Genomic DNA, 144,179 nt, shown 5'->3' on the forward strand with positions numbered 1-144,179 from the left:
AGATTTACATGTGTTTGCTGTGCAACTCTGTGTATGCACGTGCACATGTGTAAGTTCCCATGCCTGTAATGGGCACAAAGGCTAGCCAGGGGCTGTAGTTATGGGTGTTGCAAGAAACCTGGCTTGTTAATTGGGTGATGAGATCTCATAACCATGCAGCAAGTGATACTAGCTACTGTCACATCTCTCCAGTGCCTTGAGTATCTTCAAGATTTGTAAAATGATTTTTAGTTTGGAGTAAGTATAAAATTTCCAGCCATCTCTGAATGATCCTAAAAATACTTCAGTCATTTTGTACTACCCATTTATGCAAATCTACACTCTCACCAGTGACAATTCTAAGGTCAGAATAGTAATCAACTGTGAAAACCATTTAAGATGCCCTTTGTATTGAAATACAAAGATTCAGTCAGGTTTTAGCCTTCATGTAAAAGAAACACGTCAATGCCACTGCATGTCCTGTATAGTACTGACGTTGTCTTAGTCAATGGAATAAAATGCATTGAGATTAGTGACCTTAACTAGCCGTGTGTTACAACCTCAGCCCAGGAGTTATGTTCTTACCTTAGCTAAAAGTTAATAAAGATATTTTGGTTTGTAAAAGTTTTATTTCTAGATGTCTCTATTTTAACAAATACTTTTAAATAAAAAATCAATAGATTAGTCAACAAAAGATAAAGTGCTCAGTTATCTAAATCACAGTATTCTGGAGAAAAGCTGGAAAGGTCCAACAGCACTCAGCGCAGTCCATTCTCCATTAACGAGTTTCCGTTAAGTGTTCAAAATACAAGGGTTGTTTTCTGTGTCAGGGAAAGCAAAAATTTCCAAGCAGATTTGCCTCTGTTTAAAATCTCTGGGAATTGGGTTCAAATGACTTTATTTTTGGTGACCAAGCTCTTTTTGTTTCAGACACTAAAAGTGGCAATGTTTGAAGAAGACAACATTTGACTTCTGAAAAAACATCCCCAAATGGACTTTTCCTGTTTTCAGCCTATTTATAATTGTGCTTAGTTAGGACACTTCTGTTTTTGCAACCGTTGCTGTAAACATATTCTTTACTTTTAATTTTAAACATGCTGGTTTTATGTGCAACTTTTATCAGTTTCTTTCTTGGTAACTCTTTTTGGTCAGCAAGGCATTTTCTTAAACACATGGCTTTGAATCCAAGAGTATCTGAAAGAAATACTTTTTGGGTGGTAGGGGGGACCCATTCATCCACATCACTTTCAGGGCCCTCAGCAGTAGGGCAGTGGTTGATCTCCGGTTGTGTCAAACCAGATACAACAGGACTTTTAGATTTCTGGCTAGGTGTTTTTACATTCTTTGGGAAGGTTGAGGTGGCTTGCTGTTTGTTATTTTCAGGAGAAATTTTTGTTTTCTTATAGTTAGCATCAAGATTTGAATATAATGAAGGCAATATTCTGAAAGTTCCACGTAAGCCATGAATTCTCTGGTGGAAGCCTGCAACTGGAGTTGACTGTGAACATGGAACAAAGTCTTGGCTTTCTGAGAAGTCAGATTCTGAGTCTGACTGAGAACTTGCTCTTGGACACCTTGATGTTGATATGTTCTGCAAGGGTAGTTTTTGTGAAGGCTGGCTGCAGTTTTCACCTACAACACAGTTTTCAGAGCAAGATGCTTCCCAGGGTAACAAAACATCCTGTGACATTTTGGTAATTTCTGTTCCAATGTCCTTATTTTTAGCAACATCATCAAAAAGATCAGCAGAAGCATTGTAGCTACCTTCATGATCAGCAGAGAAACTTTGTGTTAAGTTACTACTGATAGGCCTGTGAGGTATTTCTTTTGCGGTAATTGCATTTCCTGGACTACTGCAAAGAGTCTCTAAAGGATATGTAAGTTTCCGGCATATTGTAAAATTGTCATCTTGGTTCTCTGACCATCTATAATACTGCTTATTTTCTAATTTCTGAAGATAAGAAACATCACTGTGTTTCTTAGAACACAAGCTTGCCAATTTCCCTTTTGTATCTGAACATGATTTTTCTCCACATCCATCACAACATTTGTTCCTAAGATGAGAACAGTCACCTGTTGAGGTATTAGGTCTGAGTGAAATCTCATCCCTTTGTTGTAGGGTTCGCTTTTGGGTAACTGATGCTTCCATATCGTTTGGAGATGTAAAGAGAGCTGACAGGCAAGTATCCAGAAACCACTCGGAGATATCACTTCTATTACTGCCTGTAGAGACAGGCTCTGCTGTCTTGTTGGGTTTTGATTCTTTTTCAATTTGAGGACTTGGATTAGACTCACAGCTGGAAAAGAATGTCTCTTTCCTAGAGTTTTCTTTCATCATTGCTTGTGATGATCTTAAGCATAAAGGAGGTGCATTCAAGGCTCCAGTGTTTCTCCTGGGCGTCACAGATAACCTGTTGTGGTCTGTGTGGAATTTATCAATGCCATTATCTATAATCTGTTTTCTGTCCTTAGGATCTGTCTCAGTGATAGCAATCTCATTTTCAACAACTTCCAGAAACTTGTTCAGGCTTTCAGAGAATGGTAGGTCATCCCAAATCAAGGTCTGGGAAGCACTTGGTGTTTCTTTAGATCTCAGTGATGACAATGAAAATGCAGATCTCTCTTGAAGGATGGAGGTAGTATTTATGTCATGATGCTGGTAACATGGGATGTCATCCTGGGAATACTCACTTTTAATTGCTGCTTCACTGTAGCACTCTGCATTGTCTTCTTCAGAGGGGTCTTGCATTTGTGGAGGGAGTAAACTATTAGAGTCAGAGAGCCTAGTTTCACGAAAACCGGGGCAAACTGGACTCAGATGATCAGCTTGTAAACCAAAGTCTCCGCCCAACTTTCCTGTTGTATTATTCTTGTTCATACAAGAAACACGGCTCTGAGAACTCTGAAGGGGATCATGCCAGTTCTTAGAAGCGGTGGCTTTGGAAAAGGAGATGTACTGTCTGTTTTGGTTAGGAGTACCACTTACCATGGTTTGTTCTGAAGCTGAAACGTCATCATTAGCTGTTACTTGCGAATCAGTAGAACTCAGTTCAAGAGATGGCTGCCAGAATCTGAGAAAATCATCTCTGCCACAGGACTCCAGCAAGCAGGATGTTTTCCCAGAGCTACGCCTGCTGCTAAGATCACTGTCCGAGTGATCTAAAGAGAGCGAGTGACTGCTGCACCCCTGAGAGTCACAGTGCTGTTTCTTGAAATTGGAACTGTGCAAAAGCTGATTAAAGTAGTCAATGACAGTAAAGCCTGTCACATGTGGACTGGGCAGAACCATCTGGGAAGCTACCAGCATTCTGACTTCTCCTTTGTGCTGACAACATGGCTGCAAGAAGTTAATGGGGTCTGACTCATGTTCACATACATCTCCAAAATTCTATGAAAGAAGTAAATGCATTTAAATGAGAAGAAGATGGCTTTCTCTTGGCACAAGGAGACAGGAATTTAAAGGCTAAATGAGAGTAATGCTAACTCCTTTAACTCCAAGCCCTACACTGTTACTGAAAGAGCAGCACATACCAAAGACCACGGGCTGGGACACAGACTCGGTCCAGCAGCTACTAGGGACGCTGGGGTTCTGGGTATGTTATTTAACTCCTCTGTGCCTCACTTTCTCACTTATGAAATAAAGGCTGTTGATTAACAATAACAAAATTGGATAATACTTAGAAAATAGTATCTATTCTATAAATGCTGGTATACTATTATATTTGTAAAAGAAGAACAGAAAAAAAAACTAAACTATGTAATATTTTAACAAAGTATAGTTTGTTAGCTCTTGGTTTCTCTGTCTTTGGGTTTTCCTTAGTGCCCATTTGGTAGTACTATATTCTCTTGACTACATTCCATTTAGAGTGTAATCAAATTTCCATTTGCTCTTTTTAATTTAGAATACTTTCTTACTACTCCTTCAGAGTTAGTACATTTTAACTCTTTCTACTACTATGTATTTAGTATATGTATTTAATTTAAGAACATTCTTCTTAATCTATTCTTTTTGACTTAGGGCCTTCTTATGTAGCCCTGGCTGGCCTGGAACTTGCCCTGTAGATCAGGGTGGCCTTGAATTTAAGAGATTCATCTGGCTCTGCCTCCCAATGCTGGGATTAAAGGTGTGTACCACCATACCAGACCTTAATATATTTTTTAATGTTTTTAAACAATACTTAGACATTTGTCTTTGAGGTTATTTCTCTCTTTTGATAGAAAACACAAAATTTTACTAAGTAATTTGTATAGAATTTGGAGTAAAAGAAAAGTAATCTTTCAGAACCAAAAATCTAATACCTTTTGCAATTCATAGTAAATTCCCCCTTTTAAAAACATTCAATTGGGCTTCTTTGGCTTTTGTAATAGGGAGTTGTAACCTATAATATTGAAATAGACCTCATGTAAGCTATTTCTATAGTTTCATATGCATCTATCAACTCTAATATCTATATAACTTGTTCTAAAAACAACAAGGAGAGTTACAACCTTTTCATTTCAATGGGGATCAGAGGACATTCAAAAGGAAGTTGATTTCAATTACCGTCACTCCAAAGACAAAGCTTTGCCCGACGAAACAATTCTCCACCGCTGTGGTCAAGAGGCTTTGCCTCCCACCACTGTCCAGGGCTTCTGGGGTTTCACCAGAATCCTCAAGGTACCTTTGAGAGAAAGTGTTCACAGTGATGAGCTTTGAAATTTTACTTTGCAGTACAATCAGAAGACACAATTATTTTAAAATATGGTATGAACCTTGTTAGTCACGTACAGAGAGAAAGAAGTATGACCTTGGCATGTTGGCCCTAGTAAGTTTCAAAAGTATAAAAAGAGAAAAAAACATTTAAAGCCATAGGAAAACTCAACCTATCTCGTGTGAATAAGAGGCCTGTGAAGTCTGGGGAAGGAGCGTAGAGGTAGACTATCATGTGAAACATCTGCCCTAAGTTCCGGCTATAGCACCGTGAGGGAAAAAAGTGCACGCTTACTTAATCTGCAGACCTCAAAGGTAGGCTAAGGAAAGCAGCAGTGGCAGTAACAGTCTTTCTGCTGTCCCTTTCCTTCAAATGAGTCTGCTCTAAGGTACAATGATACGAGCATTGATGACTAGGGAAAGAGGGGAGGGAAGACAGTGACGAGGAGAAAGTTCTTTACTTATATGGATTTTTAAAGTCTTAAGGCTGGGTCTTATTAGGTCAATATGGTAGACTGAATGTAACTGGCCACCATAAACTCATAGGGAGTGGCACTATTAGGAGGTGTGGCTTTGTTGGAGGAAGTGTTGAAGTCTCCTATGCTCAATCTATGCCCAGAGTCAGTTCACTCCTTGCTGTCTGTGGATGCAGATGTAAAACTCTCAGCTCCTTCTCCAGCACCGTGTCTGCCTGCACACCACTATGTCCTGCCATGATGAGAACGGACCAAACCTCTGAACTGTAAGCCACCCCAATTAATGTTTTCTTTCATAAGAGTTGCCACAGTCATGGTGTCTCTTCACAGCCATAGACACTAAGACAGTCAAACTGGAGGGATAAATCTGCAAAGTGACTGAAAGAATTGACTAACTTGTATTAGAGTTTTATAATATTTTGTTTGTTTGTTTGTTTTTTCCAGACAGGGTTTCTTTGTAGCTGTGGAGCCTGTCCTGGAACTCACTTTGTACCCACAAGGCTGGCCTTGAACTCACAGAGATCCACCTGCCTCTGCTTCCCAAGTGCTGGGATTAAAGGCATATGCACTACCACTGCCTGGCTACAGTTTTATAATATTTTATATAGTTAAATTTTCCCTTTCCAGATTATCTTTTAAGGAAACTGATGGCCTGAGATAAAGGGGTTCTTCTGAGTAAATGCAAACACCTTCAATGCATGTATTTTCGAATCCTACGGGCTTGCTAGAAGAGCAGTCAGGTAAAAGAATGCTTTAAAAACTCTCACCTCTTCAAACCAGTGGCAGTGAGTCCAAAAAAAGTGTCTAAGCAGCTCCCAAACACAGTAACGACACACAATCTGCTGGATTCCGCGACTTTTAAGGACAGTCTGTATCTGTAACGGGCACTTTCAGCTTCCCCACTAGAGCCACACTTGGGACAAGTAAACCTAGAAAAGTTGGGGAGACAGCAAAGCATTGTCCAAATTTAGGGTGATAGTTTGCATACCAATAGTGAATTTCATTCTTAAACTATTTACAATCAACAACTATTTTTGTTTTCCTCTTTCCCAAAACTGGCCCCAGACTGTTACGAAGATCCTTGACCTCTCCCTCCAGGAAGAGAGGGTCATGCACATACATATGGCTAGGTTGATGAACTTTAGAGATTTTAGTACCACCAAACTGAAAGAAACTGATGGGAAACAGTGTAACAAAAATAATAACCTTGAAATATTATACACCAAGAATTTACTTGTAAGCCAGGTGGTGGTGGCAGACACCTTTAATCCCAGTACTTGGGAAGCAGAGTTCGAGGCTGGCCTGGTCGACAAAGCAAGTTTCAGGATAGCCAGGGATACACTGAGAGACCCTGTCTTGAAGAATTAAATAAAATAAAATTTCTTTAAAGAAATTACTTGTATTCTTCTTAATGTCTTGAAATTTATTAGTTTCTAAAAGATTTATTTTTCAATATGTGTATGTGTCTGCATGTGTATATAGGCATACAGGTGACCTCTGAGTATAGAGGTATTGGATGTTCTGGGGCTAGAGTCATAATCTCTCCAACTTCTAAAAATTACTTTAATTCACCAGGATATGTTACGATCATTAGATTATTATTAGATTATAAAAACTAGATCAAAGGCATACAAGTTAACTTGTCAAGATAATAAGATAATATGTAATTGTAACCAAAGGGTACTTAAAAACTCTTGTTCTATACGGCTTGGGCTTGGTTTAGTTACTAGATGCCTGGAATCCTGAGGACTGGATCTGTAACCTCCAACGCACAGGAAAGACAAAACAAAATCAAGCAAACACCATGGCACAAATCTATCAAGCTAAAGTGTCAGTCTGCTTCTTTTTGCAGTGAGTACACTGTATTTTCCTCAGGAATCCTTGCTGTGTCTGTGCTGGGCAATTCCTCACCATTGAGCTATAGGCCCAGGTAGTATTTTCCTGCTCTTGTCTGTAATCTTACAGCTGTGATCTTCATTTTCTTGTTTTTCTAAACAACCCTTTAAAACATGGTAATGGGAGATACTAGGATCTTACTTTACCATGCTGCTAATAATTTGGCTTAGAGAGTGGCAAAGCAGAAACAGAAATCAATGTTAGCTATCATTTGACTGTTGCCAACAAGCAACATGATTCAGTGAAATGATTCAACACATCATAAATACTATTAGCATAGGCTAATTATTATTGCTTTTTATGGGCAACATTGAAGATGAATCTGTAAGAATCCATTAATATAATCTCATTCAAATGTGCTAGTCTGTACTGTAAGATGGCCATAGAATAAAGAAAACTGACTCACTAGAATATAGCCCATTTTTATTAGTTCCAAGGTGTAATAAAGTAAACTGTTTCAAATAAACACAATAAATCTTTTAGAGTTTTAAAGTAATACTGCATTTATGTATAGTGAGAATTACTAGCAAATCTTAAAATAATTAATATGCATCAATATTTTATATCTATAAAAGTTTCTAAGACATGTGTTTACCTTTTGTACAAATGGAAAAACTAGTTTGGATTTTTGCAGAAGGTGGCAGTGAATTCTGACTCAAAGCTGAAACTTTGGCTTCCTATTCTGAAGTTCTTGATTTTCATTTTTATCATAACTATAAAAAATATGATGACAAATAGAACAGCACTGATAGCTTGACAACCCAGGCCTATTTGTTTTACTGCAAGGATATACTATATTATATGCATACTTTTATAAAACAAATATATCGAAGATATTTATTTATATAGTTCTTAATCTTTGAAATAAATGTTAATATGGTTAATATAGATTAGCACCTCTCACACTTAAACAGCATCCCAATCACCTGAGGATCCTGTTAAAATTAAAATACTCATTCTGCAAGCCTGTGACGAGACTCCTAATTCTATACTTCTAATAAGCGCCCATGTGAAACTGACAGAAAAGCAAGGGCATAGAAAATATATTCCAGCCGGGCGGTGGTGGCGCACACCTTTAATCCCAGCACTTGGGAGGCAGAGGCAGGTGGATCTCTGTGAGTTCAGGCCAGCCTGGTCTACAAGAGCTAGTTCCAGGACAGGCAGCACCAAAGCTACAGAGAAATTTTGTCTCAAAAAAAAAAAAAAAATCCAAACAGAGACTCCTGACAAGCTGAGCTGCCTAGAAGACTCTCAGACCAACTGATCTACCTGGAAAAGATTCTCTCCAAATTGTTGATCTGCCTACAGGTTGTGCAGTGAGCCCCATGTTTCCGGTTATCACGAGAAGTCATCCATGCTGGGGTGGGCCTTGGTTATGCAACAAAGTTGTCTTTGAGTCATTTCTGCTCCTGTACCCAAATTCCTGTAAGTAACCCCAGTAAAACCATGGCTGTTCACCAGCTGGACTTTGATGGTGTCCCTATGTGGGGTGAGAAGACATTTGTTTGGGTATCCCCAGTAATAGTGCCTTATAACAAGCTATGATTCTCATTTTCAGTTAGGGAAAGGAATTTATGAGTGTTAAGAAAGAGCCTTAGACTAAAGCAATTATTTATTGGCCCTACTAAGTTACTCAGGAGACAATTTGCATGTTTGAGTTGGGTACATATTATATCTATCATATATAGTATAGACAGCCTATGTGGATAAATCTTACTTACAGTTTTTGGCACAATATATTTTACATATATTTTATGCTGAGAGTGCATTATACACTTCGTAGTTAAGTATAAAGAACTTAAGTGACTTAATGTCCTTAAATCCCCAGGAGTGCAGGGCCTGTTACTTGCTCAGGGAAACACACTAGAGATGTTTGATCCCACAGCCACTGGGTTCAGTCTTTTCTCAACTACTATGCCTTCAAATTCATCTGCATTAAATTTTGTGCAGCTCCACTTCTTTAAGATCTCCTGGTGGCCAGGGAACTTGAACTTGGTTCCACACAGGGCCTCAATCACATGTTCCTTATTCTTCAGCTTGGTGTGGATATACGTGAGGACCTGGGCAGTCACTGTGCCCAAGGCTTCCCAAAGGCACCCAACACACTGTTCTGGAGGCTAGACTGGGGAAAGCACTGAGATAAGAGACCCGACTACACGCTGTAAAATTGTCTTCCAAGGTCCTTAGGGGAGCTCACGTGAGCAACAGCTGCAGAAACTCCCAAGGTCGCTGCTGTTTACAGTCAGTAAAAGTTAGGTCCCTGAAAGGAACACTTTATATTGGTGAGATAAGAGTCTTTCACTGACCCTACCTACCTACTGCAGTTGTCATTGCTAAGGATTTGCAGTAAAAACAGGACCTATAAAGGTTAGGTAGGGGACTCACCACAGATTTAGCTAAAGTAGTGGGGCAATGAAAAGGAAGAATTTCTGTTTTCTATGTTGGTTTATTTCCAGTAAGAAAAAAGGAGAGAAGGGAAAACAGAAAAGGTCAAGCATCAGCACTGAGTTTTGTGGTATTGTTAGTTTAATATGAATAGGTACATTGTTACTTTCTAGTGGATTCAATTTCCACAGGAAAGAACCGTGTGCTTTGGGGTTTTATGCATCTAGCTGGAGCTTTTTTCGTATGGAATTTTAAGACGGAATTTAAATATAAACTGCACTGTTAGTTCAGAGGTAATGAGGCAAGGTAGGAGGTAGACTCTATTCATACTGTTCAGCCTTGAATGTTTGTTTCTGGTGTGTGATCTGGGGCAAGTCCTTCATTTTTCTAAGCTTCATTGTCTCCTAATTTGGGATCAACAGTAGCACCTACTTCATAAAAATCTCTTGTATTAAAGGGATATAATATCTACAAAGCTCCTAGCATCATGCTTCGCACACAATAAACATTCATAAATGGTATATATTGGTAACACAAGTCTAAAGGCCTAACAGTGGTATTATTGTTCAACTCAAATTTTTGTGAAAGATTATCCTCAAGATAAACTCTCGGCCTGTTGAGTATGGTAATATAGGCCTGTGATCCTAGTACTTGGGAAGCAGAGGCCAGAGGATCACAAGTTTAACCCTGGGCTAGATAGTGATACTCTATCTTACTTGGAAAAAAAATCACAAAGTTTTTAAAAAAGCTTTATATGATTGATTATATATTATACAAATGTTCTAAGTATGTTATATATAGCAACTTACCTGATCCACATAAAAATTCTAATGGTTTTTCTCTAGTTTTACCCCAAACTATTTAAGTGATTTGTGCAAGATCACACGGTTATGCCTTTGAGAGTTGGGGAACAATACTGTGGCTAATGCTTATAATCTCCCTATTAGGAATGCTTAGACAGAAGAACTGCTACAAGGTACAAGAATGTGATACACAGTGAGTTCCAGGCCAACCGATTAAACTCAAGCATTCTGGTTCCACAGAATAGTGCTGGTAACCACTGTGATATACTGCAAGAGGACAAGTGCACTTGGAAAAGCTCTTCAGTAAAAAAGGATTCCATTTTAGAAACCCTCATATGTATACACACACACACACACACACACACACACACACACACACACACATATCATGTATGGTACTAGACTTCTGAGCATTATCTCTGTAGTTATTCTACTTTACAAATAAGTAATTAGGACCACAGACTCTACATCTCCTACTCCATGGCACACTTTCAGTAGATGTTAGCATCCTTCTACAATTCTATGCAGCACGAACTCTAAATACTCCAGAATGGTTTTAAGAAAGGTTCCTGACTCCTCCTCATACCCCATTCAATTCTAACTTGACCTGAGACTAGTTAACATTATTAGCTCACTACTCTTATTTCCATATCACTAGGCATTACTAACATCTTTGTCTTATGTCTAGACACAAAGTTGTAAAAGAATTTCAAATCCAACTTTTCGCTTCTATTCTACAATGATAGGTGGTATATCTGGGGTTCTCAAATATACTCGGTACCATGATTTTATCATGGTAATCATATGTAGCCAAACAGCCTTATTGTCATACAAAAGACTATGAGAATTTGAGCACATCTAACCTGAAATTCTCAACTTCAGAGTACTTGCAAAAGTTTCTGAGCACTGGCATGACTTAAAACACTGTAGACTTTGAAACCAGGGGTAGCAATACAGAACTGTTAATTCCAGAGTAGTTTGGGCTGCAGAGACTCACTCACTAATGAGCAAACACACATCCATTTTGGAGCACTTCTTTTTCAGGTTTAGGCCAGGGATATTCAACTAATTAAGTTTATGCAAATAGTCTTAAACCTCCAAAGTTGTGAAATCGGAAACACATCTGTGCCCCAGCATTTTATAAGTAAATAAGCACGGCACTAGCTACTAAGTTTATTTACTTATATCTACTTAAAAAATAACCTGAGGTGAGGACCATTAAAAAACAAATAAATACTCTTAAACTTGCCCCAAAAACTAGATTAGTACTCAGTTCTGTCCTAAGATAGCAGAAGAACCAACCCTGAGAATTCCTGAGAGAATCTGATGCTCTGCACAGTGAGCTCAGTCTTTACTTTTACCTCTGGGAGTCAAGGACTATCCGAGAGAAGCACCGCTGACATGACGGATATATGAAGCTCGAGTTCTGGAGGGCAAGCACTGAGGCAAGGACGAACCTCCGTCTTCTATTCATGTGTCTGTTGTCCTAGAAAACAAGCATGGGGCTTAATGCAAATGTCAAATCACATGTGAATTATTCCTCTTCTGAAAACCAATCAGTCAATAATACCATTTGTTTCATTATCAAAGTGAAGACAGCTAAGTGTCAGTGTACTGGGAGATTAAATCTGGGGCCACACACATGGTAATCAAGGAGCCTATTACTGCGCTACATCCCTAGCCCTATGATGATGTACTGAAAAACTGAACCACTACTTCGGAATAAGTAGTCTATTCTAGTAATTCAGGAGAGACTTCACATAGCTCATTCATGTTTTTTTATTTTTATTTTATTTTATTTTATTTTTAAGATTTATTTATTATGTACACAGTGTTCAGCCTCCATGCCTGAAGGCCAGAAGAGGGCGCCAGATCTCATTACAGATGGTTGAGAGCCACCACGTGGTTGCTGGGAACTGAACTCAGGACCTCCGGAAGAGCAGTCAGTGCTCTTAACCACTGAGCCATCTCTCCAGCCCCCCATGTTTTTTTATTAAATAAATTTATTCATCTATTTATTTTACATCCTGCCAGTTTCCTCTCCCTCCTCTCTTCCCAGTCCCTCTCAACTCCCCTGTCCTCCCAATCCACTCCTCTTCATTTTCTGTTTAGGAAAGGGCAGGTCTCCCATGAGTACCAACAAAATATGGCGTATCAAATTGCAGTAAGACTAAACACCTCCCCAAGTATTAAGGCTGGGCAAGGAAACGCAGTGAGAGGAATAGGGTCCACATTCGTTACAAAAGATATAGAAGGTTTTTTAATGGGAAGGATATTCCATGAACCTTCTTTCTTCCTCCTCCCTGTGCTTTTGAGGGTTCTCCCTATTTCTGTCTAGGCCGGTCTTGAACTCATGGGCTGAAGTGATCCCGAGTAGCTTCAATAACTATTTCTGTCTAGGCCGGTCTTGAACTCATGGGCTAAAGTGATCCCGAGTAGCTTCAATGACTGGCTCAGAAGCTGAGACCTGCTTTAGTAGATTTCACTGAGCAGAGTTTCACAGTTTGGGGGTAGAAAAGGGACTTACAACTAGCAAACAAAAATGTTATAAGGTCTAAGAGATCAAGCTTTTAAAACAATTCTTGTTTATATAAGCATATCAAAGAAATAAAAGAGCAATACTCTCTACTTTTATAATCTGACTTTAAATTCTTACAATTGTACATTGGCTTACCATTTTCCCTCACTGATTAGCTTATGCTAATAAGGTAATAAAATAATTGTTTTCAAATAAAGAACTCTAGTGTTCAGAGAGTTAGATCAATTTGTAAAAATGTTTGACCTGTTTCGGAGACTGGCACCAGTAAACTCTGACAGTGGAATTCAGTTAGGCACAGCACTTTAAGAACCTACAGAAATGTATTGACTGGGAAGACTCACATGAATGCCGTGTCAGGATAACATTTCCATGAAAATAAGATTTTCCCACTGCTTTTTCCATGGAAGTCTTATTAAGTATATAAACTACACTTATGGGTAGACCCCATGCCCAGACAGCCAACACAAAGTAAAATCAATGATATTTTAGTACCCTATTTCTTTGTTAGGGCATTTTTTCTTACTGATCTTTTGCTTGTACATTATGGTTTCTGGATTTTTATGAGTTTTGTTTTTGTGGGTCTGTGTTTTTCTTTTTTAAAATTCTTTTTACTTGCTTGTTTCTTCTTTTATTCTCCCACCAATTTCCCCCTTTTATTGGAAATAAATTTTTTCTCTCACATAATAAATCCTGATTTTGGTTTCTTCTCTACACCTTTCAGTACCTCCCCTCCCTCCCACTCCAACCCACCCCCTTCCTGTTTCCCATTAGAAAACAAACAGGCTTCTAAGGCATAATAATAAAATAAAACAAAACAGAGAAGGCAAAATATTATTGTGGGCCTGCCTTTAGGGGGTCTAACACAGAATTTTGTAGTCTACGTGGACATTCAAATTATTCTTTATGCACTGTGGGTGGTACCATCTGTTTATAGGCAGGTCTGTTCTGTTTAAGAAGAGCTGAATGTGAACCTGGGAGTCAAATAGTAAGCAGGAGTCTGCCATGGTCTGTTTTAGTTCCTGCTTCTAGCTTCCTGCTTTGGCCTCCCTCTGTGATGGACTATAAACTGTAAGACAAATAAACTGCTTCCTCCCCATCAAAACTTTATGAATTCTATTACAAAGGAATTGTAGATGGATTGGTTTGTAATTTAACTAAGATGCAGTGCTGTATCGTGGGCACGTATTTTTCCCCCTGAAGTGCTAAGTTGGAACCGTGGACCTCATATGTACTAGGCAAGCACTTTATTACCAAGATATACTTTCAGTCTCTTCTTGGGAGAGGGCCTCTAAGTTCCCCAAGGATGGAATTTGTGGCTCTCCTGACTCAGCCTCTGAGTAGGTGGGATGACAGATATGTGCCACCAGGCCTGTCTAGATAATACAACTTACCAATACAAGAAAAACAATACAAACATGACGTTCTAGAATTAATTTATAAATTATGCAAGTATGAATTGCACACATTTTAAGAAGGTTGGTTGCTGCCTTTTATTTAAGGGTTTATTGCCCTCTAGTGGATCAAATACATATATAAAAACAACAACAAAAAAAAACCCTCTAATTCACAAGTAAAGTTAAGAATTAAAATGAACAAGTTCATTTTCTTTTTTATTATTTTTACTGTTGGTGCTTCTTCACCTGGCAAGCCCAAATGGTAAAAAGATACTTCATTCATTGACTGAAGGACAATACTATTGAAATTCCTCTCCAGCACCCACGAGTTTGTTATTTTTCTTTGTTTTCAGAACCTGTTTCCTTCATGACAAGTGTCTCCTATCTTATATCTCTACTACTTTGCATGGGTTATGGTGAATGCACGCTTGATGAAGTATCAGGACTGAGTAAGCATTAAAGTTAGGAAAACATTATAGACTGAGAACAACTTCCTATCTGGCTCATCATATATATACATATATATATATATTCCTTCTTTCTATTATGTTGGGAAGGAAGGCGGTACAGTATTACATTTCTTTCAGCTTCATCAGTCAGAAAACCATGCTCCAATATATTTACTCAATATATTTACTTACTGTAATATATTATACACTTGTTAAATGCCAACTGTTGCTATATGTAGTGAGGGGCAGCCAGACACAGTCCTTTCCTAGTTACTAGATTTATGTTCTAGTGTAAGAGATGACAGAAAATGATTGACAAGCTATATAAGTGAAATGTACATAATACCTTGAGAAAATTTAAAAAGAGACTGATCAGGCCTTTGCTTGGGGGTGGGATAAGGAGAGAGACAGGATTAGGATAATGTAATTTTTGTTTAGAAAAAAGTATTTTCTGTCAGAGTGATGGTATTAAAAATTCATTAAAATTCTTTATACACCTAAAATATTTCCTAAATGTATAATTTTTGGGAGAATATTTTATATTTCTTTATATGTATGTGTTTGTCTCTCTGTGTATTTGTGCACCATCTTCTGGAGCTAGTGCTACAGGTGGCTCTGAGTGGCTGGATGTGGGTGCTGAAAACTGAGCCCAGGTCCTCTATAATAGCAGCAAGGTCTCTTAACAGCTAAGCCATCTCTTCCCTAAATGTATAGCTCTTATAATAAGTAAAACCATAATAAAAATACTAGGCAGGATACAGCAATAAGACACAAGGAAACATCAGCTTCTCCTAATCTCATACATCTAAGAGTAGAAATAAGGAGATTGGGAGGGAGACAGGAGAAAGTCTAAGTGACATGGCATACTGAGGAGAACTAATTGTTCCCCTCCTTTGTTTTCCAGTGATTGCCTAGGTCAGTGACCAAGAGGGAAGGCATGGGCACAGTCTTAAAGCTATTTGGGGGAACTATACCACAACCAAGGTTACTTTCTTATGTATCCTGAAAAAGAATGGTTGGTAACAGGGAAGCTGGGAGTGGTAGTACACACTTTAAGCCTTTAAGCTCAGCACTCAAGGTGGAGGCAAGGGATCTCTGTGAGTTCAAGGCCACCCTGGTCTACAGAGCTAGTTCCAGGACTGCCAGGGATATACAGAACCTGTCTTGGAAAAAAACCAAAACTTAAACTAAACAAAACAACCAAAACCAGAGGGAGAGAGGGAGAGAGAGAGAGAGAGAGAGAGAGAATAGTAACATGGAAGGGGAAGTGCTATAAACTGTAAACAGAAAGTTACTTAATGAAGGAGAATGAATCAATGTGCAGAGCATCCTCTTCACTCTACAGACTACAGACCATTCTGTCAATGGCAATGAGGTAGGACAGAAAGGGGAAATGTGGGGACATAGAAGGGAAAGAAGCCCCTCTAGTTTGTCTTTCTCACTGAGTCCTGAAACTGCAATGCAACTGATAAGCCAAAGTACATGTTCCGAAGACTTCACATTTGAGAAAACAGACTGCTGGACCCCAATTTCCAGTTTATTTTCTCATTACTAACTTGTCAGAAGGCAAGCCCATGAAAAACCTTACTCACATAAAAACATTCACTTCAAGATGGACCTGGAAGAGGCAGAAGTATCCTAAGCATACAACTTCAAGGAAACCACATTTTCCAGACACATCAGGGTCAACAGACACAAGAGCTCAGAGACTGTGACAGCCCACACAAGACCCGCACAGGCTCAACACAGACAAAAATCCCAGCATGGGAAAGGAGAGCGGACAGTCTCCGGAGGAGATCACTTTTCTTCAGTGGAGCGACAATGTGTATATAAGCACACACCACGGCAAAGCCAGTACTCAGAAGGAGATGGCCAATGCAAATGGAATGCTTTTTTTTAAAAGAGAGAGAAAGAGCATAAAGATAGGTAGGCAGAGAACTGGGGGAGAAGCTGGGGAAGGGGAAAGAATATGATCAAAATAAATGATACGAAATTCTTAAAAAATTAAATAAACATAAAAATGTTAGAAAAAGAAAAAAAAGATGTGGCTCCTATCTTAAGGTTTTTAATTCAGTCGGGTTCATAATTTCTTTTGAATGCGTTCTTGTGTGCAAAGTCTTTACATCATTATGTGATCTACCCAGAGAATGTAAAAGACCAACTAAAAGTGAGGATGCTGTGCAGGAGCGATGGCTCATTCCTTATGAGCACTAGTCTTTCTTCCGGAGGACCTGGGTTTGATTCCCAGCACGTGCACGGCAGCTCACCACTGTCTGTTAATAACTAGAGTTAACAGACATTCATCGCACTTTTCTGGCTGCCATAGGAACCAGGAGTGCACACACTGCACAGGCACCGTGAAGATAGGATGCAGGTGGATCATGTCTGGATGTCCTGTCTTCTGACAGGTAGGTCACAGTCTCTCCAGTCCTGGGGACTGTTTCTCAGCATCATATACGTAACAAGCCATCTTTTTCAGACCTCTGAAAGGACACACTCACCCCTGTAGGAAGTCAATCCTCCATTCTAGGGATGAGGAAGAGGGGGTAGGATGTCTTCCCTTTCTTTACTCCTTCCGCTTTTCATGTTGATTCAGGGTACTGCTCAGTGGTAGAGCAAATCTAAATACAAAAAAGACACAAGCCATTGCCACCCAAAACCTAGAAGAAAATCTTCCATGTCCTGTAAGATAACCCTAGACTTCTAATTTCCTGTTTTACAGCCCCAGAGGCCTCACTGTAGAAGGAGAAATTTGGATAGTTTTCTTAACACCTATAATTTCCTTCAAGGACACATACAAGATCTAACTTTTCAAAAGGTAGTCAGAAGGAGTTCAGAGCCAGCCTTTGGCATGAAATGCAGTTACCCCAACTCAAAACAAAAAACCAAAACTAAACAAAAACCTTTGCAAACTAAGAAATAACAAATGAGTCAGAACAAGCCTGGGGTGTGGATGGGAATAAGCAAAAGTCTGGAGGGTTGGGGAGAATCCAGTGACGTGGCATGAACGGACTGTGATATTCCGGGTTTGCTCTCCCACACCGAGAGGTGTGTGTCGGTACGGATGGCAAGGTCTAGCGCTGAAGGTGGCGAGGCAGGCAAGGCCAAAGGGTTTCTAACCTAAGGAATTTGGACTTAAAACATCGGAGGAAACAGGAGCATTTCAAATAATTTAAACGGGGATGATCTTGGGCAAAATTTTCATCTATTTTCCTGGTCATTCGGGGAATGGATAAGCAGGGGAAACGGTTGGAAGCCGACTGTCACAGCTCGGCAACGGGGGCAGCTTCGATTACGTTAAGGGCAGCTCTGGGGAGAGCAGGATTTCAGATGAGATACGAGAGACCAAGGAGTCTGGAAGTCTTTCCGTGTCTGCATGGCGCGCGTTACTCCGCTAAACATTATCTCTAGGCAATCAAAGCTATCCGAGGAGGAAACAAACAAAAATCTGCGCCAGCACGACTCTGCACGGCAGCCAGCTGACACAGTTTGAAACTCCCTGGAGAAAGTCGAGTCTTTTCCTGTCTGGGCTTCTGGGGCTCTACGGCAACTGTAAATGTTGCTAAACCTTCGCCAAGGAACACGAAAATGACTGACTTTCCCCTCCAACCCCGGTTCCGCCCTTTACGGTGACGGAGTCCTGAACAAATTCGTCTCTCAGGGACCTCTTTCTGCGGCTTCTCACCTGAGGTAAAGGATCGGGACGAGCCCGGGCAACCGGGAAGCGACGCCGGCCCCTCAGCCTCAGCCGCGCACCGACCGCCAGCACTCGAATCTCCCGCGTTCCCTTCCGCCGGAAGTACCGCCTTGACGGAGCTCCCCGAGAGCCAATCAGAGCAGGGCACCGCGGTGGCGGGCCGCTTCTCCGGCGAGCGCCCCTTCTGGTCAGGCTGCCGGTGGAGACGGCTCTGGAGGGACGTTCTCCCCGGGCGCTGGAGCTGGAGTTCCTCCGGCGAATGGCGGGGGAGGCCGGGAGGGCGCGAGGCGTGGGAAGGGGCGCCGGCGCCCCTCCGGCGGACGTGGTGCCACGGAGTGGGCAGTAGGGAGCGCTGTCGGCGAGGGAGCCGCCGTCGCGGTCGGCCGGGCGGGGCCTGCAGGGGTTGCTCCGGCTCGGGGTTGGGAGGGGAGGCGTGGTCTGCACGGACGACCCGGCGGGCTCGGAAGGGATGGGTTGTGCGGGGGAAGCAGAGGATGGGGTGGCCCGAGGACTGAGTCTCCACATGGGGTGGACGCTATGGAGGCGAAGAGCCGGAATAGCCTGCAGGAGGACAGAGCGATCTGCAAACTTTCTTCCATTTCCTGCTGCCTGAGAGACCTAGGACCGATCGAGGACTTGTTTCCTGATCGAAGTAGAAATGACAGGGTTGCTGTCCTGGTTGAGCGAGAGGTCACGTGTGTGTGTTGTCATGCCTAGTGAAGATTGTCAATACATATTCTCTCTCTCTCTCTCTCTCTCTCTCTCTCTCTCTCTTATGTAGGATTCGCGGGAACAGTGTGAAGGTGGCTATGTGACTATAAAGGCAGAAATATGGCGTGACCTAGAGAAGCGATAGGGTTCGGGGAGCCATAGATGAGGACGGGCCAAAGCCCTGCGGGATAAAGGCCGACGTAGACGTTGACCGCAGTGGAGGTGGGCGGGGAGGAGAGGGAAGGCGAGTGACAAGGGTAGCTGCGGCGACGCCGGTGGGGTCAGGAGCTGCCTGGCTTTGGGTGTCCCGGAGGGAGGAGCTAGTCTGCAGCGGGCGGAGCTCCGAGCTGGGCCCGGCTTAGGCTGGGCGCTCTGGCCGGTAGCCCTCTTTCTCTAGCTGCCCAGCCTGAGGCTGCCAGCCTGAGCCATGGGCTGCCGGGCTCTCCTGCTCCTGCCTTTCCTATCACTTGGGGCGGCCACGACGATCCGGTCTGGGCTAAAGACCCTCGGCAGCCTGCACATGCCAACCAACCCCACATCCGACCCTGCCGTAGCCAATAACTACTCAGTTCTTTACTTCCAACAGAAGGTAAGCGGAGGCTGGGAAGTAGGGGTTCCAAGTCCCAGGTACCAACCGCCCGTACCTTGCTTGGCTGGTAAAACTGAATGGAGACCGCCACCCACCTCCAAATTCAGACCCTAATGCTTAGGACTTACTTTGGTTTTAGTTCACAGTTTCTGGAGGGTAGCCCTAAGCCCTAATTTAAAATTTATCAATAAAAATGTTTCCATGTTCCCCAACAAAGACCAAAAGAAATTTCTTCCTCCAGTTGTGGAGGTCCGGGTTACATTAAAAAAAAAAAAAATCACACTTCACAACCAGTTCCCAGAGGATTCCTTAATCTAAACTCTTTATTTTTCCTTGGCCAAAACCAAATTTTGGAGACTAACCTTGAGTCCAGGTCTTGGAGCTGGAATTCTATTGTGTGGCGACTAACCTTGACCTCTAGTTCTCTGAACACGAATTCTAATGTACCTACTATATAATACCAGCACCGTAAAGCGCCAGCCTGTTTTCTTCACTAAACTGCTCCTCTCAGTTCCAATGTTACCTCTGGAGGTTGAGGGTCTGCATCCACATCTGAGGAGCGTGCCAGGATCAGGTCTCTACTCTTTAGCTTGAGTCCACCGGTTCAAGCCAGGCTTCTCCAGTGCCTTTGTACTTGGCCCACCAGTCTCAGTGTTAAAGTACCTGTGTCCTCTGAAATGACAAGGAACCCTACATATATTTCCAGGAGTCGCTGTAGGCTTGAATGTGCAAGGCGCTGGGTTTAGAAAAAGAATCCAAGAGCCTGAGATTGGCTTTAGAACTCTCAGCAAGCTCTGGCCTAACTTTGGGATCTGAACAGGTTACAGTTAGTTTCTTGACTTACTGAAGGTTCTAGTGACGGTGAAATGAAGGCGGATAACACTCCCCTAGCAGAGGAGCTGTCTGAAGTTGGCAGGTATCAATGCCTGGTGATAGACTGGAAGTTTGAATAGGAGTCTGGGGAAGAGGAACGGCATGGGGTTGTAGAACAGTTTAATTTTGAAGTTAAAAAAAAAAAACAAAACAAAACCTAGAAATTTGGGTTTATGAAAAAAAGAAACTATTGTAATTTTAGCAGAGGTAGCAGAGTCTTTCTGAGGCAGCTCCTTTAGTCTCCTGCAGTATAGTTCCTCATTTGTACATTGAGAAGGTGGAGTCAAGAGCATTGCTTCTTATACTTTCCCTGAGAAACCCTTTCTGTGGAGCCTGGCTGCTGTGGAGGCTAGTTGGGTCTTCCTGGAATGAAGGCTGTGTTAGGAACCCTGGAAACTCCTCTTTCCCTGCCCCCCCACCCTTGAAGTGTTCTGCTTCTATCTGCTTTCTTTATACTGGGATTTAAAAATAAACACATTTTTTTTTGTTCGTTATTGTAAAAAAACAAAATTGTACTCAAGGCCTTTCACCCTTGAACTATCCCTAATCTTTGTACTGGAACTTTTTGAGTGGTTTGTTACACATATGTAACTCTTTATAGCATCCAGTTCTTAGCAGAAAAGTTAGGGGGTGGGGTATAGAGCATGCAGGTCTCTAAACTCTCTCTGGGAGTAATGCATGGGGGAACGGAAGGGTGGAGGGATAGAGTGATGCTAATTTGTTTTCCTTTGTCCTCTCTCTCTCTCTCTCTCTCTCTCTCTCTCGTGTATGTTAAGTTACACTAGTGAGTGCACATATGAATCGGGGAGGAGGAGGTCAGGTGTCATGCACCATCACTCCCTGCATTATTCCCCTGAGACAGGTTCTCTTATTGAACCTGGACGTTTAGCAGGCTGTTAGTCCCAGTGATCCCCCTGTCTTCACCCATTGGGGTTGCAGAGAAGTGTGGGGCCATGGCTGGCTTTTTATGTGGATGCTTTGATCTGAACTCGGGTCCCTATGCTCTCACACCAAATGCTCTTATTCAGTGAGCCATCCCCCCATCCTCTCTACTGTTTAATATAATTTAAGACCTTTAAAAGACATTTTCAGCAGTTGGCAAGTATGTTTGACTTTACTCAGTAAAACTTCATCCTGTAGGCTTGAACAGAGTTTATACCGTCAGACACCTTTACTGCTATGTCTGCTTTATGTGTTGCTGGGAATTAGACCCGGGGCTTTGAGCTTGTCAGTCAGGCACCACTGAGCTACATCTCCACCCCATTTATACTTTTCTGTATGTATAATTGTGTTATATATACATGTTCATGTGGGTGTGTGCATGTGGTGTATACACCTGTACATATGTGTGGATGTTTGCAGGAGTTTTCTTCCTCAATTGCTCCCCATCTAACTTTGTGGGACAGGATTTCTCACTGAATTCAGGCTAGCTGGCCCATGAGCTCAAGAGATTTTCCTGTTTCTGCCTCCTAGGCTCTAGGATTATAGACAAAAGCCATGTTTTTTAGAGAGTGTGAATATGGGGGAGATTCAGAACTCAGGCTCTTTACTGATAGCTATCTGTCTAGCCCCCACTTAAACATACAAATTTTTTTTAAAGATTTATTTATTATGTATAGTGTTCTGCCTGCATGTATACCTGCACACCAGGAGAGGGCACCAGATTTCACTATAGATGGTTGTGAGCCACTGTGTAGTTGCTGGGAATTGAACTCAGGACCTCTGGAAGAGCAGCCAGTGCTCTTAACCTCTGAGCCATCTCTCCAGCAATTTATAATTCTTAATTAAAGTCTTTTTTTTTTTTTGATTTTTTTTTTTTTTTTATTTATTTATTTATTAAGGATTTCTGCCTCGTCCCCACAACCGCTTCCCATTTCCCTCCCCCTCCCCCGATCAATTCCCCCTCCCTCATCTGCTCGAAGAGCAATCAGGGTTCCCTGACCTGTGGGAAGCCCAAGGACTGCCCACCTCTATCCAGGTCTCGTAAGGTGAGCATCCAAACTGCCTAGGCTCCCACAAAGCCAGTACGTGCAGTAGGATCAAAAACCCACTGCAATTGTTCTTGAATTCTCAGTATTCCTCATTGTCCGCTATGTTCAGCTAGTCCGGATTTATCCCATGTTTTTTCAGACCTAGGCCAGCTGGCCTTGGTGAGATCCCAATAGAACATCCCCATTGTCTCAGTGTGTGGGTGCACCCCTCGTGGTCCTGAGTTCCTTGCTCGTGCTCCGTCTCCTTCTGCTCCTGATTTGGACCTTGAGATTTCTGTCCGGTGCTCCCGTGTGGGTCTCTGTCTCTGTCTCCTTTCATCGCCTGATGAAGGTTAATATTCCTGAGGATGCCTATGTGTTTGTCTTTGGATTCACCTTCTTATTTAGCTTCTCTAGGAACATGAATTATAAGCTCAATGTCCTTTATTTATGGCTAGAAACCAAATATGAGTGAGTACATCCCATGTTCCTCTTTTTGGGTCTGGCTTACCTCACTCAGGATAGTGTTTTCTATTTCCATCCATTTGTATGCAAAATTCAAGAAGTCCTTGTTTTTTACTGCTGAGTAATACTCTAATATGTATATATTCCATACTTTCTTCATCCATTCTTCCGTTGAAGGGCATCTAGGTTGTTTCCAGGTTCTGGCTATTACAAACAATGCTGCCATGAACATAGTTGAGCATATACTTTTGTTGTATGATAGGGCCTCTCTTGGGTATATTCCCAAGAGTGGTATTGCTGGATCCAGGGGTAGGTTGATCCCGAATTTCCTGAGAAACCGAAACACTGCTTTCCAGAGTGGTTGCACAAGTTTGCATTCCCACCAGCAATGGGTGAGTGTACCCCTTTCTCCACAACCTCTCCAGCAAAGGCTATCATTGGTGTTTTTTATTTTCGCCATTCTGACAGGTGTAAGGTGGTATCTTAAAGTTGTCTTGATTTGCATTTCCCTGATTGCTAAGGAAGTTGAGCATGACCTTAAGTGTCTTTTGGCCATTTGAAGTTCTTCTGTTGAGAATTCTCTGTTCAGATCAGTGCCCCACTTTATAATTGGGTTGATTAGCCTTTTACGGTCTAGTTTCTTGAGTTCTTTATATATTTTGGAGATCAAACCTTTGTCAGTATCAGGGTTGGTGAAGATCTTCTCCCAGTCAGTGGGTTGTCTTTTTGTCTTAGTGACAGTGTCCTTTGCTTTACAGAAGCTTCTCAGCCTCAGGGAGTCCCATTTATTCAATGATGCCCTTAGTGTCTGTGCTGCTGGGGTTATACATAGGAAGTGGTCTCCTGTGCCCATGTGCTGTAGAGTACTTCCCACTTTCTCTTCTATCAGGTTCAGTGTGTTCGGACTGATATTGAGGTCTTTAATCCATTTGGATTTGAGTTTTGTGCATGGTGATAGATATGGATCTATTTTCATTCTTCTACAGATTGACATCCAGTTTTGCCAGCACCATTTGTTGAAGATGCTCTCTTTTTTCCATTGTATACTTTTAGCTCCTTTATCGAAGATCAGGTGTTCATAGGTTTGTGGGTTAATGTCAGGGTCTTCTATTCGATTCCATTGGTCGACTTCTCTGTTTTTATGCCAATACCAAGCTGTTTTCAATACTGTAGCTCTGTAATAGAGTTTGAAGTCAGGGATGGTAATGCCTCCAGACAATCCTTTATTGTATAAGATTGTTTTGGCTATCCTGGGTTTTTTGTTTTTCCATATAAAGTTGATTATTGTCTTCTCCAGATCTGTGAAGAATTTTGATGGGATTTTGATGGGGATTGCATTGAATCTATAGATTGCTTTTGGTAGAATTGCCATTTTTACTATGTTGATCCTCCCAATCCAAGAGCAAGGGAGGTCTTTCCATTTTCTGGTGTCTTCTTCAATTTCTTTCTTCAAAGACTTATAGTTCTTGTCAAGTAGATCTTTCACTTCCTTGGTCAGGGTTACCCCAAGGTATTTTATGCTATTTGTGGCTATCGTGAAAGGTGATGCTTCTCTGATTTCCCTCTCTGCTTCCTTATCCTTAGTGTATAGGAAGGCAACTGATTTTTTGGAGTTGATCTTGTATCCTGCCACATTACTAAAGCTGTTTATCAGCTGTAGGAGTTCTTTGGTAGAATTTTTGGGGTCGCTTATGTACACTATCATATCATCTGCAAATAACGAAAGCTTAACTTCTTCCTTTCCAATACGAATCCCCTTGATCTCCTTATGTTGTCTTATTGCTATTGCTAGAATTTCAAGCACTATATTGAAGAGGTATGGCGAGAGTGGACATCCTTGTCGTGTTCCTGATTTTAGTGGGATGGCTTTGAGTTTTTCTCCGTTTAATTTAATGTTAGCTGTTGGCTTGCTGTAAATAGCTTTTATTATATTTAGGTAGGACCCTTGTATCCCTATTCTCTCCAAGACCTTTATCATAAAGGGGTGTTGAATTTTGTCGAATGCTTTTTCAGCATCTAGTGAAATGATCATATGGTTTTTTTCTTTCAGTTTATTTATATGGTGGATTACATTGATAGATTTGCGTATGTTGAACCAGCCCTGCATCTCTGGGATGAAGCCTACTTGATCATAATGGATAATTTTTCTTATGTGTTCTTGGATTCGGTTTGCCAGTATTTTATTGAAAATTTTTGCGTCGATGTTCATGAGTGAGATCGGTCTGTAATTCTCTTTCTTGGTTGGGTCTTTTTGTGGTTTTGGTATCAGGGTAACTGTAGCTTCATAAAAGGAATTTGGCAATGACTCTTCTGATTCTATATTGTGAAATACATTAAGGAGTATAGGTATTAGTTCTTCTTGGAAGTTCTGGTAGAATTCTGCATTGAAACCATCTGGTCCTGGGCTTTTTTTCGAAGGGAGATTTTTGATAACCATTTCTAATTCTTCGCGAGAAACCGGTCTATTTAGATCATTCACCTGGTCTTGGTTTAGCTTTGGTATGTGGTACTTATTTAAAAAAATGTCCATTTCTTTTGTATTTTCCAGTTTTGTGGCATACAGGCTTTTGTAGTAAGATCTAATGATTCTCTGAATTTCCTCTGTGTCTGTGGTTATGTCCCCCTTTTCATTTCTGATCTTATTTATTTGCGTGTTCTCTCTCTGTCGTTTAATTAGTTTGGATAGGGGTTTGTCGATCTTGTTGATTTTCTCCAAGAACCAGCTTTTTGTTTCATTGATTCTTTGGACTGTTTTCTGTGTTTCTATTTTGTTGATTTCAGCCCTCAGTTTTATTATTTCCAGTCTTCTACTTCTCCTGGGCGCGTCTGCTTCTTTTTTTTCTAGAGCTTTCAGGTGTGTTGTTAAGTCCCCAATGTATGCATTCTCCGTTTTCTTTAAGTGGGCACTTAGTGCTATGAACTTTCCTCTTAGCACTGCTTTCATTGTGTCCCATAGGTTTGAGTATGTTGTCCCTTTATTTTCATTAAATTCAAGGAAGACTTTAATTTCTTTCTTGATTTCTTCCTTGACCCAGGTGTGGTTCAGTAGTTGACTGTTCAGTTTCCATGAGTTTGTCGGTTTTTTGGGGGCAGCGTGGTTGTTGCCTTCTAATTTTAATCCGTGATGATCTGATAAGACACAGGTGGACACTGATATTTTTTTGTATCTGTGGAGGTTTCCTTTGTTTCCGAGTATGTGGTCAATTTTTGAGAAGGTTCCATGAGCTGCAGAGAAGAAGGTATATTCTTTCCTATTTGGGTGGAATGTTCTATAGATGTCTGTTAAGTCCATTTGCTTCATTACCTCCAATAATTCTCTTAATTCTCTATTAGGTTTCTGTCTGATTGACCTGTCCCTTGGAGAGAGCAGTGTGTTGAAGTCTCCTACTACTAGTGTGTGTGGTTTGATGTCTGCCTTGAGTTCTAGTAATATTTCTTTTACATAAGTAGGTGCTTTTATATTGGGGGCGTATATATTCAGGATTGAGACCTCCTCCTGATGAATTGTTCCTGTTATGAGTATAAAGTGACCGTCTCGGTCTCTTCTGATTGATTTTAGTTTGAAGTCAGTTTTGTTAGAAATTAGTATGGCCACACCTGCTTTTTTCTTAGGACCATTTGCTTGAAACACCTTTTCCCAACCCTTTACTCTGAGTAGGTGCCTGTCTTTGTGGTTGAGATGTGTTTCTTGCAAACAGCAGAATGTTGGATCCTGTTTTCGTATCCAATCTTTTAGCCTGTGCCTTTTTATAGGTGAATTGAGCCCATTAATATTAAGTGATATTAATGACCAGTGGTTGTTTACTCCGGTTATTCTTATTGCTTTTGGTAGTAGAGATTGTCTCCCTTCTTTGAGATGTGCTCGTGAAGGGTCATTAGATGCCTGGGTTATTGTAGGCAGTGTTGGCAGTGTTGGATTCCTTGGGTTGCGATTTTCCTTCTATTACTTTCTGTAGGGCTGGATTTGTGGCTACGTATTGTTTAAATTTGTTCTTATCCTGGAATGTTTTGTTTTCTCCATTGATAATGAATGATAGCTTGGCTGGGTATAGTAGTTTGGGTTTGCATCCATGGTCTCTTAGCTTCTGCAGAACCTCTATCCAGGACCTTCTGGCTTTCATAGTTTCCATCGAGAAGTCAGGTGTAAGTCTGATCGGTTTACCTTTATAAGTTACTTGCCCTTTTTCTTTTGCAGCTCTTAATATTTTTTCTTTAACCTGTATATTTTGTGTTTTGATTATTATATGGCGAGGAGATGTTTTTCTTTGATCCAGTCTGTTTGGTGTTCTGTATGCTTCTTGAATATTTAAGTGAATATCTTTCTTTAAGTTGGGAAAGTTTTCTTCCATAATTTTGTTGAAAATATTTTCTGGGCCTTTGAGCTGTGACTCTTCTCCTTCTTCTATTCCTATTATTCTTAGGTTTGGTTTTTTTATTGTGTCCCATAGTTCCTGAATGTTTTGTGTTGAGAATTTGTTGGCTTTGCTGTTTTCTTTGATCTGTTCGTTTATTTTCTCTATGGTGTCCTCAGCATCTGAGAGTCTTTCTTCTAGCTCTTGTATTCTATTGATTATGCTTGTTTCTGTAGACTCTGCTCGTTGGCCTAGATTTTCCATATCCTGCTGGTCCTCAGTTTGTATTATCTTCTTTGCCTTCATTTCAGTTTTCAATTCTTGAACTGTTTCCATTACCTGTTTGATGGTTTTTTCTTGGTTTCCCAGGGTATCATGTACGTATTTACTCATTTCTTCAAACTTTTTGTTATACTTCTCATCCATTTCTATAAGGGCATTTTTTACATGTTGTTTAAGGGACTCTATTATCTTCATAAAGTCGATTTTTTCCATTTCTTCTGTGTTAGGTTGTTCAAATACTTCTGTTGTAAGATCATTGGGTTCTGATGTTTTCATGTTGTTTTTCGGATTATTGGGAGAATTCTTGCCTTGGCGCCTGCCCATCTCCTCCTATTGATCCTATCCAATGGGTCCTTTAAAAACCGGATCAGGTTTCCCTGCTGGCCAAGGGCTCCGCTTACAAAATGCCCTCACTCTCTTTCGTGGTTCCTGCTGCAGGCCAAGAACCCTCTCACCCCTCTGAAGGATCTTCAGGACAGGACCAGGCTCCCCTTGTGCCAGTGACCTGGCCAACCAAAGGCCTACCTCTTTGATTCGATTGTAGTAGGGCGATCTGCTCTCCTTCTTGCACGCCTGTTCCCGCCGCTTGGGTCTGTCTCTGCGCAGGTCCCTGAAAGCCTCTTCCTGTATGCGGTGTTGCTCCGCCGCGTCTGGCCGCTGCCGCTCCGCCTCTGTGCGTCTGGCCGCCGCCGCTCCGCCTCTGTGCGTCTGGCCGCCGCCGCTCCGCCTCTGTGCGTCTGGCCGCCGCCGCTCCGCCTCTGTGCGTCTGGCCGCCGCCGCTCCGCCTCTGTGCGTCTGGCCGCCGCCGCTCCGCCTCTGTGCGTCTGGCCGCCGCCGCTCCGCCTCTGTGCGTCTGGCCGCCGCCGCTCCGCCTCTGTGCGTCTGGCCGCCGCCGCTCCGCCTCTGTGCGTCTGGCCGCCGCCGCTCCGCCTCTGTGCGTCTGGCCGCCGCCGCTCCGCCTCTGTGCGTCTGGCCGCCGCGCTCCGCCTCTGTGCGTCTGGCCGCCGCCGCTCCGCCTCTGTGCGTCTGGCCGCCGCCGCTCCGCCTCTCTCTTTTTTTTTTTTTTTTTGATTTTTGAGACAGGATTTCTCTGTAGTTTTTGGTGCCAGTCCTGGAACGAGCTCTTGTAGACCAGGCTGGCCTCGAACTCACAGAGATCCGCCTGCCTCTGCCTCCCGAGTGCATGTGCCACCACTGCCCGGCTAAAAGTGTATTCTTAAAAGTAGAACAAGGCTCCAAGGCAGTATGTCATTCTAGGTGTAGGTGGCAAAAGATGTCTTAGCAAGCAAGGCAGATGTGTAAATAGGAGTAGAACCAAGGGTCACCTTGACCCCCAAGACAAAGAACAGCTTTTTTTCTGCCAGATTTCTTAATTCTGCCTGTGCCCAGAATGGTGTCTTTTGTTTTTATCACCTCAAATTTCTTATCTCTTATTTCTGCTCGAGTACTTTATCCACCTGGTTGCTCAGTCATTGGCCTAACTCAGGACTGTTGTGATTATGTCTCTTCTGGAGCCTGCTGGTCATCTGCACCCAGCTGTATTCCCCTTAACTGTTGGCCAGCATTTCTGTAAGTCTGTCTCTCGTTCCAGCGTGGGCCTCATGACCACTGGCTCCTGCAGGCCCTCCCCAGCTCCTTCCTTATTTGTGGGGTGAGCACATCAGTGGGCTGGGGTATTTTGACGTATGTACATCATTTCAGTTCTGCTTTCTGTTCCTGTTTGTGGTTCCCCTTCTCAACTTTTGCCCCAGATACCCATGTCCACTAAAATGAAGCTCTCGGGAGCTGCTTGCAAGAGGATATGGATAATTATCTTTTTCTCTTCTTTCCCCTCGTTTTTGGTTTCTGTTGCTGACCTTCCCTTGGACCTGGAGCACAGCTAGTGTTGTATGAATTGTTAGCTGTTGCTATGTTTGACGATGGAGTTTCTGGATGGAGTATTGGAGCTCATGGAGCTGGCCTCTTAGGGATGATGTGCTTGATCTACATGGTGGAGGGCAGGGAGCTGGGTGGAAGTTAAACATGGTAATAATTAGCAGCACAAGCTCTAGAGACAAACAGCTTTGGAATGAATTCTGGTTTTGCCCTGAGTAAACTGATGAGCTGCTCGGAGGTAGCCCCTGTTATATAGTTAGCAAGTGGTAATAACTGTACTGCACACCTCACGGGTTTGTTAGGAATGTGCTGATGTGTGCACACTCTAGCATGCAAAGTGCTTTTCTAGCAGTGCGAACCACTGGCCAGTCAGTAACAGCTAAGCAATAATTATTTTTATCTTTCTGTTGCTTAGTGCTTTAATTTACTTCTTTCCACCCAGAATAATATATTTAACAATTCCTTATAGCTAAAATTGTTATTCTGGGAAATGTGAAGATCTCTTTGAGCCTTTTCTATTGCATTTTATTTGAAACTTTTGTTTTATAAGCTTACAGGATTGTAGCAAAGAGATGCTTTTCTTTCTTGAAGTAATTTTTCTCTCAGGTAGACATGTAAAAAGAATATCAAACTATTTCTGTTTTTTTTCTCTATGCTATTTTGAGTTTTGTCAAAATGTGAAGGGAAAATTTGGTAATGGACATTGTTAGAATGACCTTTTATTAATCAGACTACTAAAATGGTAATTCTTTCTAGTAGCTGAGTGCCTACTGTTTTATCAGCTAATATTAAAATGTGAATGAATGAGATGAATGTAATTTATGCCCTGGCAATGCTGACGCATGTGTGGGCACCCTGTAAATGGCGGTTCTGTTTCATGGTCTAAGTTAATGAGGACAACTCTTCCTCAGGAGGGCACCAGATCTCATTACAGATGGTTGTGAGCCACCATGTAGTTGCTGGGAATTGAACTCAGGACCTTTGGAAGAGCAGGCAGTGCTCTTGACCGCTGAGCCATCTCTCCAGCCCATGTTAAAATGCTACTAAATACAAATCAACTTTAGGGTTTTCACTGTTGGCACATTTTGTGCTCTATGGGGTTTAAGCACAGAACACTTCAGTCTGTGTTCTGGAATCAGCCCTTCCACTAACTTGTGACCTGGTCTTGGCCAGTTTCTTAACTCTCTCAACTATCCTTTACTAACCTTTGGTATGAGGTTGGCTTTGCCCATCGCTAATGCACCTTGAATTCTGCCCACCGAGTGCCTCTGGCCTGTGGTGCTCTGCATGAGGACAGCAGGGTGGCACAGGTTCTGGGTTTAGCCGTAATGATTGCCCTTGGTGAGTTGCTCCTAGGCAGTATTTTCATCCTGACTTTGAAGGAGCTAGAAATACAACTACAAAGTACATTTCAATTCAACATTTGTCATTTCTACTACCGTATATTTGTGGCTTCTGTTTGCTTGGTTGTAGGCCAGTTGGAGAAGAAAGAGCATCAGTAAGGAAAAGTCCTTACAGTATGTCTTGTTTATCCTGGCTTCTAATGCCTTGTACCGTGCTACTACGTGGTAGGTAGGTGTTTGCCTCCACCCCCTTTTGAGATGGAGTCCTGCTGCCAATTATATATTGACTTAGATTTTGAGATCCTCTTCCCTCAGATGCCCTGATGAGATCACAGGCAGATACTTGATTTACATGGTACAGATCATTAAGAAACCTTGAATTGAAAAAATTGGCCACAAATTAAAGTGAAAAAAGCAGAAGAGTAAAATGAAATATAGAGCATGTGTCTAGAATATTGGTATTGTAGAAATCTGCTGGAACTTACTGAGAGTTTTAGGTAATATGGTGACTATTTAGTAAACATTCACTTATTTAATCCTAATAGCCATACTGTGAGTAGATGCTACTACTATCCTACTTGATAGGGAAGAGTACTGTGTTGTGTGTTGTTTTTGCTCTTTACTCTTTTGGCTTTTGTGGGGGTCCACCACCCAACTCCCAAATAAATCACACATGGCAACTTATTCTTACTTAGTAATGACTGGCCTTAGCTTGGTTGTTTCTTTCTAGCTTTTGTAACTTAAATTATCCCAACTATCTTTTGTCTCTGGGCTTTTTCCTTTTCTTCCTTCTGTATATCTTACTCCATGACTGGCTGAGAGGCTGGGTTGCTGGCCCCTGAATCCTCTCCTTGTTCTCGCATTGCTTCTTCTCTTCCTCAGTTCTCCTTCTTGTTTATCTTCTCTGCCTGCCAGCCCCTCCTATCCTTGCTCCTGCCTCACTATTGGCCGTTCAGCTTTTTATTAGACCATCAGGTGTTTTAGACAGGCAAAGAATCACAGCTTCATAGAGTTAACCAAATGCAGAATAAACAAAAGTCACACACCTGAAAATAATATTCCCCGACAGTATTGTGGAGTCTCTGCAAACCCCAGGGTTAGCCGAGTCATGATCCTCATGAGGCATGAAAGAAATCCGCTTCAACACTACTTAGATGGTGTTGGTTTAGAGTCTGACACTCGGCAGTTTATTTTAGTCATATTTAAATTAAGCACAGCAGAATTTTGGAAAAAAGTTTCTGATGATTATTAACAATCCCATGTATACAACAAAGTTTAGGACATGTTTATATTGAAACTCTTTGCAAACTCTTTGGCCTCTTCTATAAAGATGGGTACTGTTGCTGGGTGGTGGTTGCATATGCCTTTAATCCCAGCTCTCGGGAGGTACAGGCCAACAGATCTCTGTGAGTTTGAGGCCAGCCTGATCTACAGAGTGAGTTCAAGGACAAGCTCCAAAGTTACACAGAGAAACCCGTCTCAAAAAAAAGATGGGTAATGTTAACTCAGAAACAATGGTCAAGATAAAGGGTATAGGGAAAATGACTGAGATAAACCTTATAGTCTGTGGGTGAGTGAGGCTTGGCCTGGCCTCACAGGCAGAACAGAAGTCACCTAGGCTGTTGTAAAGTATAAGTTACATTTCCCATGCTGATGGGTTTTATTGACTGAGAAGAATGCCTCTAAAGATAAAGGTCTAGGGAGGAAGAGTCTGGGGCAGCCAGGTGTGACCTGGCCCTACAGATGGCACAGGTCACCAGGCTGTTAATTACATCCATTCCCAGCTTTGTGGGCAGAAAACAGACAACCCATGTGTTTGAACTATTCTGCTTCTCTGGCACTACAAGAACCTTGTGCCCTCTAGTTATATCATATATTTGTAATATTTTGTTTTTCTGGAAAAACTCCAAAGAGTCACTCTCTTATTTTGTAATGCCTGTCAGAATAAGCCAGGTTGTGCTGCTATAGTAAAACCCCCAAACTTCAGTGATAAACATATCCGTCTTACTGTATTTCCAATGTAATGAGCAAGGGGCTGACTGAGTCTTCCTTTCAACATGTGTTTTCATGATGACTGGAAAAGTATAGAAAGGGACTATGGAATGTCAAGCACATGCTCCACAGAGAACTTAACACAGATTATTTCTTTTTCATGGTTTCTTGGCTTGTGCTGGTTCATCAATGGTCCTAAGCCACAGAGTAGAGAGACAAGAAGTTTTGGAGCGCCTTGAGGTAGAGATGGTACTCATGACTGCTGTACTTGGTCATTTACCCACCCACCAGCCCATGTGCTGAACATGGACCAGTGTCTTTCATAATCAGGGTAGGAAGGTAGAAAGGGGGACAGACTGCATGGGAACCTTGACTATTGTAAAGAATTGAGTCTGTACTGAGGATTAAGTGAGAAGCCTTTTGAGCATCAGTAGTAGCAGAGTGACATGTTTTAACTGATGTGATCTGGCTATTGTGTTAATGGACTATGGAGGAGAACTGGGTGGAGCAGAAAGAGTAGGCTACTGAAAAAGGATTCAGATGTCAGTGTTGGATTAAATTAGTAGGCTAGTAGCTGAAGTGTGAGAAGGGTTCAAGGTCAGGAGTTTCTTTGAAGATACAGTAGAGAGTACAGTTGTGTAGAGATGTGGGCTGAGAGGTAAGTAGAGGTTGATGGTTCCATGGTTTCTTGACCCGAAAGGATTGGAAGATGAAATTGTCACTAAGATGGGGAAAGCTTCGGGAGGAGTAAGTTTGGGCGTGGGAGGAGACGAAGAACTTGTTCCTAGACTTGCTGTTTGAGTCAGGAGTTCATTTGACAGGTGGAGCAGGAAATATTTGAGCCTCTTCATATGCAGATAAGCTGTAAAGTCACGGATGGAAAAGAACAACCGAGGAGGCAGCGAAGATGTTTTCTTGTAGATGCTCATCTTAGCTGGGCATGGTGAAGAGCGCTTGCAGTTCCTGCCAGTCAGGAGGCAGGGGCGGGAGGAGCACTTGGTGACCTGGCCAGCCTAGATCAGTGCGACAGGGCCGTAGAGCATGTCAAGGGCATGATTGCAGCCACTGGCCATCTCATCTGTACTTTCTACTTCTCAATATCTTTCAAATTACAATGAATCAGGTAATGATCGGTTTAAAAAGGAATAATAAAAATTTGCTTTGTTTTGACTGACAGGCAGTATGTGATAGCGTTGGAGCCTAGGCCTGGGCACTCTGAGGCCATCAGTACCATGGCCCTGACCCGGGTAGACATAGTCTCAATTGTTTCTCCTTTACTGTGCCTCCACGGCAGCTTTGCGTCTGTTCTCTTTTACTTCCTGTCTTTTGTTTACAACCAGGGCAAGGATTAATAAAAGGAGGAAAAAAATGTGTCCTTTCCTACCTCATTTCTCTATGATTACAAGAGGAATAGAGGGGAAGAACCAGTAAGAAAGATTGCCAAGAGGAATTTGGGTGTATCTGAAAGGGAGTGAAAGCCACAGAAATCTGACCAGAGCTTGCATTTGCTCCAACCCTTTGACCTCTCCCATCTGTCTGCTTTTAGTCTGACTGCAGCAGCAACATGCACACACTTACTCCCATGGTTACTCCCACAGTTTCCCCCACGGTTCCATCCCCCCCTTCCCCTGCGGCTGCTTTTAGGCCATTGTCAAACCCTTTCTAGGTGGTCCCTCACCTCAACTGTTCTGCCCCAACTTAATTTTCTCCTCCCTGTGTCCATCCCCTCAGCACAAATAATCCCAGTCATAAATAATAGATACCATTTGAGCCATTTCTGTGTGCCAGGCAGTGTTCCAAGCACTTCAGTCATTTTCAGAGTGGCCCTATCTTGGTCCTAATATCTCTAATTTATTCATGAGGAAATGTAACCACAGGGGTTAGCTATTTTCATCACTATTCCAGTCTGCCCCCCTGATATTTCTATGTGAAGTTTCTTGTAGGTTTGACTCTTTCTCTGCAGGCCGATTATTACAAAACATTTGAGGATATGTTTATATAAATTAAGCATGGCTTTGGACACAGCAGTTTGACTTCTCCTTAGGAGCTCATTTTCTGCCTGGGCCACAAAAATATAACAAGCTAAGAAGATTATAGCTGGGACTGGAGCAATGGCTCCGTGGTTACATACAAGCTGCTCCTTCAGAGGACCAGAAATCAATCCCTAGCACCCACATGACTGCTCACAACCATCTAACCTTGTTCCAGGGGTCTAATGTCCTCTTCTCTTCTCCAACGGTACTTTACACACGTGCACAGAATACACGAGGGCAAAACACCTATCCACATAAAGTAATTAAAACGATTACACTTGGAATGGTTATCTTGAAACAAATATGTGGGAGGGGGTGGTGTGTTTATGCGTCTGTGTGGCGTGTGTGAGGACAGTTTCTCTGAGGAAAGGACCTTGGACCTGAGCAGAAAGAAAACCTGAGAACCTGAGGTGTCAGTTATTTTGGACTCGTTTCTCTTGTAATCTTTTCACTTGTAATGTTAGTGTTGATTCCATCTGTCGTCTATTATTTTCATTTGTGTACCCCCACTGTTGTAACCCCATTGCTGTGGTACCCTAACTTCTGGAAAAGAAGACCAGTTGGTTGTCTCTGTAGATCCCTTTCTACTATTGTCCCCATGGGTCACGTTCATCATCTAAATCAAGTCACTCTTCCGCTCAGAATGTGCCAGGGTTGCCTATTGTTTGCTATATTAAGAACACTATCCTGAGCTTAGCTTGGTGACTTGTGCCTGTAATCCTAGCACTTGGAAGACCAAGACTGGAGGGTTGTCATGAGTTCAAGTCAGCTTGAACTACAGCGTGAGACGCTGTCTTAGGCCAAGGGAGGAATGGGGGGGGGGGGGCGGGGAGGAAACAGAATCTGGTTGCATTGATGGGTTTTCACTCTGTGCCTCCAGTTTCTAATCTGCTCTCCACACACGTTCATTCCTTTCCCGTCTCCGTTCCCAGCCCACATTGTTACCTCCCATTGTCTCTCGGTTAGCCCTTCCTGCCCTTATCAGCCTCATCCACTCGTCCATTTCTAAAGCTCCCTCGCAGACACTACCACTGCCAGTCTGTAGCGTACGGCTGGGCAGCTCTTTATACTTTTCTGGTGGCAGGTGTCTTATCTTGCCTTATGTTGGGGTATTTGCTTTGTACCCTTCTGTTAGTGCCCCTGCCCCTTTGTTTTTGAGATAGATTCTCAGTGCATATAGGCTCAAACTGTGATCCACCTGCCTCTGCATCCACCGTGCCTAGTTTACAGGGTGTGCCGCCATACTTGACTTGCATTCCTTTTGAAAAACTGGACTGTATTTTTTGACATCACCTGTGCTCTCCCATGGCACCGCACATTATTGCACTTAGCATATATTGTCTCCACAACTCTTGTTAATCTGTAGCTTGTGCTCTTCCTCTCGTCCACATTGATATACACTGAAGTAGGAAAGAGCCGTTTGTATGGAGATGGTGATAGCTACGTAAATTTATGTCTAGCTTTTGTTTCTTCTTGATGAACTAATTATCAGATAAAAAGGTCTGTTTGTTTTTACTGTGCTCCTCTTGACAGTCCTTAAGCTGTCCCTAGAAGTTTATTTTAGTCCTCCTTCCAGCTCACCTATAAGGAGATTCAGATGCTGACAATTAATTCGCTGCTTTTCTTCCTTTGGCATATAGATTGTAGTTTAGTGCTTGCTTTGGAAGCATGAGGACCTGAGCTTGATCCCTAGAAACTCATGTTTCAAAAAAAAAATATGAACATCCTGGTGTATGCTCGTCATTCTAGCACAGGGAGGCAGAGACAGGAGCATCCCTTGGGCTTGTCGACTGGCTGTTCGGGTAACTCCAGGCCAGTGAGAGACCTTGTCTCAAAATAAGGTAGATAGGTTTTGAGGAGTGACATCTGAGGTTGTTCTCTGGCTTCTACACATGGATGGAAACACACATACGCACAATAAAACAAAAGAGAAAAATGCCTTCTTAAAGGTCATTGCTGGCAGGGGCTGTATCTCATTGGTGGAGTTTGTACTTAGCATGGTCATGGCATGTATGTGTGTACACATGTACACACGTGTGTGCACACACACACATTAAACATACTTGTATGGTGGCTAATTGTCTCCCATTCAAGTGCACTAGAGAGCTAAAGGAAATATGATTTTGTTAAAGCACAAGGCTAATTTTGTAGAAATGTTCACTTGTCCTCACATGCACTCCTCACTCAAGTAGCTGTGCTACCACTGGTGAGAACGGGTCTCCAGCTAATCCCGCCTCCGCCAAGCCCACGGTGTCATGCATCTTCCCACTCACATTTTATAGGCGGACAGTCAGGAAAACCCAGGCTGTCAATGTCTGCTTTCCTCGGGAGCTTCCTTTGAGCAGTGCTGCATTTAGGACGTGCTGTTTGGAGATGAGAAGAAAACTTTCCTTTGCTCCCTGCAGGTCTGCTGGAATAAATTAGAACACAGATGAAACTGGAGGAAATATACACAGTCAGTGAACATGCACAGGGAATATCACAGGAATATGACCTCTGATAATTCGGTATGATTCAGGTACTTACTCTGGAAAGTATGTGAGGTTGTTGACAACTCGGAGGGCTCCTAATCTGAAGACTGAAATTAATTAGCTTGTAAAATGTTTCTTTTTGGAATTAGAATGAGTCTAAAGGACAGGCATTATCTGGTGATGAAATTCATTCCCCAGTCTTCCTTTTGTTATAGATAGGTTTGAGATGGGGCTCTGGGGTCCCAGCAATGGTGGAGATTCTGTCCCCGCAGAAGGTCTTTCATGTCCTCTAGTGCCTTCTAACTCCTTTCTCTTCCCACTCTGTTATACAGCATTGTGGCTTTGAGAAAATGCTTTTAAAAGTTATTAAATTTTAATAAGTGCCATTATTACTAATTCACATTCTTTTCCCCACCATGTGTGTTGTGTGTGTGTGAGAAACACTTTGATACAGGTGTCATTTAGGGAAGTATTCTATAGGAGTCCACAGATGATAAAAGGTGTGCTATATTGGTCTACACCCAGTAAGTCTGGCCAACTACACTGTGGTTTAATTACCTCATTTAAACAAAGAACTGCAGGCCGGACAATGACTCTGACTCATCAGATAGGAGAGTAAGGAAGTACTTGTTATTCTTGGTCGATTTTCATTTCTGTGTAGTTTGAGGCAGGGTCATGCTGCAGACACTGTCCTTTTAAACACTCGGAAATCTCTGCCACTTCCTGAGGCTGATGGCTTCTTCCTCTGAGGGAGCAGCTCAAGGGACACAGCAGGGAAAAGCAGGGTGACAGCTCTCTTGTCCTTGGTGCTGATGGACTTCCTTTCTTTCCCTCGACTTTTGTCTTTTCATGACAATGAGAAGTTCCTGCTAAGAGGGGACTTCTGTTTGCCCAAGCCTGTGCTCTAATTTCTAAGGCGTAACCACTCTTTATAAGGCAGGAGCCCATGGATACTAATTTGTACACAAGTGTTTCCGATCCTGAGTGCATCTGCCTCTATCTTACTTGTCTGAGGACCTGGAAATTCTGTAGCACCAAGACTCATCTTTCTGAACACACAGCTCTCAAGTACAGGCAACTCTAGGTGAGGACATGCATTCCCTGGCTTGACTTGTGCATTCTGAGCCATCTTTCCTTGACCTTCTAAGAAGTCTTCACTCTCCACCTTTGCTCAGTTTTGGAGAACTGAAATAATAATGCAAGTGATTTTTAAGCTCTACCTAAAGACCTTGATGAAAACTGGATTTGGTTCTTCAGGTTGAACACCTTAAGACTAAATGCTTATATTCCCTAACATCCTTCCCAGATACAGGTATCCCAGACTAGTAAAGATTGTAACAAGTATTAGTGTGTTTACAATCCTTTCTAAAAACCGCTCTGCTATTTTTCCTGTCTCTCTTAGCCTAGTCACTTGGGGCTGCCTGATTTCATCATCTTCACAGCTATCCCCCAGATCTAGCCACTGTAGGCTTTCATGATTTCTTCCTGGTTTATACCCGCCTCTTCACGTCAGTGCCTTCCTTTCTGCAATGCTTGCCAGTCAACTTAGGACCTTGCTGCAAGCTAGGCAAGTGCTGTGCCACCAAGCCACTCCCCAGCCTCATTCATGCCACGTGTCTGCATTTCTCGGGGTTTCCTCCTGTTCCATGTAACTCCAGAGTACATTATAATAGCTTTTCAGTCTCTCTGTTCTTCCACCCCAGACTAGCTTCTCCCTTCCAGTCCAGCCTTACTGGACCTCGCTTCAGTTTTAATTTTCCTCCAAGACTCTCTCCAACTGACCTGGCCAGGTAGGAGCTATCTTTCTCCACACCACCCTACAATTTACTGTCTGTGGTATCCACCTGGCTGCTAAATGTGCTCTAATTTATGAGACTGTCTGAGCTGTAATTATTTCTTGGAATGTGATTTAACAGGTAGTTGTTCTTTATATAGAGTTATACTCACAGGGGGCATAATGCACTTTGACTTTCTATTAAGATAAAAATAATTTGAAAACCTGTAGGTTGGTTGCTCAGTGGTATGCACTTTTGTTTAAAAGATGCCATGACCCACTATTATCTTATAAAACATTGTCTAGCTCATACAAAGATAAATGTTTCTCATAATGGCAAAATAAGGCTAGGAACGGGCCTACCACAGGGTGAGCCTAAGATAAGAACATAAGGTTGGAAAGAGATATGTGAGGATGGGAATTCAGAGGAGACAATTCATGGTGAAAACAACTTCCTCTGCAGGAAAATGGTTCTGTTTGAGGAAAAGAGACTTTGGCATTTATCTCTTAGACAAACTCCACAGGGAAAATTAAGGGGGCATCAGGAGCAAAAAGAGCCCTTTACTCTAGGGTCTAAGTGAACTTTCTCACCAGCGGAGAGACCAGAGTGTTGTTACAACTAGAAAAGTTTACTGTAAACCTTGCCTCCATAGTGACAGTATTTTTATAACGAGATTTTTATTGTGGGGAGGTGGGGGCAAGGAAGGGAGGAGAGAATGGGATTTAGGGAGGCCTAGCCGGAGTTAAGATGTATGTAAAGCTGAAAACAATCCTGACACTTGCTAAGTTAATTTAAAACTTAATAAAAAAAAGTTTGGCTGGAGATACCCTAGGCAAATGGCTAATGCCGCTCTTAGAAGCCACTTTCATTAAGTGAAAATCCCAGTGTTAGGAGTGGACTGCCTCCCTGTGAGTTGATCAGGGTGGTCCCTTAAGCTTCCAAACATTGTAGGCCAATGCCATGGCTGTTGGTTTCCCACCACAACTAGATTATAAGACCCTATAGCTGAAGAAGCCACTGGTTACAGGACACAGAGAAAACAAACTGGAACGAGATGGAGGCTTCCTTCCAGCCTGCTAGCCTTCATGGTTTCAGAGGTGCCACCCAAGCTGCCAGGGGAGGATTGTCATCAGCAGTCTTACTTAATGTGCACCCTTTGTGCAGAGCTACTAGCTGGCCAGAGCCACTAGTCTAGGAGTGGAAAGTCTGCTGTAGGAGGAAGCAACCTTCTGTTGGTTTATTCCAAAGGAGAGGCTCCACTTCTGGTTCTATAAACCCCAGGAAAGCCCTTGTCTAGGGAGGTCAGATTCCCCAGTTGGGAAGCTGCTGATGCTGGGTTGATGAATGGGCATGATGTAACTGTCAAATTGCATCCTTAATAATTGTGTTTATGCTTATAGAGTAAAGCAGTAACTGCAGAGACTCATAACTCGTCAAAGGGCTGAGAATCAGTAACTGTTGAATGCTTAGGCATGAACAAGACATCTCTTGCCCTGTCCTAGCCTCAGGGAAAACTGCAGAAGAGAGGTGGAAAGAATGTAAGCCCAAGGAAGGATTGTAGTTGGGCACAGCATGGCAATTGGACTTCAGAACTCGCAGAAACTACAATTATCTGCACAAAATGGGGTCCATGTCCCACCTCATGAAGCCCCACCCTCCCTCCCTGAGGATTCGTCAGTAGTAACGGCTTATAGAGAAGGAAGAAACATTTTCTCTAGTGGCATAGTTGCTGGAAAGGTGCCCCTGTTCCTGTAACATGCAGCCCTAGTGAAAAACATTGGGTCATTAGGAAGAAAATGGGCAAAGCACTTGTCATGCAACTGTGAAGACTTTAGTTTGAATCCCCTAAGCTCACAAAAAGCCAGGGATGGCAGTGCCTCTGTAGTCCCAGGGCTTCTACGGCAGGATAGGAGTTGGAGACAGGAAAACCCTGCAATCTCGTGGACCAGCTTAGCCAAGTCTACACAATGCTGAAAAAGCAAAGAGACCCTGTTTCAAGATGCAGTGTGAGGCTTACCGACCAGTCATCCTCTGACTTCCGTACATGAGCTGTGGCACCTGAGTGCCCTTCCCCAGAGGTGCGATGTGAAAGTAGAAGGGGTACTAACCGGGAAAGTGGAGAGGTTCACTGGGAGTGAGCACTGGACAGGAGGGGTAGCAGGTGAGCGTGATAACAAATGCAGCACAGACTATAAAAATCATGTGTGTGGCTCTTGGTCAGACACGTAATGGCAAGACTCTCTTTGAACCTCCACACCCTTCTCAGGTATGTGTCAGATTTTTCCTAGGTGCCTTTCTCTTTTATGGCTGAATATAAACTTCAAATAAAACTTTTCTATGGCAAAGTCATAAATCCTGGTCTTGCCTGTGTAGAGGCAAAGTATCTGAAAAGACCTGTTCAGGATGCTGAGTGGTCCATTGGGCGGTGTCTCCTGCTCCGTACTCCCATGGGCCAATAGTTTACAGATCTTCCTTGCCAAAGCTTTCCTTTTGTTTTCAACAAGAGCAGGTATATAACACACACTTCCATCCTCTAGCCTTCCTCAGGCTCTTGATTTCTCTTTCTTGCTCTCCCTCGGTGTTCACATGCTTGTTTACCTGCAGGGCTTATTGAAGTTTTTTGACTTGCATGTGGAGAGAGGAGAGCAGAATCTCATCTATTCTGAGGATGACTAAAAGTGGTCATTCCACAATGATGAGCTCCAATGATGAGGCATGGAGGAAAATCTCACTGGCAAATGATGATGATTGCCATCTCATGGCGGGGTGCCAGCACTGTAGTTTTCAAGGGAGGGGATGCTTTATTAAGTATAAATGACAGACTAATTATTGTACCTTAGTCAGCTTACCTCTGAATGTGCCACTTCGTTTTTTCTCTCTTGGAGTTTGTACTAGCAGAGTTGTAAGGCATGCTTGCTTTGTTTTATTTGGGTGCTGAGGCTCAAACCCAGGGCTTTGATGCTAGGCTATCCTATCCCTTTTTTGACTGACCTCTGTGATGCTCTGTCAGAAGAAAGCTGTGGATTTGATGGCGTGCTCACCTTTCCTGTGATCTGCCGCCAGACACTAAGCACCGTGAACACAAGACCGTGTGCATCTTGTTCACCCGCACATTTCTGCTGATTGCCCCATGGCGGTGACTCAAGAAACACGTGTCCTGTCAGTGTGTTTAGCCAGTGATGGCCATTTGTTTGTACATCCTATTAACTCTGGGCAGTTGTCATCAAAGATGTTGGTGTAGTGCCAGCACACCTGAAAGTCATCAAAGGAAGCCACAGGGTCTCTTTTGAACTTGCTGTGATTGTTCTAAGTTTTGGTTTAGCTGAGGATGTCCTCTGCCCTTCCTTTATCTTTTTTACAGTGCTCCAAAACAATACGTAGTCTGTAGAGTGTATTTTTAAGACGATGATAAGAAGTCCCTGGAGGTCATTTTATAGTGAATCAGTATTGAAAATTGGATGTTGGAGTTCCCCGGGAGGAAAGGAACTTAGGATTGCTTTCTTTAGTTGCTTCCTTTGGCGGACACTGCTCATGTGGGGACTTGGTAAAATTCCCCCCTCCCCCATATCCTTTAAAAGTCATGCACTTTTCAGTGTAACAAAATAGTCTTTTTAGTACAATCATCTACAAGGAAAGCCTTGCGTGTTTTCTAAATTACTGTGTGTCACAAGTTTGATTTGCAGAGGATTCTCCCAGGGCAAGGATGATTCATATTTTAGCTTCATGAGAAAGTATTGTTCTTGCATGTTCTTCCTTAACGCATGCAGTTTCTCGGTTGAGGATAAAGGTCAGTGGTAGAGCAATTTCCTGGGAAGCATGGTGCTTGCTCCCCAGTCCCCATCTTGATTTTGTTAGTTGCCATACTGAAATAAAGTATATACTGTACTGGTCCCCTTCCTGCCACATTCACTTTCCCTCCTGCTGTCATGTAAAATATCTTCACCTATCTATATAGATATTTGAATCTAGACTCTGTATTTCAGAGAAAACAGGCAATACTTGTTTTTTTGTCCACATCGCCTTCTCTCGTTCTCCATTCTCTTTAAATCCCCCTCTTTCACTAAAATGATCCCCCCCACATATATGAAAACTAGGTTGTGTGTATGACAAAAAGCAAGTAACATTTACATTTACCTGAGTCTGATATATCTCACTTAACCCAGTGGTTCTTAGCCTTCCTAATCCTGTGACCCTTTAATACAGTTCCTCATGTTGTGGTGACCCCCAACCATAAAATTATTTTCATTGCTAGTTCCTAACTGTAATTTTGCTACTGTTATGATCATAATATAAACAACAGATATTTCTGATTGTCTTAGGCAACCTCTGTGAAAGGGTTGGTCGACCCCCATAGAGGTTGTGGCCAATAGGTTGAGAGCTACTGACAGCCAAATGATCCCTATTATTCATTTCCCCAAATAATACAATTATACTATTCATAGCACAGGTAATAAAAACCCAGAAACAGATATTGGGATCCAACCTGAAGATCAGAAAAGTAAAGCAGCCAAGACACTAGAGAGACCTTTTACCTCTACTAAATCTCCAGACTGAAAGGGTGAGATTCTGTCTCCATAAATCCTCAGACTCCACACTCTACAGTTTCTGTCTCCTCCCCTTTATATTCCTGTCTCCACCCAGCCATATCACTCCTGTCTCCACCTCCCTACTGCTGGGATTAAAGGCATGTGATCCCAAGTGCTGGGATCATCTTTGTGTGATCTCTGTTTCTCTTTTAGATAGTTCAATCTTGGGTAGCCCTAGGTGGCCTTGAACTCACAGAGCTCTGTCTGCCTCTGTCCCCCAAGTCCTGGGATTAAAGATGTGTGTCACCACTCCCTGGCCTTAGTGGGTAACTAGTATGGCTGCTTTGCTTTCTGATCTTCAGGCAAGCCTTATTTAATAATATACCACTAAAGAACTTAATCTTGGCCACTATATTTGTAAGGGGATATTAATTAAACTGGAGTGCACATAGGGTTTTGAAGAATTTAGAAACAGTTTTAATGAAGATTTGGGAAGTCAGTACAGGCCCACGCCTTAAGTAGTAGATTATCAGAATGGATTGTAAATTGCAGGAATCTTACCTCTATGCAAGATGTGTGGTTGGTTTTGGTGTTAGAGGGGAGAGTCTTCATCCGTTTTCATTACAGTAGATTCTAGTCTCCATTTCTGGGATAAGGCCTGGTGCATAATTATAACAATGGTATCAGGAGAATATTTTGCATAATTAGTAACCTTTAGAACAAGAGATTATAAAGGAAGAACATTAGTATTATGTCATTTTATATTTAATAAAACAGGATATTATAAATATAAGTACTTGTCTGAGATATGGTATCATAGACTATTTATGGGCTGTTTTTGAAATGCTTGTATGTTGTGTCGATTTGTCCTGGCAAGAAGTTTACTCTTCAAAATGGAATGTTCTTGCAGTAAATGCAAGAATTCCTCTTCTACACACTCACTGATCGTATCCATATCAGGCATTGTTAAGTTTACTGGTGTCTTAGCATTGGACAGACAAGTCTAGTTAAGTTCCTGTTTCTAGCAAGCAGATAGTGCCTGCATTTGTCTGTGATAGCGCAGACCTGCAGCTTGAGTATTTCCTGCTGCATGGAGGTCAGGATTGATAGTGACTGTTTTGCCCATCCTCTATCATAGCCTCTCTATAGAAAATCTCAACCTAGTGTATCTAGCCATTGGGCAAATGTAGTGAACCTGTCTGCACAAATTTGATCTTGAGAATCAAGCACTCCATTTCATTGTTTTGAGTCATGTTCTTGAAGTTGGATTGGCTCTCTTCTCACAGTAGTTACAGAGTCAAGGTACATGATGTATTCGTGTATTCCCAATGTATCCATGAACCTAGGGCTGGCTCTCTTCATAGAACTGCAGAGCCAAGGCACATAATGTATTCCATATGTATCCACGAACCTACTATATGCGGGTATGATTCCAACCACTGATGACTTGGCAAAGAAGAAAAAGTCCCTGTCTCAAGTTCTGTTCCAGCGATCTTATTTCACTCACTGCTTGTTTGAGAGACAATCTCAGATTTCAGCTGTTTCTCTTTGTGGGGAGATTTTTATCTAAATCTGACGTTGGCTTGAAGAATCTAATCTCATCTCCTACTTCTTCCCCTCACAAAACCATATCCTTCTTGCCACCAACAGCTTTTTACTTGGAGCGTGCTCTGTGAAGCCCACAGGATTTATACATGTTGTTCTCTTTGCTTGCGTTCCTCGTCTATACCCAAGAGCATTCTGGTCAGGCTTCAAGCTTCAGCATGCAGGTTACTCTCCTACACTCTGCGTCCCATGGTTCGTTGGGCAGCATAGTATCTCTGCCTCTGAATTCTCCCAACATTCCAGACACAGGACTCGACCTTGTTATGGTGTGTTTGTTAGCACCTCTGTCACCTTTGCCAAGTTCTCAATAGGGTCTTACTAAGTTCTTTCCTTCAGGTTGTTGTTTAGTGAGCATTGATTGAACCATTTCCAAAAATAAATATTTTACATGAAAGAAAGATGTAATGCTGTATGATTTCATGAGATTTTGAAGAATTTTAAGGATTTATTTTTTGATTTTTTGACTGTGTGTGAGCGCAGTGCCTACATGGATGTATGTGTGCCATATGTGTGCCTGGTGTCCGTGGATATCAGAAGATTATGTCACATATGCTAGAACTAGAGTTATGGGGGGGGGGGTTGTGGGCCAACATGTCGGTACTGGGAATTGAACTTGGGTCCTTTAAAAGAGCAGCAAATACTCTTAACCATTCAGCCATCTCTCCAGTCCTTAATTCTGAATTTTTAAAAATCTATTTATGAGTTTATTTTATTTACCATGGAAACATGTCTCATTCTAATTCTGGAACTACTTAATTCTCTTTTGAGTCACTTGCCCCTTGCAATGATAACCACTATCCTGACTTCCAACGTTTTGACCTCTGTCATTAAAGTGAGGGGAAACAGAGCCAACTATGGTGGCACACCTTTTTATCCCAACACTGAGGAGGACCTCTGAGTTCATAGGCCACCTGGGGTACATAGTGAGTAGCAGACCAGTGTAAGTGACAGAGCAAACAAACATGAGAGACAAAAGGGACCAATTGCCAGATTCCAGTGATATGAATATGTGTTTAAGAAAGGCAAGAACAACTTAGGCTGGGCATCATGGTGTCTGTAATCCTAGCAGTCAGGAGACTGGGACAAGATGTTCTCAAGCTTTTGGCCAACTGGGTTGCAGAGTGAGAGAAACTTTGTCTTTAAAAATAGAAGAAAAAGCAACAGGAGGAGGAAGACCAGAGCGGAGGAGATGGAAAAGAGTTGGCATACTTGCAACATGTAGTTCCTTACTTAAGAGAGGTCTAAGTTTCTATCTTGTCCTGTATGCATGATCTAGTTTAAACTTACTGGGCTCTCCCTACATTACTGTGTGTCTAATCAGTACAGTGATATTTTCATTTGAGAGCTGTAGTGATACAAAGCTCCCTGAGGCCTGTGGGTTATCAATCATGTTGTGTTCCTCTAGAGCACAGAATCTTTAAATGAAACCATTACCCATTGTGTAATCACACACACACACGCACACGCACGGGGGTGCGGAGGAATATCTGAGGCATTCTAAGAATAGGCAGTCTCCACCTGTTTTAGCAGTTGAGCATGAAGTATCTAATTTCATAACATTTTGACAAATTGGAAAATGATTGGGCTTCTGGTTAAAGGAAAGTTACTGGGCTCTTCAGAGTTATTGGGGAGCGATTGAATCTGTAGTCCTACCAAACAGGAAAATACACTTTCCTCAACCATAAGTAGATGCTACTTACAACACTGTTAAATTTATAATAACTTCTCATATTTTCTCTGATATTGGATACCAGAATATAACATCTATGAAAAACTAAAAGTGAGTGTCACGGCTGCTCATAATTCCAGCAGTCAAGAGGCAGAGAAACAGGACCATGAGTTTGAGACTAGCCTGGGATATGTAGTGGGACTTGTCTTTCTCAGACACACAAAAAAGTAAAAACATTGAAATAAAAAAATGGCCTTGCCAGTTAAAGAATAAATAAAAGGAAATTTCATAGTTTAATGTTTTTTAGACAAAATTTTACTGCTAGCAAAGCATGGTTCCTCAGGACTCAATGATCTAAAAGTCCAGTCCCGGGAGTCTTCTGACATCCCTGGTTACTGCACTCACATGGTATACAGGCATACATTCAGATAAATACTCATACACCTAAGATAAATCTCAATTTATTTTGAAAAAGAATAGGCTGTTGTTGCATTTGAAGAAGAGCTGAGGAAGTAACCCCCATCCATCCTTGTGATCTCTAGGATACAGGATTTTGTAGTGTGTGTGTGTGCTAAGCATGCATTAAGTCTTTTTTTTTTTTTTTTTTTGAATTTTTCGAGACAGGGTTTCTCCGTAGCTTTTGGTTCCTGTCCTGGAACTAGCTCTTGTAGACCAGGCTGGCCTCGAACTCACAGAGATTCGCTTGCCTCTGCCTCCAGAGTGCTGGGATTAAAGGTGTGCGCCACCACTGCTCGGCTCATGCATTAAGCCTTTACCCCGACACCAAAACAAAGGGTGGAAGCAGGACCTCGGGGGATTAGCAGTGAGGTGGAGGGAGGAATAATTCCTGTTTGTAAGATTCATCTTCCTCTTGCCATCATCTCTCTGCTGTCTCATTGCCATCCAGGAAAACTGTTGCCCCTGAATTCAGCTACATTCAGTTTCCAGCGCTTCCTGACTTCCTGCTGTAGAGACAAATAAATGTAGAGTGTTTAACCAGGTTTTGAAAGCATTGACATAATAAAGTGGAACTAAATAGAGTCGTATCCAACAATAATGTCATCCACAAGACATGGCATTGCTCTCCATTCTTGGTCTAGCTCTGGGAATGCCAGTGCTTGCAGTTCAGGACTGACCCCAGATACACAGGTTTCTCCAGGTACGGCCACAGGGCCTGTCTGTATTTCCTGGCCATTCTTAGGTTTGGCTCCTTCTTTGATAACTTGTGCCCTTTCTATTTGAAGATGTCCTTCCCTTCAGGAATCAAATGTGCTTGGGAACATTGTCACACCCCGTTTTAGAAGCTAACAGAATAATGCTATGATCTCTAACCTACCCACAACACACACATCTAAGTGGAGAGAAAAGGTCTTCATTTCCATATTCTGGATTAGGGTTGCACAGAAGAGAGCCCTCCCTCAAGGCCTATTGACTCATTGGAAGCGAGTCTGGTTTTTCTTTTTTGTCATATTTATCTCTGAGGATATCTTCTAATATCTTTAACAAAATTTCTGCTAGCTACTATTGCATGTCTGAGTTCCTAAATAAAACCACCATATGGCGAGTTCCTAAAATGAAAGGTCATGGAGAAAGAGTTTGATTTTTTTTCTTAAAAAAAATCAGTTGACCTAGTTTAGTTAAATATAGCACTGTAGCAATGATTATCATCAAGGTCAGCAGAAGAACCAACATTCCTTGTACTTTTGTGATGTAACTTAGCAAATGGCTTCTGGTTGTATCCACAGATTTAGAGGAGGATTCTTGAGTGGCTCCTGGTGAGGGCTGAAGCTTGTTGTCAGCCCTGCCTATAGCTAACTGAGTGTTACGAAAAAAACACAAAGATCTTAGGAAGCAGTGTTTGTCAGAGCACGAAAAAAGAATTGTGTTATTTAGAAATTTTGTGACCTCTCTGAGGCTCGTCATCCTATAATAAAATTTTATGAAAACATCCACGGTTGATTAGAGATGGCCAGGTGATCGATAGCAGGAAACAGGTGCTCTGTGTCTTTTCCATCCTCACTGCTCCCAAATTGTCACCCAACTGTGCTTAGTAGATTTAATATATTTCTGGAAGGATGCTTTACTCTTGAGCAATTTAAAAATGCAAACATGCATTGTTGCACCACAGATCTTATTTAGAGGAAGTCCTCATTCCCTCTTGCCTTCCCTGCTTGCAGATCCTTTCCACATTTCCACACGGTGGAAGCATCTCTTGAATTTTTCTTTTTTACTGTATTTTAGAAAGAGCTGCCGTGTGTGACCAGAGATGTGCTTCCTTTTTCAGGTCATGCCTGTGAGGCTTTCACGGCATACAACCTCCTTTTGTTAAGGCAAATGGTAGAAACGGTTCGAAGTTCCACCTCCGTTGACCCCGGGCACAGCATTTGAGCTCTTTGAGCTCAGCTTGCTTAGAGCAGGGCAGGTCCCATTGCTTCTGCAGCCCTTTCACGCTGTGATTTCTCAAGTCCCCACTGTAGGCCTTGGAAAGAGACCTGTGGGTCTCAGTCTGGACGGCAGAGGGCGCACTGTACCGTGTGCCTGTGACCACTGGGTACTAGAAACAGTCTCAAAGCTGCAGCTGATGTTCCTGATGGAGGGAAGGAGCCAGGAGGACGCCAGAAAGTCATGTTGTGAAAAGCACATTTCATAGCATATTTCTTAATATATTACTTAAGGGAAAGAAGGGAATTGTTGGGACTGTAAGAATAATTCTTGTAACTCGTTATCTCTTGCCCATCTTGAGTATTCCCTCTTAGGATTAGTGTGCTTCAGACGTGGCACAACATCCTTAATATTGTCCCCTCAAGTCACGGAGGTATTCAGCCTCCACCATCCTAAAAGCTCTTGTACAGCTCTTTCTTGTAGTTGTGTGTGAATGTTACCATCTTAATTCAGTGGTAGCTCACAATTTCAAAAGGCAAAAAAATAAAACCTTAAAGATATACCCAAAGTTCGGCTGTTGGTCATGTTTTACTCTTTGACCCTTGTGGGGATCCACCACTGTTGGGGGCCACCTTTCCGGGGTGGGTATTGCTGTAATCCTAGCCGCAGCTGGTTCGCATGTTCCAGGGTAGGGGCCTTTTCTTTTCTAAAGCAGTCCTCTGGCTATCCATTGCCCTGTAAAATGTCCCACACTCAGATTTGCCCAATTGCCTTTAAGTGACTTCAATTTCCTCTGCCACCCTCTGTATATTCTCTTTTGGAGTAAATCTGAAGTCAGGATTAAGATAAAATGGAAGCTTTTGACAAGAATGAATCATACATGCTATATATTTTATGTTGTCTGCATGAGAAGGCATAGATGCCCTGCCTGTCTGGCCACCCGTGATGTCAATATTGATCATTAGATTAAGGTGATGATAGATAGCCCCGGTGACAAGAATGTTGTTTCTGATACCATTGTTACACGTATGAAAATTAGTTTTCTGGTGTTTTTAAATGCCATTAATAACTCTTGCCTGAATCAGTAACTGTGCAGAACTATCATGTCTCTAACAAGTCATCTTTCTGCATTAATTTTTAATTAATAGCTCTTCTTCATCGTCAGTTGGGACAGTTTGGCACCCTGAAGGACAATTCTATCTGAAAGGCAGCTTTACTATGGAATTTTTAACCACAAATTTTCAGTTTCAAAGTAAGGAATTAATTTATGGTGGCCCAATGGACGCCTTAAATGTCAGCAAGTGAACTTTTTTCTTGTATAAATTTTTTTCTTTTCTTTCTTTTCTTTTGGTGGGGGGCTTCAAGATAGGGTTTCTCTGTGTAGCTTTAGAGCCTGTCCTGGAACTTGCTTTGTAGACCAGGCTGGTTTTGAACTCCCAGAGAGCCACCTGCCTCTGCCTCCCGAGTGCTGGTGTTTTAAAGGGGTGTGCCATCGCTGCCCAGCTTAAAATTGTTTTCTTATATGCTGTTTTAGTTAGGGTTTCTATTGCTGCGATGAGACATCAGGACCAAAGAGCAAGTTGGGGAGGAAGGGCTTATTAGGCTTATACTTCTGCATTGCTGTTCATCACTGAAGGAAGTCAGGACAGGAACTCAAACAGGGCAGGATCCTGGAAGCAGGAGCTGATGCAGAGGCCATGGAAGGGAGCTGCTTACTGGTTTGCTTCCCCTGTCTTGCTCAGTCTGCTTTCTTATAGAACCCAGGACCAGCAGCCCAGAGATAGCACCACCCACAATGGGATGCCCCCCTCATTGATCACTAAATGTGAAAATTTACAGTTGAATCCCAAGGAAGCATTTCCTCAGCTGAGGCTCCTTCCCCTGAAGACTCTAGCTTGCAGCCAGTTGACACATGAAAGCACCCAGCACATATACTATTGATTTCATGAATTGAATGTTTCAATCAATTACAACCTTTATTCTCTTGTGGTCAATTTGTTTTATGCTAAGCTTATTAGAATGTGAGCCAATAATAAATGGCTCCTTGTCTCTGGCTCCTTCATCAATTAATTCAACTCCGTTGTTGGTAAGCATGTCTTTGAGCCATTGTGCAGTAGGATGCATAGACCTGCCTTGTAATTTCTCTGTCCCGGATGTCCATCAGTCGCTTTGGTAACAAGCCTTAGTTCCTTTATTAGCTCCTTTTCTTAGAAGCTGTATTACACATCAAACCCCAACATTTAGAATATCTGTTAGTATTGGTATCTTCAGTTCACAGATCTTTTCGGTGGTTTAATTAGTCCTTGACTTTTATATTAAAAGTTTGAATAACAAAAATTCAGATAGTAAGGCATTTCGAAAACTAATATGATGTGTTGACGATTTGAAAAGTATTGAGACATTGATTATGTCCTCACCATACTAAAAAGGTAAATATGAAAAGTGACACTTAAGTTCAGTTTATCCACTCTAAAATATATATATATATATATTTCAGATTATGTTGTAGCACTATATATAGTATAACAGTATATACAGTTTTAATTTTTCCATTGATATTAATCAGATAAAGCAAATAATTAAAAATTTATAATTTTGACATTATGTTTTTAAGCAACTACTTGATTTTGTAATTATATCTTTTCTTTTAACTGAAAATCTTGACCACCATAACAAATACTGTTTTATCTTAGTACATAAGCACAGTAATTTCAAAATGACTTAGTATTAATAAGAGCAAGTGAACTTTGAATTTTCTTTTGATTGTTTTTTTTGTATAGGTTGATTTCAGCGGAAGGATGAGTCGCCTGCATGTTAATTCGAATTACTTTTCCTTGACATCTGTCTCACCTGCTTTGTTTCCATCATAGGTCGACCACTTTGGATTCTCCGACACGAGAACTTTTAAACAGCGGTACCTAATAGCTGATCAACACTGGCAGACAAACGGCGGGTCAATACTGTTGTACACTGGGAATGAAGGGGACATCACCTGGTTTTGCAATAATACGGTATGTACACACGAGTGAGATTCTTCTGCTGAAACGTAGTTTCTGGGGAAAACGGTTAGCAGTAGACATGACCAAGAGAGTGGGCAAGGTGGCTCAGCTGGCAAAGGCTCACGACCTGACTTCGTCCCAGAGAGCCCATGATAGAAGGGGAAGACCAATGCCTGCACGTTCTTCTCTGATGTCCTCCTCTGTGATATGGCATGTGCCCTCCCCCAAATAAGTAAATAAATGTAATACAAAATAAATTCCATCGTAATAGAAAGATGGAAAATGTCAGGGAGACAGGGTCATCAGCTAGGAATTCAGAGCCAACCTGTGCTGCCATAGAGTTCAAGGCTAGACTGACAGACAGATAGACAAAACCACTGTTTTGGGGAAATTTAATTATAAGGCTAGCAGGTATGGGAACATTATTGTATATAGTAGGATCATGGCATATAGAAGGTAAATGTAAGGGTAGGAATTTTTGTTTAACTAATATTGTATTTTTAAAGTGAAGAACTGTGCTGTATTTATAGTAGATGTTCAATAAAGACTTATCAATTAGTGAGTAAGACTGAAACAAACCCAATGTAAATAAGGAAATGTTGTTGGTTGTTCTTTCACTCTTTTGACTTTTTGAGGGGCCCACTACCCAGCTCCCAAATAAACCATATACAGAGGCTTAGTTTTAGTTATGAATGCCCGGCCTTTGCTTGGTTTGTTTCTGGCCAGCTTGTCTTATCTTAAATTATCCCATCTACCTTTGCCTCTGGGCTTTTATCTTTCTCTATTTTGGTATATCTTTCTTTGCTTCTTTCTCCACGGCTGGCTGTGTAGCCGGGTGGCTGGTCCCTTCTCCTTGTTCTCTCGCTCTCCTTCCTCATTTCTCTTTCTATTTATCCTCTCTGCCTACCAGCCCTGCCCATCCTTGCTCCTGCCTTGCTATTGATGTTCAGCTCTTTATTAGGACCATCAGGTGTTTTAGACAGGCAGGGTAACACAGCTTCACAGAGTTAAACAAATGCAGCGTAAACAAAAGTCACACTCCTGAAAATAATATTTCCCAACAAGGAAAACATATATAAGTTTGACTCTCATGTTGGGAGGGCAGAGGCAAAGTAACCGCATTTTCCTTTAGTTTCATTTAGTAGAGTTCGCTCTACTTTTTTAAAGATCTATCTATATCTATCTATCTATCTATCTATCTATCTATCTATCTATCTATCTATCTATCTAATGTATTCAGTGTTCTGCCTGCATGTATCCCTGCAGGCCAGAAGAGGGCACCAAATCTCCTTACAGATGGTTGTGAGCACAGGTGGTTGCTGGGAATTGAACCTTTGGAAGAGCAGGCAAATCTCTTAACCACTGAGCCAACTCTCCAGCTCCGTCCCTCTACTGGGTTTTAATTTGCTTTTAGCTATTCTTCTCTACCAAACCCACAGGCAACTTCCCCTGCCCAGTTCCTCTGTGTTTTAATACAGGCAAAGAGATGTTCAGTCTTCAGACTCCAGTGCTCCTCAGGCTCCATAACCCCGCTGAGCGCTTGCTGGGTATCCGTGTCCTCAGACAAGTGGAAAGGAAGAGCCATGTAGGAGAGGAACAGTCCTGGATAAGCATCAGAAACAGATCCTAGACCTCCCCAGTCCTTGATATCTTCCTACAGACTAAAGCATTTCAATTCACATTCGCTTCTGGACACTGAGTTTCGGAGAAGCAGTAGAGACTTGAAGCAGGCTGGCGAGGTTTCAGTTCTGCCGCTTTGCTGTCTCACTTGAGCAAGCTCCAGCTTCCCCTCTCTTGCTCAGGGGTTACAGTAAGAATGCCCAGCCTAGAGCTGTGAAGACTAAATAATAAATAAGATTAAGGAGCTCGCTGGTACAGATTGTTGACGCATGACGCAGACCTCTCTTGAAAGGTAAAAATAGTCCCGAAATAGGTACAAGCAAATAATCGCTGATTGCACCAGGCATCGGTTCAGTTAAGCTGCTTCCTGCCGAAACCCGAGGTCAGCTCCACAGAGGTCTGTTTCCACTCTTCAGACATTCACAGCCTGGTGGTGTAAGACGGACTTGTGAGTTCCTGTTGCAGCAAGTAGAGGGGTTCTTGCAGCCCTCTGTGTTGAGGAGAGATGGACAGCTCTGCTGGGCTGGGGCGTGCAGAGGAGGGTGTGCATGAGCTGAGTGTGCAGAGGAGGGTGTGCCTGAGCTGGTTGTGCCTGAGCTGGGTGTGGCAGGAGTGAGCAGCTCTGCAAAAGAGAAGCAGGGTCTTGAAAACCACAGGTATCAGGCCAACATATCCATTATCATCACAAATAGCTCTTCTAATCCCTTAGAGACTGCTCCAAACAACCAAAGCCATTTTGAGATTCCTATACCTTGTTAGGAAATAGTAACTTATTAAACTCCAGCAGCATCAGGAATGACATGGCTTTAATCCACGCTAAACATCTAGTCAGTTGATGCTGTCTGCCTGGCACGCTTTCTTAGGAAGAATCCAGAGGGCACCATCCAGTCAAAGGGAAAGAGGCAGCAAATGATGAGAAGCCATGAGTGTGGGGACGTAAGCAAGTCCAGTGGCCCCGGGTGACTGCTCTGCATGACAGCCTGCATTTCATCTTGGCTCTGCCGCCTGTGTGAACACTGAGCCTTGCGTCTCAGTGTCCGTGCCTGTAAAACCACACTGCCTGATCCCTGTTTATTGCACTAATTAGGTGAATATTACACATAGTGGTTAGAACAGTGTCGGACACATTGGAAGCAGGAGTTAACAGCTGATGACAGCTAGTTTCCTAACATATATGACTAAAATCCCCAGCGAGTTTAATATGCCTATTTTTCTGCTAATTCCTTTATGTTGTCTGTGTATGTCTTTGGGGGGCAGCTTAGGTATCTTTACCTCCTTCCTAGAATATTGACATAGTGTGGTTCCAAGACTGACATACAGTATTGACTCAGGGTCAGAGGGTCAGGATAAGGAGACGTGAAGCGACTAGTACATGAATAATCTGGTCTGATTTCCTCCACTGTAGTACAATCTGATGCAACTATTGTGGATTTTTCTGTGGAACACCCGTAAACTGCACAGTTTTTCTGGGCCCTTTCTGATCTGATTTAACATCTATTTCACATTGCTTTCAAAGGTTCGAGGCAGTGGCTCATGGCCTTGTTTTCCTTGTAAATTTGTGGCTCTTCCAGGGGTTCATGTGGGAAGTGGCTGAGGAACTGAAAGCGATGCTGGTTTTTGCTGAACATCGGTACTATGGGGAATCCCTGCCCTTCGGTGAGGACTCTTTCAAGGTACGTACACATTTTTCTGTGAAAGTCAAAGCTTTGGGGCTTCCTTTTGGGTAGTGATTTGTTTAAGTTTGGAGCATGTTTGCTCACAGAGTGTGAGATCACTTTAACTTGAACTTCCTGGAAACTCATTAATTGTCCTTTACCCTTCCTTGATATGGACAATTTAGGTGAAATGAAAGTTTTTCTTTCTTTCTTCCTTTTTGTGCTGAGGATCAAACCCAAGGCAGTGTGCAGAGCGAACACTCCCACCAAGCTCTGTTCTTAGTCCTCCTCCAGGGCCTTTAAAGCCATGGTGTAATTTCTGTCATATTTTATTCTAAAAAACTCAGAATTATTCTATGTAGCTGACTGCTTCGCCTGCATTTGTCTGCGCACCATGTGGGAGCGCGGGTGCCCGAGAAGCTCAGAAGAGGGCACTGCATCCCCTGGCACTGCACTTATGCACGGTCGTGAGCCGCAGTGTGGGTGCCGGGAGCCAAACCCAGGTCCTCTGCTAGAGCAATAGGTGCTCTTAACTGCTGAGTTATCTCTCCAGCTCCCTATCAGTTTTTTCTTGTTTGTTTTGCCTTGTCTGTGGTTTTGGGGACCTGAGCAGGCCTACCATGTAATGGTTCATACCATCAAGGTGCATCTCCAGCCCCAGTTAAAGTTCAGTCGTCCAGGCCGGCTTCAGCTAGGTCAGTCTTACTCTTTTGCTACACACAGTGCAGGGAATTTTCTTTATTTTAATAGTGTCAGTAAACAATTCTGTTCCATAAAGTAGGTGCTAAGTTTCTGTTCCTGTCTCAGGAATAAAAGATATGAAAATAGATGAAAAGTATTTTTCAGTAACATGTAGTCAGTATATAAATGAGTTCTATGAGGTGATGCTACCCCTGGTGTTCCTATTAGCTCTTTCTTTCTAATGAGAACTCTTGGCCTTTGGCAGGCTGCAAACTTAATGAACCAGGATACTTTCCCCTCCAGTGAATGACTTTATTTTACCCTTGTCCTTCTAACTATAGTAATTTCTCACTTCCACTATTACTAATAATAGGAATATTAGGAACCTCAGTTTTGTAAAATTAGCATCCTATTAACCAAGGACCTTCTGTACTGATGACGTTTTTCCAAATTGCATTAAAATATTGCGGCACACCATGTCCGTCCGTGCTCTATGCGCCACTGTACAGTTTGTGAACCGGGCAAGGGGCTGGAGATCGAAACACACAAAGACTCACAGACAGAGACATGAGTCATCCTTGAAACAGGAATGCCCCCTTTATTGTGTCCAGGGGTAGCTTATATAGTGATAGCCACGTCCCAGCCAAACGCACCAGAAACCATTCCCCTGCCATCAGGAACTCCTGAGGGTCTCGTGCTCAGAGCAGTTGTAGGCACTCAGATCGGGGAAAACAAGTTGTTTACAAGAAATTCAGGATCTGGGGGTTCACAGCTCCCAATAAAATATGACAATGTTGTCTTTAAATGTTTGCATGGTACCTGATGTCTTTGATCTCATTTGATAGGGAGAAACCATCCTGGTGTAAATTGTCATCTAAAATAATTGGGGAATCGCTACATTTTAGGCTGTTTTGAAAGGAGTGTTTAACATTTTGTTTTTATAGTTGACTGAGTTTGCGTGGTGGTAAGTGAAGTGAGTAGAAAATGAGCTCACAATGCACACGTGCTCTAAGTCAGTGGCAGAGTGCTGTGTTGTCAGTGGCAGAGTGCTGTGTTGTAACGTGCTGCGCTGGATGACCAATTTTGTTCTTTAGTATTTTACATACACGTGTGGCTAGGGGAGTGAGCAGGCCCCCAAAACACGGGGACACAGTAGAGTCGTGGTGCCCGTAGCTAGCTACAATCACGACTCTATTAGCAGTGGACCTGTACTTGTTCTTGGTGTACCTTTTTCCTTTTTCTGTGCTCATGAATGTTGTTAATAGCATAAGAGATGTTATACCTACCATATGAGAATTGAAAACAGCTGCACTCAACTATATATAGTACCATATAAAATGGAAGTGAAGTATAACAGAGAGAGGAGGTGAAGGGTCAGCATACATTTTGGATGAGGGTTCAGGTTAATGGAGTAGGTGAAGTATGCCCGAGATAAGGAATGCCGGGACTGGGACACAGTAATATTGCTAATGGGCTGAAGGTGTCAGATAGTGAGAACTAGAATGAAGGCCAAATAGATAAATCCAACAAAGCTATACAGCCGTATCCGTTATCTAGTGCCAGATAAATGAAGCATCCTGACCTAAAAGAGTAGTAAGTTTATGATTTGCGCTTGATCGTTTAGAGATAGGGTCTAGTGATATAATGCAGGCTGGTCTTGAACTCATACTCCTCTTGCTTTGTCTTTTATTTCAATACAAGTATGAGCAAACACACCAGAATGGCAGAAAACACTCATTACTGTGAGGAAGAGCTTAGTTGGGAGGTTCTGCTTCAAGGTCTCTCTAGGCTAAATGTCAGACAAAGTGGTGGCCACCTGAAGGCTTGTATCCACTCATAGCACGTCATCAGAGGAGTGCTGACTTGCTGTGGACACCCTCACCACCTGCACTGCCCAGTGTCCTGTGTGAGACTGTTGTGAAGTAGTTGGTAGCTTCTCTCAACACTGCAAACCAAGGTGAACGCTGAAGTGACTTCTAATGACCTGCTAAGTCATTAGACTCATCACATCGACCATATTTTGTTCACTAGAACCAAGTCATTAAGTGTAGCCCAAGTCCAAAGTAGTAGATTAGGTTATATCTTTAAAAGAAAGGCATGTGAAAAGTTTATAGATGCATTTAAATAATGCCTGTTAGCCTTCCGAGTTTGGCACTTCTTCATCTTGCAGAGGAAAATGGAACTGCACAGAGAGCTAAATCATCATGGAACTTGCTGAGTGGGTTTTTGTTTACTTGGGGATCATTGTCTTCCAGGGACACTTTGTTTCCCTTCCAGCTTTATAGCTGTCTGTGATCAGCAGCTGAGCTAGTTCTCGCTGGTGCTGTGGTGAATATATCGTTTTTCTGGTAAAGAGGAGAGAATTTATTTTGACTCAGGATCCTCTTCTCAGTTGTCCGCAGGATTTAGTTTATATTGGAATATATCTTAGATAGTTTAAATATGTCAAGACTTGAAATAAAATTATAACAGCCACATATTAAGTTTAGTTTTGTATTCCATGACATTTATTGCTAAATGTTTCATTTCTACAACCTCAACAAGGCCTTGAGCAAATAACATCTTTGAGTGCTATTTGATGAACAAGCTTGTGAATTGTGCTGTGATGTTTGAAATGGTGACGTTTGCAGGGTAGGGCCAAGCCAGGGCTGCCTTGCCAGGGAGGTGATAGGGTAGCACTTAAGCTCCTTCAGGAGTCACATAGGGTGGGCTCACTTCCCCCATGGCCAGCGGTCCTGCTGAAGGTGCTCTCTGAGGTGAAACTGGGTGAAGGGGCTGGAGAAGGGGAGGGACACATGTCTGTCAGTGTCCCCAGTATTCTCCACTGTCTGGATGGCTGTGGTGATTTCCATGCACAGGAGCTCGGACCTGGGCCCGGGCTTTCCTCAGTTACGCTGCCGGCTCACACCTGCTCTCTGCCCTGTGTCTGGCATTAGACTGGAGCTCTGAAGTCCTTTCGTCCGTCCTCCCTGGCTTCTGATAGATCTTTGGGTTAGCAGTTGTTTCACTTGTTTTTACAGTTGCTGTGTTTGTTTGTAAACCAAACAACCAGGCTCTGTCCGGGTAGAACTGGTGGACTCCAGGCAAGAAGGACAATTACATTTTAGGGTTGAAGACTTGGCAGCAATTTTTAACAGTTTCAGACACAGCATAGTGACAACTCTTATTGCAATTTTATTTCACTTAGAAACAAAAGTATCCTTCAAACCTCATAAGATTACTGACATCCATCCCTGAGACATAAGCTGAGGGCTCAAGAAACCTCCCTTTCCAGACCCTGTGGGTGCCCATATCCTTATTCTAAACCATCACTGTTTGTTCTGGAGGACGCTGGCTGTTGGAGACAAGAGGACCACCATCCAGTTAGGAAAATGGAGACGTTTTGGGCTTGACCAATGCCTCTGTATGGTTCACAGATACGGTTCCTGTTGCCCAGGAACATCCCAGGATGGTTCCTTTTATGAATCTTCCTCAAATGTATTATCTTGTTTACAAATAAGGATTTCTGTAACTTAAAAATAGCTATGTATCATATTTACAGTTTACATTTCTCAACAGAATCAGAGCTGTGGTCGAAGAATCTAACTGGCTAAATGTTCAAGTAGGCCATAGTGAGGTCTCTTCTCTTTAAGGACATTGTCTTAAATGTTTAAATGTGTGTTAGGTCTTGCTTTCTGTTTTGCATTTGAAAAAAAACTTTTAAAAGTAACAGAATTACATTCGATTAGAAAATATGCCATGTTTTTTCACAGACTTAGTTACTTCTCATGGGTTACTTTGATGTGGATGATGTGGGATTCTAGCTCAATTGTCTGGAAATCTATTTCAAGGAATGAAAACTGTTCTGAATCTACATTGTGCCTCGGCTGCCAATATGTACTCATTTATTCCTGGTCTCTTTGTCTTTGTTCTTAAAATGAATAAATACACACATATACAGGATTCCCAACACTTGAATTTCCTGACGTCAGAACAAGCCCTGGCTGATTTTGCAGAGTTAATCAGACACTTGAGAAGAACAATCCCAGGAGCTGGAAATCAACCTGTCATTGCCATCGGGGGCTCTTATGGTGGCATGCTCGCAGCCTGGTTCAGAATGAAATATCCTCACTCAGTAGTTGGGTAAGTGCATTTATGCTGGACACAGTTAACAATCTAGAAACAATTAGAGGATTGTAAAGCTCCATGCTGTGTGGTGTATGGACGTTCTCATTAGCAATAGTATTATGGATTTGGTTCCTCGCACCTGTGTCAGGTGGCTCGCCTGTAACTCAAGTTCCAGCTGACCTAACCTCCTCTCTCGTCTCCAGGGACTTGCACACATGTGACACAAACACATGGGTACACGCATTTGAAGAAGCAAAATCAATAAACAAGAATGAGTAGACAAATTAATTTCTCTCTTTCTCCTCTCGTCTCCTCTATCATTAAGAGCTCTTGCCGCTTCTGCCCCTATCTGGCAGTTTGAGGATTTGGTTCCCTGTGGTATATTTATGAAGATTGTAACTGAAGATTTTAGGAAAAGTGGTCCACACTGTGCAGAGAGCATCCGCAGATCCTGGGGTGCCATTAACCGACTCTCCAGTACAGGTACGCTTTCATTAAGAGAGTGAATTTGCAGTTTGTCTGTTTTTCTTTTCCCTTTAACAATCCATATGGCCACTGGGTGGCGGTGCAGGCCTTTTAATCCCAGCACTCGGGAGGCAGAGGCAGGCAGATCTCTGTAAGTTCGAAGCCAGCCTGGCCTACAGAGCGAGTTCCAGGACAGCCAGGGCTATACCAAGAAATCTTTTCTCAGACACGCACCCTGACCCCAGGATAAAACCAAAAATCTAACACTGTGACTTTTTAAAATTTTTTTTGAAGATTTATTTATTATATACACAGTGTCTGCATGTATGTTTACAGGCCAGAAGAAGGCACCAGATCTCATTATAGATGGTTGTGAGCTACAATGTGGTTGCTGGGAATTGAACTCAGGACCTCTGAAAGAACAGTCAGTGTTCTTAACCTCTGAGCCATCTCTCCAGCCCCCACTGTGACTTTTTTAAAATTGTAGTCATGTGTCTTTGTTGTATTGTCTGTCTGTCTGTGTGTGTATGATGTATTAAATGTTTGTGTATTGTTTTGTATGTGCCTGTTAGTATGTGATCACTGCTGGATCTGTTCAGTGGGCATGCATGTGTGTGCATGTGGAGGTCAGAGGTCACTTTTGGTGCCTTTCTTCAAGTCCTTTCCCTGCCTTTTTTTTTTTTCTTATTGAGACATAGTCTCTCACTGAATCTGAAGCTCATTCATAGAATAGGCTGGCTGGCCAGTGAGCTTCGGGGATCTGCTTATATTTGCCCCTCCCGACCTAACCTGGAGTTACAGGCACACACCACCACTTCTGGGGTTTTATATGGGTTATAGGAGTTCAAACTCAGGTCTTATATGTTTGCATAGCTGGGACCTTACCTACTGAGGAGTCTTCCTCATCTGATACTGCCACACGTTCACACACACACACACACACACATACACACACACACACACTCTACCTATAGAGAATCATACCAATCAAAATATAAATAAATAATATTTTAAAAGCAAACGCTTGAACGCTTGGTGTCAGTAATATCAGCCTATTGCTGTCCTCAGTCCTTCCTCACACCTACACAGTCAATCTCATCTTGAACCGTAGGCTGATGTTCTTATTCTGGTATCTTAGTCATGAGAGTTCCATAGTGTGTGGGATTTTGTGTGTTTCTTGTTTGCTGTCTTGTGCTCAATAGTCTAATTCAGTGGTTCTCAATCTGTGGGTTGCAGCCCTTTTGGTGGTCATATATCAGATGTCTTGCATATCAGATATATGTATTACAATTCATAACAGTAGCAAAATTACAGTTATAAAGTAGCAACAAAATAATTTTATGGTTAGGGATCACCATAATATGAGGAACTGTATTAAAAGGTCTCAGCATCAGGAAGGTTGAAACTACTGTTCTAATAATTAAAGTGTATCTATTTGCTTAATTTTTATGTAGTTTATGCATTTTTTAGTATTCTTATTTATTTCAGTAGTATCTTAAACCAGGAAATAATATTAATTTTGGTAAATTTTATGAGTTTATCTAATTGTCCTAAAATATTTTGTTGAAGATTGGAAAATTTCTTGGAGAAGTCATGTAGAAACTGTGTTTTCTGTAATACCAAGTAGAGAATACATGATTGGTTGATCTGCAGATTAGCAATGCCCTTCTATCTTCAGGTGGTGGTCTCCAATGGCTCACAAAAGCCCTTCACCTCTGTAGCCCCTTGTCTTCTGAGGACATCTCATATTTAAAAGAATGGATCTCGGAGACCTGGTTGAACCTGGCCATGGTGGACTACCCTTATGAAGCCAACTTTCTACAGCCCTTGCCTGCTTGGCCTATCAAGGTAATGGGAAAGTGTCTTCTATTTTTTTATATAAAATATTTCTCTCTCTCTCTCTCTCTCTCTCTCTCTCTCTCTCTCTCTTTTTTGATGTGCAGGCGTTGACTTTCAGCATCAGGAAAAATTCCACTTAGAGACTCTGTGAAATTAGTGCTTGTGGGCGGGAACCCTGGGTCCACAGCGTTCTGATTATTTGATCTTACGCATGTCAGCTTTCTGTCTTCTGACCCCAGTTTTCTCACTCGAGAACTGGAGATAAATCTCATCAGTTACAGCATTATAGGGATAAGAAATAAGACCAATAGTTGGGGTGCTGATGGAATAACTCCTGTGTGTCAAATTCTGGGCTGTACTTTGATATATAATGTGTCCCGTCTTTGTGATATATGTTTCATGCCTAGATCTGCGTAATACATTAGCTGAGCTGAACAAGTGGCAGCTTTTGTCACTGTTCTGAGTCAGTGGACCATTAAAGGCATCTAAATGCCACACTTACCGTAAAGGATGATCCACATGCCAAACAGCAGCGTGCAAGAGAATCTCCTGGCTTGCTGGTGGCGAGGGAGTGGCCTAGAGCTGCTGCTTACCTCTCTGTGATCCTAGACAAGAGGCTTCTTCCCCAGGCTCCCTGTCTTCCTCTGTGCAATAGCATGAAAGTAAATGCGCGGAGTTCTGCTGCGGACTCTGCAAATTGTTAGATTTGGGGACACCCACGAGTAGTAAATTATGATAATTTTATGTTCTTTTTCCAGTGTGAAAACATACCACACTCATTTTTCGATCTTTCACAATGCTAAAGTTCTTTTCATGGTAAAAGTATTTATTACATATGCTCAACTTAAACATTCTTTTGTTAAGAATGTCTTTCTTAATTTTAAAACCAAAGCCTGGCTGAATTCATGGTTAAGGTTTGAGGAAATAATTGATGGTATTTCCATGGTGTACAGTATTGGAAATGAAACTAGAATTAGTCATGTGAGCACCGGGTTTCAAAAGTACCAACTCCCCACCTCCCACCTTCAGTACAGATCCACCCTGGGACCGTTCACGTGCTGAACTATACGGCTGGTCCTCTTTCTACTTCCTGTTTTGAGACATGGCCTGGTCTTGAAGTCACTCTGTTGTCCAGGCAGGCCTCCCCAGCACTGGATGACAAACCTGTGTCACCACAGGTTCACATGTACTTTTAAAAGTCTCTTCATTAAAACCTTGTAATTAATAGGAAACATCTATTTCCTCTGTATATTTCATATACAGTATTTCCAACAAAAACCAGGTAAAATAAATATCATTTTTGGTGTCAGCTCAATTGTCACTTTTTAAGTATTTGTGGCCATTTGTCTTCCTTTCTACCTCTCTTTCTCTCTCCTTTCTTTTTTCTTTTCTTCCCTTTTATATATTTCTTTGCTTTAGTATAAATGAAAGAGTTTTGTTTTATTTTACCAGCTTAGTTTGAAAGTTTTAAATCCACAGAACACTGGCAAAAATAGTTCCATAAAAGTTGATATGCCTTCATCAGGACTAAGCAACTATTAACGTTTCCAGTATTTTTATTCTATTTTTTATTTTTGAGCCTATAATATATCATTTCCCTCTTTTCCTCTCCTCCCTTCAACTTCTCCCATGTATTGCCTTCTTTGCTCTCTCTCAAATTCGTGGCCTCCCTTTCTTCACTTGCTGTGTGTGTGTTCCCAAATATATAAACATGATGTTTTCAGGGCTGACCTTTTCATTTTGGACAACCAACAGGCATGCTTTCCCTGGAAGACTATTTTTCATGCTCTCAGTATTTGCTTTTCCATCCTTCCTTGTGACATATAAATACACACACACACACACATTTGCATCTCTTCTTTTGAAGTATGTTGGTATGTTGGTCTTACAGCTTGTGACTAAGTAGCTGACAAGAAGCAACTCAAGTAGGGAGGACTGTATTTCCACTCAAGTAGAGAGGACTGTATTTCCACTCAAGTAAGGAGGACTGTATTTCCACTCAAGTAAGGAGGACTGTATTTCCACTCAAGTAAGGAGGACTGTATTTCCACTCAAGTAGGGAGGACTGTATTTCCACTCAAGTAAGGAGGACTGTATTTCCACTCAAGTAGGGAGGACTGTATTTCCACTCAAGTAAGGAGGACTGTATTTCCACTCAAGTAAGGAGGACTGTATTTCCACTCAAGTAAGGAGGACTGTATTTCAACTTACATTCGAGAGGATGCAGTCCATCATGGGGGCACAACAGCAGCGCAGTTGAAGATGGTCACACTGCGTCTTCACCAGGAAGCTCTCATTCTCTTTTTTTTATTCAGTATAGACCCCAGCCTATGGGATGGTGCTAATCATATTTAGGATAGATCCTTCTTCTTCAGTGAAACCTTTCTGGATGTCATTGGCATATGTAATAGCCTCCGTCTTTCACCTCCAGTTTTGTTACCTTATTACCCCCCCTCTTTTTTTTTTTTTCGCTTAGTTTGGTTAGGTGTCCTATCAATCTGGTTTATATTTTTTTTCCTCTAAGAATCAACCCCTTGATTGATTCTTTGAGTTTTTCTTTTAGTCTCCATTTCATTAATTTCTGCCCTGGTCTTTACTATTTCTTGCTATTTGCTACTTTTGGATTTGCAATCTTCTCATTTTTTCTGATACCTTAAGGTATGTCATCAAATTATTTATCTGGAGATATTTCTGATTTTAAAATATAAGCACTCATAACTAGTACCATTTAGAACAGCCTTAGTTGTATCCTAAAGTTTCTGGTTAAGTTGTGATTTCTTTTTCATTTGATTCTAGAATTTTAAAAAATTTCCTCTCCAATTTCTTTCAGTCCCACTAGTCATCCATAAGTATAATGTTCTCTCTGTGTGTATTTGTGTGGTTTGTAGTTTTACTGTGCTATGATCTGGAAATATATAAGAATATGTATAAGAATCTTTATATAAAAATATATAAGAATTTTAAATATTCCATAAGATTGAATTTGAAGCCTAGAAGATGGTACTTTAGGAGAAGATTTCATGGGTGGTAAGAACACTGTATTTGTTAGATGGAATAGTCCATAAATTTATGTCAAGTTTATCTAGTCTGTGGTGTAATTGAACTCTGAGACTTCCCTAGTACTTTTTAGTTTGGACAACCTATCTAAAGACAAGGGGGAAGGAGAGGTCTAAAGAGATGGCTCTCTGGTTAAGAATGTGTACTGTTACATCAACCATTCAAGATGGAGAAATAGACTTTGTTACTAATTACCATAAAACTGAAAATGGCAAGACTATTATAGAATGGGGTGTAAAGTTAAAAATTATTTAGGGTGAGTGCATGAATAGCAAATGAGTGAGATGAAGAGGAAATATCTCAATTTTGTCATAAAACATTGATAAACATCTTAACGTGTTGCCGAACAATTTCTACCTTCGAAGAATAACTAATTTTTTATTCATATCTGACTCTTCCTTAGGTAGTGTGCCAGTACTTGAAAAATCCTAATGTATCAGATACAGTGCTACTGCAGAATATTTTCCAAGCTCTGAATATATATTATAATTATTCAGGCCAAGCGCAATGCCTGAATATTTCACAAACAGCCACCAGCAGTCTAGGCTCCGTGGGCTGGAGCTATCAGGTGAGCATCATAATTTCCCTGAGCTCAGTTGGCTCTTTACTATTGCACTGTCATATAAACCAGTCATTGTCCTACCTAACTTGCATCCAAGCCTGGCCACTATGAAGTTGCAACATGACTCTCTCCCTCCTTCTTCAATCTTTCCTCCCTTTCTTCCTATATTTAATCATCAGTAAATATATAATGCATGGCTATCATTGATCATAATCTCTTATGTTTCAAACATATAAAAATAAATAATTGTGATTTTTTTACTGTAAAATATAGCCTGATGAGAAAGATAAAATAACACTATAATAGACCTTGACAAGTCCTGAAAAGGAGGCACTGTAAAGCTGTATGAAGGAAGGGAAATCTAACTTGACTCTGAGTCTCCATTCTGTGACCTGCACAGTAAGACTGCCAGGGTTGTCTCGAGGGCTAAATATGATTAAAGACATGAAGGAGGGGTTTTTTCAGAGAAACAAAGAAAGAAATGAAGGAAAAAAAGGAAGAAAGACAGAAAGGCAGAAATGAAGGAAGGAAGGAACGAAGGAAGGAAGAAAAAACAGTGCTAACTTCTGTGACATCTCAACCATGTCTTTCTAGAGAAATAAGGGGTTGTGTGACAGGGAAGTTGAGGGTGGGTTGAGGCTGAAGCTGGATTGCAGGTTCAGACCCTAGCTCTACGACATAGAAGCTGAATAAATTTGCATAATTTGTCTCTTTTTCACCTCACATTCCCTTTGTTTCCTTTCCGGCTTTGCTTTTCAGTCCTGCACAGAAATGGTCATGCCCTTTTGTGCTAATGGTGTTGATGACATGTTTGAAACGTATCAGTGGGACTTGGAGAAGTTTTCCCATGACTGTTTTAGCCAGTGGGGTGTGAAACCACGGCCTCACTGGATAACTACCTTGTATGGCGGCAAAAACATCAGTTCACATTCGAACATCATTTTCAGGTGAGCTTGTTGGTTGGTGGAGACACTTGCAGAATGGCCGAGAACATTTATGTAAGAAAGTGCTCGGTAATAAAGTCACAATACAGTAGTGTTGCCATTCTCCTTTGCTATGGAGCACCAGACACAGGGTGGACACTCTGTAAGCATTGGTTGGGTAGCTGAGACAGTCATAAAAAGTAGCTGTTATAGTCCTACCTTGGCAGTTCTTTTCACTGTTTTCTTAGGAGGATTTGGGTTTTCTAAAACCCATGGATTATTTCTCCAATGGTGATTCTCAGTTATTTAAGTATAAATTCAGAAGAGACCCCATGAAGAACTGTTTAACTAACATCATTTCCCAGGCAAATTAATTATGGCCAGTGATTATGTGAGGATTTTACCCAGGTATCTAGAGTCCCTTGGGAAAAGAGTCTCTATCCTGAGATTTCCCAGAGGCTGGGGTAGCTTTCATTGATCTGAACTGAGAAATTCAAGTCCGCGTGCAGAGGAGGTCTCTGGGCAACTCCAAACACTGTTGCTAAGTGACCAGGTGCTGCAGATGACCTTTCAAAGCAGATGCAGTTTGCTCTTCACCTGGCTGCAGCGACTTTTTGTTTTGCAAATGCTGGAGCATTTCCTGACTGGTTGTGCGTATTAATTGGAAAATGAAAAAAAGAAATTTGTATACTTAAGAGAATCCATCTTATGCGTGGTTTATGTACATTTATACTGTAGAGGAATATATGAGTTCTATTGGGCATAGGAGTTTTCCTATTTGCTTTGTAATAAAACAAACAAAAGTATGTATTTAGAGTAACTTTTTCCCTAGAATTCTACATTAAGTAGCAATTAAAATACTGCTTTTTTTCTTAAAGGAGAAATACATAATAATAGGGCAGGGAATTTAAAATTGTATTTCAAATGCAGATATATTCAATATACCTGAATATTTATTTATACATTTGCCTAGAAAGAGTTGGTTGATGGGAATTAGAGATGGTTCAGTGTGGAAAATGTTTCCTGTACAAGCCAGAGGACCTGAATTCAGATCCTCAGCACCATGTAAAAGCTGGCATAGTGGTACATGCCTGTACCTTAGTTGTTGTGGGGTAGGTTGGTATAGCACAGATCTCTAGTTAGCCAGTCTAGGCAAGATAGTGAGCTGAAGGTTTAGCCTGAGAGCCTGTCTCAAGAGTAAAGAGAGAGACAGAAGATGACACCGAACACTGACTTCTGGCCTCTGCACACACACAGGCTCCTGCTCCCCCCACCACATTCTTACATACATGCACCTACCACAACACACATATGCACATGTTCATTGAATTAATACTTTGATTGATTTTCTGAGAAATACTTCACATCTATTTTTTATTATTATTTTACCCGTTGGTGATATTAATGTCCTAACAAGACATGAAAAGATGATCAGTATCAGCTGGGCCTGTGCGTGAAGACCAAGACCACGGCGAAGACTGACTTGTAGCCTAGTGGTCAAGCTCTCCTCTAATCTCACCTCCATCCACAGTGACAAAGAATCCAAATCCTGGGTTGCTAACGGGACTATTAAATGGTGAAGCTACTTTGGGAAACTTTTTGGCAGTTCATGAGGAAGTTAAGTGGTATCACATATCTCGGAAATTCCATTCCTAGATATACGCAGGGGAAATTAAGATGCGTATGTCCACGAAGCCTTGAGAGTGATAGCGTTCACACGTGCAATGCTCGTGAGGTCCGAAAGGTGGAGACAATATAAAGGCATATTGATTTTCTCCTTCCCCTCGTTTGCAGCAACGGTGACTTAGACCCGTGGTCAGGAGGTGGAGTAACCAAAGACATCACAGATACCCTGGTGGCGATCAATATCCCCGGAGGGGCCCATCACTTAGATCTTCGAGCCAGCACCGCCTTCGATCCTTCCACTGTGCTGTTATCGCGCTCATTGGAAGTTAAACACATGAAGAAATGGATCGCAGATTTCTATCAAAATGCCAGACGGCAGTCCTGAGCAACTTTAAGAAAAATAACTTTTTGTTTTCTTCTTTTATGTTCGCTCCACCCACATTCCCTCTCACTGTGGTTTCCTGTATATAATTGGTTTCTCTCCCTTGTCGTATCTGTTGGGCCAAGGCTGAGACCGAAGAGAGTGACGGGGTGCGCACAGCCATCCCCCCCAGGTGACTGCTCCGTCCTCATTTCTTTGTGTCACTCCCCTGGAAGAACGCCATCATGGCGGCTCTCCTGCCATTAGAACTGGCATGGTTCCTGACTGTCTTTCAGCAGAGGGAGAGCCACTTTTCTCACAAGCGGGGACGTGTCCTTGGTTTTGAGGTGGTCGTCTCTCTGGCCCATTGTGAGCCCCCATTCCTGGCACCAAAGGAAAAGCAGAAGCTGGGCTAGAAATGCTGCCGCTGCAGCTGGTGGGCTGTGTGGTGCCAATCCAGGAAACGGGGCGGCTTCCTGTGAGCTCCATGGCGGCCTTTGAACTGCGCTGCAATAAAGACCGAGGCAGACCTACCTGTGTGTTGCTCCATCTCCTCCGCTGTGGGGAAGGCAGGGTGCCTGGGTCTGCTGCCTTTGCAAAGTCCTTTCTTTTTCTCTTCCCCCCCTTGGCAGCTTTCCTTAGTTCTGGATATTTGCCACCGTGGTACTGCCAGGAAGAAATCTGGCTTCTCCTGCTCCATTGCTCTTTGTTTTGTGGTGACCAGCTAAATTCTGTCAGTTTAGGAAATGTGCTGTTTTTTACTTTAAAACTACACAAATTCTGTTAATAAAAATCCTTTAAAAATTGGCAAATCAGCTATTGAGAAAATAGAATGTACTCTTTATTTCATGAAGGAATTTCACGTTCTAGTCATTGTTACTACTATCATGAAAGCCTTAAGTGTCAGGACACGGAGCAGCAGGTGCGTGGGGACTTTCCCGTGTGGCTTCCAGGCGACAGGCAGAGTAATGTACGCAGGTGGCCTATGTGACAAACGACGGCCCCTTCCCGTTTCCAGGGGAGTGGAACTTCCGAGTGGTTCTGAGGCCTTTCTTCCAAAGGATTTTTCTAGGATAGACAGGGACACAGAGACTGACAGTCTCGTCTCTGCTGAAAGAGCTTGTCTCCCCAGTTTCTTATTATTTTCTCAGTCATGTTCTTACCATTTCCTGATTTTTAAAAAATATTCTCAGACCTTCAAGAAGGTCTTATTTTATTATTCCATTTTTATTTTTGAGATTATAATACAATCACAACATTCCTCTTTTGCTTTTCTTCCCTCCAAGCCCTCCTATATACCCTCCCTGCTCTCTTTTAAGCTCAAGCTCTCTTTTAATTGATTGTTACTGTATACATGTATATACATGTATGTATACACATATATATATTCCTAAGTGCTGACTGCACAGTCTGTGTCATGTTACTGTATGAATGGCTTCGGGATTGGCTGTTTTGTATGAGTAACCAGCTAATGTGTTTTTCCCTCCATCTCTCCACTTTCCTTAGTTTTCTGTAGTTCTTTGCATAGGATGAGGCCTTATGGGATTTTCCCATCCAATTTGGTGTCGTCATTGCTTATCTCATGCTTAGGATTGGACAAGGTCTAGTGGAGGATATTATTACTTTTATTTTGGGATTTTAGGTGGTTTTCCACAAAATCTTTTTACTAATTTGCAAGCTTTAAGATACTTTGGCATTTGAAATTGAAGTTTTTGAAGAAATACATTGCAAAAGAATTTATGCAAGTGTAATTTTGTTTTACTTCTGTATATTTTATGTATATAACAACAGTCTTAACCTATATTGACCTTATTTAAATGTTCTTAAGTTAATTTTAAATTGAAAGAGAATCAGAATATAAAATAAGCCCTATTAAATCTTTATCCTAGGGTGGCAGATCTGCTTGTAACCCCTGGTAACTAAGAACCTCAGGCAGGAAGATAACTTCTGCCCAGGAATTCAAAACCATTACGAACAACAAAGCGAGACCCCACTGTAGAAACAAACAAACAAAAATATTTAAATTGTCCTTATGTTTGATAATGCGATTACTTTAACACACAGGAAATGGGAATTGTACAAAAGTAGAGTGCCTTATTTGTCTAAAATTGGAGTGACTTTTTTTTATATCTTTTGTTACCTTAATTACCTAGATTCAGTTGGAATAAATACATTTAGAGAACTTCTTAGGGGTGTCGTGGAGCCGAGAGGTTACAGCCCTGGCCGCAGAGCGAGTGAGCAGCAGTTGTACAATTCCGGCGTGAGCTGTTCTGCCCTTCCTTGTTTCTCTGCAGCACCCACTCCTTACCCTCCCCAGCCTCTGCAGCACTCTCTGCTTTTGTCCATTGACGGGCACACTGAGGGAGTTCCCAGTCTTCCCAGTGCCCAGGAATGGCTATGTAGCCGCTGGCCATTTGCAAAGTCATTTCTACCTTGGTCTTTCTTCTCTCCTCTCTCCTCCCGCTCCCCTTTCCCTCTCTCGGAATAAGGGAAACATGAGAATATAAATCCCTTTTGTTTGTCCTGGTGCTTGATGAAATATGCACCCTCTCTGGGTGGCGTAAGCGGTTTAGGTACCTTCTATAAAAGGAATCTCTTAAGGACAAAGCTAATGTGATTATCCGAGTGTGAGAGGCGCAGTCAAGGCTTAAAGGAAATCTGTTAGAATAGCTGAATGTATCTGCTTAATCCCCTCTCCAATGTGTCTGAACAATGCTCCCGAAGCTATTGGTCCTTCTGTCTCCTAGTAAATGCCTGTCTCCAGAGGAAGGGGCTGTTGGCAGCTTTTGGTAGCCCTGTGTTTCACCTTCTCAGCTGCACAGCAACACAGGAGAGGTCTGGAGAGGCCCGCAGCATCGATGGACAGATACCTGTCTCTTTTGGGTACCGTGAGCAGAGCACACGGTCCAGGGCCGGCCTTTTCCTGGGCTTCCCTGGAAGTGAGGACTGTGGTCACCAGGAGGATTGGCATTTGGAGAGCACCATTCTCAGTAGCGGGTGACAGAGCATTTGCAGACCTTTAAATTCTCACACCCGAGTTGGGAGAAAGGTTGAGCCGCTTACTCCCTGTCAGGGCAGATGAGGAAGGGGAGCATGAAAAGGGGAAAAGGGAGAGGGAGGTGAACTAGGCAAACTGTCTGAGAGGGGTCACAGTTAAATGTCAGCTCTCTCATTCATAAGCTAGAGGTAAAACCTGTCCCAGGAGGTGATTTGGAGAATGAAAATGGGGAATTGACCATGGAGGTATAGTGGTTCATCTGTGTCATTTACGTGTGACATCGATGCTTTTTATTTCATTTCAAATTGCAAATTCTTTTTCTAGAAGTGTGCTCCCTTTCTACATGTGTAATTTAACGCAGCAATGCTTTTTCTGGGTGCTCATGCACTGCACAGAATACACAGATCTGGGAAATAGGCCGGAATAACTGAAGTTTAACAGGCTCACAGTCTTGTCAGGAGGAGGCAGGGAGGTCGTGATGGAAGAGATAGAGGTTATAAATAGGTTCAACAGCATGGATGTCCATTTACCAAAGATGACCTGGCTATAGATGCTGCTGAGTACCAGATCTGTCAACAGAGCAATACTGAACCCCCAACAAGGCACCCAAGACTGCCTTAACTCCGTTATGGTGTTCCAGGCAGCATTGTTTCTGACTAAGGAATGGACTTCATAGCCAAAGAAGTGTGGCAGCGGTCTCATGCGCATGGGACCTACCCATCTCACCTTATTCCTTATAGCTCTGAAGCAATGGCTTGACAGAAGAGTGGAATGGTTTCATAATGACGGTTACAGTGCCAATTGGATGCCAGTAATCTAGAGGACTAGGGAAGATTCTCCAGAAGGCAGTGTATTCTTGGGATTGGAACCCAACATAATGTACCATTTCCCCCATCACCAGGACTCTGTGTCCATAAACCAAGGGGTGGAAATTGGAATGAAGAGGTAAAAATAATCGCCAGTTAGCTAAATTTTGTTTCTTGTTGCTACGACTTTATGTTTTCATGGCTTAGAAACATTGTTTTTGGAGCAGAGAGTGTTTCTACCAGGAGGCACAACCAAAATTCCGTTGACCTGAAAACTAAAGTCACCCACCCCACAGATAACCGTGAACTCCCGGGGCTCTGAATCAACACGCTAACAAAGGAGTTACAGTGTTAGCAAGAGCGGTTGGTTCAGCCTGTAAAGAGAAACTCAGACTGCCTCCCCACCAAAGGAGGTGAGGAAGGTACGTCTGTGGTCCAGGAGATCTTCTGTTTCATCTCTTGGTGTTACGATGTCCTGTGATTAAGGTCAGTGGGAAATCACAGCAGTCCAATCCAGGCAACGTGATAATTATTCCAGATTCTTGACAAGTGAAGGTTTGTGATGCTTGCTGAGGGTGGCAGGGTTGAAGAGAAGGACACCTTGACCATTTTCTGTCAAATTGGCGTAGACAGAATCTGAGGGATGTTCTTCTTCTGTTACAGGAACGGCTGTTCCTTCTGGGGAGTGCAACCCTGGACCAGGTACTGTGCTAGAGAAGAGGCCAGAAGTGGGGAGAACTATCTTAGAGGGGAGGGCCTGAGGGATTGAGGGCTGTCAAAATGAGGAAAAGGCAGAGAAGCTGGCGCCATTAGGAAGGAAGGAGGGGGCACTGTTGGAAGAGGGATCTGCCATCTTGGGTGCACGGAAGACCCAGTTACTTCAGAAAGGATGGGTTGTGCCTGCAATGCGGCAGAGGACCATGGAACCGTTAGGCGGGCGCAACGGGAGGTGTAGAGCCTGAACAGCCTGCAGGAGGGCGGAGCGATCTGTCTAGCTCCACAAAGCTGAGGCCCTTTCACTTTTTTTTTTTTAACCTGCTTCCTCTTTTGTGAGTAGAAATGACGGTCATGCGTGGTGCACACGGTTGTTACCGGTGGTTAAGTGGGCGGAGGTTACATAATGCTACCACGTCCAGTGATGATCGCCAGTGAATTGCCTTGGAGTCTTTATTGATGCCCTTATGTAGGATTTGCTGAGAACAGAGCTGTTGCAATGGGGCTGCTGCGGTGCTAGCAGCTTGGCAGGGACAATGAGGCAATCCTAAAGTCTGACCTGACGGAGCAGTAGGCTTCCGGAAGCCCGAGATAACGGTGGTGCGAGCCCCAGCTACTGCGTAAGGGCTGACTCAGAATACCGCCAAAGGGAAGGGGGGCTGGAAGGATGACAGATGGGCCAGAGGGAACCGAGCTGCCTGGTTTTGGTTTCTCAAGGGAGCCTGCAGCCTGGAGCTGTGGGCTGGGCAGGCGCGCGCTTCTGCCGGTGGCCTTCTCTCCCTGCCACCCGCCCTGCCGGCCAGCCTGAGCCATGGGCGGCCTGGCTTTCCTGCTCCTGCCTTTCCTGGCACCTGTGGCCACCGCAGCCGTCAATCCAGCCCTGAGTGCCCTCGCCAACCTAAACTTGCAAATCTTCCCCACATTCGAACCTAATGAGGCCAATAACTACTCAGTGTTTTACTTCGAGCAGAAGGTAATAGGGGTTGGGAACTCAAGGTCCCAGATCCCAGCTATTAGATCGTCTATCCTCGGAGGTTAGACACCAGTACACACCCCGAAACCCAGACTTCTTAATGCCAAGGACCTGTTCAGTCTTTCGCTCACAGTTTACAGAAACCAGGCATTCAAATTTCTCCTTCCATGACTACTTACTTAATATTGCCCCTCCCCCACCAACGGAAATGTATTCTCTTCCAGTTCTGGAGGTCAGGCCCCCAACCCTTTAGATTTTTGCTTATCTGTAGCTGACTGGCTACCACTAACCCTGCGTGCGCCCTGCCAAGGGCCTCGACCGGAACTCCCCTTACTTTCTCCAAATTCAAACCGCTGAGGGTCAGCTCTGGCCCCTAGCTTAGCATGGCAATCACCCTTTGTCCCGTGGCAGCCCCTAAACATGAATTCCAATGCCTTTACCTTTGAGTTAATGCAGAATACTAATCAAATCTGGAGTGCCAGCCTGTCGTCTTTGTATCAGGCCACAGTTGGCCTTCTGGGCGTTTAGTAAGTGTTGAACAGGGCCGGTTTCCTTCTAAGGCTGAACACGTACAGCCTGGGCTCATAGCGGGGGCTGAAGGTCTGTGACCAGATCTGACGTGGGTGAGTTCCGGGTTTTACAAAAAGCTTTCTGGAAGCTTCGTGCTTGTCTTCAGGCATGGAGCGTCATCCCACAAGTCTGGATGGAAGAGGACCTCAGGACCTGTGACAAGGAGTCCTAGCGAGTTAGCATTTCTAGGAGTGAGAACAGAGAAAGGCATGCACGTGGAAGACAGTGGGATTAGAAAGTGCCAGACTCTGCTCGTGAAGAGGCAGGTCAAGAATCCTACTCTGCTAACGCTGTAACCTTGGACAAAACAACTCACAGTTCCTGAGCCTCCTTCCCTCCGTGCTGTGGTGGTCAATGTTGGTTAAATAAGAGCTGATGTGTTTCTTAGCAGAGGAAGTTTAGATATCTTAAATAGGCATTTACCAATGAATGGTTACAGACCTGTGTTAAGTTTGGGTTGGAATAAAGGCATGCCATGGCTTTCCAGAATGATTTATGGGAAATGATTGGGGGCAGGGGAGAAGGTTAGTTTGAAACCGGGTTTCTCTGTGTAACTCTGGAGCCTATCCTGGAACTCTCTCTGCAACCCAGGCTGGCCTCGAACCCACAGAGATCCGCCTGCCTCTGCTTCCCAAGTGCTGGGATTAAAGGTGAGCGCACCACCAGCTGCTGGGAAATGATTTTTTTTTTAAATTGCTTTTTTTTTTTTTTTTGGTTTTTCGAGACAGGGTTTCTCTGTGGTTTTGGAGCCTGTCCTGGAACTAGCTCTTGTAGACCAGGCTGGTCTCGAACTCACAGAGATTCGCCTGCCTCTGCCTCCCGAGTGCTGGGATTAAAGGCGTGCGCCACCACCGCCCGGCTGGGAAATGATTTTTAATCAAATACTTTGGACTGGTGAAGGAGAGGAAATATTCTAATCTTAGCAGAGGTACCAAGAAACGGAAGTCCTCTCCTGGGACAACTGCTTCAATCCTTTAGACAGCATAGTTTCTGACTTTGTAAAACCCCAGTGTGTTTTATACATTGCTGAGGGAATGGAGGACTTTTGGGTGGAGCCAGCCCCAAGGGACCACAGCTGGGTAAAGTGGTGAGGGTTTTAGGGGACGCAGAGCCCCTTCTCCCTCTGACCTCTTCTCAGCAGGAGCATTCTGTGTTTATTTGTTTTACGGGCATGGGGTTGTCTGTTCGTTTGGCATCCTATTACTAAAAGTCAAACTGAGAGAAGACTGTTGGAATAGATACAGACCAAAGTCCCCTTGAGAATCATGAAAAGAAGCTGTAAGAAGAGAACGGAAAGGGAAAATCCGTTTCTGCTGATGTTTCTTCACCGTAGCTTCCTTGGCCGCCCTTCACTCTTTAGAAATGTATTTAATACTCTTATCAGTTTCCATTTTGGATGTTTTTGCAAAATCTTTTTGGCTCGCCTCAGCAATTTTTACCTACAGGTTTGGATGTAGTTTATATTTCAGGTTATAGGCTCCATATGTCTATTTATTATCACAGAGGAAATTTTCTTAAACTAGCTGACCGAGGTTTGCCACATGTTTAAGAAAAGCTCCTATCCATGTATTTATTGCATCCCCACAGTGGCGGTCTATTTATGGTCTCCATATTTTTAAACAGAACTGCTATGGGGTTAAAAATTAACTCTATGTTAATCTTTTTAATAGAACTCCTGAAATATATTTATGTTATCTCTTTACTACTCCACCCCTTTGGGGCAGCTCCGGTGATTAAACTCAGGCATTGTGCAGGCTAGGAAAGTGTGATAGCTAGCTCCAGTTGTCTAATTGTCTTGGCTTCCCCACAAAGGTGGGCAAGTGTGTGCTCAAACTTTAGCCCTTTCTGCCTCCCAGTCCTGGCTCCACTTGGGTGCTGAAATTAAAGGCACCCTAACTGCTTTTCTTAACTATTTTATGCCATCTAATATCATTATTCTATAATTATAATATTATGTAATTATCATGATAGTTAGAGTTTGGTTTCTGTCTAAGGTTTCTTTGCCTGTCATTACATCTGTCCAGGGAACAGAACATGTAGAGGAGGGAATATTAGAAGGTCAAGTTTAGCCTTAGCTACAAAATGAGTTTAAGGACAGCTTGAACATAATATATCATTAGATATATATCTCAATAAAATGAAGGCAACATGTGACCTAATAAATGCTATAGCTCACCTTATACTAAGCTAGATACAAAAAAAAAAAACAAAAAGCAAAAATAATCTTGTAAAATCCGGGGAAGAGCCAAGGGTACTCACTTTTTCCTTTTATATAATACTGAAATTCTTAGACACAGCAACATGGCAAGAAATACAAAGACTATAGGCAAGAATTTATCTCCCGTTTGTCATCTATCCAAAGGTATCTATAAGATCCTTATACTTAAAAGACCCTGAAAACTCCACAAGAAAACTTTTTTCTTTTGTTTTTTTTAAAAATATTTATTTATTTATTTATTTATTATGTATACAATAGTCTGTCTGTGTGTATGCCTGCAGGCCAGAAGAGGGCACCAGACCCCATTACAGATGGTTGTGAGCCACCATGTTGTTGCTGGGAATTGAACTCAGGACCTTCGGAAGAGCAGGCAATGCTCTTAACCTCTGAGCCATCTCTCCAGCCCTTCTTTTGGTTTTTTGATACAGGGTTTTTCTGTAGTTTTGGAGCCTGTTCTGGGCTTGGCGCTGCAGACTAGGCTGGCCTCGAACTCACAGAGATCTATCTGCTTCTGCCGTGTTGGGATTAAAGGCATGCACCATTGCCGCCCAGTTGAAACCCCTTAATCTAATAAACACATCCAGCAAAATAGCAGACACAAATCAAAATGCCAAAAAAAAAAACAGTAGCTTTTCTCTATACTAATAATGTAGAGAAAAAAGCCAGAAAAATATTCCATTACAATAGACTCAAAACAACGCAGGACCAAAGCTAAGAAAGGAGCTGTATTATTTTTATAATATAAATTTAGACAGATTGAAGAAAAAAATGAAGAAACTAGAAGATGCAAAAACCTTCCATGCTCATGGGTCACCAGAATTAACACCATGTAAAGGTCTACGTTTCAGGTTTGTGTGGCGAGCACCTTTATCAAATAAGCATCTTCCAGTCTTCACACTTATTTTTATAATAATTATAAGATAGTATTTACTTTGTAACTGAGCACTCTGAATTTTGTACATGTAAATTACACTTACACAACACACTCATGCCATGGTACACACCGTTATATTTCAAATACGAATAACTTCATCATTTCACATTTATGCCAAATAGTTTTATTTGGGAATATCTTTGAGACAGTGGAAAGTGCTAACTGTGTTATTCTTGAAGCATGTCTATAACGGATGTGGCATGCATGAGCCACTGCCCTGTATTCATCTTTTTTTTCTACTTGGAGAAGACTTTGAACATCCCCTACCTACATTCTGCTTTTTTTGAGACAAGTTTTCTCTGTAGCTTTGGGTCTTGTCCCAGAACTAGCTCTTGTAGACCTGGCTGTCCTCGAACTCACAGAGATCCACCTGCCTCTGGCTCCCGAGTGCTAGGATTAAAGGTGTGCGCCACCACCGCCCGGTTTACATTCTGCTTTTATACATCTATCTGCCCCTTGAGTCAGTTCCAGCATTTGTGTTTGTTAAAAGCCTGGTCAGCAATCTCACCTTTATGATTTTAAGGACAATTATTCTATTTTAGTATAACATTTTATTCATTCTTTGAGGGTTTCATATATCCAGACAATGCATTTGGTTATAACCACCACCACCACCTCCTCTCAGCTCCTTCTAGATCCCACTCTGTCCCCTCCCCCACGTTACCGTCATCTTTTAAATTCCTCTCTTTACAATTCGTGGTATCTATTGAACACTGCCCATGTATATGTCTTGCTCTGGGGTCATCCAGTGGAGGATGTGAAAGCCACTAGGAACAACACCCTAGAGAAAACTGATGCTCTCTGAGCAACTGTTAACAGTTATCATCAACTGTTAGCAGCCATGGTTGGTGGTGGGGCTCAGATGCTTCTTCCTTCTACATTCTGGGATGTTGACTGGTCTGTCATTGGGGAGGTTTTGTGCAGGCAATCACAGCTCCTGTAAGTTCATGGAGATGTTGGACATGTCCCCAATCCCTGCTTTTACAATCTTTCCACCCCACCTTGTCTTTTGTAGCTTTCCCTAAGTGTCTTGGTCTTTGCTGTGAAGAGGGACAAATTAGACACTGACAGTCTGTGTGTGTTTATGCATATGCTTGCCAATTGTTTCAGACTTAGTTCATGTCAATATGTTAATATTCCATCAAGAGCCTCCTTCCTACAGACTCTGGCTAAGCCTCTGCATCCATATATTACCAATGTAGTTACTACAAGACCCCTTAGTCATCACATAGTTTAAACTGATTTTTATTGAGCTCTACATTTTTCTCTGCTCCCCTCCCTGTGTCTCCCCTCCCCCTTCAACCCTCTCCCAAGGTTCCCATGCTCCCAATTTACTCAGGAGATTTTGTTTAATTTCTACTTCCCATATAGATTAGATCTATGTATGTCTCTTTTAGGGTCCTCATTGTTGTCTAGGTTCTCTGGGATTGTGATTTGTAGGCTGGTTTTCTTTGCTTTATGTTTAAAAACCACTTATGAGTGAGTACATGTGATAATTGTCTTTCTGGGTCTGGGTTACCTCACTCAAAATGATGTTTTCTAGCTCCATCCATTTGCCTGCAAAATTCAAGATGTTGGGTTTTTTTTTCTGCTCTGTAGTACTCCATTGTGTAAATGTACCACATTTTCCTTATCCATTCTTTGGTGGAGGGGCATTTAGGCTGTTTCCAGCCTAATGGAACATAACAAACAAAGCTGCTATGAACATAGTTGAGCACATGTCCTTGTGGCGCGATTGATCATCCTTTGGATATATACCTAAAAGTGGTATTGAGGTCTTGAGGAAAGTTGTTTCTTAATTTTCTGAGAAATCTCCAGTTGTGACATTTGGGGAGAAAACAACCCCAAAGACACAAAGCAAGTCCATTCAAATCCAAATAGCTAATACACAGTAGAGTGGACGGTTAGGATCAGGTTGGTATTTTAATTCTTCTCTCTTTCCACTATATCTTAGAATACGTGTGGTTTTGAAAATCAAAAATTTAAAAGGTAATAGCATTAAATTTTAGCTAAGTATCACAGGGACTGATCCCCCCTTCAAATATGTTGGAGCCATGATACAAGTGAACCCTATGGGCGTTTTCCATAGGGGTCCACATGCAATAGAAAGCGTGCTATATTTGTCTACACCCAGTGAGTCTGGCCAACTACATTAATAACCCCATTTAAACAAAGAACTGAAGTCGACTCTGACTCATCAGATAGGAGAGTAAGGAAGTACTTGTTATTCTTGGTCGATTTTTATTTCTGTGTAGTTTGAGGCAGGGTCATGCTGCAGACACTGTCCTTTTAAACACTCGGAAACCTCTGCCACTTCCTGAGGCTGATGGCTTCTTCCTCTGAGGGACAGCAGGGAAAAGCAGGGTGACAGCTCTCTTGTCCTTGGTGCTAATGGGCTTCCTTTCTCCCCTCCCTCCCAGAACAACTGACTTTAGATGATACCAAGCTGTGCAGATGGACGATAGAGACTAGGATCATTTTTGTTTGCTTATGTATATGGTCTAGCTCTAAAATACGACTGCTCCTTAAAAAGAAAAGAATTCATGCTCATGAGTACTTTTCTGGGAGTGTGTGTGTGTGTGTGTGTGTGTGTGTGTAAATATAATGTATATGTACAGAATTCAGTTTCAGTGTGCTCAGGTAGTTACTTGCCAACTGGTACAGAAGCCTTTCAATATCTGAAGACCTTGATGAAGAATGGTTTTGGTTCCCCCAGGTAGTCAGCACTTTAAAGGCAGGATATTGCTTATGTTTCTTCATGTTCCTCTAACAGTGATGTCCTGGTTTGTGCGCAGAAGCCCAGAGACTGGAGGGATGTGTTATTGCAGAAATGTGAGGTGAGAGGGCCAGGTTGCAGGAGGTGAGGAAGAGGAGGGTGGATAGGCGCCATCCACTTCTTAGAGAACACTGCAGCCTCCTAGGTCGCAGTTGGCAGACCATGTCTCTTTTTAGCTGTTCTTACCCACGTTCATCACATGTGTTTCTTGTACAAAAATAATTTTTCTTGCCCTGTTGTCACCTCCTTTGACTAGCCAGCCTTCTGTCCTGGCTAGTTTTATGACAACTTGGCACGAGCTAAAGTCATCAGAGAGCAAGGAGCCCAATTGAGAAAATGTCTCCATAAGATCCAGTTATAGGCAGGCAAGCGTGTAGGGCATTTTCTTAATTAGTGATTGATGGGGGAGGGGTCCAGTCCATTGTGGGTGGGAACATCCTGGGCTGGTGTTCTAGGATGCGTGTTTTAAGCCAACTGAGGAAGTCAGAAGGGGCAAGCCAGTAAGCACTCTGCCACTGCCTCTGCATCAGTTTCTGCTTCTAGGTTCCTGTCAGATTTGAGTTCCTGCCAGTGGTGTCCCTCAATGTGACTCAGGATATGTAAGCCAAATAAATCCTTTCCTCCCAAAGTTGCTTTTCATCGTGAAGTTTCATCATAGCAGTAGCAACCATGGCTAAGACAGCTTCCTTGAGAAACAAAGAGGTTAAATTTAACCCTTGTTTCTAATAAGGCCAGACACACAAAATAGGTACTCAAAAATGGGAGGGTGAGAAAGGCCTTACACTTGGGAAGAAAGCAATTGGGAGAATGGATCAGTATTAATTGCAGCCATTTATATGTTTATGCTACTCTTCTACTTTTTCAAGGTCGAATTGCTTCTCAATAATCTCAGGTTCTGTTTACATAACCCAGTACTGATCTGCCTCTAAGGGAAAGGTCACAGAGAATCTCTGGTGGTAACACAGACCTCACTGGATATAATGTTTTCCAGCTCTGTCTGTTTACCTGGAGGTTTTATTTTTCTTTATAGCTGACTACAGTCCTGTTATCTAGGTAGCACATTTTCATCATCCGCTCATCAGATCATGGACATCTAGGCTGTTCCCGTGCCCTAGATACTGTGAATAGAGCAGATGAAGACAGAGATGAATATGATGTCTCTGTTAGAGGAAACAGAGTCCTTTGGGTATATTCCCGGGAGTGGTGAGGCTGGGTCGTGTGCTAGGTCTGTTTCTAGTTGTTTGAGGAACTGCCACACTGATCATCGTGTTGGCTGCACCAGTTTGTTTTCCCACCATACACAAGAGACCTAAAAAAAATTCCACCAGGAAATTCATAGAGCTGGTCAACGCTTTCTGCAAAGTGGCAGGATAAAAAAGTCAGTAGCCTTCCTCTATCCTAAAGACAGTCAGACAGGAAAAACACAAACAAACAAAACCGGAGAAACAATCCCATTCACAGTAGCCTAAAAAAAGTAACCCTAAAATACTTAGTCAACGAATTTAATAAAGACTTCTGCAAGGAAAAATTTTAAATACTGAATAATAAAATTAAAGAAGACACCACAAACCGAAGAGACCTCCCATGCATGTGGATTGGTAGGGTTAAAAATGTCAAATTGGTCATCCTACCACAAGCAATCTATAGATTCAATATAATCTCCATCAAAATTGCAATATAATTCTTTCTGCGAATTGAAGAAATGATCTTAAAATTCATGTGGAAGCAGGGAAAGACCAGAATCTACAGATTTTACACGTATATTGGATTCCTTGTATTTCAGACTTGATAATAGTTTCGCTGATAGGCGATGTGTGTATGTTAGTAACCACAGCGCAAGACTACAGGCGAACAGCTCTGACTGGAGCAAACTTGACATGGGAGCCCAAGAATGAACAAATGCTTCACACGGAAAGTGACATTGAATACCCAGATCAATGGGCAGCCTTCAGCATGAACAGCTAAACTTTCTTTGCCTTCCTTTGAGAAAGATCTATTTGCCCGCAGCCATTCTGTAACTATGCTGTCCACACTAGGCCTGCCCCTGGAACACGGTCAGAGTGGAACTCATTTGGGGAGTTTGTTTCTTTGTTGTCTGTTTCCTGTGTTCTGTCACTATACCGCAAGTCCTGCTAAGGCAATGACCACATGTATGCAGCTTGCTTACTGTTGCACCTTTACCACTGATCCCACAGCGGCTACTCAAGAAACATGTGCCCAGTGAGTTCATGTGACCGCTGGCTGTCATTTCTGTGTGTGCATCCTATTAGCTCTAGGCAGTTGTTATCCAGGATGTCAATGTGGTGCCAAAGGCACCTAAAAACAACCCAAGGAAGCCGCTTGGCTGCGTGTTTGAACTTACTGCTATTGTTCTGCGGGTTTTAGTTTTGGCTGAGGATGTCCTCCCCTTACCAAAGTGCTGAGGTACAGCGCTCCAAACAATGCGCAGTCTGTAGCTTTTCAGACCATGATGAGCGATGCCTGGGGACTATTTTACAGGGAATCAGTAAGGAAAAGTTGATGCTGGAGTTCCCAAGGGGGCAGCTCAGGCCTTACTTTCTTTGGTTGCTTTCTTTTCTGGAGCCTGTTCACGTGGAGACTCCATAAAGTTTGCTTTCTACAGGAGTGTCTTAAAATTGTTCTTCAAAGCCGGGCGGTGGTGGCGCACACCTTTAATCCCAGCACTCAGGAGGCAGAGGCAGGTGGATCTCTGTGAGTTCGAGACCAGCCTGGTCTACAGAGCTAGTTCCAGGACAGGCTCCAAAGCCACAGAGAAACCCTGTCTCGAAACCCTCCCCCCCAAAAAAAATTGTTCTTCAATGTGAAAAAACCAGTATGCGGTGTTGTATAAAAATATTGATGTGTCTCTGTGTGTGCTTGTGTGAGAAGGGACACATTCATGGAGGCTGGAGCCCATGGAGGCCACAAAGAGGTATTGGATATCCTGAAACTGGAATTACAGGTGATTGTGAGCTACCGTATGGGGTCTGGGAACAGAATCAGGCTTCTCTGCAAGAGCGCTCAGTGCCCTTAACTATTGAGGCATCTCTTTAGCATCAAATTCAAACAACTTCCAAGACCATTGTTCAGTGGTTTTCAAATTGTGATTTATAGAAGATCCTCTTTGGGTAGGGAAGATTTACATTGTAACATTCTGATGTATGGTAAATGTATACTAATTGGCTTGTATCTACTACTATTTAAAAACAGTGTTGAAGTAGCATTATACAATGGACTGTGTTATGCTTTTCCAGACCTATTTATCACCTGCCCACGGCCTTCCTATGCTCTCTGTTTCACATCCCCTTCCCACATAGTCTTCCGGCTTTCATTTCACATATATTTTCATATTACATTATCCTCTCTTTTAATTCTCCCAACCCCTAAGATATGTTTTGCCTCTTTTATGGTCTCTTTTCGACTTTCATATCCCATACAGAAACACACACACTTACTTGCTATAAACTCACACACATAAATGCACATACATTTTGATTGTTTTTTGTACAGAGTAAGCAATGGGGGTCTAGTTTCATCTTTTAACACATAGCTGTCTATTTTTCCCAGCAGCCATTGTGGAAAGGAGTGTCCTTTCCCCAGAGCGTGTTGTTATAGCCTCTGTAAGACATCAGGCATTCACAACTGTGTGAGTTAATTTCTGGGGCCTTCTTTTCTAGTTCACCCATCTGTGAGCCAGTACCATGTCACGTCTAGTGTGGCGGCAGTGTGATGTGAGATCAGTTCTTGTGACCAGGTATTATTCTTTGCGTTTGGGATTGGCTAGCCAGGGTGTTTGGTGCTTCCATATGAATTTTAGGATTCCATTAGGAGCGTGACTGTATGAAGAGGAAGGCTTTTCTGAAGATGAGGTAACTGAATCAGAAAAAAAAGCCCCCAAAAAAACCCTTAAATTTCATGAAAGACTTAGATGCCTTTCCCAAGATTCCTGACAGCTAAGTTGGAGACGTCAGCCAGCAGGGGAACAGTTTCTCTAATAGCATTCACTACTATGGCTTTATTAACAAGAATGGAATCCTCAGTGTACCAAAATACCACAAATACAAAGCAGACAAGGGTTTTTCTAGCACATTGAGAATCAACACGGAAGTTGCAGTTGCCAGGAAGTGTCAGTATGTCAGAGCAGACATAATGGATTTAATGGAGGCTGTGGTTGCCCCTGCAGATGGTCTAGCCTACGAACTAGCAGTGTCTGACCTTTCTCCACGGCAGAGAGGGTGGCAGAGGATGCTGCAGCTGATTCAGAGCGGGCTGCAAGAAGAACATCCTCTTCGAGGTGTGGTTCTCAGACGTGCTTTAAAGTGCAACAGCGACCCTACCGCCAAGGGAAGATGACAGCATGGCCTTGAAGATGGCCGTGCAAACAACCACTGACCTCTTTTAGAAAATAAAACACATCAGCACCTCCTTAGTGGGGAAAGCTATTTGCCTGAAACATAAAACCTTTTCTAATAAGAAAATGCTGTGCAATATATTCAAAGGAAAGAAAATATGAGAACCAAGAAGCATGCTTATTAAAAAAGAAAAAGGGAAAAAAGCAGACAAGGAAAAAAAAACCAAACTGAATTTTCCTGTCTATGTCGTGTTTGTTGCAAATGTGTTAGGAGAAATTCTGCAGCTACTGGAAAGTCATCCCAGCAGAGGGCCCCTGAAGACAGCGCCCTCCCATCTCCCAGCCAACGGGCAGTGTGGAGAGCAGGGCCCAGAGGACGGAAGTGAAGTCGTGTTTAAGGGAAAGGGCATTGATGGACGCAAATGTGTGCGTCCTTTTGTTTTTTAAAAGATGTCAGGGAAAAATGTGTAAAACACATGGAAAACTAGTTTAAAAACTGTAATGAGATCATGTGGTTAATAAGGGAACAGGGACTGGCCCTGTGTTACAGCCATGCTAACTTAGCTGTATGGACAACACCCTGTTGTCCAGTACTGGGCTCTGAGGCAGGGGACTGACTCCTTTCCTTTGAGCTCCCCTCAACTCCAGTTTCCTGACAGTTAACAGTCGGTTCTTGGAAGACGAAGGTGAAGTTTCCCAAGGGCAGGAATATAAGTGCCATGATATGTGATAGGCGTCATTCCCAGCTTGTACATGGGGTACTGCAGGGAGAAGAAGGCACAGTTCAAAACCACACCCTTGATAGAATTCCCAGCACCACAATAAAGAAGTAAAGAATTTCCTATCGTGTGTTACAAACAATGCTGTAGTGACCTTTTAAAGTTTGTAGCCCTATACACTCTATGGAAAATTATTAGCAATATTGACGATAATGTGTAATTCAGTAGCTAACACTAGGGTGCTCTGCAAAGCAACTGTAGAGTTAATTATACAAGGACACAAGGGATCTGTTGCTCCGTGTCTTTGCCTACAGTTACCACCTGCAGATTATACAAACCCTGACACACGTGAAACGGTCACCCACAGTGATTTGTTTAGCAAGGCTGAAGGCTGTGTTTCTTTTTATTTTTTTTCTTAAATCAACAAGTTATCGGTTACAATTGGAAAAGAGGTGTTGAGGATGGATCAGGGTGAAAAAGCAAAACCCACGTTTGTGGACATTGCGTGTTTACACTCGGTCACGAGGCTATCCCGCACCGTGTGGAGCAGCTGCACTGGTGGGCAGCCTCTTTGCAGGTGCAGTCCCTGGGCCCAGGTCACACAACCCCCAGGCAGCAGGTGCAGCCACTCTGCAGCCTTTGCACTAGCAGGAGCCTGCAAGAGAGCGGTTGAAGTCATGATGAGGTGGAGTCCCAGGACAGATTCTTTCTCTGGCTGTCCTGGAACTTGCTTTGTAGACCAGGCTGGCCTTGAACTCACAGATGTCTACCTGCCTCTGCCTCCCAAGTGCTGGGATTAAAGGCGTGTGCCACCATTGCCCAGCTACACTTATTTCTTTATTCTGTAATTGTGGGTATGCATATATGTGTGGACACAAGTGTCTTAGTGTACATGTTGAGGTAGTAGTATAAGGTGTGAATATAGTCAAAATGCTGCATGAAATCCACCTGTCTTGGTTTAGTTTCATCGCCGTGATCAAGACCATGACCAAAGGAAACTTGAGATGATTTACTATTCCAGGCTACTGTCCATTAAGGGAGCGAAGGCAGCAACCTGGAGGCAGGAGCTGAAGCAGAAGCCTTGGAGGAATGATGCGTACTAACTTTGCTCAGCCTGTTTTCTTATATCACCCAGGACCAACTGACGAGGGGTGGCATTGCCCAGAGTGTACTGGGCTCTCCTACATCAGTCATCAATCGAGAAAATGCTCCATCAGATTGACTTTAGGCAAATCTGTTGGGCATATTCTCGATTGGTGATGGATTTCCCCTTTCCAGATTGTGTCAAGTTCTCTCTCTCCCTCCTCTCTCTCTCTCTCTCTCTCTCTCTCTCTCTATATATATATATATATATATATATATATATATATAGGATACCATCACTTTGTACAATATATGTATACTAATAAAGACGTAATAAAATATTCTGGAAAAATTATTCATAAAACTAAAGCAAATCAAATAAATGTCTTTCTCACTTTACAGCTTATGCAACAGTGCCCTCTGGTGGTACAAAAGTTGCTGCCTTTTATGTATTCACTCATCGCTTCCCGTCGGAGTCTAAGGGGGGTCAAAGCTTCTTGAAGTCATGGAAATTCATTTGTTAGTCTGAGTTATTTAGCAAACTGAGATGTCAGAATCTCTTTCTGATGACACTGTTAGCTGTTACAAGCACACCAGTTTTGGTTGCCTCCGTGTTTTAGGTGCGCCCGAGGGTAGGCAGCTCCACTTAGCAGAGAAGAGAACAATTTGCCTTCAGGGAATTTTGTGAGCTTTTCTTCAGGGCCCCAGTCTTCCGCCATAAGGAAGCTGCGTGCACTTCAATAGCTTGAGTTATTGGACAGTGTTCATTTTCCTACCCAGCAGACCGTGTTTTCTCAAATGCTACTGAATTCTCAGTCACGTCTCCTATTTTCTCAGTCTCTAGCATTAAAGAAACTGCTAAAGTTACAGCATCTTTATGAACATGTGAGAAATTTAATAGCAACAAGGACCACATCCTTAGAATAGAGGAGCCAGTCATTTTGAACTGTATCCAAGTTTCTTAATACAATATCTGTCTTTTATGGTCACCACGGTAGCTCCTTTCAATCTTGCCTCTCAAGATATCCATTCAATACATAGAAGGAGGAAGTGCCACGTTTGTTTTTTTTTTCAGTGATGGACCCCTCTACAAGATTTATATTCTTCCTTCTGCGTTTTGTCAGTTTCTCTTTTAATCAGCGTTTCTGTGTGTCTCCTCAAGATTAGGACTGAGGAAGAGAGTGCTTTTCTGTATCCCGATTAGTCAGGGCAAAAGGACGTGTGAAAAATAAGGTACAGACAGATGATTTCAGTGGGAGGGTAACAGAAACGCCCCCCCTTCTTTTTCAAAGTGGAGGGTACGCAGCTTATCGGAGAGGTTATGCTTACCACGCACAAGGCCCCCACTCCAGTCCTCAGAACTCAAACACAGCCACAAAAGCAAGCAGCGGGTATTAGACCTCTGGAGTCTCTGGGGAAGAGAAGGGAAGGGCAGGGCGGCCTCTGCGCCTCTCGGACAGTCTTGTTATTTCCCAGGTGATCACGTGGAATAGCACGTGGACATTCCCAGGTGATATCGTTTTCTCCGTAAATATTTGATCCCTGAAGCTCCCACATTCATTTTGTCCAGGAGAACAGCGGCAAAGCATTGAGACAAGTTCTTAAAAAGGCTTAAAGTGGAAATAAATAAGTCATGTGGTATTGCCCCGGGATCCCGTTCTAGCACTGGGGACACCAAAGCGCCCGCTCTGACCGGAGGTGGCCAGGCCAGGCTGGAGCTCAGTGCTCTGTCTTATCCTGGCTGCCTCAAATTGTCACCCAATGGTGTTTAATGAATTTAGTATTATTTCTGCATGTATACTTGATTCTTGAGCAAATGCAAACGAATCTTTGCCACATGGATTTTACTTAGAGGAAGTCCTCATTCCCTCTTGCCCTTCCTGCACTCAGATCCTTTCCACATTTCCACACGGTGAGGCAGGAAGCATCTCTTGAATTCTTCTTTTTTACTGTATTTTAGAAAGAGCTGCCGTGTGTGACCAGAGATGTGCTTCCTTTTCCAGGTCATGCCCGTGAGGCTTTCACGGCATACAACCTACTTTTGTTACGTCACTAAGGCAAGTTGTAGAAACGGTTCGAAGTTCCATCTCTGTTCACCCCGGGCACAGCATTTGAGCCCTTTGAGCTCAGCTTGCTTAGAGCAGGGCAGGTCCCATTGCTTCTGCAGCCCTTTCACGCTGTGATTTCTCAAGTGCCCACTGCAGGCCTTGGAAAGGGACCGGTGGGTCTCAGTCTGGACGGCAGAGGGAAAGGGACCGGTGGGTCTCAGTCTGGACGGCAGAGGGCGCACTGTACCGTGTGCCTGTGATCACTGGGTACTAGAAACAGTCTCAAAGCTGCTGCTGATGGAGGGAAGGAGCCAGGAGGACGCCGGAAAGTCATGTTGTGAAAAGTCTCTTGGGAAAGACAGATTAAATATTGGATTCTTTACTGTTAATTTCCAACTTCTAAGTAAGCCATTAATTTAATGGGCATCTTAAACAGATAACTCTTTAAAAATGTTCTTACGCATTCATGGATTTTCATGAATTTAATATTTAAATTGACTATAACGTATATTTCCTTTCTATCTTATTGGTTTTGTGTCCATTGTATTAAGATGTTAACCAATGATAGTTTCTTGTAATTTACTTCTGTATCCGTTAATGTAGCTTTACTAATTTTTGAGTAGGATTTCCTTTTTTGTTGGCCAGTCTTGTAATTTTCTGGTCCCAAATGTCAATCACTCACCTCACTAAGAAGTTTTTGCTTCTTTAATTGAGTCTTGTTTTGATGGGGGATAGTACTGGGCATGAATCCTTCCACTTAGAATGTCTATTGGTGGGACAGTGGCGGATACACGGTGTTCCTTGACTCTGCTTTCTTCCTCACAGAATTCAGTTCTTTCTTCTCTGCCTACCTAAGTTCTGGCCTATCAGGCCAAGTCAGTTCTTTATTTATTAACCAATACAAGCAACACATAAAAAGAAGGACCTCTTACACCATCTTCATTTTGAAAATTACGGTGATTTATTCAAAACTGCTAAGAGTATAGATCCTAAGTGCTTTCACTAGAAGAAGTAGTAAGTATATAAAGCTTATGCAATTAGTTCAATTTGACATTCCACAACGTATACACATTTCAAAATATGTTGCACACTGTATTACTGCAAAAATAATTACCATAATTGTTACTACTGATAAAACCAAATGAAGTTTCAAGTTTTTTTTTTTTTGATTATTTAATGATCCAGGTTGATGTTCGTCAATTCCTGTTTCTGCTAGCCTGATGACTTTCTTTGACATATGTCTCGTCTGTCTTGTTTCCAATGTAGGTTGATCACTTTGGGTTTTACAACACAAAATCTTTCAAGCAGCGGTACCTGATCGCCGACAGGTACTGGAAGACGTACGATGGCGTAATCCTTTTTTACACTGGCAACGAAGGGGACATTACCTGGTTCGCAAATCACACGGTATGTGGCCTGTGGACATCGTGAGGTGGCTTCAACAATTCGCCTTTTACTGTGATGAACTGGAGATGTTTTCTGAGATCGATCACGAGATTTATTTTTCACTTTGTGGCACTGGGACTTGAACTCAGGGCCTTGCACATTCAGAGTAAGGGTCTGACCACTGAGCTGTGGCCCCAGGCCTGTTTTCATTTGTAATTTTGAGGCATGGCATGACAAACACACCCAGGCTGGCTTTGAACTCACTGTAATCTAGGCAGTATGTGAATTTGCAATCCTTCTACCTCAGCCCCATAAGTAGCTGGGATTACAAGCCTGTACTGCCAGGTCTTGGTTATTATTATTGTTTCTACTTATGAAGCTATTAAAAAGAAAGAGAAACTCACTAATAATTCAAAAAATAGCAAATTTGCACAAATGAGCAAGTTTACAAGGAATAAATATATTCAAGAGGCCTCCATATTCCTCTTAAATTATAAATGAGAAAGGCAAAATTCTATTTTCAGAAAACAGAGGTTTTTTTTAAGTTAAAAATCTTGATTTATTGCATATAGAGGCTTTGGGTTTTTTTTGGTGCTTTATTTTTATTTATTTTTTTAAATTTTATTTTTTTTTCTTTTGGTGCTGGACTTAAGACAAAGTCTCTCTACATGGCCCTGACTGTTCTAAAAATTATTTAGACCAGGCTGGCCTAGAACTCATAGAGATCCGCCTGCCTCTGTCTCCTGAGTGCTGGGATTAAAGGCACGCGCCACTGTGCTTGGCACATATCGTGTGTTTTGATTATGGCCTCTGCTAGGTAAATAGAAGAGTGGGATTTTTCATACATTTATTCAGCCTTGTGCATTTGGAGGATGGTATTATATTAAGCATGGAGTCGGTGTCCAATAAATACTTGTAAAAGAGACGAACAAAATGAAAGCAAAAGCGTAAACGAGTGTAAGAAGATACAAATTTCACTGCCAGGTGGGGAGGGGCAGAGGTAAAATTGCGGTGTATTTTAGTTAGTCTTCTTCCTGTTCTCTGATATTCACATGCATTAACACAGTAAGATCCTTAGCTTGCTTCCGTATCCGTGTTTCTGGTAACCTTTCACTAGGCTTAAATCCGTTAGTAAAACCTAAATTAGAGCATATGAAAACATGACATCCCCCTTGTTAGCACATCAGGACTGGGAGCAGAAAATGTCAATTTTCCGCAAAAATGCAGGCTGAATTATGATAGAGAATATCGTATTATCCAGAATGGGAGTGTCTGCCACGGCGCCGGGCTTTCGGGAAGCCATAGAAAATGCTTGCTCGGTCAGGTGAAATAAAGATGTGAATTCTCCTACAGCTTCTGAGTTCCTCATTTGTGATCCCACCCCCATAGAACTGTTAAGAGTCTAACTATGTAGAAAGCAGAAGAAAGGAGATCCCGGACATGGGTCAATGGCAAGCAGGATCAAGACTCACTTCCCGGCAGGCTCCTGCTGTTACTCCGTGAGAAATCAGAACTGCCTCCTCTCTTTTCTCTTCTTTAGATGTGACTTCCCTTTTGTGCCAGAGCCACAGGGCAAGTTCTCCTGTCCAGGGCCCATTCTTTAATCTAGGCGGAGAGCTGGTTCTGCCTCCAGCCGACCTCACTGCTGTACAGGCTCCGCAGTGGGAGTTAAGGCTCGCAGGGCATCTTTGCCTTTAGAAGGAAGAATGAAAAGACACTTAGGGTAGGAGCAGGTCCAGACAGTCGACCAGAAAGAGATCCTGAAAGGGCAGAGCCTCACCCTTCCAAGTTCAAGAGAGCTCCCTTCACAAACTAAAACCTCACGCTTGCGTGCTCACCTCTGTGTGCAGATTTCCAGAGAGATTGCACAGTAGAGACAATGTTAGCCAGATGCAGAAGTTTCAGTTCTTGCTTTATAACTTGGTTGTTTGAATTTGGGTAAGCTTTTAACTCTACAGTTCAGTCTTCCTGTCTGTTAAATGGGTATAATAAAATATCTCCTAGTATTGTTTTGAAGACTAAATAAAATTAAGGAACCTGTAGAAATCCAGTGTTATGTTGTAGGATATTTGCATACTGTGATGAAGTATTGCTGTGATTGGTTTAATAAAGAGATGAACGGCCAGTAGCTAGGCAGGAGGTATAGGAGGGGCTTCTGGGCAGACAGAGGAGGTAGGAGGAGATCATCAACTATGAAATATGAAATGCCGATGAGCCACGGAGGGAGTCAGGCATACAGAATGAGAGCCACATGGTGAAACGTAGATTAATAAAACCAGATGAATAAGCTTTCACAATTAATAAGAAGTCTCCATGAGTATGAGCAAGGAGGTCAAGTCCATGAGGGGTTCATCCACTGAGACAGTTTGCCTGAGCTAATGGGAGCTCACCAGCTCCAACTGTACTAGGAGTTAACAAGCATGGGATCAAACTAGTCCCTCTGAATGGGGTTGATAGTTGGGGCAGATTGAGGGGCCACTGACAGTGGCACTGGGATTTGTCTCTACTGCATGTACTGGCTTTTTGGGATCCTATTTTCTTTGGATGTATACCTTGCTCAACTTAGATGTAGTAAGGGGGGGGGGCTTGGACTTTCCACAGGGCAGGGTGCCTTGCCCTCTTATAGGACTGGAGGGGGGTGGGTTGGGAGGGTGTGTGGAGGGAGTGGGAGGAAGGGAGGGAGTGGGAATTTGGATTGGTATTTTTTTAAAGTTAAAAAAAAAAAAAGAAGTCTCCCTGTTGTTATTTGGACTGACGGAAGAAAAGACAGTCTGTCTGTAGTGTTAATACATGTAACACGTTATTTAGCCCTCTTTTGAAAATTAAAAATGCCCTTGAAATGTATGCAAGCAAATAATCGCTGATTGCACCAGGCATCAGTTCAGTTAAGCTGCTTCCTGCCAAAGCCCGAGGTCAGTTCTACAGAGGTCTGTTTCCACTCTTCAGACATTCACAGCCTGGTGGTGTAAGACGGACTTGTGGGTTCCTGTTGCAGCAGGTAGAGGGGTTCTTGCAGCACTCAGTGTTGAGGAGAGATGGACAGCTCTGCTGGGCTGGGGCGTGCAGAGGAGGGTGTGCATGAGCTGGGCATGCAGGAGAGGGTGTGCCTGAGCTGGGTGTGGCAGGAGAGGGTGTGCCTGAGCAGGGTGTGGCTGGAGTGAGCAGCTCTGCAGAAGAGAAGCGGGGTCTTGAAAACCACAGGTATCAGGCTAACATATCCATTATCATCACAGGTAGCTCTTCTAATTCCTGAGAGATTGCTCCAAACAACCAAAGCCATTTTGAGATTCCTATACTTTGTTAAAGAGTAGTAGTAACTTATTCAACTCCAGCAGCAGCATCAGGAATGACATGGCTTTAATCCACGCTAAACATCTAATCAGTTGATGCTGTCTGCCTGGCACGCTCTCTTAGGAAGGATCCAGAGGGCACCATCCAGTCAAAGGGAAAGAGGCAGCAAATGATGAGTGAGAAGCCATGAGTGTGGGGACGTAAGCGAGTCCAGTGGCCCCGGGTGACTGCTCCACATGACAGCCTGCATTTCATCTTGGCTCTGCCGCCTGCGTGAACACTGAGCCTTGCGTCTCAGTGTCCGTGTCTGTAAAACCACACTGCCTGATCCCTGTTTATTGCGCTAATTAGGTGAATTATTACACGTAGTTGGTTAGAACAGTGTTGGACACCTTGGAAGCCAGAGTTATTAACAGCTGATGTTAGCTAGTTTCCTAATATTTAAGATCAAAATCCCCAGGGAGTTTGGTGTGGGAATCAGAAGAGGAGGTGATATTTGTAGTGCAAAGACAACTAAAACCTAGTTTTTGCTTTTTATTTCTTAGTTTGAGACAGGTTCATCATTGGCAGCTCAGGCTGATCTGGAAGTTACGATGTTATATAGGTTGGCTTCGTGCTAACGGCTGGGGGACCCTCTGTCTGTTTCTCTACTGCTGGCCTGCCACACTTGGCTGCAGAACCCATTTTCCTTTCACTCTAAGATAGTGTGGTGTGATGTTCAAACGCACAACAAGGATCACGTATAGGTGGAACACAACACAAATTGCACAATTATTTTTTCAGAGAACTCTTTCTGGTGTGGTTTAATATCTATTTTGTATGGTCTGCAAAAGTTCAATGTGATATTTTTTACACCTCAGTTTTACTCCTGGATTTGTGATCTCTTCCCAGGGGTTCATGTGGGATGTGGCTGAGAGGCTGAAAGCTTTGCTTGTGTTTGCTGAACATCGGTACTATGGGGAGTCCTTGCCCTTCGGTGAGGACTCTTTCAGGGTATGTACACATTATTTTTAAGGTTGTCCTTTTTGGGGAGTGGATAGGGCAGGGTCTCATATATCCAAGTGTGTCCTACCTTCACATTTCACGTGTTAAGATACGGGTGTGCAACGGACAGTGTGTCTGGTTGTGTGTGGGTCTGTGTAGTGGTCTTTTGTTTGTGTTTTAACGAATAAAGCTTGCCTGAAGACCCAAGTGCAGAGTTAAGCCACTAGAGACTTGGCGGTGATGGTACACATCCTTAATCCCAGGACTCAGGGGACAGATGGATCTCTGTTAGTGCATACCCTGGGCTACAGGAAATTGACCCAAAAAGAGTACAGAGCTCATGCAAAGGTGATCCCAACACTTGAGATCACAGGCCTTTCATCCCAGCACTAGGGAGGTGGAGACAGGAGTGATATGGCTGGGTGAAGACATGAGCTCAATACAGTCTGGGGAGCAGTCGGTCTGAGGACAGGATCAGCCCTTTGGTCTGAACATTGGTAGAAGTAAGACCTCTTTAGTGACTGGCCACTCTGCTTCTCTGATCCTTCAGCTTTTGCCCTCTGATAGCTGACTCTGAGTTTTTATTATTAAGACCAATTAGAATTCGTGCTACCTTCTGGGACTGAACCTAGGGTTTCATACTAGACAGGTAGCCATCTTTCCAACACAACTGCATCCCCAGCACTACTCATGTTTTCCTAGTTTTCTTTCTCTTCCTCTTTACTGTTTCTGAGACAGAGTGGCATTACCAGCTCATGTTAGCCTTGAACTCATGATTATATATTATGTTGCACAAACTCAAATCACTTTTCACGAGTTGTTGAAATCTTGACACCTTGGCTTTCACTGGGCTTCTTGACTCAACTTCCTAGAAACTCTGTTTGGAGAAAAGCTTACACGATTCAAGTTCTGTTCTGGATGTAAGCTTCGCCTATGTGGCGACTGTGTCCACATTTACATCTGTGTTCATCCTTCCAACCCTCAGGATGCTAAGCATTTGAATTTCCTGACATCAGAACAAGCTCTGGCTGATTTTGCAGAGTTAATCAGACACTTGAGAAGAACTGTCCCAGGCGCCGATGGTCAACCCTTCATCGCCATCGGAGGCTCTTACGGCGGTGTGCTTGCGGCCTGGTTCAGGATGAAATATCCTCATTTAGTAGTTGGGTAAGTGCATTTATACTGGACTGGAAAACTTGTATTTTTTTCTTTTCCTTCGAGACAGGGTTTCTCTATGTAACAGCCCTGGCTGTCTTGGAACTCGCTCTGTAGACCAGGCTGGCCTCGAACTCACAGAGATCCACCTGTCTTTGCCTCCTGAGTGCTGGGATTAAAGTCATCATGCCTGCCTCTGGCTCCACCAGCACTTTTAATGATCAAGACAAGAGATTCATTCTGGGTAAATTGTTCCATGCTGTTGTATTGATGTTTCTGGATCCTCCCGTTAACAGGTATGCTATCTTTCCAATCATCTTGTTAAGGCTCAGTTTCCATTCTAATTTATTTTTTCAAATTATTTCAAAATTATAAATAATGTATAAAATATTATAGAATATTTATATTTGAATTTTGCATTAGTTCTTATTAGTTATTGAATCTTTTATACAATGTCTTTCATCCTTTTCACCCTTTTCTTCCAATTCCTTCCTGATTCATCCCCTCTTTCCCGACTTACACAACTTTGTGTTTTCTTCTCTTCCTCCCCCTCTTCTTCCCTCCTCCTTCTCTGAACCCATCAAGTTCTATTTGTACTACCTCTTGGATATGGAGGGTGGTTGACTATCGTTGGCCACACTGTTAAAGATACCCAACTCTCCCTCTCCTAGCAACTGCCTATTGCCAGTTCGGAAGGGACTCACCTCACCTCCCCTCTCCAGGCGGGGTTTTGTCTGGCTTGAGCTTGTTGTTGGAAAACTTATTTGAGTCCCGTGTTGTTTCTTCTCTCATTTCCCTGATAATTCAGAGCTCTTGCAGCTTCTGCTCCTATCTGGCAGTTTCAAGACTTGATTCCCTGTGGTGTGTTTATGAAGATAGTAACTGAGGATTTTAGGAAAAGTGGAGAAAAATGTTCGGAGAGCATCCTCAGGTCTTGGGGTGCCATTAACCGACTCTCAAATACGGGTAAGCTTTACCTAAAAGAATGTGTTTTCATAGAGCTTCATTTGTTCAATACTGCCACTTAATTGCACGTACACACACACACACACACACACACACACACGGATTTTCTGCCTGCATGTATATCTGTGTACTATGTGTGTGCCTGATGTCCACTGAAGTCAGAAGATGGCATCTGATCGCCTGGTACTAGAGTTACAAATTGTCGTGAGGCACCACGTAGGTGCTGGGAATTGAACCTTGATCCTCTGAAAGAGCAGCCTGTGCTCTGAATTGCCGAGCCATTTTCTCAGCTCCCACTTCTTAAGAAACACGCCTTTTGCTAAAGCACAATATAAATCCTAAAAAGAAGAGAAATCAAAATTTCTGGGCCAATGAATGTCCTGATGCAATTATCACCCACACCAACAGAGAGCATTATCAGACTCTCAGAAAGCCATGGCATGCTTAGTCGTATCAGCAAGCTTGCATGGTCCGTCACTATCCTCTTGCCTCCATCTCCGGTTGATTTTCCTTGTTCTTCAATTCTTCAGGAATGGGAATCGTACAGTGCATATGTGTGGGGCTTTGGGCCTGGTGTCTTCTGCTCAATACTCTATGTTAGCTGCATCCATTTGCTTTATGTGGTTGCTTATTCATTCACATTGCTCTGTGGTATTCCTGCTTACTTCAAATTAAATAAATATTAAGTTTTTCAAATTAAAATGGGAAGTAATAAAGCATACTAACTTTGGCAAGTCCCATGATGAACTTAAATTTGTCTGCCATGGACTTATCAGATTGTATTAAAGCATTTTGTTGAATAGTGCAACAATTCTTGGTGAAGCGGCACAGAACATTGTATTTTCTGTAATGCAACACGAAGAACGAGAGGTCTCTAAAGACTTCTGTTGACTAGGATTTTGCAGTTTTTGGCAATGTCATTATGTCTCCAGGCAGTGGTCTACCATGGCTCACCAGAAACTTACACCTGTGTGCTTCCCTAAACTCTGAGGACATCCAACGCCTGAAAGACTGGATCGCTGAGACCTGGGTGAACCTGGCCATGGTGAACTACCCATACCCAGCCAGCTTTTTAAAGCCTTTGCCTTCTTGGCCTATCAAGGTAATGGGACAGTGCCCTGCCCTCGTTTATAAATGACGGTGTGGCTTTCATCAGAAGAAGAAATACTGGTGATGCGCGGTCTGTGGAGCATGCAGTTTGGGGCTGATTTTCTGATTGTGTTACCTTGGATGTTTTAGGTAACTTTCCTTAGCCTTGGCTTCCTCTTCTGAGAATTGGAGACAAAATGCATCGATTATCGTATAAGATTAGTGGTTGCTGTTAATGTAATAATTACCAAATCCAAGGCTGTACTTTGTATATATAGTTTATCCAATTTTGTGATATGTGTTTTATGCCTAAATGTATGCACTACATGGTAGAAACTTGATAAGTGACCTATTTATTGAAGTGCTAACATAGTGAGCTGCGAAGCCTTCTAAACGCTACACACTGTGAAGGGTGATCGCTATGCTGAGCAACAGAGTGGGAACAGCACTACCGGGTGCTATGGGGAGGGCATGGCCCCAGGAACGGACATCCAGGACAAGGCCCTCTTCCTCCTGGAGTTGCCATGTCTTTGCTTGTCAGCCTCAGAAGAACAAGGTATCAGTTACAAATCCAAACAATATGGACCTGAGAAGTGTAAAGACACCGATTTATAGGTGCTGCATATGTACAAACACTGTCTTAGTTAGGGTTTCTGTTGCTGTGAAGAGACACCATGACCACGGCAACTCCTATAAAGGAAAATATTTAATTACGGTGGCTCGCTTACAGTTCAGAGGTTTAGTCCTTTATTATCACAGCGGGACATGGTGGCATGCAGGCAGGCATGGTGCAGTAGAAGGAGCTGAGAGTTCTAGATCTTGATCTGATGGCAACAGGAAGTAAACTGAGACACTGGGCATGGCTCAGGCTTGTATGAGACCTCAAAGCCCGCCCCTACAGTGACACACTTTCTCCAAGAAGGCCACACCCACCCCAACAAAGCCACACCTCCTATTAGCGCCGCTTCCTATGAGCTTATGGGGGCCAATTACATTCAAGCAACCACAGACAATTAAATAAACTTAAATTCTTTTCTATTTTAAAGACTCTTTTGCTGCCACACCATTTATATGTATATGTTCTTTAAGTAATCTCTTGTTAAGAACAAGGGTTTTAAAAAGCAAAAGACAGTTGTGTTTTTACAACACTTTCACCTCCACAACTAGAATGGGAGCGGGAAAAGAAAATTTAATTAGTTCTGTGCGAGCCAACTTTCAACAGCTCTTCAAGTGTCCCACTGGACTGATGAAACTATACCTCACTTAAAAATTTATAATTAAAATAAAATAAGTCTACTTGCTCTCAGAGTTATTTCTCTTATGTATAGAGTGGACATCTTCTACAGAACAGACTGGAAACTAACATGCATTGGATTAAGGTGGATGTTGATAACGCAAAGTTGTTATTATTAAAATATTACTATTTTGAGACAGATTATTATGATTTTGAGGCAAAGCTCACCTTGTAACTTAGGGTGGTCTAGAACTGTCCATGTAGCACAGTCTGGCCTCAAACTCACCCCCTCTTGCCTCCATTTCTAAGTGCTGGGATTGTAGGGGTGCACCCCTACACCTGAATACAAAGTTACTAAAAACAGCTGCCGTCTCTTTCCTAAGAAAACCTGGATTTAAGCATCAAGCTTACCTCTTTGTATTCTATTGTTCTTAGAAAACCTGGATTTAAGCATCAAGCTTACCTAGTGTATTCTACTGTTCTACAATGTAATAACTACACATATATCATCATTCCTCTTGAAGAACAAATGAATTGTTAGATACTGTGCCAAACAGGGATTGGAAGACTCCATATTATAATGAACTCTATTTTAGGTGTGGTGGGGCCTCAAGAGTTTCTGTCAGTTTTGCAACTGAAGCGGGAAAGCAGCCGACTGAAGCGGGAAAGCAGCCGTGGGTAATCTGTGAGTGAGAATGGCCAATCATGCTTTGTTGGGAAGTGCAGCTGGCCTGTAGGTTAGTTTGCTGATTCATCATCTAGAGAGACCCCTAGGGAGAGCTTCTTCGTGTTACCAGCTTTCATTAGGACTTGGGTTAGAGAGCAGCAGTATACCTGGGCTCTCAATGTTCCTTCTATGGAGCTTTATTGTTTAGTCTTAAGAGGAACCCACTGTTCCTCCATCCTCTTTAAGGAATAAGCTGCAGCCGGTGGAGTATCTTTCAGAAGGTCTTTTCTGTTTTCCAGTTCAGCACAGCCCCCTTTAAGCACTGTGTGTATATGATTCGGAAGTTTATTTTGCAGAATAACTTCTTTTTACCTATAGTTGCCTCTTACTTTTTAAAAACCGAAACCAATTCTTGTCATTCTCTTTAATAATTTCTTCCCAAAATAATTCTTTTTTTTCTTTATTTTTGATTCTATTAAGGAGTTCACTTTTGTGAAACGGTTTTGTGGAACAGAATCCAGGGTTCATACATGATACGTAAGCACTCTACCACTGAGCTAAACTTCTAGCCTGATACTGGCAAATTCTTGATAGCTTATGGAATATATTTATGATTCTGTTTCTTGTCTGGATGCCCTCCCACACCCCTCCCAAAAAAACTTAAAAAAACAAACCCCAAACCCACTTCTTTTGCAGTTGGTTCGAGAGCCTCCAATTGCCTGTTTCTTCTCTTTCCACAGTTAGCTGCACATTTAATTTTCACGGATCCCTTTTTTCCATTTTCGCTGCCCCTCGCTCCTAAACCGAGCTTCAGATCGCTTTCTGTTCTCCGCTCATTCCGTTTCTCCTTTCTTGACCCTGTCTGTGCTACCCCCTCTAATCCCTGAACACTACCCAGCTGGGGACTGCTCTTTCACTTGGACGGTTCCATTTAACCAGAACCCCTCCTCCTTCGGAGGCACTTCCTCCTCTTTAAAGGGCTGACAAACAGACCCTTTTCTGAGTCCCTAACTCAGACTTAGCGTCGTGAGATAACGGTTGGGTTGGGAGAGAGAGCAGGCTGTTTCCCATGCTGTCTGCGCCACGTACATCTCTGGAGTATCCTCGGGCAGCGACTAAATGCTGTTTTCCACGTCAATTCAGCGCTCATTCTCCCTAATTTGTCTCTGCACATTGTCCCTATTTGCTTTTGTTTACTGGTAACAGAAGCTGCCACAGTCATGCAGAAATAATCACGGACTTGGCTGGCAGAACACAGGGAGGAAGAGAAAAAGGAAATAGAAAACCCTCTGTCATTTGACGGTTCGGGTTACATTACAAACCACTACGCCTCTTCTTAGCTTTAAAAGCGCTTTTTTAAAGGAGGCTAAAGTTCGTTAAATTCTGTAGTCTTTCTTTTAGCTAATAACCTAGCGAACGTTTTAGCATCTTTGAGCCCAGTCTTCTGAGCACGCGGGCATAGCGAAATAGTAAGACATAAAAGGGAAAATCTCTTCCGTTTGTCTCGGTGTTTGATAATGTATGCACCCTCTCTGGGTGGTTTAAGAGGTTTCAATGCATTCTCTGAAAGGAGAGCTTTTACTGACAAAACCAATGTGATTATCTGAGGCAGTGTGGGGGGTGGTAGGGGGGAAAGGGGTGGGGGTGGGAGGGGTGGAGTTGAAATCTCAGAGAAAGAAAATCTCGCCTAAAAGCTGAATGTATCCATTTAATCCTTCTTCTAATGGAGGGACCATACTTTGGAGAGAAGACTGATTTTTTTTAAGCTCATCTTTTCCCTTTTTAAGAATTGTATCTCCCCCCCCCCGCCCACTATTTCTTTTATTCTAATGCTTAGCCTCCTAGGTACTGGCACCTAAGGCTTTTAAGCAAACCATTATCCTTGCTTTCTTGCCTCTGTGTTGGCAAGAAGCGCAGACCACATTGGAGTGCAGATCTGACCACTCCAGCATTGCATGAATGTTCTACTTTCTCCTTCTCTTTCATTTGCGTGGCAAAGGTTAGCTTTGTAGCCCAGGCTAGCCCGGAACTTGTGATCCTCCAGTTTTGGCCTCCCTAGTGCTGAGGCCTGTCTTCCACACTACCTCCCGCCCCCTCCCCGAACCTTTAAAAACTAGAATTATTAAAGTGTACGTCCAATGTTCTTAAGAAATTCTTTCTTAGATTTATTTTTTATGTGGGTTAATTTTTTTTTTTTTTTTGCCTGAATGTGAGTAGGTACACCGTGTGCATACCTGATACCCAGGGAGTTCAGGGGAGACCATCAGATCTTCAGGAACAGGACTTACTACCATATGGGTGCTGGGGACCCAACCCAGGTCCTCTGCAAGAGCAACGTGTGCTGAGCCACCTTTCCTGTCTCGTAACATTTTTATTTTATTTTATTTTTGTCTTGTAATTTTTTTTTAAAAAACTGTCCCTTGAGTGTTTACATTTACTAGGAAACAGAAAATAAATTGTCTATTTGATTCAAGGGGCTGGCACTGAGTCTCCTGTTAATCTGCTATTTTAATTTCTTTTAAACTAGTGTAAATATATTTAAATTTATCCTGTAACAAAATGACTCTTAGTTTTTATAAAAATCAAATAAACTAAAAACATATAAAGATAAAAAACCCCCAAACAATTAAAAGACATGGGTTTATGAAGATAAATGTGGAAGCTGGACCTTGGAGCACAGGCTTGTAATCCTAGCTACTTGGGAGGCTAAAGCAAGAAGATTGCAAGTTTGAAGGCATTTTGAGCAACTTGGTGAACTCTCTGTCTCTCTCACACGCACACACACACAAATACACACACACAATCAAACACACACACACATGCACATACCTTCCCACTCAAACAGACACAGACAGAGACACACATGCACACACGCACACACACACTCCAAACAAAGCTCACAACACACAAGCGAATAGCCCGATGCAGGGGATATTTGTGTGCTGAGACTTCGAGAGAAGCTTTGTCGTGCGGCCGTGGGCATTCTTCCTCCCGTCTAATTAAATCACAGCCCCTCAGTAAACAACTAACAGTGGAAGCTTGCCCTGACCGGTTGGCTAATATTTGCAAACTATCAGCGTTGAGTTGAAGTATTCCATGAGGTTGTGCCAAAGTCGATAATGTTTGACTCATAAGTGTGACAGTTCCCTATGGTTTCCCTTTGACTTAATATTTACGTGCTTTATGCAGATTACACAACTGATTAAAAAGCCTGCGTAAAAAGCGTGCAACCGTCTCCCTCCGGATCCCTGTACTGTTGAGCAGTCATGAATTAGTACAGAGTGGTCCCTTAGTACAGCAGGGCCTGTTGAAGCTTTGACATTCTAAGTAACATACAAGGAGACTATAGGGTTTTCACTTGTATATTAAAGGCAGCTAGACGGTAGCTAGTAAAGGCGTTACAATGTTTCTTTTTTTGAACTAGTAATTCCGGTAAGAAGTTACTTTGAAAAAAAAAGAGTAACAATGTTTCAAATGAATAGCCTTAAGGCTTTCTCTGTTGCTCAACTCCCAAGTCTCACTGCTCCTCTACGGATTGTTTTAAATTGGTGGGTGTCCTTCTGACCAGTTGGTGGTCAGAACTGGACCCTGTCCTCCCAGGAGGATCTGCCTTTAGAAGGGCAGTGGACCCAGGACTGGCCCTAATCAGGTCATGGAATTTCCATCAGCAGAGGCCACGGCTGTGCCCGAGATGTTCTAGGGCTGCAGAAAACCATGTATTGTTATCTGGTGCCAGCCCCCAGCCACACTTGTGTCTTTTAAGAGACAATAACTGCTCTTTGCAGAGATGCTATTCATGGGGACTCCTTTTCTTTCCTCAACAGAGGCCCAGTGTTCCTGCTCTAAGGGCGGGGGGAGGCTAATGCCAGCATATGAGTCAGCCCCACTAGCTACTGTGCCTCCCAAGGGTTTTAGGTGTTTGTACATCATCAGCCCCTCTTTTCTCCTGCCTAGCTTGCATCATCCACTGGCCGTGTCTGCCACACTGCTCGAACAGAACGTTTTCCTCTGAATCTACTCTGTAGTTCTGTGCTGGCCTTGGAAAGAGCTCAGTTGGCTGAGGGTGTCAGATTCAGCAGGGAGGGAGTAGGGCTCGGTAGTTGGTGATGGGTAGCCCAGTACAGTCCGTGATTGACTCTTAGCATCCGTACCATTTTATATATTTCTAATGCTGTCTGTCTTAGGATTGCTTTCTGAGAAAAATGGTATTGTTAAATGCTAGGTAACTGTTGATGTGCCATGAATAATTAAAGAGTTTTTAGAATAGGAAATGACTGTTTTGACTTTTAACTTTCTGCTGCTGGCATTGTCTATGGCTTCAGGCGGAACAAGTTTGTCCTTCCAATTTTGATCAAATTTGTTTCCTTATGTAACTCTTGAACATGGGCACAGAGTATACTTATGACCTCATGGTTACCTGGGTATCTTTTCCTTTAAAAATTCACATTTATTTTTATTTATGTGCATGCATATATATGTGTGTGCATGCATGCGTGTGTGTGCGTGTGTGTGTGTGTGTGTGGTGTGTCTGCAGGTGTACTTACTATGCTTTGCATCTGGAAGCCAACTTGTGAGAGTCTATTCTCTTTTTTTTTTTTTTTTTTTTTTTACCACATGGGTCCTTCATTTTAAACTCAGGTTCTCAGGTTTTACAGTAAGTAGCTATGGCCATTGATCTATCATACTGGACCTCATAGTTGTTTTTGTTTTTTCTTTTGTTTTTGCTTTTTTTTAAAGTCTGGGTCTCACTGAATAGATGTAGCCCAGGCTGGCCTCAAATTCGCAGAGCTCCATCTGCCTCTGCCTCTGCCTCCTGAGGGCTGGGATTAAAGCTGTGTGCCCTTACACCCAGCTCTTATAGTTATTTTTAAAGGTGTATTTAGCTATTTGGATATCATATTTTGTGATTTTTCTCACATTTAGAATTTCTTAAGCTTGCTTTTAGAGTCTGTGCACAGCTACCGTCCTTTGGGAAAAGTCCTTTTTTAAATCTTAGAGGCGCTGAGAAATCTCGCAGACAAGAAAGCTATTCACCTGCTGGGGAGAGAGAGGCCTCGGTGGGTAAAACACTTGCCTGTGCAAGCATCAAGATGGGCGCTCAGATCTCCGGCCTCAAACTCACAGAGATCCGCCTGCCTCTGCTTCCCAAGTGCTGGGATTAAAGGCGTGTGCCACCACAGCCTGGCCGGCCTTGAACTCACAGAGATCCGCCTGCCTCTGCCTCCCAAGTGCTGGCATCAAAGGCGTGCGCCACCACAGCCCGGCCAAGTCACTTTGTATCAGATCAAATCTGCTGCTGTGGCAGCTTTTGTTGCAAAACCGCAGGTACTTGAGCTTCTGCTAATTCAGGCAGTGGGGTTCCGCTGCAAACGTAGCCAAGGCAGGCAGAATGGGCCTGTGTGGCCGAGTGAGGGTGCTGTGTTAGGGTCGGGGGCAAAATAGCCCCACGTTGGGCGCCAAAATGTAATGGTGTAAACGAATGCAGACAGATTGTAAAAATATATATACAGCTTTAATGGCGAAATAGACTTACAGAACCACCGTTCCCGTGGAGACCAGGAAAGTAGAAGCTTTGCCTCAAGGAATTAGATCAACAGGGTCTTAGAGAGACTCTTGATGCCAACCTTGAGCCTCACATGTACCTACACACATGTGTGCATGCCCCTACATAGATGTGTGCCTCACACATGTGAATACATACACACACACCATGAAAGAAGAGAGAGCAGTCCATATTCGCTAATACATGCCTTCTTGAAGTTACATGAAGTACCAAGTAATAGTCCATAGAAGAATTGCTATGGATGGGCTGAGGCAATGGCTTGTTTGGTGAAGTGAATCGTGTTTTTGTGTTATTATGCTGTAATTTTTTTTTATTAGTATCTGACTCTTCCTTTGTTTATCTCTTCAAAATGACAGGTCGTGTGCCAGTATCTGACAAACCCCTACATGTCAGATTCCCTGCTGATTCAGAACATCTACCAAGCTCTGAATGTATATTACAATTACTCAGGCCAGTCCAAATGCAACAATATTTCTGAAACAACAACCGGAAACTTGGGGTCCCGAGTTTGGGGCTACCAGGTAAGCATGCGTGGTTCCTGAGACATCTTTCTTCCTGGTGCTACCTATAGTTGTGCTGCAATAGTGACCAGAGGAGAGTTTATCACCTAACCTGCGTTCACATCTCGACTGCATTCTTTATCTGCACTGTTAAGACTAATGATGATGATGGTGATGGTGGTGGTGTTGATGATGGTGATGATGATGGTGGTGGTGATGATGATGATGGTGGTGATGATGGTGGTGATGATGATGGTGTTGATGATGATGGTGATGATGATGGTGGTGGTGATGATGGTGATGATGATGGTGGTGGTGATGATGGTGGTGATGATGATGGTGGTGGTGATGATGGTGATGATGGTGATGATGATGGTGGTGTTGATGATAGTGGTGATGATGATGGTGGTGGTGATGATGGTGATGATGATGGTGGTGGTGATGATGGTGGTGATGATGATGGTGGTGGTGATGTTGATGATGGTGGTGGTGATGATGATGATGGTGGTGGTGATGATGGTGGTGATGATGATGGTGGTGGTGATGATGGTGATGATGTGATGATGATTATGATGATGATGGTGATGATAGTGGTGATGATGTGATGATGGTGGTGGTGATGATGGTGATGATGTGATGATGTGATGATGATTATGATGATGATGGTGATGATAGTGGTGATGATGATTATGATGATGGTGGTGATGATAGTGGTGATGATGTGGTGATGATGATGGTGGTGATGGTGATAATGATGATGCTTTCCTCCTAAGGTTGCCTTTAGGGTTAAATATGATCATAAATGTGAAAGAATACTCCTTGCAGAGAAAGGAATACATATTCTTCTGTGAACCTTCAGCCTTGTCTTTCTATGAGAAATAAAGGAGTTGTGTGGCTGGGATGTAAAGGGGGTTGGTGGGGCTGAAGCTCGATTACAAGTTTAGAGCTCAGCTTTGCTACCCACTGATAACGATGCTACTCTCTTTGTAGCAGCTGGATGATATTGAAGAGTTCATCTCTTCATTTATTTTCTTGGTTTGCTTTTAGACCTGCACGGAAATAATTCTGCCCTTTTGCACAAATGGTATTGATGACATGTTTGAGGCCCGTGCATGGGATTTAGATAAGTATTCTGACGACTGTTATAAGCAGTGGGGTGTGCGGCCACGCCCTTCCTGGATCACTACCCTATATGGAGGCAAAGACATCCGTTCACATTCGAACATCATTTTCAGGTGAGTTCTGTTGGTTCCAAGAGGAACTTCGGTTGTTGGGGACCACTGCAGAATGGCTGAGAGAACAGAATTAGGAAAGGGTGGGACAATAAAACAGCACAGAATGCAACAGTGAGCCCTTTAGGGTTTTCTAGTGCAATCTCTAAATCAGGAAACAAGACATCTTTTGTTGTCAGTTTGTGCTGTCATTGTTAGGAATTAGAGCACTAATACTCAACATTGTTCAACAGACACTTTGGCAGTGCCCACTCTGTAGTCTCGCCCATACTGTAAGGCATGAGGCCCTTTAAACTAATTACCCAGAATCCTCACAACTCCTTTGCAGAAGCCCATCTAGGTTGATGTTAAGGGAAAGGTCTTCCTTGGCCTTGTTCTTCTTTGTCAATGACTTCAAGAAGCAACACATTTGATACTGGTTACCATCAAGATTTGGGTTTTCTAAAACCCAGTGCTGAGTCTCAATTATTTAAGTATAAATTCAGAAGAGTCTCCATGAAGAACTGGTTAACTAACATTGTTTCTCAGGCAAATTAATTATTGCCAGGTATCTGGTGTCCCTGAGGAAAACAGCCTCTATCCTGAGATTTCCCAGAGGCTGGGGTAGCTTTCATTGATCTGAACTGAGAAATTCAAGTCCTCGTGCAGAGGAGGTCTCTGGGCAACTCCAAACACTGTTGCTAAGTGACCAGGTGCTGTAGATGACCTTTTAAAGCAGATGCAGTTTGCTCTTCACGTGGCTGCAGCAACTTTTTGTTTTGCAAATGCTGGAGCATTTCCTGACTGGGTTGAGCCTGTCAAACTGGAGCAGTGATAAAGGCTGTTTGTTCTCCCAAGAGAAGCCAATCTTTTATTTTTAACCATACCAGTAAAGCCTGGTTTTGGAATAACTTTTTTTCCCCCTGAGAATATTAACAAGTTAACAATTAAGCTTTTTTTTTTTTTTTGAGTACATGATGGAGAAGGGAATTTAAAGTTCTATCTCAAACACATTTCCACTTCACATGCCTGAATGTTTATTTTTTAATTCAATTTGTGCAGTGCCTTTATCTAGAAAAGATTGATAGCATTAGCATTCTGCCTAAATTTATATAAGAAACACTTTTGAATCCATTTTCATGATTTGTGTACCTCCTGGAGGTATTATCCGTTTCCATGGTTACAGTATATGATAATAATTATAAGAACTGGACATTTGTGTGGTATGTTATAGTTTGTGCCATCTTTTCATATGTATTATTCAGATTTGACCTCACAACATCTGTGTGAGAGAGACTTTAAAAAAAATTTCCTTTCAAACTTGACATCGAAAGAACAAATAATTCATTAAAGAAATGGGGTACAGACCTAAACAGAGAACTCTGGACAGAGGAGTCTAAAATGGCTGAAAGACACTTAAGGAAATGCTCAACATCCTTAGTTATCAGAGAAATGCAAATGAAAACAACTCTGAGATTCCATCCTACACCTCTCAGAATGACCAAGATCAAAACCACTGATGGCAACTTATGCTAGAGAGGATGTGGGGTAAAGGGAACACTCCTGCATTGCTGGTGGGAGTGCAAACTGGTACAGCTACTTTGGAAATAAGGAGATTTCTCAGAAAATTAGGAAACAAACTATTTCAAGACCCAGAAATAACCAAAAGATGCTCAATCATACCACAAGGACATGAGTTCTACTATGTTCATAGCAGCATTGTTTGTCATAGCCAGAACCTGGAAACAACCCAGATGCCCCTCAACCAGAGAATGGATTAAAAAAAAATGTGGCACATACAGACATATGCATAACATATACATGTGCACACACACACACACACACACACACACCAGGAATACCCTTGCCAGGTGGCATCTTTTGCAAAATCACCTGACTAAGGACAGAACCTTGCAAGCTGCAGGCTGGTGGGGAACCCTACTCCAGAGGAAGGAACAAGGACCAAGGACATCTTGTGGCTAGAAAGTTCTTAGTGGCTTAATGAGGGAGGTACTCACTCAGATAAACTCAGAGACCACAGAGGCTTGGGTAATGCAGAAGCCCGTAGGTTCTAGAAAATACTTGAAATTTGACATTGAATGAGATGGGAAAACTGGAGTACTTTGGCCAGTGTTGTTGTTCACACTTAGGTTTGTAAGCAGTCATTTACAAGAGCGAAGCACACTGAGAATTAAAACCAAAACAACCAGTGAGCACCATGAGTACGGCCATCAAACCCGATATTAGTGCATTCCTTTTAAAAATAGTCTTAAATTTCTCTTTTCTCCTGCATTTATAACAAATACTGTAAAAAAAAAATCAGTGAAGTTTGATATGTGCATCCTCCTCTTAGTAATTTGCAAACCTGTGACCTGCTCCACCATTTGAAAAGCCCTTTTGAGCAGGATGTTGCATAAGGATGGATATGTGAAGACCTTTTGATGTTCTCTGGTGGCGGGTGTCACAATATTTATATTTATTTGTATATTATATTTATACACAGGTCATTTTGTTGCTCATCTAGTGTTGTTAGTGTTTGTGCATTTGGCATGTGGCCCAAGAAAATTCTTCATCATCAAAACTGACCTAGTAAAGTCAGGAGGTTGGACATGCCTAATCGAGATTAAGCTGTGAAGTCCGCGGATTCAGCCTTCCTTGGTTCTGTGTTTTGTGGAAATAGCATAAAGCTTAAGCACCAAGAAAAAAAATTTTTTTTGTTAATTTTTATTTAAATTTATTTATTTATTAAGGATTTCTGCCTCGTCCCCGCAACCGCTTCCCATTTCCCTCCCCCTCCCCCGATCAAGTCCCCCTCCCTCGCACGAGCAAGGAACTCAGGACCACGAGGGGTGCACCCACACACCAAGAAAAATTTTAATATGACAACACAGACCAAACCTCCCAAATTGTTTCTATTTTCAGGTTTATGCCTAAAGAATGCTTGTCATATTTTATTTGAATGTGCTCATAAAGAACTGACAGCCTTAATTTTGCTTGTTTCCCTCACTGGCAGCAATGGTGACCTGGACCCATGGTCGGGAGGTGGAGTTACTGAAGATCTCTCTGATACACTGGTGGTAGTCAACATCCCAGAGGGGGCCCACCATTTAGATCTGCGATCGAGCACGGACACGGATCCACCGTCCTTACAGTTAGCCCGCACAGTAGAAGTCAAACACATGAAGCAATGGATCACGGATTTCTATGGCAATTACAGAAGGCTGCCCTGAGCAACTTAAAAAAAAAAAGACTTTTATTTTCTTCTTTTATGTTTGCTCCACCCACATACCCATTCAGTTTGATTTTTTTATATGTAATTACTTTCTCTCGTTTGTCAATATATGTGTTGGGCCAAGGCTGAGACCGAAGAGAGTGACGGGGTGCGCACAGCCATCCCACCCAGGTGACTGCTCCGTCCTCATTTCTTTGTGTCACTCCCCAGGAAGAACGCCATCATGGCGGCTCTCCTGCCATCAGAACTGGCATGGTTCCTGACTGTCTTTCAGCAGAGGGAGAGCCACTTTTCTCACAAGCGGGGACGTGTCCTTGGTTTTGAGGTGGTCGTCTCTCTGGCCCATTGTGAGCCCCCATTCCTGGCACCAAAGGAAAAGCAGAAGCTGGGCTAGAAATGCTGCCACTGCAGCTGGTGGGCTGTGTGGTGCCAATCCAGGAAACGGGGCGGCTTCCTGTGAGCTCCATGGCGGCCTTTGAACTGCGCTGCAATAAAGACCGAGGCAGACCTACCTGTGTGTTGCTCCATCTCCTCCGCTGTGGGGAAGGCAGTGTGCCTGGGTCTGCTGCCTTTGCAAAGTCCTTTCTTTTTCTCTTCCCTCCCTTGGCAGCTTTCCTTAGTTCTGGATATTTGCCACCGTGGTACTGCCAGGAAGAAATCTGGCTTCTCCTGCTCCATTGCTCTTTGTTTCTAAGGTCAGTTTTGTGGTAATTTATTTAAATTTTGCCAACTTAGGAGAATTGCTCTGTTCGGTCTTTCACTTTAATTCGAAGAGGCTCCACGCTGTGGTCACTGAAGACACTTAAGTAAAAATACTTTTGAATTTGATGAGTAAGCTATTCAAAGATCAGAATGTATTCTGGTTGTCTTTTACAAATATTTTATCTTCTGATCAGTGCTGCTGGTATCGTTAGAACCCTAAGAGGCAGGACACCGAGCAGCAGGTGCGTGGGGACTTTTCCGTGTGGCTTCCAGGCGACAGGCAGAGTAATGTACGCAGGTGGCCTATGTGACAAATGACGGACCCTTCCCGTTTCCAGGGGAGTGGAACTTCCAAGCGGTTCTGAGGCCTTTCTTCCAAAGGGTTTTTCTAGGATAGAAAGAAAATAAGGCTGAGTCCAGACCTTTCAGGGACACAGAGACTGACAGTCTCGTCTCTGCCGAATGAGCTTTTCTTCCTAGCTACTTTTTACTTTCTCAGTAATATTTTTTTCAGCCTGTGTTTGGGAAAGTCTAATGCTTCTTAAAAACAGAACTTGAGCTTGGTCATTCCAAAAACCGAGTTTTTATGGGCGACTGAGCTGTTTCTCTTGTTTCCCTAGCGTATGGCAGCATCTTGGTCTTGCTCAGGAAGCCTTCCGCTTTCGTTCTAATGGGCTGTCATTTCATTCCACGGAAGCAATTTGGTTAGTGTTTTGTCTTGCCATCAGAGAACAGTCTACTGGGCAGCTGTTAAAGTCAAGGCAATACCAATTTTTATTCTTTGTCCACTGAGAAGTTTTATGATGAAGACTTGGGGTTTTAACACAGGGCATTCTTATTTTAGGATTTTTTAGCCCAGTCTCCTTGATGTACTTTTACTAACTTAGAATCCATAAAGTGCTTTGAAATTTTATTTAACATTGATTATTTAAATTTTAAAAAGATTATTATTTTTTCCTGGCCAGCATAGTTTAGATTTTGTATAAAGTTAACCTAAATATACTGTACTAAATTTTTACCCAAGTTGAAAATGAATGAGAATGTTAAATCTTATTAAAAGTGGCCAGGCAGGTACGTTCAACCCCAGTACTCAGGAGGCAGAGACAAGAGGACGCTTGCAAGTTCAAGGTAGTCTTGCCTATGCAGTCACTTTCAGGCAAACCAAAAACAAAGTTGACTCAAAAACAAACAAACAAACACCAAAATAACCCTCCCAAAACAAAACTTAATCCAAAACTCAAAACTTAAGTTTTGTAATGCTTAATATTTATATTTATTTATCTACTTATTTATTATTATTTATCTCTTTATTTTAATTTATATTTTATATTTTAGCTTTTCTTTACTCTTTACTTTTGAAAAAACTTTAAAGCATATTCTAATCATAGGTTATACTGTGTTGTGACATGGTAACATTCCCCCAATGTCCCTCTTGTATCCTCCCTCCTGTTCTCTTCTTCTTCTTCTTCTTCTTCTTCTTCTTCTTCTTCTTCTTCTTCTTCTTTCTCCTCCTCCTCCTCCTCCTCCTCCTCCTCCTCCTTCTCCTCCTCCTCCTCCTTCTTCTTCTTCAATTGTGAACCAATGGGTTTCATTAGGGTCACATACAGGAGCATAAGTGAGAGTGTTTTTATTGTTGTTTGTTGTTGTTGTTTTGTTTTTTTCCTTACAAGAGCAACTTACCACTGGCTACATCACAGAAGAAAATATCTCTCCGTCTTCCAGCTACCATTAATTGCCTCTGTCTCTTCTGGGAGGAGTAGGGCCTCATGAGCCTCCTCCCCCTCCACCACGGGCCCAATCTTGCCCATGACTGGTTCAGGTAATCACAGCTACTGAAGAGTGTGGCTGTCCTGCCAGCCTGGAACACAGTGTCGCACAACGCTCCACTCCTGGCCCTTACACTCTTTACCCCTGCCCTTCACTGATGCTCCACGAGCCTTGGAAGGGGTGATATGGATGTCCCATTTAGGGCTGACCTTTCAACAGTCGCTTATTGTAGTAATAAGGGCGGCGGGGCTGCCTCCCCGGCACCCCGGCCGCCTGCTCGGCTAGCTTATGCCCCGAAATAACAACACACAAACTGTATTTACTTAAACACTGCTTGGCCCTTTAGCCCTAGCCCTTACTGGCTAATTCTGTTATCCCGATCAACCCATCTCTAATAATTCACTTAAACACTGCTTGGCCCTTTAGCCCTAGCCCTTACTGGCTAATTCTGTTATCCCGATCAACCCATCTCTAATAATTGGTGAGCACTGGTCTTACCGGGAAAGGTTCAGCATGTCTAACCTGGCGGCTTGCTTCATGGCGTGCATCTGCCCAGGAGCCAGGAGCATGGCGTCTCTCTCAGGCGTCTGCTCCCGAGCGGAGAGCTGTTGAGACTGAGCTCACTTCCTCTTCCTCCCAGCGTTCTTTTCTGTTTACTCCTCCCACCTATCTCTAACCAATGAGAGCCAAGCAGTTTCTTTTTATTTAACCAATGACCTTCCTCCATCATTTCCCCTTTTTCGATTTAAACAAAAAAAAAGGCTTTAACTTTAACATAGCAAAATTACATATAACAAAAGTTATCAAGTAAAAGTTACAATAATCTTTATCATAACTAAGGAAAACTATAACTATAACTAACTATTCTTAACTCCATCAAAGACTCCAGAAAGATACAATACTACTAAGCAAACAAGAAAAAAGCAACTTTTAAAACTCTAGAAATGACAGAGACATCTCGCTGCCTGGACAGTCACCCAAAGTTCCTCTGTACCGTTGGGGCATCCATCTTCAGCCTTCAGGCCCATGGTATCCAGCAGACATTTGAATAAAGCAGGAAAATTCAAAGTCAGTTCAGTCACTATCTGTTGTGTCCTGCAGAATGTCTCGCAGACTCTTTCATGAATCAGGAACCCCGAAAGATCATCTCATCTTAGGCAAGTTCAGTAGTCCTCTCTCTGTGGGTTCTCTGTGTCCAGTTTATGCAATAGTCCAGGCAAGAGCAGTTTCTTGCCCAAATGGCTATCAAACTCCATAAGGATCCTCTTCGATGCCCATCTTCCTCTTGAAGTAGATTGGTGCTGCCAGGAGCAGAGTGTCTCATTGTTATGAAAAGTCCTAAGTTATTAAAACATTTAAAATGCCACATTCTATAATCTTTGAAAAATATGAAGAATGCCTATCTAAAATATATCTACGCACATCTAGAAAATATTAACTAACATGACTACAAACTTGACTATTATTTATGATTATCCATCAACAACCTATATTTCCTAAATATACATTACATTTTAATAATGAACTACACAATCACAACACCTTAATCAATATCAGAAATACATATACATATAACAAAATTGACCGTAAATCTCAATCTATACTAAAAGCAAAATCTATACTAATGCAAATTATTCATACCTATATCATATCCCGCTTTAAATGTAAAAGAACGTTTATAAACCATATTTGGGAACATGGGCACAGTTTTTTCTCTCCAAACTGCTTCCTGCTGAATGGGGGTGTCGTTAATTAGGTCTTTCATGGTATAACCTGTGTGCTAGTTTCTTCTCAGTTGGCAGTTGAGCGAAGCAATTTTCTGAAGATGTTTACACCAACCCTTCAGGAGGGCGTGGTCCATCATACCAAATCGGAATAGAAGAAATGAACAGCATCTGCTTATGCTCAATGTTTAGATCAGTTCAAGTCTCTGCAATGACTGCTGCCCAGTGCAGGAAGAAACTCCTCTTACCAAAGCTCTTAGCACCACTAGTTTATAGGTATAAACAGAAACATCTAGAAGGCAATCATAATGCCAGTTTAGCAAAACAACAGTAGCAGCTTCCCCACTGTGGTCTATGTTCTCCCTAGCCATGGACCTTTGACCAAGTCTATGACTCCAGTTTTAAGCTCACGCCTGAGGAATGGACTCAGTTTCAACCTGGAAGTGGTTGGTTACTCTCCCAATAGTCGCGCTGCTGCTCCATGTAGTGAGCACTGCCCGGCGGCTCACTGGCGCCCACAGAGGTTATGGCTGTAGCTCTGGGGTTCTTGGACAGCTGGGTGAGGAGGCTAGCTTAAAGCTATAGGTTTAAGAACAGCCTGGCAACATCCTGGGATTCTTGTAAGGAAAAGGGGAAAGCTTTTCTTAAAGCATCCTTCTGCCAGATCTCCTCTGAACTCATCAGACAGGAAAGAGAAGCACAGAATGTGGTTTTTTTTCCTTTTCTGCTTTTGTTACCCTAGAGGCAATAGGTACACTAAAGAAATTTAGGTGCCAAAAATTACCCAGAAATTTAGGGTACTTGGTGTTTTCTCAGGGGACTAGGAGCCCTTCTGTTGTTTGTATCAGGCAGCTTACAACTGCCTATGACTTCAGCTTCTGGGGACCAAATGTACGCACGCACGCGCGCGCGCGCACACACACACACACACACACACACGCACACACACACACACACGCCCCTTTACAAACAAATTTAGGAAACTTCTTTAGCATTCTATAGAGCCAGGAGATTCTCCAGAGCAGCCCGTTTCCAAGCCAGCAATTAGAGGATGAACGTAACTCAGGAATCCAGGCCAGCCCCACCACCACCCTGGAAGGGCCTTGTCTACAGCCTCACAACCCTTTCTTCGGCACAACTTGGAGTTGATTCCAGATTTATTACGCTTCATTTTACTAGTGTAACTTAGTCTTTGAACTTAAGAAGCAAAGTCTCAGCAAACCATCGTCTGAAACAAAGGGGGAACTTATTGAAACCATATCAAAATCTCCCCCAGGGCTGTGGTCACTAGGTATCGTGATGGACTAGATCTGGGGCCTGCCAAGCCTGTAAGTCAAGATGGCACATTCTATGTCTCTGGCTTTCAGCCAAGACAACCAGGTGCCAGCCGGAGGGACCAAGCTTTGTTTCTGAGATGTTTATGGTTTTACCACAAGGCCGAACTCTCCAATGAGTTTATAAAAGTGCAAATGCTGAGCCCTGTCCCAGAGTTTGTAGATCGTTATGGGGTAGACCTCAGTAAACTAACTGTCTGGTTGCCAAGCGATTTGGGGATATCTTGCTTTGACAAGCACTATCAAAAAACATCCTGTGTTCGAGTCTCTTCAGACAGGACATGCCATCTCTGTTCATCTCCATCTGTTTCTGTATCTGGTCTGTCGGAGGGTGGGAGCCCTGCTTTAGGCTACAAGTCCTGCGATGGCCTTTCTGTCAGCCAGCTTCCTCCTCCTACTCCACAACAGGCCCAGGATGACTTCCCAGACTGGTGTCCCCAGCACCCCGCAAGTTCTCATATCTCAGGCAGCTAGGAAAGGACAGCATCTTGAAAACACGATCTAGATCTTAGGGTGAAGGAGAAACAGATCGGGTAGCTCAATCTCATGATGTCTGCTTGGGAAACATGTCTGACAAAATGCCAGCATCATATACTGTAGAAAGGCCCATAGGTCAGCGTATCTTAATTGGAATTGGAATAGTTATTTGTTATCTGCAAATGCACATGGTGGTTGTGAAAAATGATGATCAAAAATAGTTTTCCTTCTCTATCATTTCCCTCCCTACCTCACACTGAGGCTCTAGTCTAGGGTGCGTTCAGCACTAGACGGTGCTCCGCCATTGGGCTTCTTCAACTTTTGCAACTCTTATCAACAGAGCATCGGCTAAGCATAAACCATTGTTCTAGAGCGTAGAAAACACAGAGGTGACAAAGGAAACACAATATCTGCTCTAGTTTTGCACTCTGGTGGGATAAAGACACAGGCTGGCAAGCTTTGCAATGTGTTGGTACATTTGTAAGTGCCGCAAAGAGAACCGGCTGCTTGTTCAGGATGCTTAGCTAGGAATCTGAATGAGTGGGAGAGGATAATAATGCCTTTCTGGGATGTAGAGTTTTAGCTGTCATCTCAATGAAGAATGGGAACCATACCCAGAAAGTCGGTGGAGAGAATGGGCTGTGTCAAAGCTCTGAGTATAGCGTATTGAACGAAGTGCAAGAAGTCTGCTATAATGGTTCAGGGGACAACCACGTAGACCATGTCCGTAGACCATGACCTAAATTAAGATAGAGACATGAGCCTGGCGAATGCTCACACAAACAGAACCCGGTAAGGACGTAAGGGATGAGAAAAGGCAAAGGAGCCTTCTCATGGGAACAGCAGGAACAGATTTTCATAGGAAAAATATCACTCTAGCTATAGAGTGCAGTATGAATTATGGGGGGGGGGTGGGAAAAGCAATAGCGTAGACCACTATGGCAGTTGTCCACAGATGGTAGCTTGAGTAGTAGATTAGATGTGTGTGATCTGAGAGAGCTTTAATAAGGAAAGTTATTGGATGTGATGGGCTAATGGGGTTGGTGGTTACTCCTTTACTGATACTGTAAAATTCTAATCTGTAAAAGTCTGCTCTTTTAAAAAAAGATTATATTTATTTTTATCTGAAGTTCATGTTATTTATCTGAGGTGCATTTTATCTGAGTGTTTAGCCTACGCATGTATGTAAATATATCACGTGCATGCATAACCTTAGGAAGCCAGAAGAGGGCACCAGAATCTCTGGAACCAGAGTTAAAGACATTGTGACTGGCCATGTGAGTGCTGGGAACTGAACCCAGGTCCATGGGCTCTTAACCACTGAGTCATCTCTCCAACCTGAGAATCTGCTCTTTAGATCTAAATCATTGGTCCCAGTTGATAATAGTCCCTCACTGCCAACTTCAAGTATTCTTTTGGCAATGCTCAGGTCATAATTGGTTGTCATAATTGATATAACAAAGAATTATCTGTCTGAGATGATAAAGGTGTTGATGTTAGGGACTCTAACCTAACATCATGTTCTAACTTAAATCGTTTCCATCATAATTTAAGGACCCTCCTTGTTTTTCTTTGCTAAGGAGATGAAAATTTGACACCTAATTCAAGCCATTCAACAGCCGTACACCTTTCTCTGAACCATCACCGTTGCGTTTAGTATGATCCCTACTCCAAAGCTCAATGTCGTTTGCACTGGAGCTTAAGTAACTTCATTCCTGGAACAACTAACACCAAGTTTTGGGGGGTGTTTGTTCCATTATGATTAGTCAATACGAACACATATCCAGTAGCAAATCAGTGCTGAGCAATAAGAAGAAGAAGAACTAAGGACAAATCCCCAGTGTTCTCAGGGGCTTCAAAGGTAAGGGGGGATCATTGTAATGTGGAGTGATTAAAAACACTGGGGGAAGAATTTTTATTGCATTACGAAGTCGGAAAACAAGAACACGGTAGTGACACTTTCACCCTGAGGGTCTGAGAATAACATTTAAACTTGGACAGGAGTTTGCAGGAAGATTGATGACTGGGAAGTAGGAAGGCGATAAGAGCACACTTATTGAGAAAAGGACAAAACGTACATTCTGTACCTGGAGTTAGGCACCATATTGTAAAAAACAAAACCAAATATATCCCTCACTAATGTTATTATGGGGCTGATCAAAAGAGAACCACAGAGGGCTTCCCCTTGACCACATGGATCATAATTGACAGTCCTGGAACTCTCCTTCCTGTCTTTTCTGTCCTTTTGTCCACGGCAGGAGGACCGAGAGATGCTGAGAACAGTAGGAACTCACTCCCTTCTGGCCTGAAGCGCTGCCACCGATGGAGTAAGTGGCCTTGTCTGATGGTCTCAGAAGGGTCCTTTGCTATGCATCTTCACTTCCAAGTGGGATTTCCTGTGGCAGAGAGGCAGGCCCACCAATTTCTGCAAACTTCCTACCCTGGTGTCTTAGGGTTCTGATTTTGCTGCTGGTCTTGACCCTGAAGGCATTTTGGCCTTTCCTGTTCTCCTTGCAGGGGGATTTTCAGGGTGAGGAGGCGAGACTCGCTTGCTAACCACTGGCCATTTACAAAAATAATTTCTACCTTGCTGTCCCCCAACTTTTGAAGAATAAGAAAAACAGACGTGGGACCAAAAATCCCTTTTGTTTGTCCTGGTGCTTGATGAAATATGCACCCTCTCTGGGTGGCGTAAGCGGTTTAGGTACCTTCTATAAAAGGAATCTCTTAAGGACAAAGCTAATGTGATTATCCGAGTGTGAGAGGCGCAGTCAAGGCTTAAAGGAAATCTGTTAGAATAGCTGAATGTATCTGCTTAATCCCCTCTCCAATGTGGCTGAACAATGCTCCCGAAGCTATTGGTCCTTCTGTCTCCTAGTAAATGCCTGTCTCCAGAGGAAGGGGCTGTTGGCAGCTTTTGGTAGCCCTGTGTTTCACCTTCTCAGCTGCACAGCAACACAGAAGAGGCCCGAAGCATCATCAGAAACGCATGACGCTGCTTCTGCAGAGCATAGGGAAGATAGTGCGCTTTCTCCTGGCATCCTTGGGAGCGAGTACAGTAGACCCTTGGGAAATGGCGTCTTGACGATCCCTCTTCACAGTCCCGAGAGACATGAGTTATGAGACAAGCTTAGCTACTTCTTGTTTAGGTGGTTAAGTAGGTAAGTGGAGCAGGAGGAGGGAGAAAGGAGATTGGAAGTTGAGTTTGGCAAACTCCTCTGAGTTAGCATGGAAGTTAATACTCTCCTACGTTTAAACTCGAGACAGTTACTAACCTGCTACGTGAATTGATCTCAGGTATCAAAGGTAAAACTGGAAACACAGACAGGGAAGCGTCTGAACACATTTGCAGTTTCTACATGCAAAACCTTGAATGCTTCCCTGGCCATGTCGTCTTTAAAATTCCAGATTCCTGTTCTTTAGAAGACAGGCTTCTTTCCTAGACGTATGATTTCACTTACCGAAGAAAGCATTTGTTCACTGTTCACGATCTGGGCATAGTTTGGGGATACCCATAAGAATAAAGTTCTAACTTTAAGAGGGTCATAGTCTTGTAGGGAAGTGGAAGTATAAAATACATCTTGAAGAGTGAATACTATAAGTGACTAATTGGGTCATTAATAATAAGATCAGAGCCTTACAGGAATACGTATTATTTCAACAATAATACGTCTCCACATAATTCAGTCTCCACAGCCATGACAGCAACTCTTCTCATCCCATTTCACAGCTAAAGAAGTAAATAACTTTCCCACAGTGTCATAGCCAGTAAATGGTAGACCAAGGGGGCTCTTTGACACTGTAGTCTGAACTCTTCCTCATGGTGTATTCTAAGTTAATAAAAACACCTTAGCGGTGGTGACTCAAGAGGGGTTCCAAAGCCTCTGGAGATGTGTACCTTGTTCTTGCAGAAGAAAGGCCATTCCAAGCTGAGGGACCGGCATAGAGAAGGCAGGCACCCCTCCGACGGCCTCTGCCTAGGGAGGATCTCGAACTCAGGGCAGACTGCAAACAGTAGTGAGACGGGACACAGAGTTACCAGGGGCCAGAGCATGACCTCCCTTGCTGTACCTTTGTGGGAAAAAGCTGGGAAATGTCAATTATCTTCTTGACAGCCCATTGGTCAGAGAGGTGTTTACAGAAAGGTGGTAACCTCGGTTGGCCTCCTTTGTGGTGCAGAACCCCGGAGTGTGTTCCAAACTGTAGGACTTGAAACCTTGGATGGACTGCTTTCAAGAGGAAGAATGAGAGATTGACATCAACATTAGATGGAAATTACGGGATCATCTTGAAACGCTTGTATAAGTGGGGAGAGAAGTAACTATTAACTCCCAGAGCTGGGAATGGAGCGCTTGCTAGGGTTCCGGGAACTCCCAGACACGGCAGGTTTCTTCAGTGTTGCTGCGTATTGTGTGTTTCAGCTGAGGCTCAACTGGAAATCAGGCTTGCCCAGGAGGTAGAATTTGGAGATGCCTTTTTCCTGTCAGTTCTTCAGTTTCCATTGGCTACTTTCAGTGAAGGCGATTGGAGCAGAGTAGAGTTAGCCCGGGAATGTGGAATGGATTCTGTGGCCGACAGGGAGGGATGGGGACCTGACTGTGCTCCGCATGGGCGGGCTGCGAGAAGGTCCCTGGGGAGTGTGCTATCCAAGGGAAGGTCTGAAAGAGGAAAAGGAGTGTGGGAGAGGAGAGGGCAAAGAAGGCTTCAGATAAAGAGCATCGTTCATGCAAATGCCCCGGAGAGACCACAGCACTCGAGAAAACGAATTTGCGTGTCCTTCTCTCATTTTGGAACAGCTGTAGGGCAGTGAGTTGGGAGTGAGCTGAGAATTTTCTCTGTCTTTCCCTTCTATACCATTCCAGGTTACATGAGCAGGCTGGTCAGTGGAGAGCTATGGTTGTGGGGGCGATGGTGGCGGAGATTGAAATGTGGCTATCAGTTCGAGAGAAAAAAAGTGACAGCCTGCCTGGGGTCACTGAGTGATTTCATAAAGCGAATGTTTCTCTTCCCTATTTTCCTGCAGCCACCCCATGGGCCTGACTAGCACACCCCTCAAAGGGTTTACTGCCCACCTCTTTGACACTAAAAAACCAAAAATGTCGCTAGAGTAATGAGCCGAATGCAGACCAGACAGATGAATATCGGTGCAGCAGGAGGGGAGAGCAATAAAGTGAGCGGGCCTGAGGGAAGCTGGTAACCTGCTGAATTCGCTAGTCACAGAAATAATTTACTGGCTGATCCCAGACCACTGGATAATTATCCAGGCAGCCCCCATTCTGGTGCTAAGCCTCCTGCTGTGCGGGGTTATTAATACTGGAGACAAACAGCGTGTGTTGGTGGGAGCGGACCAGGTCTCCAGGCCGAGGAGACAATGTGCAGGCCCTTACCGGGGCCCTCTGGGATAGGCCTCACTCGGGAAAACTGAACAGCCTCACTTTTCAGCTCCTGGCCCAGCCCTTGCATGATCCGCGGGGAGAGTCTCTCAAGGATGCTCAAAACAGTGGGCAAAGGAAAATAGCTATCCAAGCCCTGGAGTTTCACGGGTTTGCGTCAAGAACTTGTTGCTCTGTTCTCTCTCGGAACTAACTAGAAAGGTGTTTTGAGGCCTCCTCGGAGTAAGTCAAATTAACATCCATGGAGCAATGTCAAAAACACTCGCCTTTGACACTGCGTGGGAACCGGACTTGGTTGCCCACAAGCGGGGTCAGCGATAGTGTGGGCGTCTCCTCCAGAGCTTGCATTATTGAAGCGCATGACCTTAGGAGACTCGAGAGCATTTCAACAGGTCGCTGAGATGGGGATGGAGATGATTATTTCATTCCCCTGATTTTGACTCGTGTCTCTTCATCTTTTTAAAAATTTAATTTTAATCTTACTTCTTCTGTGAAGGTTTCATGCACGTGTACAATGCATGCCGATCACATCCACCATCTCTTCCCCCTCTTTCCAAACAATTTTTATTCCTTGACAATCTCACATGTACATAAGGACATTTTGATGTCTTCCCTCCCCGTTACACTCTCTCCCCACACTTTTTTATAACAAATCTTTTTTTCTTTTCATGTCTTTTACGTGTGTGTGTGCAACACACTGAATTTAATTAGGGTTGTTTGCATGAGCATGGGTGGGAAGTCATTTATGAGGGCATGGGCATCTCATCAGTGGGTATAGGATGGAAGAAAGTGACAGTCCTGTCCCTAGCCACCATTCGTTAGGTTTTATATTGTGAGATGGTCATGAGCCTTTGGAGGTCAGGAGCAGAAGGTTATGTTTTGAATAGGAAGTGCTCCCTATAGGCCCACGAGTTTAAAACTTGGCTCCCAGTTGATGGCACCATTTTGGGAGATACCGACAACTTCAGGAGCTAGAGCCTATGTTGTGGGAATCGGTAACCATGGGCATCTATATGGGTGCTGTGTCTTGATACAGATCCCTCTCTATTCTCTTCGTTTCTTGTTCATCACGCAGGGAATAGCCTGCTCTGCCATATATTCCTGCTGCCATCTCTTCCTCCTCACCACTAGCCCAGATGTGCTGGAGCTGAGGTCTACGGACTTAAGTCACTGAAACCACAAGCTAAAATGAACACCTCTTCCTCTAAATTGTTCTTATCTGGTATTTTATCAGAGCAAAACAAGTAACAAATGAAGCATCTTCCTCATTTTTTAGTAGCCCCATTATATCTTTATTGGTCTCTCCACTGTATCAAATATTAATCTGCATGTTCCTTCTTCTAGTGCCTCAGCATATATGGGGAAAGTGGTATAATGAAGAGAGATTACAGGGCTCAAATGTCACATTGCATAACGGTTAGATGACCTTCTAGGGCCACACCGTGTTCAAAATATTATAGGAGTGAAACTAATCCATTTATGTAACATGCTAGGTACACTACCTGGAATGTGACACACTTTTAAAAGTCTACATTTCGGGTGGCAGGATGGCTCAGTGGAAGGGCACTTCTTCCTAAGCACGATAATCTGACTTTGACATCCATAATTCATGGTCGAGGAAGAGAACTGGTTCTAGCAAGCTGTCCTCTGACTTCCACATGCAGGCAGGCTATGATCTGTTGACAGAGGCAGCTCCCTGAGAGCTGCACATCGTGCTCTGCCAGCTTATCTGACTTCCAATACTCCGATTCCATTTTCTTCTCTGGGACACCTGCACTGAAGTTTTCTCTCAAGGGTTACAAGTTGATTATTCATTATCCAAAACACCTGGGATCAGAAAGCATTTTGGATTTCATAGGTTTGAGATTTGAAGATATGCGCATAGACATAATGAGGTATCTGGGGAATGGGATTCAAATATAAACATAAAGCACACCCATGTTTCTAATTTAAATAGTTTTGGGCATGGAGCAGTGAGTTAGAGTGTGACCATTTTCACGCTGGGCACTATGTTCTGGTTTGGATTTGAGCATCAGACTGGTGACGTTCAATTTGTGTTGGACTTTGTAGACTAGTTTTTACACATCTATTTAGTTCCCTGTATTTTGCTCAGACTTCTTAAAGCTGTTGTGGTATCAAAATGGAATTATATTTTTATGTCTATTTTTTGTACTAGGCAGGGAGGGCCTCCAGGGCAAGGATGGTTTATTATTCCCTTCCTAAACTGTCATTTGCTGATCCCCCTCCCCTTTTTTATTGATTTTTATTGAGCTCTACATTTTTCTCTGCTCCCCTCTCTGTATCTCCCCTCCCCTCTTCAACTCTCCCCTAAGGTCCCCATGCTCCCAATTTACTCAGGAGATCTTGTCTTTTTCTACTTCCCATGTAAGTCTCTCCCATCTATGTAAGTCTCTCACTTTTACCCGTTAGATGCAGCTCAAGAAAGTTCCTGTGTTAATTCATTTCACCAATTCTTTGGCAAGCCCAGGAAACATCTATTAAGGCCTTTGGTGAGGAGATAGAGGGCTGGAGAGATGGCTCAGCAGTTAAGGGCACTTGCTGCTTTTTCAGAGGACCCAAGTTCAGTGCCCAGCGCTCAGTCTAAGTCAGGTATCTCACAACCACAACTAACTCCAATTCCAGGTATTCCAACTTCCTTTTATGGCCTCCTTGTACACATGTGTATGTATCACACACACACACATACACACACAATCTTTTTTTTTATTTTCAAGGTTTATTACATAGCTGTAATCATCAAGCCAAGTTTCCTAGACAATGACACCAAAGGCAAGAAAATCAGTAAATCAGACCCTATCAAAGATCAACACTGTTTACACCAAACACTCTTAGGAGCATAAACAGACAAATGACAGACTAGGAGAGTGTATTTGCAATGCATTTTTTTTTTTTTTAAAAAGCACAGTCTAAGTGGTTTGTTGAATTGAAATTTGAGTCTTTCCTCTTGGTATTTTGTTGGATCACTCGGCTCCAGTACCAGTCGGATGGCAGACGTTCAAGGGTGAGCTACCGATTTAACTAATGACCTCTGCGTTGGGCACCGCCCATTCCTGCCCGCAGCACCTCCACTGAGTTGTACTCCTGCCTGACCGCATCCTCGCATTGATTTGCTCGGGCTGGTCCCTGTGAGTCTGCGGAAGAGATTCTGGATTCTTCTGCACGCTTTTCAGCAGGAGTGTGTGGAAGAGAAGGGGAAGCAGGGCTGTGAGGCGAGCTCTGGAAGAAATGCCCCCAGAAAACCCAGGGCCTCTGCAGTTAATATGCCCCAGGACTGAGGAGGAAACTTCTTGTAAAAGCTAGCTCCCCTCAGAACAATGTGGCCTTTTATTTTTTAACTTTGGAATGGAGCCTAGCTGTCCATGGAAACAAAGAGAGGAGAGAGTCACTGAACAGTTTCACACATTAAAAAAACAACAACAAAAAACCAAAACCAAAACAAAAAACCCAACTAGAATGTTTGTCTTTGAAGTCTCCTTTCCGTAATTTAGAAAACTTTGGATTATAGGAGGGTTTTTTCCTACTTTTCCCCCTCAGTTCCTCACCCCACCCCAATTTTTCTTTTTCTCCCTTTTCCCCCCTGAAGAAAAGAGGACTGGGTGTAAGGGAACCTTCTTTTGAAACAGGGCAGGAGTCATTAATTAAGACTCCCATTCTTTCCTTCTGACACTTGCTCATCAATCAGACTCCCCTTAGCATTCTGATGACCCCTCTGACCTGGGTCTTCCATACTGTCTGCCAGCCAGAGCTGAGACAGAGACCACACACCAGAAGAGAGAGAGAGAGAGAAAGAGAGAGAGAGAGAGAGAGAGAATGAGAGAGAGGCTGGGCACAAAGCCAGCTGGTCTGGAAATCTTGTTTGAGATGAAGCTGGATAAAGAAGACATTTCTTTGCAGAAGGAAGTGTAGCTTACCGCACACAAGCAGTGATCTATAGCCGCCCTTCTCTTTCTCAGCCTAGGGCCCGCCATGAGGCTAGGAGTCTAGCCAACCGAGCCCAGGAAATAGGCAGGCAGTTCCTCTCTGCCAATTCCATCCTGATGAAAAGAACCAGCTTTCACCCTCACTCAGCAAAGTGCAGAAGGCTGATCCGGGAGGAAATCCACCTGTCTGGGGCGTGGCTTTTAGTTCTCTAGTTTTCTTATTCAGTCACGTGAAACATCGACCTGTAGTCACAGCTACATGACCAAAATTATGTATCAGGAAGATTATTGAGTTGTAACTAAATGACAATCAAAGTAGCAAAAATCCCCAATACAGATGAAAAAGCAAGAATTACGTTACCCATACTTGGCCACACTTTTAAAGTCAAGATTAAACAAAGTGTATGTGTGTGTATAAACATATCTGTATATACACACATAGTCTACTGTGCTATAGGAGTGCTAAGGTTGTAGTTAACTTTCATATATGTATTATATATATATACACACACATTTTTTTTGCTATAAAACATTTGCATCAGAAAAAACTAAAGAGAAAAAAATGGGGGAAGGAGCTGTATGTATTTGTTCACAGTAGTAGATGTAAAACAATAGCCAATAAACATGGACGATGTTCAAATTCTTTGACCACCAGGAAAACACAAGCTATTACTTTACTAAGACCAGTATAACTAAAAAGAAGTCAGGCAAGTTCTTAGCCATCCAAGCAGTGTTGGGGTAGTGAAAAGGAGTGGGGTTCAAACTTGTTAGAAGGTAGATAACAGACCTAGAAAAATAAGAGGTGATGGTGACCCAAAAGAGGAATGTTTGAAACCGAGAGGAGATAAAAATTTAAATTATTGGCCAAAGGACGTTGCAGGGTGTTACTTTCTCTATTGCTTCTACCATTGGTGGCACACTGTAGGTTCTGTTTCTTCTTTTTGATACCAGCTCAGCTTGCACTGCTACTGTGAGCAAGAAAATAACACTGGAAAAAATGTTTATTGGGACTAATGTTGCAACACCAGATGAGGTAGTACAAAATCAAGTTTTCCTACAAACCTTGAGAGTGAACTAAAAATCTGCTTACATGACCAGAGACATAGTGTTTGCACTAATTACAGTATAGTGTGCATGCAAATGAGGGTTTAATTTTGAACCCATTGCACAATTATTCCATTAGCATCATCAGCTACAGAAGTCCTTCTGCAAGGGCAACAGGGGCATTTTGGCCTAGGTGGAAATGGTTTTATCTAAAGTTCGCTGAGGCTTGTGATAACAAAAATGTCTGGTGTGAACTATTCAAAACAGCGCTCTCGAGTGAGCCACCTTGCCAGAGTGGACCGGAGCCAGCCACCTCCACAGGAGTAGGTATGAGGGCGTGACCTCCTAGGGAGCAGGCTTGAGCCAGTGACCTCTGTGGGACCAAGTCCAAAATTCTTCACAGACCTTGAAAGAACAAAACTCAACTTCATATGGAAAATCAAAGCAACAGAGAAACCCTGTCTCGAAAAAAAAGAAAAACAAAATACCCAGTATAGTCAAAACAATCCTGTACAATAAAAGAACTTCTGGAGGCATCAAATCCCTGACTTCAAACTCTACTACAGAGCTACAGTACTGAAAACAGCTTGGTATTGGAATAAAAACAGACAGGAGGACAAATGGAACCGAATCGAAGACCCAGATATCAATCCACACATCTTTGAACACCTGATTTTTGTTTGACAAAGAAGCATCGCAGGCATGCAGTGCCCTCAGAGGTCCAAGGAGGGTTTCATATCCTCTATAACTGGAGTTTCAAATGGTGTGGTTCCTGAACCGAACCTGGGTCCTCTGGAAGAGCGGCTAGGACTCTTAACCACTGAACCATCTCCCCAGCCCCGGATAAATTTTAATATATTATTCATCTTGTTGTCCTGAGCATTCTGCTTTTCTCTTCTTCTCTCTGGCCTCAGTAACCACTAAGCTATTGTAATAAATATTCCTGTGTGAGTGGGGTTATGAAGTAGTTGTCTCTGTGCCAGCGTTACCTTACACGAGTTACTGATCTCCAGTTACATCCGTGTTTCAGAAGATGATGGGATTTCATTCATTCTTGTAATTCATTATTTGTTCAATAACTCCAAAATCTGCAATCTTTGAACCAAAGTCCCCCATGAGCCCAGGGCTTTCTTGCCATCTCTTTTGGCACCTTATCCTCTTTACTTGCTGAAGGTTAAGAGACAGTGCCCACTTCCCAGCTTAGAGCCCTGAATAAACTAGATGAATAAACAACCTCACCATCCCAAATGATTTTCCTGGATGGACCAGAAAAACACAATGAAAGCAAAAAGCCCGAACCCTTACCCTAAGGACACCAATGAAGAAAGAAGACAATTCAGAATAGGGCTACTATTATTGGAAAATACTAAGTCCTCACCCTCCTCAACTTCTGAGGAGGACTGGGACAATTAGATACACATGGAATGTTGATTTCTTCAATCTGTATCCTCCATCCACAGAAGTACTAGTTGCTAAGTGTTGTGTGTCCAGACAGCACACTGATGTTGATTTGTGCCTAAGACCTGTATACTCTATGTATTTCACATGTTACTATCCAGAACTTAGGGGATTTATGTATTTATGATCCATGCTTAGATAAGGATGCACATTAATAACTGCAGGGTTGCTTAGTTGCCCAGAGGCAGTGTTTGAAGCCCACCTTATCTGCTTCAAGCCCATGCCTCCCCTTCTCCCCCACATTCCTCCCCCTACTGGAACGGTCAGGTTGCTTTCTGTCTGAGACTGCGTGGTCATTTCTGAATTGCAGTTTCATGGGCAAACATAGCTACAGAGGATGGAATGGATACAGAAGATGATAAACACACCCAGGATTGGATTCAGAGAGACTATAGGTATTTATAATTGTCATGCAATCATGGAAAGCTTGCCACATTTTGTAACTCATCTTCACCGAAGCCCTGAAGCAGATATCCCTTTATTCTACCCGTGCACATTAGGGAACCAAGGCTAAGGTGTTCTGCTAGGTTTCCCGAAAACACAGGTCAGTGTGGAATGCAAATCCTCAGCCAAATCCTTCAGTTTTCTGTAGAGATCGATGCCCATAGATTCTACCTTCCTGTTTAGGTGAAAAACAGAGGTAATGACAAACTCTATGTTCCTGTCTTCTCCCTTGCAACTGGGGTGCAGGCTCCTCAGTTTTGCTTCAAGTCCCTCTTGCCCACAGACTGGTGGTTGTCTCTGTGTGTCTGGCTGTGATGTTCAGGACATGTGGAGTCTGGATTTCTGACAGGAGATAAATGGCTGTGGCTTCATTTCCTTGCTTCTGGTCAGAGCACTGGCAGTCAGTGAGAGCATCTGGGAGCCAGCTGCTCACGGCTGGGACGTGATGAGAGAGGGGCCTTCCAGAACATGTTTTTTTGTGCAGGCTGATGAAGCAGCAGGCCCCTGCTTCCACGGTCATTGACGAGACACTGGACAAGAACTCAGGGCTTTCTTACCACCTGGTTAGCTGCCTTTACCTCTCTGGTTTTGGGTCATCAAGAGGGAGATGAGGGATAAAAAACTGTGCCCACCTCCCAGTTTGGAATCTTGCATGAACTGGATTCTATATAAATGGGGGGGGGGGCTCCAAATGAATTATAAAGAGAACTGATGTGTCTCTTATCAGTCAGCGCCTGTTGAATCTGCCTGGACGATAATCACCATGGTTACCAAGGATCTTGGCAGACAGTCATTATTCATCCCTGTCCATTCTTTTGTGCCATTGTTTTCTCATATAAAATCCTGAAAGAATATCAAATGACCAGCTCCTCGTGTTGTGCTTGCTCTTTGCGAACCACAGCCTTCTCTTCCTCTCCCTTCTGTCTCCATGCCTCCTGCCTCCTACCCACCTGGCTCCACCCCTGCCCTCCTGCTGTGCGATGTCCTCAGCTGAGCACCCTTCACACTGAGGGATTCCTGCATGAGGGAGCTGGAAATCACGCTGTCAGATGGTCACACCTCCAGCTGTAAGCCACGAGTTGTTTCACGGTTCCTGTCCTCTGGCCATTGCACGCGTGTGTGTAAACGATTGTTGGGGCTGTTGTCTGACTTTGTCCCCATGCCAGGAGAAGGACAAGTGTTTAACACTGGCTAAAGGGCACACTCTTTATCTGTGAATCCCGGGAAGTCCCCTCATTTTCAGGCTGAGTAAGAGACGATCCCTCATCAGGACCAACACACTTTTTTTTCTTTGGTCTCTGGGAAATTTCAACACCTTACCAATTAGCTGTGCTCATAAATCTGTGTTCTTTGAATTAATTGAGCCTCTTCACTGACTTTCATGTCCAGTATCAGAGAAACAGCAGCAGGATTCACCCCTTTTCCAAGAACGAATCGACTCGTTAAAACTTTCCACAGTTTTCATAATATGTTGCCTATCAAAATCCATAAGAGGAGGAGGAGTCAGTAAACTGCAAATTCCATGAGGACAAGAATCCTGCCTACCTTATTGACTGCCGCAGATCTCGAGACCTTAGCAGCGCCTTTAAGACATGTTTGCGTGATTTGGTTTATATACTCCTGATGAATTCAATTTTTGCCATAGTCCCTTACCAAGGCCGGGGAAGAGGCTCAGGTGGTAGAGTGCTTGCCTACCATGCATGAAGTCCTGGGCACCATCTCCAGCGCTCCATCAGCTGGAGCTGTTGCTACACACCTGTAATTCCAGCCCTTGGGAGCAAAGGTGGTGAGATTAGAAAGTCTATGTTTTCCTTGGCTAGATAGGGAGTTTTGGGGTTAGTTACCCAAGGACCTGTCTCAAAAAGAAAAAAAAAAAAAGGAAAGAAAATGACATATATGTTTAATCATTCTTTCATTATTTTAGTTTTATTCATTCTTTAGATAGTGTTATATATTTATAGGTAGCATCATTGAAATAATTTCTTTCTTTCTTTCTTTTTCTTTTTCTTTTTTTTGGTTTTTTGAGACAGGGTTTCTCTGTAGCTTTGGTGCCCGTCCCAGATCTAGCTCTTGTGGAGCACTCCCTCAGAGATCCGCCTGCCTCTGCCTCCCAAGTGCTGGGATTAAAGGCGTGCGCCACCACCGCCCGGCTGAAATAATTTCTTATTAAATGCAATTAGAAGAATGATGGCTCCAAGCAGCTGTTGGGAGACGGGAAAGATGAGACTACCTACCCATTTCCCCACACATTTAGTGACCGTCTTCCTCATACGGTGCAGAGCTTTCTCTTCCTCATGAAGGCAGCAATAGGAGTTGACTCAGCTGAAATGATTTCCCTAGCCCATCCGACAGATTGCAATCTAGATCTCTGCAAGGCTCTACCCCACACTGCCTCTGCTAGAGGGGGCGGAACTTTAAATTTGTACTTTATTTTTGCACCTGTTAACATGTGTGTTAACATAACACGACACATGTATAGAGGCCAGGGGACAACTTGAGGGAACTGGTTCTCTCCACTATATGGGTCCAGGAGGTTAAACTCAGCTTGCTAGGGTTAGAAGCAACTGTTGTTCTCTGCCACCCCTGCAAAGCCAACTGACCAGCTTGCTGTAAAGTCAGGCTGTGGAGAAGGGGATGGAGCAGCTGTCTGGGAGGGCCTGTGGTAGAGACATGAATCTGAGGGTTGTGACTTGATCTGACCTAGGCTGGCATCAGGTGGTCAAAGTTTTTATCTAGAAAGCAGGCGTGGCGGCAAGGGCCTTTGCCAGTGATGGTATTTAGGCTATAGGAGGTGGAATAAGGCAGGGAAGGATCTGGAGCAGGTCGAGAGCTGGCAACAGATTGGGAGGCAGTGGTGTAAGAGGTGGAAGGGGGCCCATCCCATTGGGAAATGAAACTCCTTAGCAAAAAAGGGCAAACCATAGAGGTAATGACTCGTATAGAATGGTACATCTAATTTTTTTTTAAAATTTTACTTTTTGACAGCTTTGTATAGCATTATTTCACCATGTATTTTGACCACATTCACCTCCATTACACCCTCTTGTCTCCCACTCCCTCCGAACCCCTGAATATTGCATTTACAAATACTTCTAATTTCATCAATTTGTTGATATACTTTTAGTTTTTGAGATGGGATTTCCTACTGTCTAGCTTGGCCTTGAACTCACTTACCTAGCTGAGATGGCTCAGCTCCTGAGTCTACCAGATTACTGGAATCACAGGTAGGTGTGCCACCATGTCCCTGGCTTCCTTTCCTGATCTGTCGTCACAGTTGAAGGTGATGCAACATAAAGAATATTAGACTTGGGAATCTAAGGAATCTTAAACCCCTTTCCCCTCTTCTATAGAGTCCGGTTGCCTTACCTCCCTAGATCACATTTCCCATATCGTTAAAAAGCTACTTATTCTTTAATATTCTAATTGATGCATTCTGGGATATGGGTGTGGCTGTGTCTTTAGCACTGAGATGCTAACACCTGCCTCACTCGGGGGTCATGAGGATGCAGCAGAGATTGCTGAGGGCACAGCTATTGATGTCTTGTTCTTGTGCTCTGTCTTGCATACAACCAGGGTTTTGAGCTGTGTACATGAGCGATAGGCAGGGAAGCCGTGGTTCAAGCTAGGGATTGTAGGGCAGCGGGTCTCCTATTAAAAATGGGCTGAAACTGTCTTTAGGGGAGGTAGTGGAGTCTGAAAATAACAAGGAGTACTTAAAAAGCAGCTAATTTATACAGGGAAGGGGCAGGGCTTCGTCTTGTTGCTAAGGTCCTGATTGTTTCCTGACTGTGTCTGTGTGTCTGAGTCTCTGCTGGGCCATTCTATAGGCTCCTTTCAGGAACTTGGTGATCTTGGCCCACAGATAATTAGATCAGTGTCATCACTTTCCCCGTTCCCCCCTTTTATTCTGCTGGGACAATTTCCATGAAAATAGAAGTGGATAATATCCCTTTCCCATTACTAAGGTTCAAGCTCTTCCTGGGTTACAGCTTGGCGGAGCCATCGCATAAAGTCCCAAGTCAGCTCGTGAGTGAGCTGTCTTTAAGGAGCTTATGAGTCCTGAATGCTCAGCCAAGTAACCTGCTTGCCAAACTGGATTTTCCAAAACTATCTCACGATATAAAATATCTTTGACTGTATTCTGTAGTGTAGTTTATTCTGATGATAGTAACATACAATTGGCCACTCACATTACAAGTTCTGAATCTGTACATTTGTACAGTATGAATAAAAAATGTTTAAAAAGCTGAATGTCATCCTCATCTTTATATCTAGCAGTCTGGTAGAAGAGGCAAGTGGATATCTACTTGTTCAAGGCCAGCCTGGTCTACATAGACAGTTCCAGGCCAGCCTGGTCTACATAGACCTTCCAAGCCAACCTGGTCTACATAGACATTCCAGGCCAGCCAGGGCTACATAGTAAGAACCTGTCTCAATTTCTCTCTCTCTCTCTCAAAAAAAAAAATCTTCTGTAGTTGTACTGAACATAACTAGACTTTTCTTTCCTATATTTTATCTAAATACTATGCCCTTTTTATCTGTAAGACTTGCATATCCATGGGCTTTTGTATAAGGAGGACAATCCTTGAACCGTGCCTCCATGGATACCAAGAGACCAGATTTTCATTTTCAATAAATATTGCTAGAATAGCTAGTCTTGATATGCAAAAATATATCTGTTTATAGAACCTAAACCTTTCACGAAATCTAACTCAAGTTGAATCATAGACATAAATGTGATATTCATAATTATATAATTTCTAAAAACTAACAAGAGAGACAAGCTAGACGATCTTTGGTTTGTCAATGACTTTTTAAATTATGTGTATGGACATATTGCCTGCATGTATGTCTGCACCACTTATGTCTCTGGTGCCCTCAGAGGCCACAAAAGGGCATAAGACTTCTTGAAAGTGGAATTACAGACTGTTGTGAGCCACCATGTGGTGCTGGGACTCAAACCCAGGACCCAAGGAAGAGCAACCAGTGCTCTTAATTGCTGAGCCTCCTCTCTATAGATTCTGATAATGATTAAAGGGCCCGCCTTTAATCCCAGCTCTTGGGAGGCAGAGGCAGGCAGATCTCTCTGTTTGAGGCCAGCCTAATCTACAAAGAGAGTTCCAGGACAGCCGGAGCTACACAGAGAAACATTCTTGAAAATAAAAATGCAAACAAAACTAATATATATATATGTGTGTGTGTGTGTGTGTGTGTGTGTGTATGTGTGTGTATAGTATATTTATTACTAAAATCATGATCTGTGAAAGAAGAAATAGGGAATTTAGGCTTCGTTAAATATTTAGACCTTCTTTTCTTAAAAACACACGGTGAGAGAACTAATAGAGGCTGGGGAATATCTCAGGTCATGAGAACGTGAGAATCTGAGTTTTGTATCAGACCCATATAAAAATGCCGGGTAGTGGTGGGCTGTATATACCCACTGCTGACATGACACAGGCATGCAAAACCTTGGGGTTTGCTGGCCAGACATCCTAGCCTAATTGTTAAGTTATAGATCAAGTGAGACTCTCAAGGAACGGGCTTGGAGGGGTGGCTCTGTAAGCACTTTCATTTCCCCAGCCACCCATGTAACACGAACAGGGTGCCTGTTTGTTGGGGTTTTCTGTCCCGCCCGTTTCCTACAGTTGTTTAGCCCTAAAGAAAATCACACATAGGTCTCCATGAATTGTAAAGCTGATTGGCTCATTTGCTCTAGCCTCTTATTTAGCTCTGGTAGCTTATATTAACCCATTATTTTGATCTATGTTAGCTATGTGGCTCAGTACCTTTTTCAGTGGACTCTTGAATGTTTAAACAAGTGGGTTTTTGACTCTTGTACCTTTTTTGGGGGGGTTCTTTTATTTTTCTATTGGCTTGTCTTGTCCAACTTCAGTATGACAGTTTTGGCTTTATCTTATTATATTTTATTTTGTTAAGTTTTGCTGTTATCTCTTAGAAGCCTTTTCTTTTCACATGAGAGACAGAAAGGGAGTGGATCTGGATGGGAGAGGAGGTGGGAAGGAACTGTAAGTGGCAGAGGGAGGGGAAACTGTATTCAAATTATATTGTATGAGAAAAGAATCTATGTTTAATAAAAGGGGAAAATAACTATAGTTACCATAGCACGTAATAAATCTTGAGAACATTTTATCAGGTGTAAATAACATTTTCTGCCTTTGGACCAACACCTTCCTGCCTTACCTTACACTTTCACAAACCGTGGCAATCACTATTCTATTCTCTGCTCTTAGGAATTCAGTGCAGATTTCACGTAAAGGTGACATCATCAGGCAATAGTGGACCTTTTTTATGCCTATATTTCTTCTCTTAGAACAAGCATCTTCCAGGTGGATTCTCATTGTCTCAAATAATGGAACTTTCCTTATTCATCCATCCATCATTGTCTCTTTGGGTTGGTTCCAGAACAGTGTTACAGTAGACACACATGACTGTGTGTCTTTTGGATATCCACCCCAATGCGAGACTGCAGGTGTCTGTGGTTCTCTGTTTTTCTGGAGAAAACACATTACTGTTTGGGCTGTACTAATTTAAACTCTCACCAAACAATGTCTAGGGGGTTTTCTTTGCATCCTCTCCCACTTGTTCCCTCTTGAGTTGATAACAGTATATGCACCAAAAGCGGGAGGGAGATAAGGAAAGTGGGGCTTCCTGTGCTCTCTCCATGAGACGGTCCTCAAGCCATAGCGTAAAGCATTTTCCTGGTGCTCTCCCTCTATCCATTTCACTTCTTGCTTCCGGTTTGGAAGTAAAGGTAAAGGGAGCAGAAAGGAGGCCAAAGAGGGAAAAGGAAGAATATATGGGACCATGAAGTAATAGCGTTAGCCTGGGAAAATTCAGGAATGACATGATGTCCCTGGGTCCAGGCTGTTCAGCGTGAAAGACATGCAAGTTTAGTGCTGACCTGGTGGTCATTCCGGTCTTTCTGCTTTAACCCACCCGCTACTATGTACTGTTTCTCCTCTTGATGGTGACCCAACTTTAATAGCTTACTCAGTAGGAAGGACTTGGTTTACTCCATCTTTCCTGGAACTGAAACTTCAGGGTGTATTTTGTTTGTAGCTTGTTAGTGTGATATTGAACTTTATGTAGAAGTTCTACATAAGCTGTAGAAAACCTTTCTGTGTATTCTTCCTTTAGCCTTGTTCAATGTCGGGGCATCCATCACTAAAGAAAAGCAATGAGCAGAAAGACTGCTATGTTCCTAAAAAATAGGTCTCACATGTCAGACAACAAAGAATTCGAATTCATTTTTTTTCTCTGATGCATATGTCATTTCCACAAAAATATCTGGAATGTGGTCTCTGATGTCAGGTCACCTCCAATTTGAAAAAGTTACCATCTTCAGGATGGCCCCTCTCCTCTTTAGATAGCTCTAAGAAATTTCTTCATGAGGTTGTTGTAAAGCTTCTCTCCTTCTAAGTTTTTGTTAATGTGTCCCAGTTGAAGTATTTGATTTTTAAATGAATAATTCTTTCTCTAATCTTCTCTCAAGTCTTTTCATTATTTGACGAAAACCATCATGCCATTCCTGAGTTTTCCTAGGTTCCATATTCTTCCTTTTCTCCCTTTGTTTTCCTTTCTGATCCCTTTAATCTTATTTCAAATATCTATTACCTGTCTGTCATCTTTTGCCAGACATTGAAATGCATCTTTTTATTTGCCCTCAGTGAAATTGCAAATCGGCAGGAAAAAGGTACTCATCCATTTAGTGGCAGCATCCTCCCTCCTGTGGTTTAATTTATTTTCGTTGTATTCAACTTTTAAAAATGTTTACTTATTTTTAGTGCATTGGTGTTTTGCTTGCATGTATGCCTTTATGAGGGTGTTGGATCCCCTAGAATTGGAGTTGTATATAGACAGCTATTAGATGCTGAGTGGGTGCTGAGAATTGAACCTAGGTCCTCTGGAAGAACAGCCAGTGCTCTTAACCGCTGAGCCATCTTTCAAGCCCCATGAGGTTTAATTTTAATCCTTATCACCCTCTGAGTCATTTTCTTCCACATCGGCTTCAATATATCATCATTCCTTAACTTGTGGTCTTTAACTAAGTGGACTGGGGCCCCCTTAGTGCAGATCTGGAAATTTCTCTTACATTGCACTGAATAAAGTTAAAGGTCTTCTGATCGGGTTAATGATTATTTAGGAAGGGAGAAGTCACAGGATGGTTGGTGAATACTGCAGAGGTTGATTCAGTCGTACTTATATTTTCCTAAGGAACATTCACTCCACAAGCTAAATGCCACATTGTCATCAGGTGTGTCGAGGCCACACGGGCTGGTATGGTCATCCTTGGCTGGCATTTTCAAGGGAAGGTGGAATAGAACACTGTGTATTGTTCTGACGTAGATGAAGGTCTTGACAACCGTCAAGGCTCACACTGGACAAAGGTCATCCAGAAGTTGAGCCATTTTATTATGACCCCAGGGCTTCCTTGTACAGGAAGCCCAGGGCTTATGCTGGTCAGCAGTGGTAGAAAATGGAGAAAACAATGCCCGTTGGTGAGTCACCATGGTTACCCGCTTCAAATAGGACTGGTGCACATTTGCTTTGCTCAACCTCACAATATTTTCATGGTAAATTTGATTTACCTGCTTGCATGTTAAAATAGTAAATCGGTGGCTGAGAGTAAAAACTAAAAGTTTTTCTAAAGAAAGCCTAAAACTTCGTAGGAAGGAAGTATTGGACTTTTCTGTACAGATTTGTAAATGAAAATTTGTGTTCGTGTCCCAGTGACCTTGAGCAAAGAGATTGAAAGTGGAACTTATTTATTTTCCATGTTGCCCCTCAGACTTCTCTTTAAATTCCCTGGAATGAAGGCTTGTCATTCTTGGCAGTAAGCAAGGCTAAAAGATGAGAGGCAAACGTGGACACTAATGGAGCAGTCAGATCTGTAGCATAATCAGGATGAAAACCTATCTGAAGACTTGAGAACACACAAAGGCTGCAGGTGTGTGTTAAACAGGACTCATGGCACCGAGAAAACCCAACAGTCACCACGGGGCCAGCTACTGCCACAGCAGGGTGAAGCCTGCTTCTCTCACAAGATCGTTATTAGAAACCAGGATTTTTATCATCGGTTGTAGAAATCCTGCTTTTCCATGCCACAGTTACATAGCCTAGAATAAGTCCAACAGTTGAAGAGAACTTTCTTTGTTTCTGAAAATCTCAAATCTAAAAAGCAAGGCAGATTTCAGAGCAAAAGACCAAGATCAAGGGTACCTCAGAGCTGCATAGCCGGAAGAAACAACTGGATTTCCTCGAAGGGAGGTTTCTTACTCCCCTGAACAGTGAACAAACTGAAAAGAATGACTCTTGTTCCTTAGAATGTTCAAGAAAGGAAGAGAAAGACCACTGTTAACTAAGAGGCACACACACACACACACACACACACACACACACACACACACACACGTGTGTATGTATGTATGATAGATATGTAAAAAAAAATCTCCCTGTGGAATTATGCAGCGTTCCGTCACAATTAGATCATTCCCTTGCAACCTCAAAGAGCCTAAGTCTCACTCTGGGATGAACAAAAGCAAGCACCATCTTAAGCTGCATTCGGAGCTTCTATGTCACGCCGCTTGTCACAAGGAAGCTTCCTGGACATTTTAGACTTTTTGAAAAAAATCTGCAATTCAATAAAAATGAAGATTTTCCTTTTAGGTCACCGTTTCTTCTGGCAGACTGAGCCTAAAGTGCACTTTATTTTCCTTTAATTTAGCAGCTCCAGCAGCTTTTCCAGTTAAATCGACTGTTCATTATTGAGCCCCATTTATGAAGGGGCTGTGCGGTGCAGTTTAATGAATCCTTGGCACAAAGCTTCCTTTCAGGGCCGGCAAAGAATAGGCGCTGTTCAGGCCCTGTAGGGCTGTATGTCAAAGCCAGCCCATAATGCCTGTCAGCCAAGGGCAGAAATTCCCACTGATATAAGAATGTGCAAGAAATCAACTCTCACCACCGACGAGCAGATTAAGACACGATCAGGAAATGAGACTGTAGGTTTAGAACAGTGACACCTGCTTGAACAGAGCTATTTTCCCATCCCTTGATCCCGGCGGCGGTTGTCGTGGGGGTGGGGCGGAGCTGCGGCGTAGCCAAGGCTCAGAGCTCTGCTCTCCAAGTCCTCCTGCTGGAAGGAAAGACGTCGCCAGTGGGGGTGGCTTTGGGCTAAGCCCTCTGCTAAGTGCCTCCGCACACGTTTTAAACTTTAATCCTTATAATGAGCCTGTGAGGGCTATTTACATATGATGGAGGAGGAAACTGAGGCTCGCGTGCTTTCCTCTGGGGTTCATGATTACAATGCTAATTAGCAAGGACAGGGTGGAGTAAATGTCTACCCGGCTGTGACAATGGCTGTCTTTGCCAGGGTTCTGAAGTGAGGCTCAATAAGTAGGTTTGATCCTTCGGAAATATCCAAATTTTAGTCATCGGGAATAATGAAAGCTTTTAATTTCTTGGAGCATATGTTGGGCGCTGTGTGCTGGACACGTGCGACGGGTGTTGCAACAGAGGCAGAAGAGAGCTTGCTAGGTGAGGCGAGGCGTGGTGGTGAAGGAAGGACCTGCTTTCAGGGGTAGAGCCCTGAGTACGGAACTGCCTGTACGAAACCTTAGCCGAGTTCTCACCAAGTGTGGGCTGTGATGAAGGTCAAAATGGTCAAAGGATCTCCACATAAATGACTCCTCTGAACCCTCATAAGACACCCATCCCTGGGGATTCTGGGTTCTCCAGATGAGCGCGTGGGTTGGTTTTCTTAAAATGTCACGGAGCAGATGAAGTGTTGAAGTACGGTTTTCAAGAAGGTAAAATAAGTTACATGTAAAAGATACCCTTCCAGTTGCTAAGTAGTAACAGAACCATTAAACTGTTAGGATATGTTCAAAAGGCATTTAATAACCCATATATATGACTGATATGTTAGATAGGCATATATGTATGCCATCTCAGGTAACGGGTTCACCTCAGTCTTGCTATTCTTGACTCTCTGGACCCCATCTATGAAAAGTAGCCAGGATATGTGTGTACTCACACACACACAAACACACACACACACACACACACACACACACACACACTGTATATACATAAAGGCATGATAAAGATACATATGCAATGTTACCATAAGTTTATTGGGTTATGTAAAAATCATCTAGCTATTTTTATGGTTTTCTTTCCATGGGAAAAAACTATTTGCATATGTACTGAATGAAGCTATCAGATATGAAATAATTTGATTATCTTGAGGACTTTCAATAATAGCAATTGTAAGACAAATTAAATCATCTTCCTGAAGACAATCCTTCCGTGGCTTATCATCAGTAGAACCCTGAAAGAGTGTAGGGTACTTCTTTCTGTCTTTCTAGGTTTGGGGCAATTCTCCTGACCACCCCCTGCTTTCTATGGAAATTCGTATGTGCCTAGAATAAAGAAGTGATCTGTTTATATCCCGGTGAGCCAGTGGCAAAGCATAGCAGAAGCTCAGCTCTGTTATCCTACAGACAGGGCTTGTTCCATTTAGTGCTGAGGAACCCAGGAATCACATACCGACCCTGATTCCTTAATTTGGCATTGCCAATGGAGCCCTGAGAGGGAGCTTGCATTTTGCTGAGTATAAAGAATCAACAACATGTATTTTTTCTTTGATATTTCAGTTAATTTCAATTTAATGAAGGATTAAAAATCTATGTGAATTAACTCAGGTTCCTCAGGTAGAAGTTAGCAAAACTTTAGCATTTGCTTCTTGCTGGTAGGACAGACACAGCTTGTTTCCTGTACAGACGGATGGAAGAGAAGCTGGGGGATGAATCCACAGGGGAGGGAGGAAGTCAAGACTGACTGGGAGAATTGGATCTACCGTGGGTCTCAGCTACTCTAGCTCTGGGGCTGAGATCGCTTTTCCGATTTAACCTAAGCTGAGAGAGGAAACATGTGGTTTTTTAACCCTGTCAGGTTCTGGGTGTTGTATGATTTTGAACAAGGTGGTTGGTCTCTATTACTGAGTTCAATGCTTGTTGAGGGAGGAATTCCCTCAGTAGCTAGTAGACTGAGCAGCTGGGCCAGGAACGAATCAGCGCTCAGAGGGAAACAGCACAGTATCCACTATCCCCTGGTTTTGTTACAAAGCTCACTGTGATTTAAAAAAAAAAAAAAGTTTCAGGTCACGGGTCAACCCAGACTAATGAAGGTAAGAAACGGTATGTTCACAAGTGTTCTAGGCTCATTTGGGCTCAGTGCAGAATTGTCAACAACACCTTAGTGATTTCCAAGTCAGGGAGGGTATGCTCTAGTGGCTCCTGAAAAAGTTGTCCAGAGGTGGAAGCGTAAACGTTTCTGGCCAACCTCCTAGAATAGATAAGGAGACGGCAAAGTGGGAGGCAAAGTCAGGGAGAACAAAATGTCTAGCATGATAAGGCAGGACTTCGGACTCAGCAAAAGGCATGATGGCCCTGCATCCAAAATGAGACATGCTTAGGGCTGGAAGGGAAGGACTGCCTATCCATTTAATACTTGGGACTGTAGTCAAGATTACATTCTAGGTGCTCAGAGTGGAGGTTCGAGCCCTGGCTCAGTAGTCTTCTGGTCTAGTGCTCCTTCTATGCAAACAGACCTTACTTCTGTTCTCCAAAGAGGAGCTCGCAGGAGCTGCAGCACTTGGACAACATGGAAGAAGCGGTTGCCTTCAGTGAAAAGGGAAAGGATGCTCAAGGACCTGGGATGCTTTGGAATGGGGGCTGGCGAGAAAACTGCTACACCTGGGAGCTGAGGTGAGGGAGATATCTTTTCCCTATATAACCAGACAGAGCGTAGTATCAGGTTGGAGGTGGGGCAGAAATTCTGTTCCAGGAAGGTGCTGCCAAAGCAAGGCAGTGTGGCAGATGTCATGGGATAGGAAGAGAAATAAGATCGTTGCTAAGCATCTTCAATGGCTCTTTTGAGGATCAAGTCTAAGCATTCAAGGCACCCTTTCGTGTGTGTGTGTGTGTGTGTGTGTTGCTTTAAAAAAAGCTTCATATTTCAGGGAAGTTTTATATTTGTTATATAATTAAGAGGAAGGCATCCCCGACGGAGAGATGCCCTTTACCCCCTTGCCCTTTGCCACTGCCCGTGGCAGGTGGAAGAACCGACCCTGAGGTCATAGGAGCAGGAGAGCTGGTCCTGCCCCTCACCAGCTGCAGCACTCAAGAGAACAGGCCCTGTACCTCGCTTGGGCAGCACAGTAGAGCTGGCCCTGCCAGTGGGGGTGTAGGGGTAAGCACGTGTGAGCCCTGAGTGTGTGGGCATGGGAGAGCTGGCCCAATTACTGTCTGTCATGAGGTGGCACGGGCAAGAGAAATAAGGCACCCCCTCACTCCTTGCCGCCTGCAGCAGACAGGAGAACTGGCCTTGGGGGCAACAAGAGTGGGAGAGCTGACCCTGCCCCTCAGCAGTTGCAGCTCTTGGGAGAGCAGGACCTACACCTCACCTAGGCAGCGCAGTAGAGCTAGTCCTGGTGGTGGTGGTGGTGGTGGTGGTGGTGGTGGTGGTGGTGGTGGTGTGTGCCATCCTTGAAGGTGTGTGAGTAGGAGAACGGGTCCCCCCACACACATTCAGGGGGTATTTCTGAACTCTGTTTTGTTACATGGATCCCTTTGTCTATCCAGTCACCAACGTCATGTTTTTTTGGCTACCGTATCTGAAGTAAGTTGCTGAAATCAGAGAGTGGCATTCCAGTTTGGTTCTCCACCTTCAGGATTCTGTTATTACCCTGTGATTTTTGTACTTTTATGTTACTGTTTATGGTGATGTTGTGAGGGAAACACCCTTGATCAAAACTCTCACTGCCTTTTAACGTGGCAACTTAATAAAACATTTAACAGCACCTCTCCTCCTCCTCCTCCTCCTCTCCTTCTTCCTCTCCTGATCCTTCTTTGTGGAATTTCCCAGCATAGTGAACTATTATCTCTCTTTCTCTCAAGCAGCCCAGAGGCAGTTTTCTTGTGGGTCCATTGAACAGTGTCCTGAGTACTGGAAACCTATGTTCGTCATTTGTCTTTGTCCAGTGCATGGTATATTTAGGCTGTAATAAGTCTGCAGTGAATGCCAGCTGGACAAACGACACTATATGAAGATAACTGAAATATGTCTAGCTCCTTAGGACTAGTACCGAGTGACAGGTGAATACTCGGTGCTTAGGGTGGGGCCTGATACCTTACACATCCCCAGGATAAATAAGGGTTAGAAAGAGTCAAGTAGAATGGAAAATCATACTTGAAGGTAGCAAAGATCTGGAAATCGAGGATTTGAGGTTGAGCTGCTGATACCAGCTGGCTGACCCTTGGCAAGCAGCCAACCTCTGCGAGGCTAGGTTTCTCCAGTGAGTAGAGAAATAACCTACCAGGAAGTACCGTTAGAAGGGTACATGGATATGTGTAAGGGTTCAGAACTGCTTCAGATGTAAGGTGAACACTGGATCCATGCTTGTTGAGTGAATGAACACGGGAGGGACTAAAGAAAGGCTACAGACGAGATAAAGGTGAAATAGCAAAGAAGTACGCGGGAGGGAGACCCAACCGCTTGAGAGTAGGAGGAGAAGGTGGGAGGCTTTTGAAAGAGTTTAGAATTTAATGTGGGCTTTAAACAAAAGAGTCTTGGAAAATGCAATGGAATTGTGATTCTGGGGTTCAGTTTTATAGAAATATGACTCAGTGCACATTTGCTGCATTTGCTGTTTTAAATGTTGAGCTTACTTGGTGAAAGACAAATTAATAACCATGAAGACAGACTAAGGACAGCACAGCAAAAGTAGCCTTTGACAGGAGAGTCAACATTCGCATTCTCCTCTCGTAAGTGATTTGAAGGGTGAGCGGCGTGGGCTTTAAACCTAAGTGTGGTGTCCTAAAACTTGAAAGTGCTGCCTTTTAACTCGTTTCCTCCCTTGATGTAGCCAGGAAGTTCTCTCCTGAAAGAATAGGCAAGCTTAATGCAATTATGCATTGCCTGCCCTCCCTGGTGGAGCTATGTGCTAGGCAACTCCAGCTGGCCTCCCACAAGAGAGAGTAAACCTCAAATGTCCCTCAAGCCATTGTTTTAGCACTCTGCAGAGATGTGTTCCAGTGGCTGATCGGAGCTGCTTAAGCTGTTTAATTGAATGAATTCAACCTCATATAATAGGATCTAGGTCTTTAAGCATTTCCGTCTGGTGCTCCGGATATTGAGCTGCTGGGCTGCTCCAGGAGCCAGGCCTTATCGCAGAGCTGGGCGTTTCTAGCTCACAGTCTTAGGTTTTGTTGCAAACCTCTGTGAGCTCA

At 42.9% G+C, this 144,179-nt stretch overlaps 3 protein-coding genes and 1 pseudogene across 4 annotated transcripts; 3 read left to right on the forward strand and 1 right to left on the reverse strand.

Moving 5' to 3' along the window:
* Positions 1 to 609: 609 nt before the first annotated feature.
* Positions 610 to 18,391, reverse strand: Ddias (DNA damage induced apoptosis suppressor). The gene is made up of 6 exons (XM_041667915.1): positions 18,297 to 18,391; positions 17,113 to 17,232; positions 11,591 to 11,715; positions 5,913 to 6,074; positions 4,523 to 4,640; positions 610 to 3,367 (listed from the first exon to the last, which is right to left on the reverse strand). The coding sequence occupies exons 3-6, from the start codon at positions 11,701 to 11,703 to the stop codon at positions 992 to 994; spliced, it is 2,769 nt and encodes a 922-aa protein (XP_041523849.1). The 5' UTR covers positions 11,704 to 11,715; positions 17,113 to 17,232; positions 18,297 to 18,391; the 3' UTR covers positions 610 to 991.
* Positions 18,169 to 69,920, forward strand: LOC121458669 (prolylcarboxypeptidase). Of its 2 annotated transcripts, none has more exons than XM_041668056.1 (9): positions 18,169 to 18,301; positions 52,092 to 52,232; positions 55,412 to 55,513; positions 60,117 to 60,298; positions 60,609 to 60,766; positions 62,427 to 62,596; positions 66,048 to 66,212; positions 66,966 to 67,153; positions 68,924 to 69,920. In XM_041668056.1, the coding sequence occupies exons 3-9, from the start codon at positions 55,418 to 55,420 to the stop codon at positions 69,138 to 69,140; spliced, it is 1,176 nt and encodes a 391-aa protein (XP_041523990.1). In that variant the 5' UTR covers positions 18,169 to 18,301; positions 52,092 to 52,232; positions 55,412 to 55,417; the 3' UTR covers positions 69,141 to 69,920. The 2 variants fall into 2 exon arrangements, with proteins under 2 accessions (XP_041523990.1, XP_041523912.1); XM_041667978.1 differs by lacking the exon at positions 18,169 to 18,301 and adding an exon at positions 19,289 to 19,608.
* A 15,049-nt stretch (positions 69,921 to 84,969) lies between these two features.
* On the forward strand, positions 84,970 to 85,507 carry LOC121453468 (annotated as a pseudogene).
* A 9,367-nt stretch (positions 85,508 to 94,874) lies between these two features.
* On the forward strand, positions 94,875 to 110,582 carry LOC121453501 (lysosomal Pro-X carboxypeptidase-like). The gene is made up of 7 exons (XM_041660342.1): positions 94,875 to 94,976; positions 95,953 to 96,134; positions 96,931 to 97,088; positions 98,021 to 98,190; positions 105,998 to 106,162; positions 107,189 to 107,376; positions 110,366 to 110,582. Exons 1-7 carry the CDS (start codon positions 94,881 to 94,883, stop codon positions 110,580 to 110,582), a joined length of 1,176 nt encoding a protein of 391 aa, XP_041516276.1. The 5' UTR covers positions 94,875 to 94,880.
* The last annotated feature ends 33,597 nt before the right edge of the window (positions 110,583 to 144,179 follow it).

The sequence above is a fragment of the Microtus oregoni genome, unplaced genomic scaffold, assembly GCF_018167655.1.
Source record: "Microtus oregoni isolate MIOR12 unplaced genomic scaffold, Mior012 000000F_ref0000247, whole genome shotgun sequence".
NCBI lineage: Eukaryota > Metazoa > Chordata > Mammalia > Rodentia > Cricetidae > Microtus > Microtus oregoni.

Bases quoted from the DNA above. Each gene is read 5' to 3' on its own strand.
- Ddias (XM_041667915.1), bottom strand. From the start codon at position 11,703: ATGAATAGAAGACGGAGGTTCGTCCTTGCCTCAGTGCTTGCCCTCCAG. The intron at 6,075-11,590 runs GTAAAAGTAAAG...CAACTTTTCTAG, and splicing joins ATAGTCCTTGACTCCCAGAG to GTTTACTTGTCCCAAGTGTG. The intron at 3,368-4,522 runs GTAATTGAAATC...CTTCTTTCATAG, and splicing joins GCTTTGTCTTTGGAGTGACG to AATTTTGGAGATGTATGTGA.
- LOC121458669 (XM_041667978.1), top strand. From the start codon at position 19,447: ATGGGCTGCCGGGCTCTCCTGCTCCTGCCTTTCCTATCACTTGGGGCG. The intron at 19,609-52,091 runs GTAAGCGGAGGC...TTTCCATCATAG, and splicing joins TTCTTTACTTCCAACAGAAG to GTCGACCACTTTGGATTCTC. The intron at 66,213-66,965 runs GTGAGCATCATA...TTTGCTTTTCAG, and splicing joins CCGTGGGCTGGAGCTATCAG to TCCTGCACAGAAATGGTCAT.
- LOC121453501 (XM_041660342.1), top strand. From the start codon at position 94,881: ATGTGGGATGTGGCTGAGAGGCTGAAAGCTTTGCTTGTGTTTGCTGAA. The intron at 96,135-96,930 runs GTAAGTGCATTT...CTGATAATTCAG, and splicing joins TATCCTCATTTAGTAGTTGG to AGCTCTTGCAGCTTCTGCTC. The intron at 106,163-107,188 runs GTAAGCATGCGT...GTTTGCTTTTAG, and splicing joins CCCGAGTTTGGGGCTACCAG to ACCTGCACGGAAATAATTCT.